The sequence below is a fragment of the Sapajus apella genome, unplaced genomic scaffold (assembly GCF_009761245.1).
Source record: "Sapajus apella isolate SASKATOON/1434 unplaced genomic scaffold, GSC_monkey_1.0 scaffold18, whole genome shotgun sequence".
Lineage (NCBI taxonomy): Eukaryota > Metazoa > Chordata > Mammalia > Primates > Cebidae > Sapajus > Sapajus apella.
The window spans coordinates 20,789,185-20,933,363 of record NW_022436958.1 but is presented as its reverse complement, the minus strand read 5'-3'; the positions used below and the strand labels follow the sequence as shown (position 1 = coordinate 20,933,363).

Here is a 144,179-nt window from a genome sequence, read left to right as displayed (position 1 = left end):
AATACAGAGCAGGGAAGAATGAGTATATTTGGAGTCAAATATGTTCAGGACTGAGGACAGAAGTCATTGGCAGGGTACATAGCCCATGAGTCCTCAGGTTCCACATCTATAAATTAGGAATAATAAAAGTACTTGCTCTTGATTAAGTCATATTATATATTAAAAGATTCTGAACAGATCACGTAACCAGTAATGGTGATGTAAATAATGTAACGGAGTACCTAGAGCAGACTAATTTTTTTTTTTTTTTTTTTTTTTTTGCGGCAGCCTATTTGTTACTTTGGAGGCTTAACTTTATTAAAATTTGTTACTTGAAAGGTGAAAACAGAAACTTTGAGGCAGAAATTGCATTCGTTCTGGGAAGGATTGCCATAGTGAGCCAGGCAGATGCAAATCATGCATGCATCTATCCATTGCTTTGGACAGACTGAACCAGTGAAGTCATCTGGATGCTGATGTATCACAGCATTTATTGAATTTTATTTAGTAATATAGATTGCATACATTTTAGCAAAGCTATATGCCTAAAGATTTAGAGACATTCCTTTCCTACTAATACCTACTAATGTTTACAAGAACACAAATGCCTTTTTGACCTTAAATATGTTATGAATCTTCCTGAATCATATCCTCCTAATCTATAACACGGGGAATATTTGTCTCCTTTTCTATGTCTGGATCTCTTCTACCTTTTTACTAAAATGTTTGTTTATTCTATGGAGATATATGGGTCTTCATTCAATTGTTTGGGGTTTGTAGGTGAGTCTGAGCACCATTTCAAAGATGTGTTGCTTACTATCTCTCTATATCAATCAGAAGGTTAAAACAATCAAGTAAGCTAGATATAGCTTGGGGTAATACAATGTGATGTAATGCAACTAAATGTTTGGTACATCTCATGTGATTGTTTAAGACTAAGATTTTGGGAAATGTGCTGTCACATATGGTGATTTTCTTTTCGTCTGGCCATAGAGTGAAAAACACACTGTAAGTTCAGATAGTGTGTGATTTCCTCTAAAGGAAACGAAATGGACATTCCCATTGTCAATCATCTTAGAGCAAGAAAGGAAGCAAGTCTGAAACTAGTATGTAGACAACCTGCTTCTCTGAGGCTTACAGAATTATGGTCAGGACCCTAATGTGGATAGATGTCTGGATATTCCCACTTGTGGGGACGGAGTGGACTCCCTGTGACTTGGAACATGCCAGATCCTAGGCCTGGAGTGGGAGGTTTAGTGAAGATTGGTAGTTCTCTGAGAGTACTTATTTGTTTCTCAACATATTAAACTTCAAGTACTTTCAAGCTCTTAATAAATATAGCCCAGAGAATTAAGAACTGAGCCTCATTCCATGTTTTGAAGGCAAGACAGGGCAAACAGCATTTGCTTGAAGACTTCATTTACAAAATAGCAAAGTGAGTTCAGTGGGAAGGCTTGAGTTGGGTCTGAAGGTACTAATCAATTATATCATGCTCTGTGCCAATCTGTCCCAATTAAGAAACAGTCACAGCAGTAAAACAGGCATGAAAAGATCTATTTCATTGTTGCTATATAATGGAGAATGTGGCTTGGATCAAAGGTCAAATAAGCTTCTCACTACCTTCTCTTGAATTGAACTTATGTACCTAGTCAGACGCAGAACAGTTGGATGCCAGTAAGTTTCCTCTAGTGACAGGAACAGAGACAGAAGAAAGAGAGGTGTAAAGGAAGGACAGCTGGAAAGAAGAACATTTTCAGTCTGCAGGAAAGGAAGTTCCCAAAATAAGAGAGGAGAAAGGAAAGAAGAGATTGGGCTACACATGCTTAGTTCCATCTCCTCAATGTCAACAATAAAGGCATTCCTCCAAAGTGAGTCATGAGGCAGAAGATAAGGTCATCCTCCCAAACTGCTTTCTCTTAGGAGAGGTATGGAAGTCTGTTCCTGATGGGAGCCAAAGGGTGGTGGTAATCAGCTGTCCCACTAAATTCTAATTATAGTGGGCCTTCTTTCTCCTTACTATTTTGTTGGTATTTCTGAGAACTGTGTCCTAAGGACTTTTAGAACTTCATACAAGCATTCTTGGGGTAGGAGAGCCTGTTGTGTTTTCTCCTAATGCTTTGTTTATTGGAAGAACTCAGGAAAGTGTGGCACAAATGTAGAAAGAGGGTATGTTTCAGAGAGAGTAAATAGAAAAGGAATTTTGACTTAAAGATACTATGAAGGAAGAAAACTTTGTTCAGGGACATGAAGACAAAAATAATTTGGATATAAAATTAACATACTCTAGAATGCCTCTATCTGCAATAATGAGATGGCAATGTGCATTGCTGGTCAGAAAATTTGGGAATCACTGACTTCCATATGGAAGCTTTTTGCAGGCACCCAATTATTCCAAGCTTTGTTTTCCTCTAGATGGAAGCTTGTCGTCTTTGAGCAAGCAGAAGGATCATAGGATATTTCTCCACAGCCTGATTATACATACATGGAGGAAGTGATATTTGCAGACTGCTCATGGTTATTACATTTCCAGTTGCTGTTGGTTGGTGGGAAGTGTTGTTAAAGAGCTCCAGGAGGTATGACTTTCTTGAACTGGATAAAAAAGCAATAGTCAAAAGTTAGTGGTAAAAAAGAAACCACAGAAGGTGAATAGAAAGACAGAATTTAAACAGCAGCTTAGGAGTCTGAATGATAGACCATGTACCTGGAAGCCCATTTACTTTTTGTGGTTTCTACAGAAGGAAAAAAGGCATAGTATCCATGTTTTTTTCTAGCCATATATACACAAGCATACCTTGGAGATATTGTGTGTTTGGTTCCAGACACCACAATAAAGCAAATATCACAATAAAGTGAGTTGATGGGAGTATAAATTAGTTCAACCATTATGGAAGAGAGTGTGGTGATTCCTCAAGGACCTAAATAGAAATTCCATTTGACCCAGCAATCCCATTACTGGGTATATATCCAAAGGATTATAAAGCATTCTATTATAAAGACACATGCACACTTATGTTCATTGTGGCACTGTTTACAATAGCAAAGACCTGGAACCCACCCAAATGCCCATCGATGATAGACTGGACAAGAAAAATGTGGCACATATACACCATGGAATACTATGCAGCCATAAAAAATGATGAGTTCGTGTCCTTGGTAGGGACACGGATGAATCTGGAAACTATCATTCTCAGCAAACTGACACAAGAACAGAAAATCAAATGCTGCATGTTCTCACTCATAGGCTGATGTTGGACAATGAGAACATGTGGACACAGGGAGGGAAGCATCACAAACTGGGGTCTTTTGGGGGTGCTAGGGAAGGGACATGGGAGGGTGGGGAGGTTGGGGAGGGATAACATGGGGAGAAATGCCAGATACAGGTGACGGGCGGATGGAGGCAGCAAACCACATTTCCATATATGTACTTATGCAACAATCCTGCATGATCTGCACATGTACCCCAGAACTGAAAGTATAATTAAAAAAAAAAGTGAGTTGCATTTTTTGTTTCCCAGAAAATATACAAGTTATGTTTACACTATATTGTAGTCTATTAAGTGTGCAAGAACATTATATCTAAAATATGTACTACCTTAATTCAAAAATAGGTTATTGTTAAAATGCTAATGATCACATGAGCCTTCAGCCTGAGTTGCAATGTTTTTGCTCGTGGAGGGTCTTGCCTCAATGTTGATGGCCACTGAGTGATCAGGGTGATGGCTGCTGAAGGTTGGTGTGGCAGTGGCAGTTTCTTAAAATAAGACAACAGTGAAATTTGCTACATCAATTGATTCTTCCTCTTGTGATGCTGTCTGACAGCATTTAACCCACAGTAGAATTTCTTTCAAGATTGGAGTTAAGTCTCTCAAACCCTGCCACTACTCTATCAATGAAATTTATGGAATATTCTAAATCTTCTGTTGTCATTTCAACGAGTTTTACAGCCTTCTCACCAATAGTAAATTCCATCTCAAGAAACCACTTTCTTTGCTTATCTAAAAGAAGCAATTCCTCATCTGTTGAGTTATCATAAGATTGCAGCAATTCAGTCTCAACTTCAGGCTCCACATCTAATTCTATTCTTTTCCTATTTCCACCACATCTGCTATGACTTGCTTCATTGAAATCTTAGATTCATCTGATATGGTTTGACTGTGTCCCTACCCAAATCTCATCTTGAATTGTAGCTCCCATAATTTCCACATGTTGTGGGAGGGACTCAATGGGAGATCACTGAATCATGGGGGCAGTTTCCACCGTACTGTTCTCACGGTAGTGAATAAGTCCCACAGATCTGATGGTTTTATAAGGGGTTTCCCCTTTTGCTTGGTTCTCATTCTCTCTTCCCTGCTGCCATGTAAGATGTACTTTTTGCTTTCTGTCATTCCGATTGTGAGGCCTCACTAGCCATGTGGAACTGTGAGTCAATTAAACCTCTTTTGCTTTATAAACTACCCAGTCTTGGGCATGTCTTTATCAGCATGTGAAAACGAACTAATACACCATCTGCGTCATCTGTGAGAGTTGAAATAATTTATTCATAACTCCTATTCATGTTGATATTTTGACCTTCTCCCATGAATCACAAATGTTCTTAATGGCATCTAGAATAGTGAATACTTTCCAGAAGGTTTTCAATTTTCTTTGCCTAGATACATCAGAGGAATCACTATCTATGGAAGCTATGCCTTACAAAATATATTTTTTAAATAATAAGACTTAACACTTTGGGAGGCCAAGGCAGGAGGATCACTTGACCCCAGGAGTTAGATACCAGCCTGGGAAACATAGTGGTACCATGTCTCTAGAAAAAAAAAATTTTTTAATTAACTGGGTGTGGTGGCACATGCCTGTAGTTCCAGCTACTCAGAAGGCTGAGGTTAGAGGATCACTTGAGACTGGGAGGTCAAGGCTGTAGAGGGCTCATAATAATAATACTTCAGAGTCAAAACTACTTGATCCATAGGCTGCACAATGAATGTTGTATTAGCAGACATGGAAAGAACATAAATTTCCTTGGACGTTTCCATTAGAGCTCTTGGGTGACCAGGTACATTGTCAAGCAGCAGTAATACTTTGAAAGGAATATTTTCTTCTGAGCAGCAAATCTCAACAATGAGCTTAAAATATTCAGTAAACCATGCTATAAACAAATGTGCTGTCATCCAGGCATTGTTTCATTTACAAACTACAGTCAGAGTAGATTTAGCAAAATTCTTAAGGCTCCTAGAATTTTCGGAATGATGAGTACTGGCTTCAACTTAAAGTCACCAACTGCCTTACCTCCAAATAAGAGAGTTGGCCAGTCCTTTGAAGCACTGAAGCCAGGCATTAACATCTCCTCTTTAGCCATAAAGTCCTAGATGGCATCTTCTTCCAAGAAAGGGCTGTTTTGCTTCCTTATAATTCATGTTTTGACTGGGGTAGAATTTTTAATTTTCTTCAAGATGTTTTCTTTTACATTTACTACTTGGCTGTTTGGCACAAGATACCCAGCAATTGTCCCATCTTGGCTTTTAACATGCCTTCCTCACTAAGTGTAATTATTTCTTCCTTTCGTTTAAAGTGGAGACATGTGACTATTCCTTTCACTTGAACACTTAGAGGCCAATGTAGGGTTAATTGGCTGAATTTTGATATCATTGTGTCTTGGGGAATTGTGGATGCCCAGGTAGGGGAGAAATGGCCGGTCAGTGGAGCAGTTAGAATACACACAACATTTATCAATTAAGTTCACCATCTTTTACAGGTACAGTTTGTGGCACCCCAAAACAATTACAATAGTAACAACAAAGATCAATGATTGGCCAAGCGTGGTGGTGCATGCCCTGTGGTCCCAGTTACTCTGGAAGCTGAAAGAGGAGGATCACTTGAACTCAGAACGTTGAGGCTGCAGTGAGCCGTGCTTACGCCACTGTACTTTAGGCTGGGTGAGAGAGTGAGACCCTGCCTCAAATCCAAACAAAACCAAACAAAAACACACACAAAAAAACAAAAACAAAGTAAAGAAACAGTCAAAAAAGATCGCTGATCCCCATAACAGATATAATAATAAACTTTGGAATACTGCAAGAAGCACCAAAGTATAACACAGAGGAAAGATATGAAGTGAGCACAGTTGTTGTTAAAGAGGTGCTAAAGGACTTGCACCATGCAGAGTTGTCCCAAACCTTCAATTTCCAAGAAACATAATATCTGCAAAGAGCAATAAAGTGAAGAACAATAAAACAAAGTACGCCTGCATGAAGCAACAGCAGTAGCATTTGAACGTTGGCATTGTTTTATCATCAAAAGTTGCCAAAGATGATATCTAACAGCTGTTAAGAGTTGAGTATCTGATTGGACAGATGAGGAAGAATAGTTGCTTCCTAAAGCAAGTGATAAGCTAATATTAAAGGCAAGTTAATTGGAATATTTCTTTTACTATTCTAAAGCTTTCTTAAGATTAGCTTTTTGAATAACACTTCTGGAGCTGGCTGGTATAACAGAAAGAAAATGGATTTGGTCATTGTATAGACTTGAATTTAAAGCACACTCTGCCCTTCACTAGTTCCGTGACCTTGAGCAACGTCTTTAACTTTCTTAGCTTAGGTTTCCTACTCCATATGATACAGTTGATAAGATCTACCTCATTGGGCTGCTGGGAGGATGATAGTAGAATTCACATAAAAGGGGAAAATCAGGGCTTGGCTTTTCCCAGATTCATTCTTGAGGACAAATCAGGTGGAAGACTGGTTGAATGTTTGAACTATCAGCTGGAAGTCAGCCAGCCTGATGCTCAGAAGGTTCAAAATCTAGGCTCCAATGGACAACCTAGCAAGCCAAACAAATGTTAGAGTATTGGATTCTAGCCAATTGTGTGTGTATATGTATGTGTTTATCAGTCATCTGTGCTACTTTTAAGTAAGGGCCTTAACACCAAGAGTCAGAGATAAAGGAAGAGGACAGAAATAGTTGAGAGGATTACATAGATTTAGAGAAGACTTTTATCAAATGGAATTGGTGTGAGCTCTACAAACACATCTTCAAGGGCAGAGGGTTTTAAATCTACTGTTAATTTGTCTACTTCTGCAGCCTTTGGATTCCTCTGTGGATATTTTAATGGTAAATAATGTTTCTCATGAATATTGAAATATCTCACTCAAGAATTCTGGAAACATTTTGCATACTGTTTTGGGCTTAGGGCTTTGAACAACTTTCTTTGTGATCAGAAGGTAAAGATATTATTTTCCTCTTCCTATTCGTTATATATAATGTAAGTTCTTCGGACATTAAAGTATCAAGACCCCACAGGCAGAGAATATGGATGTGGATAAGATTCCTGAAGAGAAAAGTCAAAAGGCCTCATCTCATGACTGTTGGTAAAGACCCTCTTTATAGGATGTGTGTTGTCATGGTATTGGAGAGCAGGGACTGAATTGGGAAGAAATTGAAGACATTATAGTGTGGTAAAGGGACTCAGCATGTACAAACTACAGAGAAAAGTGCATTTCCTTTATCTGGTCTTGGACATCACCCAGCCAGCTTACAAGATGCTGGAAGATATTATGGAAATGACAAACAGCTAAAGATCCTGTGATTTCAGATTGGTCTCCACATTATCTGAGCTGTAACTTCAGAGTTGAGGGGGAAATTGGGTGGAAGTTGTTCTGGTAGTGTTAACAGCTGGAGGTACTTTGAGAAGAGCGGGGGAGGCACACATATATCAACCACAAAAGTTTTTGACACACCTAAATGTCAATTCAGCACAGTTGAATATTTACTTAGAAACATTTGTGCACTCATCCTTCTAATAGATGCTGTAGGCCATATAAAGGAGGTATATATTATCCCTAACTTAGAGGAAATAAAAGTCAGATTCAAATGCAAGTTTTTCTTTTTACTATTTGCTAGTGAATCTTTTAAAACTTCTGTGTGAGAAGCTTTGAGAATCAGGCTTAGGAACCTGTAAATCATGAAATTTTCAGACTTATTTTGTAATAGTAATTAATAAAAGTATAACTTTATTGATAATAGACTAATAGATTAAAAATATGTATATTACACTATAGAATGTTTCCTCAATCTTTCATATACTAACTTCATAATTTTTGTCAAACCTCAAACCACCTGTAATAGATTTACTTGTTACCTAAAACAAATTATTTCTTTTTATTTAAATTAACTTATTTGAAAAAGAAATGCAAGGCAGGAGAATTGGTTGAACTTGGGAGGCAGAGGTTGCAGTGAGCTGAGATCATGCCACTGCACTCCAGCTCAGGCAGCAGTGCCAGACTTCATCTCCAAAGGAAAAAAAAAAAAAAAAAAAAGAAAAGAAAAAACTTGAAAAGAAATATTCCTTGCCATAATAAAATATATCTGTGAAAACAAGTGCAATTAAAACAAAACAATGTAATTAAATTCAAGAAAAATACTTTTGCCTGCTGAAGGAAGGCCTGTCGCCTACTCTCCCTTTGCTTAAAAGGGATAAGAACAAGTGCTAGCAGGTGTGAAAACACACTGACACCAAATAGGGATTTTCTTTTATATAATTACAAGGATTAAAACAAAATTGAAAGAATTTTGGTACCATGTGATTTAATATTATTGAATGCATGTCCAATAGTCATCTAAAACCATCATGCTCCACACTTTGGTATTCACTGCCTTAAGGCTTCCAAGGTCAAGGGTATGTACTTAATTTTGTTTGGCCTTACAAGAATAACAACATATTCATTTATTAACCCAATTTTACAGATGAGAAGACAAAGGCACAAGGAGGTTAAAAGGCACCCCATGTTTAATCAGTGGTATATGCAGACATAAACCCAGATTTTTGAGGGACAAAAGTTGTTTCCCATTATACAATTATATTATTATGTTATGTACTATAATGTATTACACATTTTACAGCTAATATTTCATGCAATTTTATTATTGATGAACTCAAATGAATAATAATAACAATTATTGAATATTTTTTATCAAGCTATAGGAAGCTGAGTTTTCCATATTTAATACACTGATAAGCATTTTATTAATTAGAGAAATAGCCTCTGCTAACGGTATGCTTTCAGAGGGACCTCTGCTAATGGTGTGCATTAAGAGGGATGTAGGTTATTCAGTAAATTTTATTCATCTGTTTTTGTATATAATAATAGACATTTGGAGTGAAAAGAGATGTGACCCCGGGTGGCAGTATCGAGAGTGTACTCCTGTGCAATGGATTTAGAACAATGGAAATGGGGTCTCCTAATGTTGAAAAATACAAGGCAACGATAGAGGGAGAAGCAAAGAACTGAAGAAAAGATTTAGAAAGACTAAAGTATAAAATGGATTGCAACTTTTGACAAAGCCAAGGATAACCAGAAGACCCTAGTTACATTTTTGGGTAAGAATAAGATCATCAAATGAATAAACTCAGTGGTGCGGTTTAGAGTGTAAAGTTGATGGTTGACATAGAAGAGGACTCTTTAGTCTCTAGTTTGCTTTGTCTTTTCTCGTAAAGAGACGGATCTCAACCCTGAGCTGTGTAGAATAACATTGATTGGGAGGAACAGAAGATGAAAATGGGATAAAATACTACAAGAGATAATCCTACTGCTAAAAATGAGTTCACGTTTCCTCCTGTGAGCAAATTTAACCCCAGAATATAATATCCTAGGGTGCAAATGAGGACAGTGACACATGATGGAGGAAGGAAAAATGGAAAAGAGGAAAATGTAAATGTAGATTCACATTTTAAAAAGGAGGGGTAAAAAGATCTATCCTGCTATTCAGGACTAGAGAACTTTAAGTTAACCCTGAGCAAGGTCCTAGAATAAACTATTAAAGATGTAATTCGTAAAAATCTAGAGGGAGAGACAGCAAGAGTTCACTAAGAAGGTCATTTCACAATGGAGTAACATCATTTTGTCCCTTAGCAGGAAATAATGCCTGTTGAATGAGTGTATCTGACATTCCACAGGCATTTTGGGAACACTTTCGTAAAATTTCTGAGGAAATGATGAAGAATGGGTTTAATGCTATAATAAATAGCCAATTGGAAGATGGTTCCCATGTATTCAAACAAGAGCTGCTTAACAAAATGATAGCATTCAAAGAGGAGGTTCTTAATGTTGCTTCCCAGGATTTTTCCATGTGTAATATTTGCTACAGACTCGATCTGCTGGTGATGAAGCTTCGTTTTTGTTTGTCTGAAAAAGTCTTTATTTCCTTTTTTCTTTTGGTGAGATGGAGTCTTGCTCTGTCACCAGGCTGGAGTTCAACGGCATGATCTTGGCTCACTGCACCCTCTGTCTCTTGGGTTCAAGTGATTCTCCTGCCTTATCCTCCTGAGTAGCTAGGACTACAGGTGTATGCCACCATGCCCGGTTGATTTTGTATTTTTAGTAGAGATGGGGCTTCGTCATGTTGGCCAAGCTGACCTGAACTCCTGACCTCAGGTGATCCACACCTCAGCCCCCCAAAGTTCTGGGATTACAGGCGTGAGCCACTATACCTGACTCCCCTTCGATTTTGAAGGACAATTTGACTAGGTAGAGAATTCAAGATTTTTTTGTTTTGTTTTTGCTTTCAAGACTTTAAATATTTTATGCTACTCTCCTTTTGTTTATATACTTTCTGATGAGAAGTCTAACTGTTATTTTTATTCATCTAAGGCAAAATTTTCTGCCCCTCTAGCTTCTTTCATAATACTCTCTTCCTGTTTGGTTTTTTGCAGTTCGTTTTGTTTTTGGCACTTATCTGGCTTGATGTTCTCTGATATCCCTGAATTCGTGAAGTGGTGTCTGTCATTAATTCTGGAAAGTTTTCAATAATTTCAACTATTTCTTCTTCTCTGTTCTCTTTATTTTTCTCCTTCTCACATTCCACTTACATGTATGCTTTACCTTTTAAAATTGTCTACAGTATTTAGATGATATGTGATTTAAATTTTTTTTTTTCTTTTTGCACTTCAGTTTGCCATTGATGATCTTAAATCTCACTGATTTTTGTTTCCTCAGTTGTTTTGAGTCTACCGGTGAGCTCACATTTCTATTAGTGTTTTTTATTTTGATCATCTCTTTTGATTCTTAGAGTTTTCATCTCTCTGTTTACATTTCTCATCTCTTCTTGCATATTGTCCACTTTTTCTATTAAAGCCCTAACATATTAATTATAGTTATGATATTGTAAATTCCCTGTCTGATGACTTCATCACCTGTGTCATAGCTGAGCTTGATTCTCATGATTGCTTTATCTCCTTAGACTATTTTTGTTTGTTTGTTTTTTCTTGTCATGCTTTATAATTTTTTGTTCAAACCAGACAGGTAAATAGACAATTAGGCAAGTAGGTCTTTATTGTGAGGATTTATATTAATCTGGCGAAGTGCTGGACTATGTTTACTATTTGTTATCGGTGTGGTTGTCAGAAGCTTGAAATTCTTCCTTAATTTTGTCATTCATCTTGACTTTAGGCTTCCCTAGGCGCTTCTCAGAATCTCTGCTTTGCAGATTTTTCAAATGTAATCTGCTGTCATACGGGAGCCCTATTGCTGAGGTGGGAAGGTTCTGGGACAGGGAAGCATTCCATAATCTTATTAAAATTCCATGTTTTGAGGGCCCCATGTTTCTGTACACAGCTTCACAAGTGTTTCTTCAGTGATATAGCTTTTTAATTTTTCCCTTAGGAAAGGTTAGAAGGCTAGAGAAGACAGGAGAGATAGGAATGTCCTTCCTTCTTTCTGGAATAAGGCTCTGGGAAAGTCACCTTGCAAAGTAGGCCTTTGTTATGGAGAATTCTCCAAGGGTATTTTATCCTCTCTTCCTGTCAAATCCAGGGAAGGATCTTTTTCACATCCTTACTATGAGACTTTGGCCGGGTTCTTGGAGGTAAAGATTGTGGCCCCCCGGAGCTTCTTTTCTCATATGAGTCCACATGTGGCCTCCGGCAATTTGTCCACATTACCATGTAAATGCTTCTAACAATTTATGACTCCAGCAGCTTCTGTTCCAGGTAAGCAGATCTAAGCAGCTTCTTTTCTTGCTAATCAGATCTCAGCTGTGTTTCTAGACACACCTGTCTCTCCAAATTTTGGGGTAGTGTTTTGCCCTGAAACTTCAGTTATTTGATGAGTTCAAGAAAAGTCATTGTTTTTGTTTATCTAGCTTTTTGTTGTTATTGGAGGAATACTTCTCATCTTATGGCATATTAGACATGAAACTGGAAGTCCTCAATTCTTCTATGTTTAACATTTATGAATTGTCTAGGTGATGTAAAGAATTTGGTCAGCCAGTTGAAGATGAATTAAACTAATAAGAACAGTGACTATATAAGGTGGCAGATTTGTGATACTATTAAACTGGACAATGACATGAATTTAACCAAATGTATCATCCGAAGGATAACTTTAAGTTCCTGCCTTGGTTTCAAAATACATTTTTCATGGATAGGAAAGAGGAGCTGATCCTTAACAATGACATCCATGGAAACGATCTGGGGCTCTGAGTCACCATTTTGATTATCATGAGTCGACAGTGGGGATCAGCTTCCAATATAATTAAAGCATCGGTTTGTCAAAGTGCTTGTGTCAGAGGCGTGTGAACCAGAGCAATTGCATCTTAAATAGGAGCTGGGTAAAAAGAGACTGAAATATACTGGTCTGCATTCCCAGACGGTTAGACAGTTAAGGCATTCTAAGTCACAGGATGAGATAGGGGGCCAGCACAAAATACAGGTCATAAAGACCTTGCCGATAAAACAGGTTGCAGTAAAGGAGCTGGCCAAAATCCATCAAAACTAAAATGAGGATGGGAATGGCCTCTGGTTGTCCTCACGACTACATTCCCACCAGAGCCATTACAGTTTACAAATGCCATGGCAATGTCAGGAAGTTACCCTATATGGTCTAAGAAAGGGAGCCATGAATAATCCACCCCTTGTTTAGCAAATCATCAAGAAATAACCATAAAAATAAGCAACCTGCAGCCCTCGGGGCTGCTCTTTCTCTGGAGTAGCCATTCTTTAATTCCCTTACTTTCTAAATAAACTTACTTTCACTTTGCAGTGCAGACACTGCCCTGAATTCTTTCTTGCGCAAGATCCAAGAACCCTCTCTTGGGGTCTGGATTGGGTCCCCTGTCCTGTAACACTTATAAGTATTAAACAGGAAGAAGACCCCATCTGAAATACACTGTGTTAAACCTCCTTCTTTAATGAAGACCTTCTTGGAAACTTCCCTTGCTCAATTTCATCCATGACTGTTCAAGTAAATAAAGAAACTGTATCATTTTCCAGATTTATTTGACCATAGATCTGTTTTGGAATTCTTGCTCTGGAATTTAATAATTGTGAAAAAACTAGGCAAGCAATATACATAACCCCTGAGGATCTTAGTTTGCTCATTTTTAGAACAGAAATAATGGTTCCTATTTCACAATCTTGCTGTGAAAATTAAATAAGGATAATGTTGAAAACATGCCTTAGTGTTGGACACATAAGCAGTGCTGAGTACATGTCAATTTTTTTTTTAAGTTTTTTTTTTTTTTTAAATTTCTGGACAAAACCTTAAAAGAGGTATTTAGGAATGAGTCCTATTTATTTAGCAACTTGTATGATTAGGGCATTTATCAATCACAAAGGACTTTGGTCCAGGAACAACCCTTGGTTATTGGTCATAACGATGTCAGGAGGGTCCCAAGTGATGGGCACTTGACGAGAGAATTAGTGCTCTGGCTTTTTATCAACTTTAGAGAAAGTATTTCCATATTTTAATTCATATTATATCTATCCTAGTATGTATCTATCCACTATCAGCCTTGTATGTAGGCAAATAAGAGTATGTTCAGAGAAGAATGTTTAGCAGGGTAAAGATACTCACTATAAAGGCATGTGAGGATCTGCTAAAGGAATCTGAGATGTTTATTCCAGAAAGGTGAAGACTTGGGGAAAGGGGGTGGGCATGAAAGCTGTCTTCAAATATCTGTCTTCAAATATCTGATTGTCAGGTGGAAGACAGGCTAGACTCATTCTGTGTGTCTCCAAAGGGTTCAATCAAGAACAATCAAAGTGAGAAAGCTTTAGGTCATGAAAGTTCAGCTCTACACAAGTAAAAGTTTTCAGAACTCAGAGTAATTCAAAGAATAGCTGCCCCTATCAAGTGCTGAATTCACCATTACTTTAAGATGTTCAGAAAGACAAAAGTCAAATGCCTGGAATGGATGTTGTAGAGAAGATACAATTACCATAATTATTTTTATAGATTCAACTCAAAGATCCCTTAATCCCTGAGCATCTTTGGTTCTACGACCAGAAGGTGGAAGTTCTTAGTGGTAATTCTCCCATTTCTGTAAACTAACTCTATAAATTATGTTGAGTTTATTTCCATCTTTAGCCACAAAAAAAGAGAGCTAAGAACTTCATAAATTAACTAGCAAGACAAGCTACTGGTAAGTTAGAACATGAGTTGAGAATCTCTTCATTTCTGAGGGCTACTAATGTGAAGAGAGAAAAATAAATGCAGTTCACTATCACCGAAGATACACAACTCAAACTGAGGTCAGTTTATTTATTTATTTTTAAATTTTGAGATGGAGTTTCACTTTTGTTGCCCAGGCTGGAGTCAGTGGCATGATCTGGGGTCACTACAACTTCCACCTCTTGGGTTCAAGAGATTCTCCTTCCTTAGCTTCCCAAGTAGCTGGGATTATAGGTGCCTGCCACCATGCCCAGCTAATTTTTTTTTTTTTTTTTTTGGTAGGGATGGAGTTTCACCATGTTGGTCAAGCTGGTCTCAAACTCCTGACCTCAGGTGATCCACCCTCCTCAGCCTCCCATAGTGTGGGATTACAGTCGTGAGCCACCGCCCCCGGCCCAGGCAGTTTATTTTTTAGGGAGAGTTTTAAAATCTCAGATTTTCCTTAATTCTACATATAAACATATTTTAGTTACATATTAATACCAGTTACTTTAGTAAAGAAGGAACCAAAGGAGCATAAGAAAGATTCAGAGACACACAGAGAAAGAAGGATGAGAGAAAGCTAGAAAAAAGGAGGGAAGCAGCCAGAGAAAATGTTCTCTTATTTGCCTGGCTCCCTTGACTTCCTCATGCCTTCACTGCTGCCTCATGAAATTTTCCGCCTTTGTGAAGTCTGTGGTTTTTCATCTATAAAAGGAGGCAGTTAGGTGCGATACTTTATTTATTCAACAAACATTTATGAAGTGCAAACTTGGTAGCAGGCACTGTCCTAGCTCTCTGCGTGTGATGCAGACACAGGTCTTTGCTCACCCTCAGGTTCTCTAAGCCTATGTCATGTCTAAGACAAGACGTCTGTGATCCTGGGCTGCCAGGTGTTGCCTTTGAACAGCTCACAATTACATTCAGCCTGAAATGATTAGCTTCCATCACCTCAAATGAATGTCTGGTTGTGAAAGGGCTGTGAAACCTGGAACACGCCATCTGCATGCATATTATTATTATCCAAAAGTCTGTGCAGAAAGAGCATGGGGCTTAGACATGGGAAAGGAAACAAATCACTTTTGAATTGCCACAAATTTCTTCTTAAGAATGACTATGAGTTCTGATTCCTGCCATTCTTATTCCTTTTCCTCTTTTCCCACAGGATTTTGGATGGAAAAAGTGGCAAGTTACTCCTTAAAATTGGTTACAAAGGTCTGCCCTAGGCATGAATTTTATTCTTAGCTCTAAAATCTCATGAGAACCTAGCCTGGGAGATGCTACCCATTAAGTGGTATTTCTTATTGCAGATGGTAAAAATGAGCTGTAACCTTTAGGCTTTCTGGTGCATGTTATTATTTCCCTCAAAACTGGCCTTTTATAGAGGTGGTGATCTTATAAAAAAGGAAGCAGAGACCATCCTAATTAAGATAAACTAAAACAACAACAACAACAACAACAACAACACACACACACGCATAATAGTAGAACGCATTAGAAAGACAGTGACTGCCATATTAGTAACCTTTTCGCCCGGGGCTACCACTAAATTAAAAAAAACTGCAGAAAAGTTGGCCCCTCATACAGAAGAGATCTATGTGATTTGGCGAGACAGTGAGTTCTGCTATATTTTTAATGAAGTATAGATTTGTGTTTAAGAGCACAGGCTCTGAAGCTGGAATTCTTTGATTGAAATCCTGGCTTTGTCCCTTTTATATAGGTTACTTAGGCAAGGTGCTGAAACTTTCTGTGCCTCAATTTTCTCATTTATAAAATGATGAGAATAAGAGTACCTGCCTCAAAAGGTTGTTGTAAAGATTAAAGGGCTATTGTATGAAAAGCTCTTTGACAAATGCTTGACGTATAATAAGTGGTAGGTGTGTGTGAGTTATTACTATTTTTAGTTACTTCCAGAAGTTCTTTTTTTTTTTTTTTTTTTTTTTTTTTGAGACGGAGTTTCGTTCTCGTTACGCAGGCTGGAGAGCAATGGCACGATCTCGGCTCACCGCAACCTCCGCCTCCTGGGTTCAGGCAATTCTCCTGCCTCAGCCTCCTGAGTAGCTGGGATTACAGGCATGTGCCACCATGCCCAGCTGATTTTTTGTATTTTTAGTAGAGACGGGGTTTCACCATGTTGACCAGGATGGTCTCGATCTCTTGACCTCGTGATCCACCCGCCTCAGCCTCCCAAAGTGCTGGGATTACAGTCGTGAGCCACCGCGCCCGGCACTCCCAGAAGTTCTTAAGTAATATGAATGAAAAAAGTTTTGTTTTCCAAGAGAGTTGCTGTCTTTCATTTATCTTTGTTTGGGTTTGAAAATCATAAAGTGTAGCATTGCTTATTAGGATTTGTACTAGAATCACCTAGGTACTTGTTTATAATGCACATTCTGGTCTACAACAAAATCAGAATATCTGGGAGAGTAGTCTAGAAATGTATATTTTAAATGAGGTGCCCAGAGGATTCTGAGGCAAATTAGAGTTTGAAGACAATGGAATAAAGCAAACGTGATTAGCTTAATCACAGTAACAGGTCAATTTCTAGAGGGTAGACTACATACCAGCCACTGGGCTCTTGGGATATAATCTTATTAAATCCTCACAAGATGCCTCTGAGGGCAGGTTCTATTATGAGCTCAGTTTTTCAGATCAGAAATCGTGGCTTTCACAATTTTTGGGTTAAATGATTTGCTCAAGATCTACTAGTGAAGGGCAAATTGGGAATGGAAATTGGTCTATCTGTCCAGAATTGTTATTCCTAAGCATTCTGCACATTTTACATCCTGTCTGAACCCAAGCTCCTCCTTCATTGAGGCTTTCTGTTTTGGGGAATGTGACACATAATATTCACCTCCCAATTAGTCAAAGATGACACAGATCCACCTCCACATGAATAATATCTTAGCCGATATATATTTTCTTGTGCAGGGGCTGTCCAGTAAACAGCCAGGAGGGTGGGTGGAGTGAAGGCTGGGAGAACCATCTTCTGCTGAGTCATAGTTTATTTCATTTTCTAACATCAACTCTGCCAGTAGGGGGCGTCTGCTAAATCCACATCACAATTCTACATTGTAGGAAGCTCGATGCTTAGACTCTGAATCCCTACTATTTCCTTTAAACAGATTAAAACAAATTTATACAGGAAGAATGGAAAATAGGCAAGGAATATGTTCAGATAAATGTACTGTCATACTCTAATGCTGGAAACCTCTAATTATTGCCAATTCAAAGCATATTTATATAACATAAACTATGAGCCAGGTGCTATGCTTGTCTATGTTGAAATGCAAAAATGAATCACACAAAGTTTGCAAAGACTTGACAATATATTAATAAGTAGCATTGTTACTATTATCCAGCTCTCACTAGGTGTCAGGCACTGTACCAGATGATCTACATATATTTTGTCATGCAATTTAATCCTTTTAAAAACTCCACGAGGTAGGCATTTTTCAGATGCCCTGAGGTACTGAAATTTTTAAAAATTAGCTAAGTTCAGATAGCTTTTCAGTGGCAGAACTGAGATTTAAATTGAGGTCTTTCTATTGCAATATAAACTTTTCTGGTAGTAAGATAAGACAATTGCATAAATAATAATGCAAGGCAGAATAATGAGGTATCATTAAAACAATGTAAAAATAAATTACTAAGGGAGCTCAAAGAAAATTACAAGTAGAGCCTTTGGGTGAAAGTGTCATGAAGTACATAGTAGACGATGCAATGAGCTGGGCTTTGAAACATGACCGCGGCTTTGGTAGAGGCAGTGAGAAGGATCCTAGGTGAGGAGCTAGGCACTCCAGACATGAGGAAATAATAAGCCAGGACCTAGAAATGAAAACTATGTTTGGAGATACTAAAGAGTTTACTGTGGCAAGGGTAAAATAAAGGGACTGGACAATTTGGGTGATAAACCTGAATGGTAGTTAGATCCTGTTAAAAAGAGTTTGTACTTAATGTGAAACGCAATGGTAGAAGGGAAAAAGCGAAGTTTTCAAGTGTATCTATGTGTCGGGGGGAAGGGGGGGAATTTGGGCAAACAGAGAATCTTTAAAAATTAACTTTTATCTAACACTATAAACCAGATAATGTGCTACCAGATTTATAATAATATCTTAATTATTCTTTTATGACCATGTTTAGAAGCTTGCTGTCAGAATACAGTAATCTGGTGGTAGTGGGAATGATGGATGGAGGTGGGGAGAAGGGGATTAGAGGTTAAAAGTGGGATACTAGTTAGATGACTATTACAGTGGTTCAGATGAGCAATTCCTAGAGCCTAAATTTCAGTTATTGGGCAGACCGCACTGAGTGTGCTGCTCTTCCCACGTTTCTCTGAGTGGCATGACTCCAGAAGAGCATTTCCTGTCTGGCTTCAAGCTCTTGGGGGTGAGTAAGCTAATTATGGAGTATAGGTTTAAAAATTATTATTCTCCTCATCTAAAATGTCAGTAGAATCTGCACTGCTGTCCAATGTTCCTTTCTTGGATTCAACACAAGGGCTTGACAAGAGATCCTAATACTCATGGAGAGAGTGTGAATTTTTTTTACTTACCCTGAGACAAAGTTTACTCAGCTAAATTTTCAAAGATATTCTAGGAAAATTGTATTTGTTCATAGTCACATTACTATCACTTTCTTACAAAAGCAGGCTCATGGCAGACTTGCTTTCTCTTTTTTTTCTTAAGGAAAAATGTGTTTAATTATTTTCTTGCCTTTCTCCTCTGAAAAACAACATGTTGCCTTAACTCCTAGTGACATTCAAAATAGTTTGGGAAGAATGATGCTGACAGTGATATCACTTTCCTACAGTTCTGCTTCCCCAGGAGGACTGAAATGCTTTCAAACTACCAAAGAGAGTGTATGTATATATAATTCAAAATTCTCTTTCTATCATTTTATAAATACCCACACAAATTCCATTTCTATCTATTTAACACTTGTAGAATCTCCATTAATAGAGAAACCATCCTTTCTATTTAAACTGCACCAAGAAATATCCCATTGTAAGTAGAACAGAATTATAATTGCCTAGCTAAAAGCTATAGAGACCCCAGGCCACTGGGGGCACTCCTTTATCCATTTAGGATGATATACTGTTAAAATTACGGCCAAGAAAGTGAGATGATTTTATTTTATGGGAAGTTAGCCTTTCTTACATGCACAATTGCTCTGCAACTGTTTAAAACATAGTCCATTCTCTACCTGGATGGATTCCTGTGAGAGATAGATCTACAAGTCAAGGTCTGCAGAGTCACCTCACTATTTTATACTCTCATGGGGTCAGTTTCTACCAAGTCCATGCATTGGGATGTTTGTAGTGGTCACAGGCCAGTGCTCACACACTAATCTCAATCCTAGATAAGAAGGTGAAGCCATGTTACTTAACTGGGTGTGTATTATTAGAGGGAATAGTTGCCATCCACCACTGTTTTCAATGACCCCTTACCTCACACCATTGGTTTTTTTTTTTTTTAAGATGGAGTCTCACTCTGTTGCCAGGCTAGAGTGCAGTGGTGCAGTCTTGGCTCACTGCAACCTCTGTCTCCCAGACTCAAGCGATTCTCATGCCTCAGCATCCCCAGTAGCTGGAACTACAGGCATGCGCCACCATACCCAGGTAATTTTTGTAGTTTTAGTAGAGACAGGGTTTTACCATGTTGGGCAGGATGGTCTCGATTTCCTGACCTTGTGATCTACCGCCTCAGCCTCCCAAAGTGCTGGGATTATAAGCATGAGCCACCATGCTCTGCCACAAGCCATTCTAAAAGGCAGCTACCCCGCTTCTTACTGAGTAAAAAGAGCTCTTTAGTAATCTAACCCCAGACCATCTCAGAATTATAATTTTAGAATTTGGCTTATAAAAAGATCCATGAATATGAAGATGAGATATGTGTACCCTATTCCTTCCAGAGACTTTTCTTCTCAAATAGCAATAAAAATAATATCTTGTATCCACAGGCCTCTACCATCTGCCAGTCCTGTGCTTGGTACCTTGTGCCTTTTAACTTTCATTGTTTTGCTGCAAGGCATGTGTCATCAGCCATTTGAAAAGAAGAAATGAGTCAGGTGGGTTAAGTGACTTTTCCAAAGCCATATGGCTAGGAGTAATAATAATAGTAGTAACAGTAACACAATAAAAAACACATATTGAAAGAACACCTACTATGCCACATTGTGCTAATTGCTTTCCCTGTATTAAGTCATTTAATTTTTACAGCAGTCCTAAGAAATATATCATATTATTATCTATCTTTAACAGATGAGGGATCTGAGTTTCTTAATGTGGTGGGCACCTGCTACCTCTTTGTTTGTTTATTTTGTTTGTTTGTTTGCCCTACCATCTCTCTCATTTTCTATGCCCGTTTTTCTGCTCAGGGGTGGACACTTGTCCTAGACCTGGACAACTGGAATATTCTATCCTTTCTAGTCACAGCATCTGGCTAAGGGATTAACTCCTATACCAAACTAGCTCAGTGAGGACCATCCCAGGGACTTTGGCTGAAATTAATAAGAAAGAAAGTCTCCTTTCTTTTGCATCACTAGTTATCTTGATAATGTAAGCTTAGAGATGCCAGAGAAATATTTGCCATGACCCAGGGAGAAACTACTTGAGAAAAATTCAGTATAAAAGAAAGTAGAACAATGAGAATGGTGTGTGTGTGTGTGTGTGTGTGTGTGTGTGAGAGAGAGAGAGAGAGAGAGAGAGAGAGAGAGAGAAACTTCCCAGAAGCCAGATTAAGTCTTATTTCTGTTTAATCTGTTTTGGATTAAATCTCTTTCACTTTCAACCAATGAAACATTGTATACCGAAAAAAAAAAAAAAAAAAAAAGGACACCAAGGATGAGATGTGGATTACAGATCCCAGGATGGGGTTGGCTCACTAGAGGACCAATGGGAAGCGGTACAAATTCACCCATCCTTATTTGTGAAAGCTGACCATCATTACTAAAAACTGCCTTCTAGAATCTTGATTCAAACCACTTTCTACCAAAGATTAAATTTTAGAGATTTGTTAGGAAAGTATCAGGATGCTGGAGGGTTTGTGATTTTTCTCATAGCTTTTATAAACTGTTACAAGTAAGTTTAAGTCAAACTTGGACTGTCAGAAAGCTGAGAGAGAAAATAAAATACAATCTTGCTACAAGAGGTGTTTTCAGTGAAGAGGAAGCAATCCAAGATAGTTAAGATTCAAAAACATGTATCCTGTAAAAGGTTGGAAAAGCTAAATTTTCTGGCCTTTGCCAGTCTATGAAAATGAAGGCAGAGAAGCAGGAAACTCAGTAATTAGTTTTCTATTACTACTGTAACAAATTACCACAAATTTGGTAGCTTAAAAGCAGCAGCATGCCATTCAGTTCTGGAGGTGAGAATTCTAAAATCAAGGTGTTGGCAAGATTGCACTCCCCACAGAGGCTTCTCGGAGGAGAACATTTCCCTGCCTTTTTCAGCTTCTAGAGCAAAGCTTGTCCAACTCACAGCCTGCAGACTGCATGTAGCCCAGGACAGCTTTGAATGTGACCCAACACAGATTCATAAACTTTCTTAAAACATTACAAAATTTTTTGTGATTGTTTTCTCTAGCTCATCAGCTAGCGTTAGTGTATTTTTGGTGGGCCCCAAGACAATCCTTCTCTTCTAATGTGGCCCAGGGAAGCCAAAAGATTGGATGTGCTTGTTCCAGAGGCCGCTCACGTTTGTTAGCACATGACCACTTGAATTACTACAATGTCTTGCTTCAGTGCTACATTTTCTACTACTCTCTTTTACCTTCTTGTCTCCCTCTTATTAGAACTCTTGTGATCCCATCCTACAATCCAGGATAATCTCCCTGTCCTTAATTTAATTAATCCCATTTGCAATGTTTCTTTTACCAGGTAAGGTAACAATTCACAGGTTCTGGGGATTAGGATGTGGACATCTTTGAGGGTGGTCATCATTTAGCCTACAACACTCAGTTAGAGGCATTAGGAACCCTCAGGTACACCCAAGTACCTCCTAATGCGCATTTTCCTTGTGATCAAAAAAGACTGGTTACCTGTTACATTGTTTGAATCTTTGTTTTTGTTTTGTTTTGAGATGGAGTCTCACTCTGTCATCCAGGCTGGAGTGCAGTGGCATGATCTCAGCTCATTGCAACCTCTCTCTCCCAGGTTCAAGCAATTCTCCCCCCTCAACCTCCTGAGAAGCTAAGACTACAGGCATGCACCACCACACCCAGCAAATTTTTGCATTTTTAGTAGAGATGGGGTTTTACCATGTTGGCCAGGCTGGTCTTGGACTCCTGACCTCAGGTGATCCATCCACCTTGGCCTCCGAACTGTTGGGATTACAGGTGTGAGCCATGGTACCCAGCCTTGTTTAAATCTTTGGATCCAAACAAGTACAAAGCCAACTCTGAACTTACCAGTCAAATTAGCTATTGCAGTCAGAGTTTATGATTCTTTGAATTAAGTTTCTGTAATCTCTAACCCAAACATGCCTGCTTTGTACACTTGCCCAAGGTCACACAGCAGCAGGCTGAGTCTCTCCTCTTTACCCTGTGAGGGTCACTGATGAGAATGCTCGTCTGTCCTCTATTTGAAGGGGACCCTTAACTGTTGGTTAGCACTCTCCCTCCCAGCCTCCACTTCTGCCCATCTTGGCCGCAGGGTCCTTTGTTCAGGGCCACACTCTCCTCTAATCCTCCCCAAATCATCATACTTTTCTTTAAAATGGTGTTCACTGGAAGGCCAGGCTCTAGACGCTAGAACCACAGAGATATACGTTTCCTGGGGTGTAGGAAATATTTTATCTCTAGATGGAGAACAGATAATTCTCCCCTCCCCTGCCTCCAATGTTAAAAAGCAAGGTTCTAATAAGATGCAGTTAAATTTTGAAATTCTGTTACACTAAATCCTTAATACTTATGAGCTACCCATAGACTTCACTATTCGTTTCCTGACAGAAACCATTATTTACTTCAGGAATCTGTATCATCAGAATGGCAGCCATTATTCCACTCTCAGAATAAAAGTAAAAGCAAAGTGTGAACATGGCACGGGATAATCAATTTAATCTGATTTATGCTTTATACTAGGTGGCAGGCAATTATTGTTTTGTAAAGTAAAATATATGGCTGTTGATTTATTTTATTATGTTATGGTAGTCTATATTTCTGCAACAGTTCACTTTAGCTGGGATATTACCTTCAATTTGGAATTTTAATTCCTGAAATGAACGAATTCAATGATCCTGTCTCCTCGGGTGTGTTTAGGATTGCACATTCCCTGGGGCATTGCTCTATTCCCTACACGAGCTTCTATGGGCTATTGGTAGGATTATGACTGTCCTACGTCAGTCTGACTAGGCTAAACTACATTTCCCTGAATTTCGTTTCCTGAAAAAGAAACATGAGCCAAAGTAAACATTGTTCTGTGAGCTTGGTGGGGCAGAAGTGAAGCAGCTATTTTGTAGCTGGCACACACTGCTGCCCATCTGCTGCCTCACCTGGTGCATGGGCAGCAGCTGGGCCTGCAACGGTTCCACCTCCCTGGATCTTCCTCCAGCTTCCATGATTCCTGGGCCCAACTTCTTTGGAAGGACATTCAGCACGCTATGGTCAGAGGCACTGAGAGCTGACATGGGTTTCAGTGTGCCACTGTGTGTCCAGCTTACACCTGGGAAACCAGCTTGTTCTTGCTCTCCCCCTTTACATTTCTAGCCATCTTCCTTTCCCAATTTCCTGCCCTGCAGACTTCAGGCTCCAGCATCAGATGCAACAGAAGACATGTGGAGACAGCTTCACTGGCACCCGCTGTTGTGTAAAGTCAAATCCCTTTCGATTGATCCATTGATTGATCGATAGATAGATGGATTGCTCCATCTCTTAGTGGTTCTATCTTTCTGTTTCAAAACAATACCCCTGTCCCAACTACGTAAGTCAATGTTTGTGTAAGATTGACTTCAAGCTTCCAGGATCAACACTTTTCCTTTTAAATGTATTTCTTGCTTTTATTCAGTGCTCAGTGGCCATCTCTTAGCCATAACATTAGCTTGTGGGTTGGCTTTTCACATGGGGTTAAGATTAAAGATCAAGATTTTATGTCTTTTCCCCAAACCCTGATTCTGGACCTAAGATAACCTTAACATTAAGCATTTGGCATTGGACCAATGGAATGTGAATATTTACGTAATTTTGATTATTTACATTTTCATATGAAGATCTTTTCATTATCTTTTTTTGGTTTTAGATTTAATAATGGTTACATTTATGCAATATCCTTTGGCATTAAGAATAATAACTAGAGGCTGAGTGCGGTGGCTCCCACCTGTAATCCCAGCACTTTGGGAAGTCAAGGCAGCTGGATCACTTGAGGCCAGATGTTCGAGACCGGCCTGACCAACATGGAGAAACCTTGTGTCTACTAAAAATAAAAAATTTAGTCAGGCGTGGTGGTGCACCCCTGTAATTCCAGCTACTCAGGAGGCTGAGGCAGGAGAATTACTTGAACCCAGGAGGTGGAGGTTGTAGTGAGCTGAGATTGTACCACTATAGCCTGGGAGACAAGAGCAAAACTCCGTCTCACAAAAAAAGGATAACTAGGGCAAAAGCCAAATGATCCAGTAAACTATATAAAACAAAATGATCATATTTCATACAGTGAACATTTTTCAATTGTGTTTGAAGTAAGGATCATAGTGCAAATTCTTACATACTTTCTAAATCAGAGGTTGTTACAAATAATGGGGGACAACTTACCTCTTTGTGAACAAAGTAGCCTATGTTTTATCTGGTAGTTCGGTAGACTCATCTTGTTGCTAAATGTGTCTCATGTTGATGCCTACTTGTAGGAAAAAATAATCCTTGTTACAAATCATTTACCTGAATTCCATGATTCCCTAGGGCAACATAAAAGCATGTTTTTAAATAAAGGTAAACACATGGTTAGCCAAGGCTACAGAACTCTGGATCGTTTTTCTGTCTTTCCAAATCTGAAATAATTTTAAGGCCATAAAAAATGTCAGAGCATGGTGTTAGAAAGAAGGCAATCCAAAAATAAAGTCACGAATTCCCACAAACTCTAGGCTATAGGTACGAAGTACGTGCTGTCATGGGGTGATAGAAACCTAGGAGTAGGAGGGACAGTGAATCCAACCTTTCTCAACTTTGCTGTCTCCCTGGATTAAGGCACTTGGCAGCCCTGAGGGAATTGGGAGTGATTGGAGGCATGTCCTTTGGAGCTAATGCATTTCTATACTTTGTTTATTGGAGGGCATTTGGTTGAATTAGTGCCACTTCCAGCCCTAAGGATCTCACAATCTAGTATGTTCCTATTTGTTCGTAAGCTTGGTCTTAGTTCTGCATTCTCCCATATGATTCCACTCAATATTTTCTCAGCAGTAAGCTTACTAGTTGAATTTCTTGGGAAGACACTCCCGTAGCAGGATCCTCAGCAACTGCAGTGTGTCTCTGGGGCAGGCCTTGAGACTGCCTTAGGCTCTCTGCCGCTCTCTCCTGGCCACCACTGTCTCTACCGCCAAGGTGCTAATGCCGAATCCCGGTGGGATCTCTGACCCAAGGAAACATCTGCACACAGGCCAGGGCTGGTGCTTAGCTTCACGTGTGCTGCAGACTTTCATCAGTAGGCTTGCTGGCTGTGTGATCTTATTAGCTGAGCTCCTTCATCTCTCTGCGCTTCATTTTTTTAGTCTGTAAAATGGAGATAACAACAGTACCTACCTCACGAGACTGTTAGGAAGATTAAATGTATTATCATTTCTGAGTCAATTAGGACAGTAACTTGCACATAATAAGTGTGATATGAGTGTTTGTTAAAACAGTTAAACAATCAAACAAACATAGAATTCGTGTGCTGACTAGAGAAGGGCTGGTGAGGATGAGGGAGGGAGATCTAGGATCTATTAGAGATGTCTCCCAAGGACAAGGGAGAGGGGATTATATAAGAGTGTGGTGGTGTTCCTGATATAGACCCTAATGGGCTCAGCCCCAGATACAATTTTAAAGGCGATACACTAACTACAACTCTCCAACCCCTATTCTTCGTGCCTTTAAAAATGATCTGAAATGTATCCTCTTGGGGATAAAATTTATTCATTTTATATATATAATATACATATATATAATATATATATCTACATATATGTGTGTGTATATATATAAATATATAAAATTATTTTTATTGCATGCTACTATTTCAAGCCAGATGCTAAGTGCTAGGGACACATGTAAGGAAGTTAAAATGGCCCCTGGCCAGATAAAGCTTAGATTGTTGTTGGTGAAACAAACATTACAGAGATAATTGTGCAGTTGCTTATTTAGTTACAACCATGAAGACTACTCTGAGGGGCAAAGACAATGTGTAACAGAGTCCTGCCCTAATTTTGTGGTGTCATTAAAGAGATGATATTTAAGCTTAAAGACGGAGCTGGTTAGGTCAAAGACTTGGGCTTGAGGAGGAGAAGGGCATTTCACACAGGAGCTGTGTGGGCAAAGACTCTGGAGCCATTTTGTACTATGAGAGATCCAAAAAAGAGAAAGAATTAAAAAGGAAGGGCTGGTCAGTAGCATGTATTTAATATTTAACCCGTTTCTCCCAAGGAGAGGTTGCACTGGTCCCCTACATTTTAGCATCATGTAATATCAGTATGGAATAGAGAGGTTTCTAATTCTGATTGGGGGAGGAGAAAACTTCATGGTGATAATTTTATTAGGGTTTGAAAGGATTGGTTGGGCTTCAGTGGACATAAACTAGAGGATAAGAAACTATAGATTAAGTAAATTACTCTGAAATTGTAAAACTTTTGGCATTAGTGAGTTGGTAGAATTTGTTTTCCCCATAGGCCCCTTCTCCAGCTTGCTGAAAGCACGCCATGTAATCTGCAGCCAGAACCATTGACAGTATAGTTGTCCTGTTTATAGGTTTTTGATAAGCTGTTTTTATTTTGTAATAAATAAGAAACGATGCCATTGTCCTTAACAAAATAGCTGAGGTTTTACTTGAACAAAATCTGTTTGGAAATGTTAAGCTGGTTACACAGAACTAATATGCCTCAAGGTGGTCATTCTCTCTGGATTAAAGCTGTGGGACAATTGTGGCTCCTGTTACAGGGAAAATTACAATGGGCCATTATGAAAAGGGACAAAAATCTCTGTTCCCAGAGGGGGACTGACAAGCTGAAAGTCCCTCTCTACATGCCAACACAAAAGCCTGATTGCTTCAGATTGTTTGTTTATGTAAATCAAAAGGGTGCCTTTAACTCTGCAAGGGGGCTGGCAAGCAACAAAGAAGGTGGTGATTGGCTGGACTCTTGCTCATGGCTCCTGACAAATATGACAAATCCTCCTGCTTTTTTGCTCTAAGCTCTGTCTGGATACCTTTAGGAAAAGAATCTTGTTATTACGTACCCAAGTGAATAATTTGTGCTCTTAGAGTAGCTGTTGGAACCAGAGGACTTGAAGGCAAGAGCAGGTATATTATCAGGGATCTACTCACTCAGTTTCCCTAAAGCTCTCTCTCTAGATCGGATTCAACTGCACATCATGACAGATGTTCCAGCTACATTTACCCAGGCTGAGTGTAATGGGGATAAAGCACCTGAAAATGGTCAACAATCAATCACTAAAACCTGTGAAAAATTGACTGATGTGGACAGCCCCCTGCCACACTACAGGGTAGAACCCAGTCTCGAAGTTGCACCCACTGAAGGAAATCAGGAGGAAAGAGGAAAATTACAAGGGAACATACTGCTCAACTCATCCATGGAGGAGAAAATTCTGAAAGGTAAAGTTTTTCCCTTCTCCTTAATTTTCTTGTTTTGACTTATAAACTTACCCTGGATTTTTTTGTTCGATAAACTGTTACAGGAATGAGCTGGAGACCCCAAAAATGTAGCCCTTTATTCTACTGCGCATAGCATAAGGACTAAACCTCTGTCTCTGGTGAAATCCAGGCTTGTCTGACAGCTCCATGACTCCAGATAACTTTCTGTCTCCCAAAGCCTGAGTTTTTTCACTAGAAGAAGGCAGAATAATGATAATAATAATACCTACACATACCAAGTAAGCACTGGCTAAATGTTGACTACCGTTATTTATCAGGATTATGGGTAGCCCCACTATTATTTGAACAAAGAGAATTCAACATTTTAAAATTTCCTTCTAAATATACCTGAAGTTGTCTGAATTTATGGTGCGATATTTTATATATATATCTTATATATATATTAAAGGAGAGATAATCAATGAAGTGATTATTAAGCAAATAAATTGAATCAATAATGAATGAATCTGAAGAGTCAAACGGTAATTTTCAGTGATCAGATTTAAAATTAAAGAAATCCACCTGGAGCTTAAATTGATAACTTCTTAACTGTTGAACAATATATATTTCAAATGTTAAAATATTGGTTTTGTGGGTTTTTTCCAGAAAATCCAGAAAAGAAACTCTTTATTGTTCATAAGGCTATCACAGATCTTTCTCTCCAAGAAGCAAGTGCCGATGAAATGACATTCAGAGAAGGTAACAAGAACTACAGTTTTGTACACAGAAATTGTTTGGCTGAATGTGGATGATAGTTTTCCCATGAAATGTTGCATGAGTGTAGCATTGACAAAGCAATCCAGGCAATGACTTCAAATTTTCAAAGCTGCTGTAGGCAGATAAGAGAGTCTTAACTTATCTCTGGGTTCCACCTTATAAAACATTCCAGACTGTTCAAGGTTGAGGCTGCATGGATTGGCATAGCTAATTGGCATACCAGCGTGATATCTGTCTCTGAATGTTAGTCCACTAAGTCAACCTTCTTTTTGATTTGGTGTGTCCAAATCTGTGTGTGCACCTTGTGAAATGTAAATGTTTCAAAAATAGTTCTTTTCTAAAAGTCTACGATTAACATATAGTTTTTTTTTGGAGATGGAGTTTCACTCTTGTTTCCCAGGCTGGGGTGCAATGGCGCTAACTCAGCTCACTGCAACCTCAGCCTCCCGGGTTCAAGCAATTCTCCTGCCTCAGCCTACTGAGTAACTGGGATTATAGGTGCCCACCACCATACTCAACTAACTTTTCTGTAATTTTATTGGGGATGGTGTTTCACCATATTGGCCAGGTTGGTCTCAAACTCCTGACCTCAGTTGATCCACCCTCCTCGGCCTCCCAAAGAGCTGTGATTACAGGCATGAGCCACCGTGCCCGGCCAACACACAGTTTAAAGTAATCTCATAAAGTGATTTACTTTATAGGCTTCTAAAGTAAGTACAAAATGGTTAACTGTTTCATGTCAAAGAAAGACAGGGTGATAAAGTTAATTTTAATTGTGTTCTTTAAGAAAGTGAAAGAATAAAAGGAATATTGAAGTGACTATATTAAATTTTAAATAAACTTAATAGACTAAGACACAAAATTCTTTAGATTTTTCTTCCAAGAAGACATCTATATTTAAACAGTTTCCAAATAGCGTGTAGGATAAAATCTATTAATTAATCATTTCTTTCCTCTCTTGCAGACATACACATCTTATCTCAAAATTGAAGTCAGCTTGCTAAACCTAACCAATTTAGCTTTGCTAGGACTTTAACAGGCAAAATATTGGAGACTCTTGGCTGAAATACTAGAACGTTGCATAAAATAGTAGATTTCAAGGACAGGAATGTGATTGGCTATTTCCTACATCTGCTCCCTTTGCTTGAACACCTCTCATACCGTGTCTGCTTACGAATGTATCAACACTTAAGGTAATATGTAGCAAGCAGTAGCCAGTGTCAAGCTGTTACATTACCAGAGATAAGTTGTAAGACTTAAGACTCCACGTTATGAACTAAATAACCTCTTTGCCCTAATTTTTCTGCTTCCAATATAACAAGCTCTCAGCAGCAAGATCTCAACCTTCTATTATGTAGAGACCCTTTTAAATGTTTGATCAGGAGTCCACTGTGGATAACAGTATTCAAGGATCTTTTATTTTCATCAGATGGAGAGTGAAAGCAGTCTGTAGTTTTTAGCTAGATGGTCTCACTAGTTAAGTTTTCCCTCAATGAATTCTTTGCTGTTTGATGGAGTATGCTTTTCCTCTATAACAGAAACACAGATTTTGGTGTCTTTTATTTTCACAGTGGCAAACAGCTATAAAATCTTCAAAAAGAATGTTACTGGATTAAAACATATAAAGATGCTAAAAATATTGAGGAAAAACTATAATTTAAATTCAAAGAGTAATTTTATATGTGACAATCTCATGCCTGAGTCATGAATATAAACAAAATACCACGTTGGTTCTTGTGGAAAACAAAATAAAACAAAGCAAAGCATAAGATTATAGCAAACATTCTAATGTGTATTTGTGGATAATGGTAGCAACATTGAGGGGACATAGTGACCTGATAGCAGCTGTGTATAAAAAAATTAGGGCGTCCACCCATCTTTACTTCTAGCTCTGTAAATTTGCAATCTATTCCCTAGAGTGAGAAAAGAACAACAAATAAAAAGAGAACGAAACACCTTGGATGAAAATGGACTTGTGAGCATCTCTCAGAGAGGGTAGAGTATTGTGGAGGAAAAAGACAAAAAGGAACATTGCCTCTCTCCTTGTAGACTCTCATGGTGTCAAAAGAAAATGCTGAACTCAGGCCTGAAAAGGGGTGTAACCCAGACAGATTTCTGAGTCGTGTATACCACAGACGGAAACTTCCCACAGAAGTCTTGCAGGGATGAAGGCTCAGAGAACAACCTCAGCTTCCTTACAATTAATCCTTATCATGTTCAATAAATATCGTTGAGGATATGCTGGTATGATCTAGCTGTATGAAAAGTGACCAGACACGCACAGTTATCATTTCAGTTTTCGAAATGATGATTTTTTTCTTCCTGAAATATTTTTTCTAATTTTCTTTGAGGGGTGTGTGTGTGTGTGTGTGTGCATGTGCGAGAGAGAGATGTCCAAATGTTTCATTTTACATGTGAACATATCCAGCTGCGTCACACTAGATGAGAATGTTTTAAAGTATCTCAGGGAATATCAGTCTCACTAAATATGGTAGTCCACAACAGAGTTCCATAGACAAATGAAGTTACGTTGCTGACTTTCTTACAGATTCATAATACTCATTTGCATTTCAAAGGCGTGTAAGAATTCTGAAGATGCGGGGCCGGGCGCGGTGGCTCAAGCCTGTAATCCCAGCACTTTGGGAGGCCGAGGCGGGTGGATCACGAGGTCAAGAGATCGAGACCATCCTGGTCATCATGGTGAAACCCCGTCTCTACTAAAAATACAAAAAATTAGCTGGGCATGGTGGTGCATGCCTGTAATCCCAGCTACTCAGGAGGCTGAGGCAGGAGAATTGCCTGAACCCAGGAGACGGAGGTTGCGGTGAGCCGAGATCGTGCCATTGCACTCCAGCCTGGGTAACATGAGTGAAACTCCGTCTCAAAAAAAAAAGAAAAAAAAAAAAAAAAGAATTCTGAAGATGCTTATTTAACTGTATTTAATCTAGTATTTTCAAAATTAATTTGGCTGTGTAGTCTGTTTGTGCAAAACATATTGGTAACCCGCAGAATCACAACCCATAAAACAAGTGTTGGGAAATAATTATTAAAAAAAATTATTTGGAGAATAGCGGAGTAATAACTGGGTATTTTGGAACCTCTACATATCTCATCTACCAATTGATTTTGCTACAGGGTATCAGTGGGAGAGGATTCCTCTGAGTGGCAGTAACCAGGAAATAAGAAGACAGAAGGAAAGGATTGCTGAACAACCTCTCAAAAAGGAACAAGATGAGGACAGGAAGAACAAAGCTCATCAAGCAGCTGAAATTGAATGGCTGGGATTTCGAAAACCTAGCCAAGCTGACATGTTACATTCTAAACATGATGAGGAGCAGAAGGCTTGGGATGAAGAAATTAATAATGATGATGATAATGATAATTATGATGATGATGAAGATGAAGTTCGAGTGATAGAATATAAGAAAAAACATGAAGAAATTTCTCAATTTAAAGAGGAAGGTGATGCAAGTGAGGACTCCCCACTGAGCAGTGCCAGTTCCCAAGCTGTGACCCCTGATGAGCAGCCAAACTTAGGAAAGAAGAGTGATATCTCCAGAAATGCTTATTCCAGATACAATACAATATCCTATCGGAAAATCAGAAAGGGAAATACCAAGCAAAGAATTGATGAATTCGAGTCTATGATGCATTTATAAACTAACTGGAACTGAGAAAATCTCACGCACACTAAAGGAAAAGCTAATTCTATTGTCCCAGTGTGCATATTTCTATGCCTTATTTGAGTTATCACCTGAAAAGAGGTGGAAGTTGACTTTCTTTTTCACTGTAGAATAATGTGGAAATAACCCTAGATAAAATTCAGTCTGATAGCCTCAAATCAAAAAGCTTTAGATTCATTCTTGGGCATTTGTCTTTTAAAACGTCACTAATATAGCACTATGTGATAAGCACTAAGCAGTCAGTCCCCTGGGGGAATATGGCATAATTTGGCTATAAATGTAGCAATGCTTGGAAAGGTAGTCATCAAATGAGACTATTTGAGGGGACTATTTGAAATGATTCTTATATTTCTTTCCGTATCTTTTTTCTTATACATCGGAGTGATGGAAAGTCTGATATTAAAAGCTCTCGTACATTTAAACATGGTTTTACGGACTCTGGCAAATAAACCTTCCAAAATTCTTTGCCTTTTCTATTATCATCAAACAAGATTTCAAGTGACTTTCCTTGACATCTACAGAGAGAAAATTCTATCAGCCTCCTTCCTAGGTGTTACCATTCACTGAATCTTCTCACAGAGGGGGATGAGCAATTGTCAGTCAGGAGAATTCTGTTTGCTAAATGTTGCCTTTATGCTTTCAAACTGAATTAAACCCATTGTGAGGTTAACATGGGAGGGGCTAGAAGATTGGTGGGCAGCAGACTAAAGAGTTATGTTGGATAGTTTTATTTCAGTAGCTGAAAATAAAATCCTGTCTAGCACAGTTAAAGTCATTAAAAATAAAAATGACAGCTTTAGCACAATTTTAAGAAAATGCCCCTCTCTATTACCACATTTTCTCTTATTAACAGTATCTCAGAATAATTTTCTTTCCTTAGAAACCTGAGACAACGCTAGTCATAACTGTACTAGTTACTATGAAAATGGAAATAATTATCTTAGAATATTTTCAAAGTAGAGCGTGAGCATGTATTTTTAGTGAGAGAGCTCTGATAGTTGTTGGGAATATATAATTTACTGGACCTCAGCCCAAATCAAGATGCTTAAAATTGTACTTGTGGAGCTTCACTCAAACCAATGTGTCAAATAACGTATTGAATATTTATGAAAAGAGAGACTATATTTATATTCTTAGATAGTTGCTTCCACAATTTTTCACTGCATGCTTCCATATATATTACCCTGAACTTTCTATCACCACAGATAAAGATTTTTATTTTGCTCTGCAAATAAAAAGACAATTCCTTATTGTCTGAATGTAATACAGTCTTCATTGTACTATTCAACCCTTTGTTTATTTCTTTTTCATTTTGTGAAAAACTCTGGGTTAGTCCTCTTAGATGACTGCTTTTTTATGTGTAACATAAATCCCACATGTTCTAATGACAAGTTCTTTAATTCTTCTGGTTACATAATATATTTCCACAGTATCACATACTATTATTTAGTTGTTTACAAAACTCAAATTTGAATTCAGGATTGCAGTGCTCCTTTTATTCTTTCCAACAGATACCATATAAAAGTTATTTTACCCGCATTCTATACAACCTATAGATTTCATTTGTTACAATGTCAGTTTCCAGAATGCAGTGAGGGAAATCAGGTTTTTATTGATAAAGTTAGGGAGAAGATGAGGCAATAGGACAATTTCCAGTTTAATTTAGATCCTCTAATTTTTCTGCCCGGACAACCTGTTTTCTTTTCTGGGTTACTGGCAACGCCTACAATTTTCCACTTAACTTCAAAACACAGTATTGTGTTATCTAGCACAAAACAGGACCATGTTTCTAACCTACCATCAAGGCCCTGTATTTTGAGTTATTCCAACAGAAATGATGGATTCCTGTAGGACTAGAGATGGGAGAGCTATGGCTATGTGGCATGGCAAAGCAAGTAGCTCTAATGGGACTCCGGTACATGCTAACACGGTCCTCTTAGCTTTGTGCTCTTACCAGACAATGAATGACCTATGAAAGATTTCAGTCAACAGAAACTATTTTAGAGTATGTTTAGTTAGTAAATGCTTCATGTTGATGGATGATGCAGTGTTTCTGCAAAATAGCCCTGACACTATTCTTTGGCATCGGTGTCCATGGGCCTATACGTCTTACGTGAACGCCACGGAGTTAAGTGATCTCAGGTAACATAATGATGACGGTTGGCTATTTGAGTCTTTGTAACCTAGGAAAGACAAGGGTCTGATTCAGATTGCATGGGGGATATTTAACACTTTTGAAACACAGTTGGAACACGATTAAGAACACAACCTGGTAGCTACACATGAGGGTTTACTGGAGCTTTTGTGATTCAAAGTTCAGGGGTCGTAAGGACTCTGGTACCAGGGAAGAGGGAGAATTAATTTATTGTGCAAATGCTGGTATTTCTTATATGACTTTTTGTTTTCCTTTGTTGCTATATGAACAGAAACTAATAATAGCTCTATTTCTCTTCCAATATAAAATCTATCTTTTATATAATGCTACGTTTGAAGTCACAGAATTTTCCAGTATCTCTTTCTCTCCCTTTACTTACCTATCTACAATTTAAATAAAGAACTGCTGTGTCTGACTTACTCTCAATAAAAGTTTGTGTCTTTATTTCTGATTTCTAGACTTTATTTTGTTTAGCTGCCTTTTAAAGTTTAGGAAGAATTCTTGTATATCAGCAGCTACTAAGACAATTAATAAATGCCTCTTCAGAAATCAAGGGAATACTTTATTTTAATTATTTTGTGTTATTTATTTCAAAAAGGTCTTAAAATGATTGTATATAAAATCGTAAAAAGGATTTCTGGTAGGTAGATATGTAATATACATGAAAAATTTCTATTATTTTTTAAGGAACTGAGATACTGTTTAAGCTACATCTTAACACGAACAACTTGAAAAAAATCTCTGTAATCATCAAAGTAATACATTTAAACTATGCTGACATCTTTATAGTAATTGTTTCTGCATATTTACATGGAATAGTACTTTTGGCACATTTTCAAATGGACAATCGACATTTAAGTTTTTCAGTGTGATGGGGAAACTTTTAAATAAGTAGCAATAGAAAATTATGGAGAAGGATGAAGCATCAGAGTATAAAAAAGAAGAAATATGTTTGACAATATGAGAAAGGCAACCACTTCTCTTAAAACTTGAACTTTCATCACTCTAAAAAAATAAGAGGATTGTAAAATGCAATGTCAAAAATTATATTTGCCAATACTGAAATATCGGACAGAAACATAACACAATGAATGGGTTACTGATAACTCCTACAATATTCTCCTTAGCTTCAAAACACAGTATTGTTTAAAGACAATGAAAATGTGTATATAGTTCACGGAGATCATAAAATAACCGAGCCAGGCCATCAACACAAACACAATGACATGGGTAGTAATAAGCAGCTGAACTCACTCAAAACATGGCAAACTACAAAATCAAATGATGATTTCTAGTAGCTAACTGCCAGCACAGGAGAATTTTGGAAATGAATTTAGAAAGTAATTTGGATTTTTATCTAGAAATATAAAGTTACATACTTGATTCCTTCTTTATAATAACTTCAGTTGATCAGATGCAGAAAAAAAGTACTTAAAAATGTTTAATTCCAACATCCTTTATACTCCAAGCTTCTATTTTTATTCTCCCTTTAGCAAATGTTTTCAGGCGATCCTTTAAAAAATTCACTTACTTAATCTTTGGCTTATCTTATTGTAGCTAATACTTATAAAACTAGCAAATTTGGGGTACTTGTTCGAGGGAGAAGACGTATGTGTAATCTTAAACTGACTGGTATGGTAACAAGCACCCTGATAATTGAGAATTTGATTACTCCTTCAAGCTGGAAAATGGTATCCACAGTGAAAGTTCATTTGAGATACTTTTGTGCAGCAGGCCAGATGCAGACAAAGCTATACACCTGAAAGACTTTAAAATATCCCAAAACATTTAATTTTCTTTATGTTGTGAGTAGAAACTCTTGATATTTCTTTCTTCCAGTTCAAAGTATCAAAAAATATATAGACACATATATATACATATACAAACATACAGAATATTCACAAAAACTGATGTTTTAGAATGGTCAGTTAAAAATCTATTCATGCTATCAAAAATTTCAATCTAGCATCTAATATAAAGGCTTTATTATATAGATACTTATGACCAATATCCTTAAACTAGTAAATATCTGTCAATCAATAAAAAAAATAGAAAGCTTTTGTTTCCAAAGAAATTATTTATTACTTATTTGATGGCAATTCATTATTAGAAACTCAGCATATTAGAAGTTACCATATTTGCTAGAAAATGAGAATTTCCCCTTGTGTTTTGTTTGTGTTTTTACAAAGCAAAGATCCACATAAACTTGCAGAAGGGCCTTAATTGAAATGATTGTTCCATTAGGTTGAAAACAGAGGCATTAAATCTGCTTATTGTGATGTTATTTGTTTTTTCTTTTAGACACAGACACCGCCAACACCTGAAATAACAGTCCATTAAGCCTCATCAGGGATATACAATACTTTATATGGCTTATTCAAAACTGTCCATAGAATGGCCATTTGTCAAAAAATAAATATTTGTACAATAGGTCTGGTTAATGTTTCTTTTCTAATTGTAAGGCATTTTGTCTTGTAGCAACTATTGAGTAACCCATGCAAAAGTTGTTGCAAAAGCACATTAGTGACAATCTACACAATGAGTAGAAATAAAATATCATGGCTTGTGTTTTAAAGGACTCCAACTTTTTAACTTTTTATCTCTGTTAATGATCTGCCAGCTTTGTTTAAAGGTTGGAGGAATCAAGAGTTGGTAATATTAACACAGGAGTCATTAAAAATTTATTTTAGGCAGTTAGAAAGGGTAAAATAGTTCTTAGTGTTTTTATTCTTTAATAAAAAGCAGCCCCCAAAGCATCTTTTCTAACAGAAAGCAGCCTGAAAACTCAAGTTGCAACCATAGATACGCAAGCTAGAGGCTTGCATATGTAAAACTAACAGCTGTACCTGGAAGCCAGGCACATTGAACATGAGAATACCCGTTCCCTTTTCCTTGTCAGCACATGTGAGGGTGTCATGGCATCATTGCGCCAGCCAGGTAAAGCCACTTGTGCAGATGTTATGGTGACAGCCAGGTAGTAGCTTCATTTGCATAATAAAAGATTATGGAGCTCATTGGCCGATCTTGGCTGACCGCAACCTCCACCTGCCTGGTTCAAGCGATTCTCCTGTGTCAGCCTCCCAAGTAGCTGGGATTATAGGCACCCACCACCACGTTAGCTAGTTTTTGTATTTTTAGCAGAGACAGGGTTTCACCATGTTGGCCAGGCTGGTCTTGAACTTCTGACCTCGTAATCTGCCTGCCTTGGCCTCCTAAAGTGCTGAGATTATAGGCGTGAGCCACCATGACTGGCTGGTAAAATTTCTTTCTTGTATTCTGAATATAGGAATTCAGTCAGAGATGTCAAAACGAAGAAAGATGGTATTGTCATGTTTCAATCTCCTTCTATTGCATGAATGTCCCCTAAAAATAATTATAAACCATTAATGAAATTAAGATTGGTTGGGAATATTGAGCTCCTACACACTGAAAATGGTATCTTTGCCCCTCTGCAGTCCCAAACTAATACTAGAAGCAAGGTGTTTTAATATTGAAGAGAATGTTTCCAAATAAGTGTGGTGAAGCTAATAATACATTGTGATCATGGCACATGGTGGTTTGCTGTGAATGACAGCTGAGGGGATGTCAGCAAGCAGTATTGAGCAAATTGATGCTGGTGATAAAACACGGTTGTACCAACAACAGCTGTGTCAGCTTATAAGAGAGTAGGGCAGAAGCGCTGGGTAACTGTTGAAAAAGAGAAAGAGATTATGCAAGCTGAAAGTCTCAGAAGCACTTAGATGGCTTGGTAAGTTGGTTAGTCCTGTTAAATATTAATAGGACCACCCTTGTATTCAAGGTAAGAAGATGCATAGACTTTTTTTCTTTTTTTTTTTTTTAAGAAAAGGCAAAGACCTAAGCTAATCCAGGAAAAAATCTGTAACTCCTATCATACAGCCCCCTATTGAATAATTCAGTGCTGATTAGGACCTGTCTCATCCAGAGGTTTATCATTAGAAGTACCAAAAGACCTAATAGCATTTATACCTTTATTACAGTCTCCTGAAAAAATTTAGAAGGCAATGCTTAAGAAAATGGTAGTAGATTTCATAATAAATCAATATACTCAAGGTTAGGCCTATATAGATCCCCAACTAGTGATCAGCTTCTTGCTTCTTAGAGTAACTAAACAAATATATGATAAAAGCAATTTATAAAATTCTATTCAGGAACAAATTTGTGATGTTCGAAAACAATCCTTTGTTGTGTTGACAATGTAGATTTAAATATAGCTTTATATAGTAAGTGTGTCAAGGTAAAGTCGGAAAGAATGTGAACTGAGAAGACTGCAGACAGTTCTGTTAGGGAAAGCAATCTAACTTCCTTTAGCTGATGTACCCAAAGGTAAGTGTGTTTAAAACATAATTCTTTTTTTTTTTTTCAGAACAGAGTTGACTTCTTTGTGGAAACTATTTTTGGAAAAAGAAAGAGCCTATATATTAGGGGGGAAAAAACCCTCTCAACATGTTTTAATTACGTGAAGAGTTACTTGAGGCACCTAGTATATTCAGTTTGTCAGTAACTCAATTAGTCTTTTGGCAACTGACTTGTGTCCCCTCCACCCCCCTTTCCCCATATGGCTCTGTTTTGAAAAGAATTACAGTCATGCATCATTTAATGACACAAATACATTCTGAGAAATGTGTCATTAGGCAACTTCATCATTGTGTGAACATCAGAGTGCAGTTACACAAACTAGATGGTGTATGTAGCCTACCACACACCCAGGCTATGTGGAACCCCTGTTGCTCCTAGGCTACAGACTTGTACATGTTAGCTACTGTAGCACCATGGTATTTGTGTATCTAAACATATCTAAACATAGAAAAGGTACAGTAAAAATACCATATTATTAATATAATCTTTTGGGTCCAATGTCAAATATGTGGTTCATTGTTGACTAAAACATCATTATGTGGCACATAACTGTATCTCATGTTCTGGTCATTTTCTTATTCATCTGCAATTTTCAATTATTTGAATAAAACATCTTAAATATGTTACAAATATGCAGAAATAGTTCTTCTTCCCATTCTTTTTTTTTTTTTTTTTTTTTTTTTGAGACGGAGTTTCACTCTTGTTACCCAGGCTGGAGTGCAATGGCGCGATCTCGGCTCACCACAGCCTCCGCCTCCTGGGTTCAGGCAATTCTCCTGCCTCAGCCTCCTGAGTAGCTGGGATTACAGGCACGCGCCACCATGCCCAGCTGATTTTTTGTATTTTTAGTAGAGACGGGGTTTCACCATGTTGACCAGGATGGTCTCGATCTCTTGACCTCGTGATCCACCCGCCTCGGCCTCCCAAAGTGCTGGGATTACAGGCTTGAGCCACCGCGCCCGGCTTCTTCCCATTCTTAGTTGTAGCTTTGTTTTTATGTAACTCGTTCAGAGTTAAAATTAAATGCTAAACCCAAAGTCAGAATGAAAGATACCTAGTTTCACCATCATCTCAACTGAACAAAGGTTTATATATTTTTTTAACATATTAACAAGAATATAGTATAATTGTCCTCCAGGGACCTCATCTCAGCAAAGAAGTTTGTGTGTCTCTTTCTAAGGAATTCTGTGGAGCAGATTTGTTTAGGTCAGTGGCCCTAGGCAGTAGAATGAGCCCTGTCTCTGGAAACCAGAATTTTAATCTTGATTGGATTTTTAGGTTTTTAGGTAATTTGTCCTCTCAGCATCAGTTTTCTTATCAAAAAGGATGTCCTTATTTGTAAGACTTCTTCTGGTATGCCAAAGTATTGGTATACTTAAGATTAGAGGTTTTACTTGGATCAAATCAGTATTTAACTTTTCCCAAATTTGTCAGTGTTTTCACTGGGTCCACATTGAGGTATTTTCTCTTTTTTCCTTCATAGAGATACAAGATCCTCTTCCTTCTTTGGCTAAGTTCTGGGCAATTTTCTTAACTTTCTTCCTAAGACTTGTTTACCTCATTCCTTTCCTTTTTCATGACGTTTGCTTCACTTTATTCTCCCTTTGAAATATTTCAGAGCCCATTTTTATCATATTTTATCCCTGTGAATGCTACTATACTTAAAGTAGTATTTTATTATTTTACATACAAGAAATTTTCGGCAGCTCTATTTCTGCTTTACTCATTTCACCACTCTTACTTGGCCCTGCACTAGAGCGCATTCAATGCTTAAATGCATTTTTGATTACCACAGTGTGTTATAATCCAGCCCCTTTTTTATTGCCTTAAAAAAAATCCACATGAATCTAGGAAGTTATTGGTATCGCGAATCTTGAAAGTTGTAGTTTTAAAAGCACAAAATGAGCGGCAGCAATGTTTATACCTAGAATTAAATAAGTATTTGAAGGCCTCTTCTTCCTCACTTAGAATTTTTTCCACTGACTCGGACTGGGAAAAACCATTATGTAATTTAGATCAAAATGCTACCATCAGGTAAGATTACCAGCAGTAAACTAATACTATTTCAAACTGGTAGGAAAGGATGCATGCAGTCTGGAGGGATTTCACAAATGTGATAGCTGTGGGCATCTGAGGTCTTCTAGCCATAAAAACTCAAGAAGTTTTTGTTTGATGAAAATATTCCCAAATAAAAAACTAAACTAAGTTCTCATTGATCATCCCTACTTGTGGACCAGAAGAGCTGATTATTATCAAACACAGTCATTGGAAATAACCTCATGCTTTCTCAAATCCTTCTGTCTTCATTTCTGGTTACCTGTTAGCTTTCACAGGGAAATTTGCAGGGTGAGTTCCAGCACAGGGTGGAAAGCAGGCAATTCAAAAGGTCACTCACTTCTGAAGAAGGGCTTCAGTCCAATGTTGAACTGTTTTCCTGAGTTGTCCTTTGGTATTCCAAATATTGTGATTTACAAAAAAATCTTCCATTTAAATGCTATTAAAATTGAAAATTTAAACTACTGCTGAGAAATATAGTTACCAAGTTCAGTGTTATTTTCACAGTATTTGATGGGTTTACTATATAAAAACATCAGTTCCACTTCAGGCTTCATAATATTTTTCAAATTTCCACTTTTGATATGGCTTCACTGGGTCACAGGCAGCTGCTTTCAGGATCTTTAGAGAAAAATTTCCTTCCAAGCATAATAATTGCTGATCGTTTTCAAAAACAATGTGATTCACCTGGAAAGAAAGAGGAGCTGGAATGAGTCATAGGCTGAATTTGATAACTGTGATATAAAGAAATGAAAATCAATAAAAAAATTAATAGGCAGTTATATTTTTTATTTTTAAATAATTATTCTGAACTAAATTATTAACATAAACACAGACTGAAAAGTATTCAATTTGTCTCTGTTTCAGACTAAGTAATCATCCTCCTCTAAGCTACAAGACTTTTAAGTTCTCAGGAGGCAAAAGACACATTTTTTGACGGTATGGCTGAGAACTATGCTCTTTAAAGAGAAAACATGACAGATGGCATTTATTGGACTTGATAGATGATAACTACTTCATTGACGGTAAAGAAAAAATACATACTGTAACATAAAGTTAATTAATTTTTAAAGTGGGTATCTTTGTGAAGTTGGATTACAAAATTCTGGCAGTGATATATTTTATTTATGAGTTCCTTACCATAATCTCTGACAATTCATGATAACTGATGTCCAGAATCCAGATTAGGAAAAAGTCAATGGCATGAAAGAAAGTTCTATTATTGCTTAATATTTAGTGAATATCCTAGAAATGGTAATTTTCATGGAACTTACTAATGGCTTATATATTTTTTCATCTATAAATCTTCTCAATTACCTATGACTATGAAAAAGATGACCTTAATTACACATGTTGTTTTGAAACTTTAAAAAGTTTTCAAACAGGAGTGACTTTCATAATAAATTATTTTAAACATTGCTTCTACAAAAATATTGTCACTCTTGCTGGATTTTGGAAATACGATGTTTTAAGTACTGCCAAGGACTTGTAAAGGAGTCTCATTTTATACTTCTCTTGTTGTTTAAGACTTACAAGTATTGGGGGACCTAGGAGGTATAGCATTGAAAACTACTGAAAAACTGAAAAAAGAAGAAAGCTGATCACCAAGCTACTCATCTCCAGGACATTTGGTAGCATCAAAAGGGAAACCCAAGGCAGAAGGCAGCTGTGCAAAATGTCACAAAGTCATAGGTACAAACAAGGTAGAGAACAGGCTTTCTAATTTTGGTATCTTAAGTAAGTTACCTTCTTTACCAAATCAGCTTATTGCTTAAGAGAAACTGCTAAGCTTGAAATCTTTCCCAAGATTCAATTCTGGAGATGAAGAATGTGTTTTAGTTCTCATTCTCATTCATGTTCTCTGTCTCTCACTCTCTCCTCACCCCACCCCCCGCTTTCTCCTTCTCTCCCTCTTGACTTTGGCACAGGGAGAAGGTAAAATGTAAGTTATTCACTACACTACATGTTTATGGGTTTCCTAACACTATGCAAAATAAAATTAGCAGCATATATGCTAATAATTTCTAACCTTTCTGAATAACTCAATAATAACCATTATCACTAAAGAGAAAAGAATAGTCCATAAGCAACTGAAATATAACAGAGAAGATCTAATGGGAGAAAGGCTAGATAATGCATTACTCAGGCTCCAGTTTTGACTCTGAGCAGGAAGAAAAAAGTTGAGAAGAGAATAGTCATTGGCTATGTTGTTAAAAGGAACGAGGCACCTCAAGGAAGAAAAGGTGCTTACTTTGGGGATTGCCCTGGGCAAACTGAGAGTCTCCAAATACCCAAATATCCACTGTAGACAGTAGATTTGGTGGCCACCTGCTAGAGAGATGGTAGAAAATCTAAGAAGGCAGTTCTGAGACTATTCTCGCCAACTCCAAGCTCCTACGCCAAAGCTTATGACTCTGAATTCGGTTAAAAGTAATTGGGAAAGATGGAGAGGACTTTGAGAATGAATGTAGTAGACCAGCAATGTTCTGGTAAATAGAACAACTGGACCTTGTGAAAAATATCCAATCCAGTAACATCTTCCGATTTCTATGTTAGAAATACTCCCGATATGGCCAGTTTCAAGCTACCAATGTGGTATCGTTGAATGCAAAGCTGGCAAGGGTGCACACAGTGGCCCTGGTGAGCTGGTGAGAGCTGTCTCCAGCACAGCCTTAGGAGCCTCGGTCTCTGGGCCCTGTAGGGGATGAGGAAAAGTCTTCTCGTATGGAAAGGGGACAGAATGAGAAATCAGATTCATTCTAAAGTGCAGGACTTCTAGGAGGCATGTGGCTTCTTTTGTAGCCCACAGCCTCTCCGTATAAGCATTTCTGATAACCAGTGGGGACCAATTCTAGCCTTTAAGCCTACTTTTGGTGGTGTTGATTGACTGAAGCAAACGATAGCAATGTAACTACAAGAACTTGGTGACTTCTATTTAAAATAACTAATTTGAAATAAATTTTGAAAAAAAAAAAAAAAAGGACTTGTCAAGTCCTTACTTACAAGAGATACCCATGTATCTCTCTGAGTGAAGTTTTATGTAATTAATCCCGTTGTCACAAACACACTTAAAACTTCCAACTGAGGAAGCTGACAATGAGAATTTTGTGTCCTATTTGATCAAAAGTCAAATTTCTGGTAAAGAAGAGGTACGAATCTTTTGCTTACCAGCTCTGGATGAAAGACTGGTGTTGATTTATGCAGCCATTTTAGCCCTTTGTTTCTGTTATCACAAGGGTGCAGCCCTATGGCTCCTTTATCAGGGATGGGGGCTATACACCATTCTCCAGATTTAATAAGTCTTAACCAGGTGTAATTAAATTGTTGAAGCTGTGGAGGAATGAATGAAGAGATCACTTCAGGCAGCAAACACAGTCAGGGGCTTTGTAAAAACATTTTTGTTAGCAATAGTTAAGACTATTAGAACTATGATCTGACATTTTATGTTCAAGTCCTGGTACTATCATTTGTAATTCTGATAATACAGGCATATTATTTACTGTGTCTAATCTTATTTTTCTAATTTTTAAGTTGGATAGCAATTGTATCTATCTCAGAGGGTTGGGGTAATGACTATCAAGTGTTTAGCACACAGTAAGCCTTCAATAAGTGTTAGTTACAATAATAAAAATTATTTAGTGCAGTTAGTTCTGTCTGCCTATGGATGTCATTTCAGTGTTCTGAATCCCAGACAAATCTGGTGCTTCAAGAATTGGAACATTCAGGCTACCACATGATTAAGATTCTAAGCCACAGGTGGCTACAGGGAGATACAAGTCACAGTCCTAAATTTCTTGGATGAAGATTTTTATGCCTCCTTGTATAGAACTATCATAAAGGCTTTGCCCAATTGTAGGAAAGGTTAAAGTCTTTCTTTGCTAGCAGCATGAGGAATCATAGGTTGTTGCCAAGTTGGCATCCCCCAGTTCATAGAAACTGCTCTTGGAGAAGTTGCCAGTGTCTAAAATAAATACCAATTCAGGTAATGAGACCATGTTTTTAAACCCTAAAAATTTTTCTTCAGTTGTTTACAACCTAGTATGATCTGCCTGGTCAATTTACTCTAATGCTCTGGGTCTGTGGGAAATTTGTTGTTTTGTATTAATAAAAACATATTTGAAAAAATAGGCTTCTGGTAAAATCTATCTAAAGACTTTAACTGATGAATCATTTGTCTTGTAACTGAAGTTTAACTCTGATTATCAGTTTAGATCAAAGTCACTATGTTGGACCTTGCCACTCGAAGGGTAGTCCTTGGGCCACCATCTGCATCACCTGAGAGCTAGTTAGAAGTGCTGAGTCTTCGCCGCATCATGGACCTACTGATTCAGAATCTGCAGTGTCACAAAGTCCCCAGGTGATTTGTGTGAACATTAACATGTAGGAAGCACGGAAGCATGGCATAATATAAGGAAGTTATGTGCCACTAAGAGCAGCTAGATATTGCCTTGAAAAAATACATCTCAACTGCTTTAAGGTTAATAACTAAGGAGACTTTTTAGGTGAGGTAAGCGATAGAGCTTGCTGATTCAATCTAAGGGTCTTATTCCCTTTGAGCCTTTTTGGATGAATGTTGTAGTCACTGTCTTGGTATTAAGCCTCATTAATTCTGTCAAAAATGAGCTAACTTCCTCCACTTTTTTTTTTTTTTTTTACATTTTATTACCTAAGCAAACCACGAGAGGCAGAAGCTAAAAATGAGCAATAAGACCAAAAGGGAGCTGGGGCTTTGTGGAGGGTGAATGCTGCATCATTTATGTATTTGCCTCCCAGCATCCAACTGAGAAAGACTCAATGGTCATCAAGAATAGAACTTGGGTTTTCAGATAAAATACTGGTTACTCTAGCACAAAAAGTCCCTGCAATTAGGATTCAAAAAAAAAAAAAAAACCTAACATTATTTAATACTTTCATATAATGTGAACGAATTGTGATTTTGTTTTTATAATTTATGACTTTATTTCCTCTTTATTAGTAAGTGAAATTTATTTCTTTCAATGGGTTTTAACACTTTTCCACTTTCTTTTGACTCCTCTCTTTCCTAATTAAGGAAGAGTAGCCTTGGCTTCTGGTTTACAATTCATAGCTAAATACAGCAACAGAGATACTTTTTCTTCTAGTAGCAGCTTTGCGTTAAAAGGTAGAGATGGGATGCACTAACAAATATAAACAGTATCTCAAAGTCAAAGGAAAGGATGTAAGACTTGACAAGCCTAGTTATTACTGCAAAATAATTTCCCTACCAAAGAACAATCTGCAATTTTGGGGAACTGAATTCTACTCATGAATCCATCTTCCTCTGAGTCCTATTTGCCACTCAAACCAGTCACTGTTTCCACAAACACAGAACTGTTAGGGAACGTATGTTCGAGAGGGAAGTGTAATCACTCAGAGCTCACCTCCAGCACTGTGGAAGGAGTCTCTATTCCCTGCTTCTGGGTCCTACTCCCTCTACTAACCATTTTGCTCTGAGTTGTGGAGTATTCCTAGAGGAGTTTCTGCCGTGGATCATGGATTTGGTTGTTTCCATTACTCCCTTAAAATGCAGGAGAATGAGGGGAAAACGGAACGGAATCAGAGAATAAGACTGCTTCCTTGGAATGATTATTTAGAAATATGTTCTCTCTTTAGTTCGTTATCTATGTCATGCATTTTTTACATTTTTATCTTTGCTATTACTACAGAAAACATTTACAGAGCACTAAACATTAGGTATTGTCCTACGTGCTTCATATGAGTTATCTACCTCCAGCCTCACACCAGTTCTAGAAGCAGCCATGATGATCACTATCATTTACCCGAAGGTTAAAGAATCTGCAGAAGTTAACACGCTTTTGCAAGTGATAGTGCCACTATCCCATTCTGGATCCAGTGAGTTGGCTTCAAGGCCCACACCTTTATTCCCTTAGTCTTTGTACTAATGGACTCTCTTATTACAAGAAATTTAGAAAATTATTTTTCTATTGGGCAAAGATGAATTTCTCAACTGAGCGATGAATGTGTCATCCCCTGCACCTATCAGCTACCATGAGAGAGAAAACCACAGTTTAGCCTACCTCGTTGCTCCCATCGCAGTCTTCCAGAATGACTGTAGTATTTTCAATGGAAATGCATTTACCCAAGGCCACATTAATAAGCTAGGAAGCATAATATAAAACATGAATTTAAAAAACACATTTTAAAGTAGAGCAAGACATTCAGACACATTTAGAAAATACAGAATAGAAAACCATAATAAGGTTAAAAGATAGTTAACAGCTTAGCATTACTTAGCACTATCCAGTTTTATTGGTTGCTGTCTCTAACAGAGACATAATGTAATCTTGTAATAGTACAGCTTCAATCTATCAACTTAGGCCTGTGATCAGCCAGAGAGCCAACAGGTAGAAGCTTTTAATTAACCCTTGCCTAGCATGCTAAATAAAAAATGAGCAAAGGTGGCATGAAAAGAGTTATTTTCTTGTCTTAAGTTTATCTAATGCGTATACTAAAAGTCAATGCACACACAAGAGTTATGAGCTATGTTCCCTGACTGACCCCTTCAAGCTTTTTGGCTGCTTAAGCACTGAATCATAGATAAATTGAGTCCTTCAAAGAACAGCAGATTCTAGCTGATTCCCTGTCAGAATCTTCTAAATGACTCAAGTGAGCTACAATTCATTATAGGAAAGTCACGAAAGCTAATATAGAGCCAAGCATAAAGGCACTTTCTGGCAGGCCCCCAGGTTTTTAATGCATTTACAAGGTCAAATATGGAGGTAGCTTTCTATAAGTCACCATTTAATGCAGAAGAATGTTGATCTCCTTTCCCCCTTTGACATCCTGGGCAGGGCTAATGAGATGATGGGTTAACAGTGGAATTTAGAATTTTCAGACTTCTAGAAGAGTTGTGCAGAGCAGAATCTATATGATATGTCCAGCGAACACCTCTGGAGCTGGGAGGAGCTGAAGTCTTTGTTGCCAGGGGCACTTTTTGTGCCCTTCCTGTTCTACGATGCCTAACAAAGAGCTCTAACTCAGGGTGCTGCACTGATGCAGGCTGGGTGCTCACAGTGTTGCCAGACTTCATAAACGGGGGCTCAGTAGTTTGGTCCTCACTTTTACATGCTTAGTTTAATGGGCAAGAAAGTAAGGGACATCTTCAGGGATCAGAATATGCAGAAAAAATTAAAGGCTGGAGGGAAACTTGCAATGGTTGGCAAGAAAGACTTGTTCCCTCATATGGATGGATGAAAAACAGAGGCATGGATAAGCCAAAAACCTGGAATTCTGGTCTTTCACATAGCAGTGGAAAAACAGTTAGACCTTCAATCGAATGCTGTACTAGGATAAATAATTTGCCCATTATCACAGGGTGACAACAGGGAAGCTGGGTTCTTCTTGAGAATCTTCATTTGAGTTTGAGATGAACATTTACACCCCCTGCCTTGGATGGGAACCATCACAGACCTCCAAGACATAGAAACAAACATTAAAAACAGTACCAGGTTGATAACTACTTCTAAGGTGCCTGGTATAGAAAGATACAAAGCAAAAATGGAAGGATGAAATCTCTATCAAAAATCCTCAGAGAAAGTTATATTCGCAATTGAAAATGACAAATACGAGAGGAGACAGCTCACTGTTAGCAAATGTGGGCACAGAAGGGTTCAATAGCCCCTAGACCCACCCCCCAAACTTCAGAGAGGAAGGTGAATAGAAAGACATGAAGGTAGAAGAATCTAAGGGCTTAAAAGAAAAAAAGCATGCTGCAATTGCTCTGTCAACTTTAGCAGAGATAAATATTATATAAGCTCCTGAATTTGTGGATCATGCAGACATATTCTATCTCCAAACAAATTTGGAAAATTCTGGTTTCCACAGAGCTGAACAGGTGGTCCCACTCCAGAACTTCTCAAAATCTTCAAGCTGTTAGTGTTCCACTTGCTGCTCAGAATGTTGTAGGAATATTTCTCAAATGTACTTGACCATGGAACCCTGAGGCAGCGTAGGTAACATAGGTCAGCGCAGTGTTCGGGAACCCCTGTTTAATGGATATCTTTGTGTTTATTTTGTATAATCCCTCCAAGAACTGAAAGGCATTGGAAGGAAAGATAAAACTTTTCTGTCCCTCACATGCCCCTCTCTTGCTTGACCTGAAGATATATATATATATATATATTTTTTTTTTAGCTTCTTCTTAGAATTTACTGAGGAGACTATTTAATTGTGGGTTTTACCATTAAAGGTACTTTAACACCAGATGAATACTTTTCTTCACATAGACATCTCTGAAGTGCTTTAGAATTGTTATTATTTCATTATTAATCATTTTTAGAATTTTTCATTTTTATTTAAAAATAATTGATCCATGTTTTTACTGTAAACCACTTTAATCTTTAAAAAAAATCAGGAAGTGTATGAATTTTTTTAAAGATTGAAGTGGTTTACAAAGTTGTCCATGTTGTATTATTTCATTTTCCAATTTAGGAAGTAGACATTCCCCACAGTTTATGATAGAATTGTTAAACATTAGGCTATTTGCAAGCAGCTTAATCCAGTGCAAAAATACATTATTGGTGAGATTCTTTTATTAGCTTCAAATATTGTTGGTTCAATAAGAAAATATTTGTCCTTATTACAAAAAACAGAAAACTTTCACTGGATTTAAATTTCTACTTGTGGAGGTTGAAAAAAGGGAAATGAAACTATAGACTGCTCACAACCAGTTTAATTCAGTGTAAAAAAACATTATTGGTGAGATTACTAGCTTCAAATATTGTTAGTTCAATAATAAAATATTTGTTCTTATTACTAAACATACAAAACTCACTGAAGTCCTATGTGTGGAGGTTGAAAGAAGGGAAACCAAACAAGTAACCAAAAGATGTTGTGGCGTTTATTTTCTGGGAACTTTCCAATATTGTCTATTTAAAATAGTATCCTGCTTAATTTGTTCTAAATTACCTGGAGAAAGGCCCTAATTTTTAAAAAAGGTAATAACACTCCCTGCTGGTTGCTTCAGAAGGAAGCAAACTACACCTTCACTGAAATTTGTTTAAGGACGGTAGCAAAGAAAAATAGAAGAAATTTGTTAAAATCATTTTTTAAAAATACATGGAGGCATCAGCAGAAGGCTGTTTCATTAGGAGAGATCTTCAGAAATTTTGTAGAAACTCACACAAGTTAGTCACAGTGGAGCCAAAAGCTAGTTTTCTAGTGCCCTCTGGTGGTTAAAGTTTAGTAATACTCTTATTGAAATTCAATGTTGAACTAGGAAAAATTACTATTATGGAAATTCCTCTTTTTTTTTCTGCTTAGGGGTTGAAATTAAAAATTGTAAATTCATTTTACAGTTATATTTAACATGTTTTTATTTGACTAGTATATATAAATCCAAAGTGTCTGATAAGTTACCAGGTTGAGCCACCTAAAGTAGCTGCTCTTCCATTTGGACCTGTAAGAATGGCAATTTTTTAATACAGTACGTTACCTAAAAGCAGGTCACATATACTTACTTATCAGTTGAATTTTGTAAAAACAGAGCCAAGTTTTGAGACTAGTTTCCTGTTTTTCACACCTTTCCTGGATTTCCCTAATACTTTCAAGGTGAATAGTGTGGTAAGTCCTCGCTAACAGGAGATTTTCCAGGCGGAAAGCGTGGTATAATCCACTCTCTAGAAGAACTGAAAAAAATTGGCCTAAAAGAGCAGGATAACTAATGGTCACATTTTATAAGAATTTCTCGAATGAAAAAAAAAAAGGAAACAAATAAAAGAACACTGTGGATAAAGTCAAATTAAATTAGAAATAAAAGAGTAGAAATAAGCATGATTGGCAAAGAATCCTAGCTGAAGGCTTGACTAATCATATTTCAACCCACTATGACAGATGTTCTAGTATCTTACCATCCTCTTCAAATGCACCTTCACTCATAGCATGGGTTTGAAATGGCTTTCCCCCCGTTTCTCCTCTTCCTTGATGTTTTCTTACCCTTGTACTCTGGCCACCTTATCTGGCTTAGCTTCTTCCTTTTGGATGCCTTCCCACATGCCCTGCAATGTTTTCTGCTATTCTCTGATAATTTCTGTTATTTTAAATACCTCTTTGAAATCTTCACAAACCCTAATTGAACCTTATCATTTTCTTGCTTAACTCTGCTCAATAACTGCCTACTACATTTAGAAGAAAGAAGGAAGGAAAGGACGAAAATCCTTACTTTGCTTACAAGGACCTGTGTGATCTGGCTCCTTCCTTCCTTTTCACCTTCATCTGGTGCCATTCTTCCCTCCTTCACACCCTGACAACAACATTCGTCTTCTCTGTAGTGCTTGGATGGAGAACACTCACCTGTCCTAGGGCTTTATGTGACCTTCACCCTCTGCCTAGCACTCTTCTTTCAAGCTTGGCTGATTGACATTTGTGTTTTAGGCCTGAGTTACAGAGTCTCCTCCTCAGAGAGGATTTCTCGACCACTCTAACTGAGGATTTATCAATTGCAGCCTGTTCCCTAAATAAAAGCTATTATATTTTGTATTTATACCTTATTTGCTTATTTGTTTATAATCTTTCTTCCCTATCCAAATTAAGCTCCACAAGGAAAGGATCAAGTCTACTTTATTCATCACCCTGTAATCCAAGTCTGAAATGCTGCCAGATCTATGGATACTCAATAGGTATCTGTTGAGTTAATCAATGAGCCTGACCACTTGGTAGCCTTCCTCAAATTTACCTCTATTTAATTCTCAGCCATGCTTTGTCCCATCTATGCTCATACTTGGTGTTTATTTATAATGTAATCACTCATTCTTTCCACACATTTTTGAAAGAGATTTTGTGTTTTGTTTTTATGGAGTAAGATTTTAAATTGCCACTTGAACTTACCACACCACTAGCTCTCACAATGGGAGCCTTTAAGTCAGGAAAGACATTCTCCAAGTACCATTTGAAACTTTTGCACCTCAGTTTCTTTCGCAGCTCCCTTTGCTGGGTGAGGTTGCCAACATCTAACCCCTGGTCGATGAGGTGGTCTCCATGGCCGTAGAATAGCTCCTTATACTCATCTAGCCAGACCTCAGCAACCCGCACCAAGTTCCGCTCCACCGTCTTCATCCGGTCTTTGGGGAAGGAATATGGATTGTCATTTCTGAATATATGGCCCACTCGGGAGCAGGGAATGATCTCAATTTCACCACCACACATCCATACCTGGAACAATTTGATGATAAACATCAATTATCAAATGATTATCCACAAATCATGAGCACTTAACAATGACAAGAAACCACCTGGCTGGCAAACTTGTTTCCCCTTTTCTGAAGTAATACTCAACTTCAAAACCACATTTGTAATAGAAAGATCAAACTCAACAGTTTTATTTAATTTTGTGTATTGCTATGGATCATTTTAGGATTAGTAAAATGCAATTTCTTTCCTTTCCTAACCTGCAATGTAAGTTTTTTTTTTAAATTTCTAAATAAATTTTCACAGAATCCCATTTTGTAAAATATGAGTTCTTGTTTTGCTTGAAGCAGGGAAAGAAGTGTGGATGTCCATTTGTTCATATTCCTCTACTCTCATTTTGGGAAGAACCAAAAAGCTTGTGATACACAACTCAAAATCATTCTTTTTGATCTGCAGCTCCAAAATTAAACTCTTTTACATACAGACCACCCACCCAATAGGAAAGCAATTGCTTTTTGGACACGCTTCACTACTGCTGTTGCCAAGGCTTTCTCAGAAGTTAATCAATGATTGTATAACAGATTGTATAAAGTGTCCAAAGGAGCTGTCCTATGAGGCACACCTGACCTGTTGGTGGCCTGCTTTAGAGTACTTTTATGTCCCTCTGTCATTTGTGTTCTCCAAGATGATCCATTACACACTGAGTCTGTTCCTTCCAACATACTAGACAGATCTTCCAGGAGAGTTATTTTGTATCACGTATGACATCCACAGCATTTACCGAGTGGCAGAAAGTCATTTCCCCCATATTTACAAGCAGAAACGGTGTTGTGAAATATTAAGGAATGCCAATAAATTTCATGACAGCAATTGATTCTTTCAAATTCAATCTGAGATATGAAAGAATTAATTCGGAGACCCTAAAATTTCTGTGAAATTTCCTCTCAGTGGCAGTCACATACCTGATTATAGGAGTAAAATGAAACCATTTAAAATTGATAAACTCATTATTGTAAAGAAAATCTGGGAAACACCTGGTAATACCTTGAATGAGAGCTCCATATTTTCCCCACCCCAAACATCAAGGCCAGGGTCGTATGTTCCAAGTTCAAAAAAGTAACTTTTGTCAATAGAAAATAATCCACCAGCCATGACAGGGCACCTACAAAAAGAAAAGTTTTTTAAACTTGCATCTCGTGAAAGCTGGACTTTTAGATTTGGCCCTCTATACATTTGCATTGGACGTAGGAAGCTTTTCAGAATAGCTACCTGGTGCAGGGAAGCCCTGGGATGGAGTCACAAATAAGGCTAAGTGATGCGATCCCTGGGTCATGGTGGCAGAGCTTGATTAGGTTCAGCAAAGATGCATCCTGGAGCTAGTATTCTTATTTGTCCTTTATACTGTGACACAAGCTCCCAGGAATGTTTGTTTGTTAGCGACAGAGCCTTGCTCTGTCCCCGAGGCTAGAGCTCAGTGGCTTGATCTCAGCTCACTGCAACCTCCGTCTCCTGAGTTCAAGCGATCCTGCTGCCTCAGCTGGTATTACAGGTGACTGCCACCATGCCCAGCTACTTTTTTTTTTTTTTTTTTTTTTTTTTTGTATTTTTAGTAGAGACGGGGTTTCACCGTATTAGACAGGATGGTCTCGATCGCCTGACCTTGTGATCCGCCCGCCTCGGCCTCCCAAAGTGCTGGGATTACAGGCGTGAGCCACCTCGCCCGGCCAGAAATGCTATTTTTAATAACACTTAGGGCTACGGGAGTACCAGGCACTACTGTATTGTGTATATACTAGCCCAGACTTCACAAGAAAACTTGTGTGTACGATTATTAAGAATCTGCAACACCGGGTGTGAGGGCGAGCTGGCTGCCACGTCTGCCACCCCACTGATCGCCAGGGTTGATTCGTCTGATCAGGCTGTGTCCCTTCCTCCGTCACCGCTCCGTGCGCACCCTCCGGAGAGCTGCGCACTGTGGAAGAGGACGACCACTCGCCACAGAGGAGGGCCGGTCTGCGCTCACGGGTTCCCGAGTAGCCGCGCTCCCCTGCTGGAACCTCCAAGCCAGCTCTCAGAGTCGGCAACACGGAGAAGGGAAGGCACGTTCCCAAGGACAGGCGCCACCTTGGGTTTGCTTTGGGCCGTCTGCGGGGCCGCTGGGCCGTCTCACCCCACGGAACTGCCTCTCAGCCCTTACCGGGAGGAAGGCCGCGAGTGTGAGTTGTCCAGGTTCTTGGTATTTCGAACGAAGAATTGAACAAAATACGCTAACAAAGGAGGGACACCCATGAACGAAGCAGCACAAGCAGGGATTTATGAAAGCCAGAAAGCGCTCCCCAGGGTGGGAGTGGGCCCCAGCAAATGGATCGAGGGCAGCCCGGAGACTAAGTTTTCTGGGTTTTAAGTACTCCTTTCGAGGTCCCTATTGGATGTCCCTTATCTGGATGAAGGATTTGCTTGACTAATCAAAGGGAGAGGGAATTGGCTTCCTGTGCAGTTGAAGGGAAGGTCCCTGCTTGGCCAGCCCTAGGCACTCTCCCTTTCCATCCGAGATGGGGTGGAAGGGGAGGCTGTAGGGAGGGTAGCCTTTGATTCTTTGTTACTCCAGCTGGTGTTAATTGGCCTTAGGTTCCCTGCCCCCAGACCTTGGTATTTTTCTTTGATTCAGCTTTAGGAAGCCAGCAGGAATTGGCCTGAAGGTTCTTGCCTCCAGACCCCTTTTTCCTGCCTCACAACCACACACAATCACCGACAGCGAGTTATATGGCAAGCACCTTTCAAAGCACTTTATATGATTAAGTTCTTAAAACACTCTAAGTAGCAGCTACTTCTATGAGTCTTCATGTAAAACTGAGGAAACAGAGGCTTAAGATGGTAAGTAACCTTTTCAAGCTCATACCATTTCTCAGTAGTAGAGTTGAGATTCCAACCTAGAGTCTGTCTCCAGAGCCGTCTCTAATATCATTGATCATGAAGGACAGAAACTACATTTTAGTCAGCAGTTAGCCGAGACCGGAATCACTTCCTTTGCCGGTCACCACTCAGCCAGCTGAAGTAGCCTCTGTGGAGAGCCTGCTTTGTGCTTAGGGTCTAATCTCAAGGGTAACTCCCGTCCCACACCTCTCTCCACTCCGCCACCATTTATGTTCATGTTCAGTCTGAACTCCAGTTATCCTTCTAGACTATCCAGAACGCATTCTTTTCCTAACATTATGTTGAATATAGTCTGAACTCAACCACTATATTGGCCCTCAACAAGAGTCTGGAAAAGGCAGAGGTTCTTTAGGTGTAGGTTCAGAATAAGAGTGTGAAATCCAGGTAGTTCTGGGTTTGAGTCTCAAATTCTTTAATTAGATGTGTGTTCCTGGGAAAATTACTTAACTCTTTTAAGTCTCAATTTGCTCATCTCTTTAAGGTAAATACTTCCTACCTGTCTCCTAGAGTTGTGAAGAGAGGTAAGTGCCTGCCACAGAGTGCTTAATAAATGGTAGAACCTTCACTTCTTTGCTTGGTGGAATAATTCTGAAGGCATCACACCTGGCAAGGAAGGCGGCGTGATTGATTGTTGGGTAAGTTCGGGGAAAGCATGCTGCAAAGCACAGTCTGGGCCTGGCTTGCTTGTGTCTGCTCAAGCGGGGGTCACTCCAACAGGGAATGCCTTACGCCCCCTGCTGCTCTTCCTGCGGCTGGCTGAATGCCTGTTCAGTTGGCTAGATTCCGAAGAAGTAATGGGAAGCCTCCACTTCAGCTTCAGGTCTAAGTTGTGTTCTTTAATGCAGTTTCTTGGGAATAAAAACCCAGACTTGAATTCATATCCAGCTTATGAGTCGATTTTTAAATTTATTCATAGACTTTGGCACTTTTCTCATGGAGGGGGTAGGATTAGGCTATAAAAGAAAATCCTAACCATTGCTATCGTTAGAATGATATTTCTATTACAACTATTTACTTTTAATTTGCACTTATGCTTACTTTAATATGGCATGTGTTTATATAGTATGTATGCAGCACATTTTGCTAGTTTGTGTTTCTTAGGTTGCAAATCCTAGGAGACAGGATAGCATTAGTAAATTTTTCTGTGTTCAAGTCTGAGTAGGGTACAAATGACCAGTGAAGAATGAGTTTTGGGAACAAATTTCTCTAGAATACTGTGTTTGCTTTGGTAATCTGTTGGCTAGAACTGTGATTCCCGATTTCTATAGCATAATAAGGTGCAGCTGTTTTGTAGAATTGCTTTTTTTTATGCCTTTACAAAAAGATACATGACTACTTTCTAATCTTAAATTTCACATACTTACCTTATTACATCAGTTTCTTTAATTCTGTTTTTTGCAATGACATCTGGAGGAATTGTTCTCCAACCAAAGTTCATGGGCCACACAAAGATGCCTCTTTGAAAGTTGTCCACTGTCATATAACTAATCCAGGAAAAAAAACCAAAGTGTTACCTGGGATTTTATATATAGATGTATTTATATATACACACACACACATCTTTATATACTTTATCAATTTGGCTTCACGATGATGAAAATGAATGAAACAAGTGCTTATGATGATTTTAGATCACTACTTTTTATTAATAGCTCAAGAAAGTTTACAAGTACTATTTGTATTAGTGACTAATTGGCTTGATTGTTTGTGCTTAACTTATACTTTTCTTTTAATAATATCCTGGTCAGTTTTGAAGAAAAAAATACGGGAGCAACTTAGATGCACATACATGTTTCCCACAGAAATAAGAGCTAAACTTGAGGTAAATAAATGTTTTGGGGTTCAGCTAATATAAAGGGGAAAAAGTAGATAATGAGTATTAGGATTTATTGGTATTTAGAGTTAAGAATTTGTAGTGACCAAATAGATTATTGCATCAGCAAACTCTAATCCCAAGATATTGATCATGCTTTTTCATTTCATTTATTTCATATTTTTCATTTTTTCATGTATATGTCTTGGATTTTGAAAATCCAAGACATATACAGTTTACTAAATAAATGGAAAATATCAGGCATATACTCAGCACTTTCTGCTTCATGTGATTAAAGATGTGCTTAGAAGTATCTTGTAGAATGTGTCAATATTACCTCATATCTTTATCATTGATGACTTCGATTACTGGACAGGCCACTTTATTTCTACTTAAATAAACTCTTTCTAGAAGAGGTTCCAGCCAACCAACATTACATTCCACGTGAGAATCTAAAAATGTCAACACGTCACCTAGAGAGTCAAAAACACACACAAAAAAACCCTTGAAAACACAATATATTGAATGTGTGTACTTCATGTTCAAAGGTATTGATGATTGCTCCAGAAATGTGACTGTAAATGCAGTGATCTTTTTTTTTTTCTTGAATTTGTGGTCGCTGTAATTTCATTTCATAATGAAATGAGAGTAACTTTGCTCCTAGGAGTCCTGTGGTGCAAACATAATTCATGTTTGGAAAATACTGATAAACTGCTTAGAATGGGAATACTTGGTATTAAAGATAGTTGCTGAGGTCCCCTCTAAGAGAGTGTGCCCATTAACGCTGGGGGTACAGCATTTTGGACTTTTTTTTTTGTTTTATTTTTTGGGAAAAAAGAGAGAAAAAAAGAAAAAGAAAGAGAGAAAGAAAAAAAAAAGAATGAAAGACAGAAAGAGGAAGAGAAAGAGGGAGAGAGAACGGGAGTCTTGCTTTATTGCCCAGGCTAGAATGCAGTCTAAAAATGGTATTGAAAACCTCTTTTATGCCAATAATTGTGGTTAACAATGGAGACAGGAAGGAATATGGGAGGAAAATAACAAACAAGCAGCCAACCAATATTTCATTTAAACCTGTGATATGCTGTGCAATTTCTGAGGAGTGATTTACTTCCAATTAGGTAGTCACTTTTAGAGTAGGTGTGATGTGGTACTGAGAAGAATGTATGTTTTGTGGATTTGGGGTGGAGAGTTCTGTAAATGTTTATTAAGTTTAGTTGTTCTGGGTCTGAGTTCAAGTCCTAGATATCCTTGTTAACTTTCTGTCTCATTAATCTGTCTAATATTGACAATGTGATGTTAAAGTCTCCCACTATTGTTGTGTGGGAGTCTAAGTCTCTTTATAAGTCATTAAGAACTTGCCTTGTGTATCTGGGTGCTCCTGTATTGGGTGCATATATATTTAGGATCGTTAGCTCTTCTTGTTGCATTGATCCTTTTACCATTATGTAATGTCCTTCTTTGCCTCTTTTGATCTTTGTTGCTTAAAGTCTATTTTATCAGAGGCGAGAATTGCAACTCCTGCTTTTTATTTATTTATTTTTTGCTCTCCATTTGGTTGGTAAATCTTCCTCCATCCCTTTGTTTTGAGTCTTTGTGTATCCTTGCATGTGAGATGGGTCTGGATGCAGCATACAGATGGGTTTTGGCTTTTTATCCAATTTGCCTGTCTGTGTCTTTTGATTGGGGCATTTAGTCGATTTAAATTTAGGATTAATAATATTATATGTGAGTTTAATACAGCCATTTGATGCTAGCTGGCTGTTTTGCCCATTAGTTGATGTAGATTCTTCATTATGTTGATGCTGTTTACCTTTTGGTATATTTTTGGAATGGCTGATACTGGTTGTTCCTTTCTATGTGTAGTGCTTCTTTCAGAAGCTCTTGTAAAGCAGGCCTGGTGGTGATGAAATCTCTGAGTACTTGTTCACTAAAAACTTTGTTTTTAAGAAGTAGAGAGACTGAGATGACAAGTTTGGCCTTAGGAATGATTAAGAGGAAAAATTACTTCACACAATAGGGATGAAAGAAATTAAAGTGGACAAAACGGCAAGGCTAGGAGGTACCGTGAAAGGAATTACAGGAGACGGGAGTGGGGAATGGGAGGTTGCCGATGAATCAGTACGGAATTTGAGTTTGCAAGGTAAAAAGAGTTGTGGAGACTGCACACCAGTGTGAATGTATGTAATACTATGGACCTATACATTTAAAAATGGTTAAAATGGTACATTTTTATATTCTATGTTTTTACACAATTTAATAAAAAGACTTAGAGGAGGGAAAAAAAGGAAAAGAAACTTGGAAGCCAGAAGTAGTATTAAGAACGCTTTTATTTTTCCTGTTAGTTGTGTGAAGTAACACTCTCTCCCTCTCCACTGAAACCGCAGTAGCATCTACATTGCTCCAGAGGATCTCATAGAAGTGAAGTGTGTGTGTGTGTGTGTGTGTGTGTATGATGATGTATGTGTGTGAGAAAGTAACAACCCAGGGAATAAGCTCCTGGTCCAGATCCCATGTGTGATCTTTCAGGCCCAGTCACAGGTAATACAAAGGCTCTACCTAGCGGGCCTCATGGAGGAACCCTGCCTTCTCACTCTGGTGTCCAGTCAGTGTGTTGAAGTCTCTGAAGGGAGTTGCGGTCCAGGACTCATACCCTCTCCTTGGCTGCAGTACTTGCTCTTCTGCCTGTCTGCATTTCTAACCCAGGTGTCTCTGTTTAGGCCAAAACCTCTGCCAGGACCACCTTATTGGAGGTGGAATGGGTCTTGAAGACACTTTGTTCCACTCTGACTCAGTATTCAGTGTTTTCCTACTCCTAGCCTTTCCCTTTCTTACTTTGGATCCCAGGGCCCTGCAACAGAAGGAGCCTTTTGTGCTGGGATCCTCGGGCAGCTAGTGAGATGCTCCTCTTCTCTGCTCTGCTCTGATCCACCACTCAGCAACATTCCAGGGGGAAAAATAGAAAATCGAAGGAACCGGTGCCTTCTCCTCTTCAGCCTCCTGCTGATACTGTTGCAGTAAGGGATTAAGGCTTGACTATTGCTTTCATTTTGGTTTATCATTTTAATTGACTACTTTGATACCTGGATACTCAGCTCAGCTCTTGACACACCTGTAAGAGCACCATCATCTATTAAGTGCTCGTTCTATGCCAGCCTCTGTTCTAAACATTCTTCATGGATGTTTTATGTAGTTCTAACAACAACCCTGCCGTCTAGAACTAGTTTTTATTCCCACGTAAGAGACAAGGAAACTAAAGAACCTACATTACTTCTCTATGATTGCACAGTTAATAAACGAAAATGTGATTTTAGAAAATAGGTAGCTCATTCCATGGATTACATTCCTTAAAAAATACCAGAAAGAGGCACAGCTTTGAGAACGGGAAGGCTTAGAGAATGAAATGGGGATAGTTATCTGGATGATAGATCATTATCACTGAAATCTGCAAACTGAGTCTCAATTAATGGCATTTAGCATCACATTAATTGCTTAGTTGACAATGGCAATTTTGCATGAGGTTAAGGTATTGGTGTGGAGTGTTCTTGAGGAGTCTAGTGAAACCATCTGTGCAAGGCAAAAGCGACCCACTCCCATGTAGTCTTCTGTTGTTGGAGACAGTAGTTTCATCTCCTGACCAGGCAGGAGGGGTCCTATTCTCAGGGCATTAATGCTTATTTGACAATGATAGGGTATTGTTCCCTGCATGGTCTGAATGTATTGTTGATTCAAAATTCATATTTTGAAACCTAACCCTAAGGTGATGATATTAGGAGGTGGAGGCTTTGTGATAAAATCATGAGGGTGGAGCCTTCTTAAATAGGATTAGTGCCCATATGAAAGAGGCTGGAGGGCATTTGTGAGCCCCCTTTGCCCTTCCATTATGTAAGGTCACAGCAACAAGGTGCTGCCTTTGAGCAGTGAGCTGTCACTAGACACCAAATCTGCTAGTGCCTTAATCTTGGAATTCCCAGGCTCCAAAACTGTAAGCAACAAATATATGCTGTTTATAAATGATCTAGTCTAAGGTATTTTGTTACAGCAGCCCAAAAGGACTAAGCCATCTCCTTAGGGTGTCCTTTGGGGATGGCACCTTTGGGACAACCCTCTCCCTTGTCATGGGAAGACTTACAGGGTGATCTAGGTGTATGAAGCATGGACTGCTGAAGTCCACTTGGCTTGTGGTATAGAATGCATTAAAAAAAGATTCCTACTTGTGATCCATTCAGACCTAGAGTTTAAAAAGCAGTCTTTACTACACCATCTGTCCCTATCCCCATAGCAGCCTTATGAAGTCAAAGGGGCCTGGATTATCTTTCTCAGTCCCCAGTGGCAGCAGGATGGGTCCCCAAACCTGCATTCACTTCCCACCTGGCCCAGATCACTATGAAAATTCTCATTCATTTGCTGCCAGGACCTAAGGGAAGCAGCATCTGCTCAAAACATAGTCTGGAATTTTACATTGTTTTATTTTGGGGAAGAGGAGAATCCTCCTATGCATGCTTGCTTTTGCTCTACTTTCAGACATTTTGTTTTAAAGTAAAATCTTAGGCCTATGTGGGGTGAGAAATCAGGGAGCTCTCTGTGTAGCCGACTCTTGGTGGGATTTCTGATTGTGGTGGTTATTGTCTGTGGACATTGTACACACTGTTCCTGAGCCTGTGAGGCTGAGAGGCATAGTGAAATGAACATAGCCTTGAAGTTCATATATCTGCCTTCTATCCAAGCTCTGCTTTTCCTAGCCAGGTTAGATAAGTTATTTAACCTTTTAGAGCTTTGCCCTACGAAGATATTTTGAAGATCTACCTGATACCTAAGTTCTTTAAAAATGGCCAGTACCATTTACTGTCAGAATAATCAAACCAATCATTTAAAATTTTGTAATTGGCACATAGTAATTGTATATATTTATGGGGTACAGAATGATATTTGATACGTAAAATGTGTAGTGATCAAATTAGGATAATTAGCATATCAACCACCTCAAACATTTATCATTTATCTGTGTTGGGAACATTCAAACTCCTCTCTGATAGTTACTTGAAAATATATAATAAATTATTGTTAACTGTAATGACCCTAAAGTGCTGTAGAGCACTAGATTTAGAAAGGGTAGGGGAGAGGGGGTATAGGGAGAGGTTGGTTAGAGAATATGAAATAGGATTTTCTGTTTTCTAAGCATAGGCCCCAATAATACTGGATGACTTTCATTTGTAACTTAAACATTTTGGGGTTGGGGCTAACCTAAAGCTGTTCAATGTGCCAAACAATTCTGGGTCCTTGTTGAACATGGACCCCCACTTATATCCAGTGTACCAGCCTGGAGTATTGCTGCAGTACCAGTTAATGCTGGATCGTTATGTCTAGGATTCCTTGAGGGATGTGGGCTTGGGTTGCTATTTAATTCTACATAATGCCTCCTAAGTAATGCTAAGAAAATAATGTTTGCCTACAGCAGATACAAGTTATAAAAGTTTGCAGAAATATGTCCACTGTTGCTTTTAGGAGGCCTTGGAGTTTGCTAGAAGTTAGATGTCACTTGTCCAGTTACTTAAAGTTAGCCAAGAGATTATTTAGAATGCTCACAGAAATGTCAGGAATTTTGCTACATGCCATGTCATGAGGGAAATGAAAATCCAGTCTTTACTTTGACTCTCACTAGTGAAACTGTCTGATGGTAATTCCTCTGGGCAGGGCAGTAAATCACTTGGTCTGTTCCATACTAGGAAGGGCTGCAGATAATCTACTTGCTCCCCGATGTCTCACTTACTCGATCTTTTTAATTCTGTTGGCTTGATATTGTGAGCAATTCTTAGAGATCCATTGCCCCTGGCCTACCTGTCAAATTTTGAAATCCTGATTGGGCCTCTCAACCTCTTCATTCACAGCAAGCAACTGATTGGACCTAATCTTTTTGCCTGAATTAGATTCGGTTGAAGAACTAACATGCCCCGGAAACTGAATGCATAGTAAACATTGCTAACAGTAAGGTAGGTAACTTCTTGGCCCCTTGTTATTTTGTAGATGCTTGTGGACTTTCAGAGAACCTCTTGCAGACTTTCAGAGAGCCTCATAATACCCTGGGACCAAAACAGGCCATCTGACTTCTATTTCTGCATGTCTTTGGATCTCTGTATCTCATCTTTGCCTGTTACTTCCCTTTTCTATGGGTCCTAAAGGGTGAATCTTTAGGGAACAGTATCTGTCAAGGCCTGTCAGATTCTGGACTCAGATTCTTATCTTTAAACTCTTTGTTTGGCTGAGGCATCCTAAAGAAAATGTTTGTCTACTGTCTTTGCTGACCTCTAATTTACAGGGACTCTTCAGAAGGCCCTTAGTCTCTGACCTATCTCTACTTTTGAGAGCTGTGGAACACCCAGGTAGTTTGAGAGGACCCACCACACCTGCCATTTCTTCTCAATGCCAGTCCCTGAATTACATTCTCTGCTAAAGCTGATCCTGCATTCTCTTGAATTTCCCACAGGGGGCAGGTGTACTTTTCGGCATTCGATATGTCCTTAGGCAAAGCTGTCCTAACACCATCCCGTCGAGACACACCTTTCTCTTCTTACCAAATTCTCAGGCACCCAGACTCCACTAATGCTGCTCAAAGTGTAGGCCACAGACCCTGCTGTCTACAGAGAGATAACAAGAGAAATTGAGAACATATATTTTGAAACTTTATAGCAATTTGCAAAATTTATTAATTTATTATTTGTTTACTGTCTTTATATACATGTAGGTACATATGCACATATATTTTATATATAATAAAAATGGGTTTGTGTTTTATATATTTACTTTCCTTTTTAGGTAATTAATATTTATTATAATTTACAAAGGGGTAGGCCAATAAAAAAGAAAAAAAAGTCATTTTCAGATAGTTTGGAAAGGATCTCTCTACTAGGTAGTGGCAAGCAATTAAAATACACCTAGCCTGGGCTTTCCAAACTGCAAGTTGTAGACCCCCTTAGTGAATCAATCACTAAATCAATTTATTGGGATTGGCCAGGATCTAAAAAATAAATAACATAGAAAAGAAGATATTAGAATCTATTGCACATGTTATTTGATATACTGTGATTACACATGTACTGAGTTGTGATGAAAAATTTATTTCTACATAAGCCATTGTCAAAATGGTTTGAAAGTTATTGCACCAAAACTGAGCTAATATTCTCAAGGGTGTTAATGAATCTAAATTTACATTCAGATTTGCTAAATTCAAAGAAATTACTTTATGGATGTAACTGCAGGTACTTGAGCAAACAGTTGCAACTGCATTAATCAAGCGCGTAACACCCCTTCAAAGACACTCTATCTATGTCGTCTAATAGTTTGGACTATGCTGGAGGCCACTACTAGAATACTTCGTGCTCCATGCAGGCAGAGAGAATTTTTTTTAAATAAGTAACCCATATTTGGTCCTGTATTCTACTTTCTGCATATGGATGTCTGATCTTCATCTCAAATTTATACAGACAAAACTTAACTGCAATTCCAAACGTGCTCCTCCGGTTTTGAGCCTACCACCCACCAAGTTATTTTTCAGATTCCAGTCCTAGGGTTTGTTTCTGATTGTTCTCATTCTTATTCTCTTCACATCTTATCTGATGGCAAGTCTGTAGATCCCATGTCCACAATCTATGACGAATCTGATCATTTCTCCCATTTACCCTGACACCTCCCTGGTACTTGGACAACTATAGTCGCATCCTAACTGGCCTCCTCACTTCCTTTTCGATCTTCCTAATATCCATTCTCTACATAATGGCCAGAATAAGCTTTCAAAATATTCATCAGACAACTTTGCTCCCACTTAATATTCTTCATTGGTTTCACCTGATACTGAGAATAATGCCTATAGTCTTTAAGTGATGCACAAAACTGTAGAAAGTCTTGTTTTTTTTTCCTTGTTCCCCAAATGAATCTTATATGACTTTCCCCCATGGTCAGCACCCATGAGTCAAAATGAACTTACTTCTTTACAGTGAATATACCAAGCTCATTTCTGCATTAGGACATTTGTACTTCTTTTTCCACTTACTTGGGAATATTCTTCATCCAGACCTTAGCTCAAAAATTACCTACTCAGACTATTTCTTGAGTATCCTATTTTTATATCGTTTATAGATAATTACTCTCCAAAGGAAATTAAGCATGGAATGCCATTAAATTTTTCTGAATGTAGTCTCTCATCAAGAATCTTAGTTGTCACTGCAATGCCAATTTTGGTGTGACGTATTTGTTGCTCACTAAAAATTTCCTCTTTGAAGAGAAGACATTTGTTAGCAAGACAATGGAACCAGAAGAGCTTCCAATATGGGGTCCAGTTACAAGAAAATTAAACACAGGTAATCAGATAGTTTCCCATCAGAACATGCTTGAATTTAAGCTGGTGGAGACCTGCAAAACTAGGGCTTACAGGGCTGCAGTAGTGGCTAAGTGTCTAGAGGCCTCAAGGTGTAGTAGGTAAGAGGACAGACTCTGGAGTCAGGGCTTTCAGGTGCCAATTTTGGATTTACCACTGACTAGATGGGGGAGCTTGTGTAAGGCACAGCCTGACTGTGCCTCTATATTCTCATATGTAGAATGAGGATGTGATTGTACCCATCTCATAGAGTTATCGTGTGGATTCAATCAGTTAATATACAAAGTATTCAGAATGGCACCTGGTATTAGTCAGCTAATATTACAGGGCACAGATCCTACCATAGAAAAGTATAAACATGAACCCAAATGTTTGATGTTGTTTTTAGAATACTCATAGAATAGATTCACTTCTCATTCACACACCAACATCTGCACACTAAAAAGAGGAGAGGAAAATAAAGGCCTTTGGGGAAGGCAGAAAGAGCTATAGGCAGAACAGACATGGGTCAGAGAAAAGAGGGGTGACGATTATAGAATTAAAAGATCATGAAGTCTTCAAATACTGATGGTTCAGGCCAAAAAGGGCACAGTCTTAAAGAAGCTCCTAGTGGTCAAATTTGGGACAATTTGAGCACCGAAAAGAATAATGGTGATATAATACACATTTAATTTTAAACCAAAAGTCCACAATGGTGAGGGGATGAGAGGGGAGGCGAGAGGGAAACTGAGGGGGAAGGGAGGGAGAGTTAGAAAACATGAGAGGGAGAGGCAGAGATTTTTTCCTTACACATGAATGCCAGCTAAATAAAAAAGAAGGGATTATAGAAAAGCAATTTTGCAGCCCTCAGTGTAATAACTGATTTTTGCAAGGATCATCAATGGATACTAGAAACCATTGGTTAAAACATTGCAAGATAAACGGAATATTCTCATGCCTCTATGTATCATTCCACAGATTACTTCTTACTCCCAAAATAAAGATCTAGCTCTCAACATCTTAACTAAGTTCTCAAAGTTAGTATCAACAATAATGGTGATATTATGTTATATTCATTTTTATCACCTATGTAGTAAAATTCTATGTAATATTTCACTCCAAAAACATTTATCCTGTAGGTAACAAGAAGAAATCAAAAATTTCAGAATGTGGTCAATTGTACCAAATAAATGGCATGAACTTAAAAGTTACACACACACACACACACACACACACACACACACACACACAACACAACAGTATTTAAACAAAGTGTGAGGAGTTGAATATTCTAGGCTAAGAAGATCAAACTATCAAATGCAGGGTATAAAACTTAATTAGTTCCCAAATTAAAAAAAAAAAGTATGAAAGTATGAAAGCCGTGCTTATTTAAGAGAATGCTCCTGTTCTTCAGAGATGCCTGCTGAAGTACTTAGGGGTGCAGTGCGATGATGTCTGTAATTTCCATTTTAAAGGTTCAGGAAAAATGTATATACAGTAGGTGTCTATGTATGTGTATGATAAAGCACGTATTACAAAAACTGTTTAAAATTGATAGAACTACGTGATGCATATATAGGTATCACTGTGCTGGTCTTTCATATTTGCTGTAGGCTTGAAAAACACTTTAAATCAAAACAAAAATGTGACCAAAGAAAAAAATAAGTAGCATCTTACCTGTTGCATTCTGTGCTCCTGCCAGCCTGGCCCTTATTAAACCATGTCTCTCTTTGAGGCGAAGAATCCGAACTTTTGGAAACTGAGACATGTATTTATCCAAATTATCTTTTAGGTAGTCTACATCAGAGTAAAGGTAAACCAGTAAATACTTGAATTAACTAGGTCTGAATAGTATCAGAAGTGCCTCCCCGAAGTCAAATGTTGAAAACTATGACATTACTGTCATCACTAAAATTTATTCCTTGGGTCATAATTTTATTTTCTGATGTCATTTTCTTGGAAGGATTCTGTCTCGGTTCAATATTCTAAGCTGTCTGATTTTTCAAACCCCAAATCTTGTTTTCAGTGTTGCAGGGTGATACAGTGGAGGGCTCACCTTTTCTGAGTATTTGTCAAGGCAGGGGCAGATTTGCCTTAAAACAAATATAGCTCAGGCTTTTGCACAACTCTGCCTCCACTCTCAGCACCACCTCTTGCAAAAGCTCCTCCCACGACCCAAGAAAGAGGCTAAACAATGTGTGCAAATAAGATGCTTTCATTTCTCTTTCTTTTCTTTTCTTTTCTTTTTTTTTTCAGAATCTCTGTTGCCCAGGCTGGAGTACAGTGGCGTGATCTCAGCTCACCGTAACCTCCATCTCCCCAGTTCAAGCAATTCTTCTGCCTCAGCCTCCTGAGTAGCTGGGATGACAGGCATGTGCCACCACGCCTGGCTAATTTTGTATTTTTAGTAGAGGTGGAGTTTCTCCATGTTGGTCAGGCTGGTCTTGAACTCCTGACCTCAGGTGATCCGCATGCCTTGTCCTCGCAAAGCACTGGGATTACAGGCATGAGCCACTGTACCAGGCTGACCCTTTCATTTTCTGCTCTGACATCACCTTCCATCCTACCTTTTCTCTCTTATAAGCTGGACATGGAGGGATCCAGCTAAAGAAACACTTTTCTGTGGGTTTTATGAGCTATGTTTATGTGACCTTCAGTCACTTCTGTGTGTAATTAAGGTAATAACAGCTATCTTAGGTAGAAATGGCTTCCAGAAAATTTTGTAATAAAGTTTTTCTTAGACAGGACCCTGAAAACTGAATAAGCTTCAGGTCCCACAGAATCTGGGCCTGCCCCTCCTAAAGGGACTCTTACCTACTTACTAAGTGGGTACGATTCCTGTTTAGCTTTCAAGTTCACTCACTTTTCAGCCAGTTTTTTTCTGTCATCCCACAGCTTCTTGAGCCCAGTGTGATTATGGTAGAAACTCTGAAGCTAAAGAAACTTCCCATGTTTCAAGGCTAAGCTGTTCTATTAGCATTGCCAAGTCTTTACTATTTTCTAAACTTTTCTGAAAAATGGGTTCAGTTTTGGGAATTTGTAATGTGGCTGTCAGACCACCTACATATACAAATTATTTGACAACCCAAAGAGTGAGATTCTTCACTGTAATAAACAAAAACAAACATAAAAGATGGTGGATTCTGCTATTGAACTTCCTTGGAATCACCTCGTCTCTCTTGTCCTATTGGCAGTTTGTCTTCTTAACACTTAACTGACATATCTTATACCTTGCTCTCAAGGAAGATGCCATAAGACCTCCATTTCTTTGCCTTCCATAGAGTCTAACTCTAACTCTAGTTATTACTGGTAGGCAAGGCTTCCCTTTAATTGTGATTCTATTAAAGGGGATTTGTGCAATTGTAGAGAACATCTAAACTCCGATACTTCAAAGCGCTCATCTCCAAGGAGCTGTAGTTAGAAAATCATTCCAACATGGTAGGAGAGTTACAACGAGACAACTAACTGCACAGAGCTCCAGATGACTTTTGATAATCATAAGTGCTTAGACTTATGTCTATAAGCACCACATAAAATAGTGCATTTGTACAATGTTTATGCTTCATCAAATTATCCTATACTTTTGCCATCCAAATTGCTACCAAACTTTGCTTCTGCCAAACTTTGACATTTCAAGAGACAGCCTGAGTGGTTTTCTTACCTTTGGTGCTGAAGTCATCTACCAGCAGAATCTCCTTGATGAGGTGTGGAGGAGAGCGATTGAGGACGCTGTGAACAGATCTCAAGAGAGTGGACCACACTTCATCTACAAAGCACATGATGACACTGGTGGTTGGGAGGTTATTGTGAACTAGCTGCTCTGTACACCTGGGCCAGAACATAAGCAGAGCACAAGAGATCTGCTAAGGAGATCCACAAGATGGTTTTAAAAAGTCATAGAGTGTGATAGTGTGCATATACACACACTCAATCTGTCACCGATTTCTCTGGTCTATCATCTATTTATATATACCAAGGATGATTTTATTATTTATCATGTGCCTTTTCTTAGGGAAGGGTACATAACAAAATAAAAAAGCAAAAGAATAACTCGTAACAGTGGTTGTTGTAAAAGGACTACTGATGCAAGACATGAGAATGTCCCATGGAGGCATCACACTTCAGTGGAAAGGACATGGGCTTTGTAGGTGGTTAGGCTCTATTTTGAATCTCATGGCCAATATTTCTCAGGGTCTAACCATTAATGCCTGCTTTAACTTCTCTGTGCCTCAGCTTCCTCATCTACAGAATGAGGTAATAAATGGTTTTTATTTAATAGAATTTTGTAGCCTAGTAATACTGTATGTACCAAGCCTTGCAGGTTTCCTGGCACAGGAATTTATGAAATCGTAGTTATTCTTATTATTACTAGATTATATTATTACTAGAATACTAGAAGAGAGCATTCTGACTTATTTAATGTTTCCAAGTAGTTTATGATTGCTCTTACAACTGGCCATCTGCCAAAGTTCCACAGGATCTATTCTTTCTCCCATTCTGCTTGTGAATGTATTTATGGCATAATATATATGTGCCAAATAATTAAACTCTTTTCAGTCTCCCTGTCTGGGGTTCCCTTGCTAAGACTGCTACAGAATAGCCACAGTTGAATAAACATTTAGCTGGCATAGGAATGCAATCCAAGATACAGTGGGAGTTGGTATTCAGGTGGGTTGCAACTGGCCTGGGTTTTTCCCATGCCCTGTGGAATACACTGCCTCACTGCTGGCATTCTTTCACCTCCTGCCTGTGACACTCTTCATAGGGAGTGCCCAGTGGTACCTCACAAAGCATATTTGCCAACTCTCTAACACAGCCACTGTTAGTAATGTGATCATTGATGATGATCATAAATATTATAAGCATTCTATATTATTTCAATGTAGACCTCAAATTACCAGCATCTCTTTCCCTTTCTATTGGTGACTAATCAAAATCATAGTAAGACTCATCCATAATTCTACTGTTAATAAATGGCAGAGCTGGGACTCGAACACTGATCTAGTCTGGCTCCAAAAGTAACCATTAAGGAAGCCTTAGATTCACAAGAATAGAAGCAGCTGGCAGTAGATGTGGCACTTTGTAAGAGTTGGCACTTCTGCCAAATAACATGGGGTACACTTTACTTATTCCATAAATAAAAAATAGGTAAGAGCAAAAACCATAGTAAAGCAAATCGCATTTGCATGGCAATCTAGTGTTGCCAAAGTGCTATTCTGTACATGATTGAATTCAGTCTTCATACCAACTGCTTGAGATACGTATTATTATACACTTCTTCAAATAGAGCAAACTAATCTTGGGAAGTTAAATGACTTACCCACATCATCCACCTAGACAGGATATATAAGTAAATGTGAACAAACAATGTTTTCACTTCACTGCTGGTTTTTCTGTAGGAGAATGGGTTTTGGAATTAGATATATATGTGCTCAAATATAAGTTTTTCTAATTATTTAGTTGGAACAGTTTTACTACTTTGATCGTCAATTTGCCAACTACAAAACAGAAATTAAACATCTACCTGTAAGATTACATTTAAATATTGTATAAAACTCATCTAATATATATCTGACACATAGCAAGTACTGAAGAAATGGTAGGCAAATCCAGTTATGCTCCCTAATTTCAATGGCTTCCTAAATGGTTATCATAATAATTGACAAAGCCTTAGAAAAACATAAATATCCAATCCTCAGCCCCAGAAAATCAATTTACAAGGTTTGCAGAGGGCCTGAGAATCCATTTCTTAAAAAACAAACAAATAAAACAAAACACAAAGAAACCAACCAACGAACGAAAGAATGACTCATAAATCATTGATTGGTGAATTTAAGAACTTGAGCTCTAAGTTAATTTATTCTTATTATTTGAGGCTAATATTAAAAAAATAAATTGAGGGCTGATAGGAGCATGTCCTAAATGTTCAAGTGACATAGAATTAAAATAGCATATTTTGATTAGGTATCTTGATGTAGTGGTTAGGTATCTAATGCTAACGTAAACAGCAGACTGTATAAACTTACATTAGTCTACACAAAGGACCCATGCATTGGCATTTCTGAATAATATGATAAGATGTTCCTGTCTTCACTTAAGAGCTTTATCAGTTTCCTTTGGCTGCCATAACAAATTCCTGAAAATTCTGCTTAACAGTTTCTTCCTCAATTTATCTCTTTTCTCTCACATTTTTACTCTAAACAGAAAGAAGATACCAGGCCGCACCCTCAACATTTTGCTTGGTACTCTCCTCAGCTAAACATTCGAGTTCATCATTGGCAAGGCCTGCTAATTTCCACCTGACTCTAGGATACAATTAAGCCAAGCTTGCTGCCACTATGTAACATGGGTCATCTTTCCTCCATTTCTCAGTCATGCGCTTTGTATTTCCTTCTGAACCTACACCGGAAGTACTTACAATGCTCATGTTTTTGCCAACATCTGCTCAAAACAGCGTATGTATTTTCAAAGAGGATTGATACAAGCTTTCTCCACTGTGCCCTCACTTCCTTCTGATCCCTCACCGACAGCATCCTTGATATCCCTATTTCTACCAATAGCGTCTTCAGGACATTCTAAGCTTTTTCTATGATGCTTCTCAGAATTTGTCCAGCCTCTACCCAGTAGCTAATTCCTTGGTGTATTAGGCCATTTTTATGTTGCTAAAAAGAAATCCACCTGGCTGTGTGCCTGTAATCCCAGCACTTTGGGAGGACAAAGTGGGTGGATCACCTGAGGTCAGGAGTTCAAGACCTGCCTGATCAACATGATGAAACTCTATCTCTACTAAAAATACAAAAATTAGCTGGGTGTGGTGGCAGGCACGTATAATCCCAGGTACTTGGGAGGCTGAAGCAGGTAGAATCACTTGAACTTGGAGGTGGAGGTTGTAGTGAGCAGAGATTGCCCCACTGCATTCCAGCCTGGATAACAGAGTGAGACTCCATCTCAAAAACGAAATAAAGAAAGAGAGAGAGAGAGAGAAAGAAAGAAAGAAAGAAAGAAAGAAAGAAAGAAATTCTTGAGACTGGCTAATTTATAAAGAAAAGAGATTTAATTGGCTCCCGGTTCTTCAGGCTGCACAGGAAGCATGGCACTGGTATCTGCTCAGCTCCTGAGAGGCCTCAGGGAGCTTTTACCCATGGCAGAAGACACAGTGAGATCAGGCATGTCACGTGACAGAGCACGCAAGAGAGACAATAAGGTGAGGTCCCAGACCTCTTTAAACAACAAATTTTAGGTGAATCAAATACTTGGTTTTAGAACAGAATTCAAAAACCAAGATGTCAGCAGGGCCTCCCTCCCTCCAGAGGCTCCAGTGGAGATTCTGTTCCTTGCCTCTTCCAGCTTCTGCTGGCAATCCTTGCTTGTTGAGCCACTCGAATCTCTCTCTCTGCCTTCATGTCACTTACGCAAACTTACTGAGGGAGACCTCACTCATCACCAAGGGGATGACACTAATTTGTTCATTAAGGAACTGCCTCCGTGTTCCAATATCTCCCACCAAGTCTCACCTCCAACATTGGAGGTCACATTTTAACATGAGATTTGAAGGGGACAAACATCCATACCATATCACTTGGCTATTCCTTTGATGATACTTTCGTATTTTTAGGTATTTGTTATAGCAGCACCTCACTTCCTGATACCAAAATCTATATTAATTTCTTCTGACTGCCATGACAAATCACCACAAACTTGGTAACATATTCTGTCACATTTCTGGGGGCCAGAATTCTAAAACCAAGATGTCAACAGGGCCTCCCTCCCTCCAGAGGCTCCAGCAGAGATTCTGTTCCTTGCCCCTTACAGCTTCTGCTGGCAATCCTTGCTTGTTGCAACCCTTGAATCTCTCTCTCTCTCTCTATGTTAACATCACTTTCTCCTCTGTGTCTCTCTGGGTGAAAACTCTGCCTGGCTTTGTTTTATACAGATACATGAGATTTAGGGCATTTGGGGCCTATCTGGGTAATTCAGGGTAAATGTCTCCTCTCAAGATCCTTCATCACATCTTTTCCTCAGAAGGTAATATTCACTCTTTTGTCAGGTTAGGTAATAGTCACAGGTTCTGAGAATTAGGAAGTAAATATAGTTTTGGAGGACCATGTCTTTTTGCCTGCCACAAGATCTTAATGAGTTAAAGGAAGAAATATGCTGTTTTTGTGAAAAAAATTTAAAATGGCTTCCCTACCCCTCAACAAAAGGTAGTCTTATTTTGAATTTATGGAATTTTAGTCATATTGTTTTTTCCCCTATATTTGAAGCTTCTTTGAAGTTTTAGGAATTTGCACGTTGAAGTCCATGAAAGTGTTAATTGGTGATACCAAATTATGAACTATAATATTGAAGGTCAATTTTAGAAAAGAAAGATTATTAGAAAAAAGAAGAAAGAATATACATTGAGGGATTTCCAAGAAGCGCATAAAAATCAGTTTATTTGGTTGCATAATTACCAACAATTCCAACAATTAAAGGACAGTTTTGGAACTGGACAAACTTTAAACTCTGAAATGTTTTTCATAAGGCAAAACAGGAAACATCTCCAAAATAAGACTTTAATTCTCGGAATCTCTTGTGGCAAACATTAAAGACCAGAGTGATGAGACCGAAGTTTCCCAGTGAGGGAATGGGAGGGACGAGAGTACAATGAACTACGAAGTAAAAGGTAATGAGACACCATTTCATACCGGTCGGCATGGCAATTATTAAAAAGTCAAAAATCAACAGATGCTGGCAAGGCTGTGGAGACAAGAGAATGCTTATACATTTCCATACTGTTGGTAGGAATGTAGTTCCTACCAATTAGTTTAGCCACTGTAGAAGGCAGTTTGGAGATATCTCAAAGAACTTAACACAGAACTACCATTTGAGCAAGCACTCTAATTACTCGGTATATATCCAAATGAAAATAAATCACTCTATCAAAATGATTCAGGACTACTCAAAATAGCAAAGACATGTAATCAACCTATGTGTCCCTGAATGGTGAATTGGATAAAGAAATTGTGATACATATATACCATGGAATCCTATGAAGCCAAAAAAAAATGAATAAAATCATGTCAATAAAATATGTATATATATAAAAAAAGAAAGAGGAGTATAAAACTTTCCAAAATGTCTTAATTAAAGCTCAATAGACAAACTCAGAGGGCAGATATGGAGGAATTAGAAGAGCATAATTCAGTCAACCTCAAGGAGAATGAATACTTTGGCTTCAAAGAAGCCAACTCAAAAAAATCTACCTGATTTCCGAGAACAAGGTGCCCATCCACTGTCTGTGCTGGGCAAATCTGTGTGATTTAGAAGGACAGAGTTTGGGTCGGGGTGGAGGGTTAATTGATGACGCCTTTATCAAGTCTGAACAAAATGAAACAAACAAAGAAAATCAGTCAATCAGGGCAAAACAGAAGCTTTTCAAGTGGAGTCTGCAATCTGTTTTGGAGACTGACTTTGTCATTAGGATGTTACACAATGTGGTGACATAACCAATTTTTTCCTCTCCAGCTGTTTGTTATTGTTTATACGCCACCTTTGTGTTAGATATAAAATTACCTGACAAGGTAAGATGAAATTATGTTATCTTCCTAATAAACGTATAATAGCCAAACAAAAACAAAAACAAACAAACAAACAAAACATGTCCTTAGCAGCAACATGAATGCAGCTGGAGGACATTATCCTTAGCAAATTAACACAGGACCACATGTTCTCACTCATAAGTGGGAACTAAGCACTGGGTAATCCTGGACATAAAGATGGCAACAGTAGACACTGGGGACTACTAGAGAAAGTAAGGAAGTGGGGGAAGTGTTGAAAAATTAACTATCGGGTGCTATGCTCAGTACCTGGGTGACAGGATCATTTGTATCCTAAACCTCAGCAGCATGCAATATATGCATGTAACAAACCTGCACATGTACCTCCAAATCTAAAATGTTGAAATTATTTTAAAAAAGAAGTGAAAAGTAAATAAGAAAAAAGAAAAGGATAGTATCCTGCAGACAATTTTGGGAGAAAACCTAGAAAAGAAAGAAATATAAGAGTAGATAGGTGGGATACAAGGAAAATTTGTTATCTGTGTTCTCTCTTCCTCTCCTGAGTAGAAATGGAGACAATCATATTTATGAGCATCAGAGAAGGTACAGATGGAGTGGAGAGTTGAAAAAAAAAATCAGTGATTGATAGGATTATCGATGAAGCAAGGTCTCCTTATGCTAAGCTACCTTACGGTGGCAGTTGACACAATTGACAAGTCTAGCTTCCTTCAGCCACTCTCCATTTTTAAAATTTTTGTCCCGTGAGACACTACACTCTCCTAGTTTTCACCCATCACTCACTGGCTATTCACCTTCAGTTTTTGTCTCTTCTTTCCTCTCCTCTTAAGAAACACAAAATTCTCAAAGCTGGGTCTAGGGCTTTGTTTTCTTCTGTGTATGGTATGATTGTACGAGCCCTTCCATGCCCACAGTTTTAAGTGTGATAATATCTTCCTGGTTTCTATCCAGGTCAGATTTCTCATCTGAATTCTGGACTTACATTATATCCAAACAACTTCTGAACATCTCTGCATGTCTCACAGGCATCTTATTCCTAATGTGTCTGAAACAGGAACCTTGACTTCACCCCACTCAACCCAGCCAGCTCCTGTGCGTTTCCAATAATAATGGCATCACCACCCACTTTGCTGCAGAAATACGGATGCTCTTCTAGACTTCGCCCTCTTCCTGACCATAAATACAACCAATCCATCAACTTCTATCCTGTGTATTGCCAACAGACATCTCAACTCTAACATCTTTATACCTCCACAGTTGCTTCCCCTAGCTCTTGAGCATCCACCCTCTTGCTCCAGGATTATTGCTGGAGTCTCCTAATGGGAGACTCCATGTTTGCCACATCACCACCACTCTTCCTGTTTAAAATGCTTCAGTCAATTTCTATGGGACAAAGTGAAAAGGAAAAAAATCCAAATTCTTTAGTTTATAGGACCCCTGCTCACCTTTCCAACTACCTGCCATTCCATACTCAACCTTGGCCTTCTTTCAGTTCCTTGAAGAATGCTCCAGCTTTTGTTATTGCTTAATGTCTAGTATTTTTGCTACCATTCCCGTGTCTTCATGGCTGGCTGCTTCTGTTCATTGAGGTCCTAGTTTAAATATTCCCTTCGCAGAGATGGATTCTCTGACTACCCTTTCAAAATTTAGCCATTCTTTTATTATTCCCCTATTGTGGTCACCTGTGTTTCTGTCATAGAATTTTATCAATTTTATTTCCTTATCTTCGGCATCTAAAATTTTCTGAGGCCAGGACAAATCTGCCTTGCTTATTACAGTGCCACAAACTTCCAGCATAGTTATGTATAATAAATAATTGCTAAGTATGTATTGACTGCATGGGTGGAGGGATGGAGATGAGACAGAGCCTAAATTTAAAGCTTAAATAAAGAGATATTTCCCTTTGAGGTAGAAAGTACAAAGAGGTCGTAACATATACAGTTACATTTATGCACATGGGATGAGATGTTGAAAATATTCGTAGCTCATAGTGGAGGAAAGGTTATCTGTTGATGTATTAGGCTAGAGGACTTCAGGAGAATGGAGAATATTTTGGACAGATACTACGGGCAATGGGAGAGAGTGCTAGCCAGTTATCTTGGATTTCAGGGGGGCAGTGGGTGCTTTCCTGAAACTGGAGATGCCAAAATTTTATGAAACTTCAATATCTGATTTGCTCCAGCAGTGCCTGCCAGCCTGAGTGTAAGAGGAGATAAAGCAAATTGCTGGATTAACATGAGTTTAAGAAACATCAGAGCAGATGAGGTAGAAACAGAATGGGTAGTGGTGAGGGGACTGGTGTAAGGTGGTTGAATGTTCCAGCATGGGCTCTGGGTCGCAGAAAGAAGGAATAAAGTTAAGAGGAGTTTAATAGCCTGAGTCAAAGGAGGGGGGGTGTAGAGAAAAAAATGATAGCTACTGCCTATGACTTCCTCATCTGTAATTTTATAATATAAATTAATGAGAAATGCACATTTCACACTTAATTTTTTTAGCAGTATTTGGTGCTGAAAAAAATCAAATCAGTTCTAAAAAGAAAGGATCAATTGCACAAATTCTGCAAAAAACAATAAACCTGAAAGTTGCTTTATGGTTAAAATTTGATTGGCTTTAGAAATATCCAGAGACAAAGGGAATCGTCTCAGAAAGAGTTAACTAAGTTAGGCTCACACAAATGACTCTTCTATATTTTAAATTAGTAGAGTTTTTGTTTTTTTTTAGAAGGAAGTTCTAAAAAGTGCTAGACAGTCTGAAATTGGAGGTAAGAAAAATTCACAGAAATTTGAGAGATTTGGGGAAGGGACCTTTAATCACCAAATAGCTAATTCTCCATTTCCCCAATTGTGTCATGGTGCCTTAGTACCCTATGTGGGTAGATCCACAAGGATTCCGCTAGATGCTAATACCCCAGAAAATAAGTAGTACCTTTCTAGTTATTGACAAATATATAGCTTAGATGAATTAAAAAAGTTACAATGAAGAGGCTGGGCAAGGTGGCTCACACCTATAATCCCAGCACTTTGGGAGGAAGAGGCAGGCTGATCACAAGGTCGGGGCTTCAAGACCAGCCTGGCCAATATGGTGAAACCCTGTCTCTACTAAAAATACAAAAATTAGCTTGGCATGGTGGCAGGCACCTGTAGTCCCAGCTACTTGGGAGGCTGAGGCAGGAAAATTGCTTGAACCCATGAAGTGGAGGTTGCAGTGAACCGAGATCATGCTACTGCACTCCAGCCTGGGTGACAGAGAGAGAATTACAATGAAGAATATTCTGTGGAGATTATATGGTACAGATCATATTAGTGCCTGGTAACAGCAATATTACAGGATGGGAAACAGGGATCCAGGAAGAGATGCCAGAGATTACCTACACAAAGTTTCAGGGCATGCCTTGGTTTGGGGTGACTGACATGTCAGGGCACTCTCATATTTACAGAGGCCTGTTCTCCTGCATTACTAAACAGATTAAACATGTTTCTGGGTATCTAGAAAAACTAGTGTGCTTGCTTTGTTCAAAGGAACAGTGGGTCACCCCAGAAAAGCTTTCAGCGTTTCAAACTCTCATACCAGTCTTCATACTGGAAGAAAAGTTACTTGCTAATGTAATAGGGTAGAAGCTTAAGGAGAATGGAGAATATTCTGGACAGAACATATATCATCTAGTTTTCATAGGTTGTAAAAACTATTTCAAGTTATCCTGCACCAACCTAATTCAAGCAAATTTCCTTTATTCCAATTTTTCCTTGATTTCTGCCTATATCGTGGGAGGAGGAGTTGCTGCAAAGTCTTATTTGAATGCCAGATATTTCTAGGTTTGTAAACTTTTCTTGAGGCTAAGAAATCGCATTTACATTCTATATGCCTATTTATTACACAAATTAGGTATTTAGAGTCTACTGGTCCCAGGCTATACTTAAAAATTAATCCAATCTGTTTTGTGGAGGGAATCAAGGCTTAGATTACTGTAGTCAATCCAAGTTCCACAAACAAATGGGGCCTCTACTGTGCAGAGTTTCACTATCCTGCACTTAGCTGATATACTACTGTGGAAGGCAGAAAGACCTTGGACTTGAGAAAGATGACTAGCACTAAGTTTTTAGTTCATTCTAGTATTTGTTGGCCTTCTGACCATGGGCGAGTCACTTAGGACCCCAGAACCTTCGTTTCCTCACTCTTACAATGAATATTACAATGCCTTCCTCACAGAATGGTGGTGAAGATTTGATGAGATAATGGATGTAAAAATACTTTGTAAGCTTCATGCTGAAAAAGTCACATGAGAACCTATAATTACCCACAATGCAAATACACCCATTTTGATGGAGCACACTGCCCTTTTCTGAGGCAGTCCTTTAATCTGAATCTATCAAGTGCTCAATCATTTATCAAGAAGCCCAGAAAGTGATGCATCCCGCCCTCCTGACTTCTATGTGCTGAATGCTGAACCACTAACTTGATTTGAAAGTAGGCTATCAAATAGAGAAGGTTTTAAATCAGAAGATTGAGGGAATGATAACATTCTCTCATTTCTATGAATTTTTCATTTTATTCCAAGACAGTCAAGATGTACTATGTGGGTCAGGTCTCAGGCTTCACAGGTTTGAACAGAAGGTCAAGGAGAATATTTTCATAACTTCTATTTGCAATTCAACTACTGCCTTGTTGCGAGCCTTCAGGGGCCGTCATTCCCGAAGCACTGGTATCTCAGGAACATCAGGAGGAGAATTGAGCACACAGCTGAAGAACTCTGCCTGGAATTTTATTCTTTTCTCCTAGACCTTAAAATTGTTGGGGTCGCTTTCCCTCTCACTGATAAGAAGGTACGGCGATATAAAAATTGTACTTTCATGTCTTGTTCTTTCTAGAGCAGACTATCCGTGACATTCAGTCAGAATCACCTGGCTACCGATTCAGAAAATTTAAGTCACACTCGTCAATTCTACTCCAAAGTCCTTAGCCAGCTGCCACTGTGGTTGCCTTGGTAAATGTAGATTCATCAAAGTGACAGGACCCAGACTTAGAAATATAAGCCACCGGTATCAACATTCACCACTTCGATAATAGTCTATTTTGAGCAGGAAGCTGTCACAGTGAAATTGGGATGGCAGGGAGAAGAGGAGGAGGTGGTGGGATATGGCAGAAATAATGCTAGGTGGGGATGCTCTGTCTCTCCTGCTGTGTATGACCTTGGGCAAGTTATTTTTCACCTGGAACCTTATCTGTAACATAAAGGACTGGGTTAGATTGCTTTCAAATCTTCACCTAGTATTAACATTCTGTGGTTTTCTATGCAACTTTAACTGCATTTGCCTGTAAGTGCTTTCCTTTGGGTCATAAGACCCCTGAGAAAAGGCAAATTAATGGTTATTTCTATGGTTTTAAATCCTTTGATGGTTTCTCACTGGCCCTTAGAAGAACCTGAACAAGGTCCTGAGTGATCTGGACTCTACTTACATCTATGACCTCATTTACATCCTCATTGCTCTCCTGTAACCCATGTTGGAGTTCCTTCAGTTTCTCAATGAATCATTCTTTTTACTGCTTTCCCCATTTCCCTGACTCTGTACTCTTTCAGGTTACAGCTCAAACATTTCTGTTCCCTCTCAGACCAAGTTTAGCCTTTTATCTCTCTTTCCCCAGTAGTCCCCTGTGTTTCTGCATCACATTTTGCTGTACATGCCTTGAAGTCAACGACCATGCTCTTATGCCATAGTGCATAGTAGCAGCCCAGGGAGATTTGTTCACTGTAGGGCTATGGTTATGTCCCAGTTGTAAAGAATCACCTTTGCTTAATGCTGTAAAGGAAATGGTTTCCTGTAATTTTTTTCTCTGACTAGGTACATGTCATGCAAACTTAATTCTCCTCATGCACCTCTTACCCATGTATAAGGAAGAGAGGTGTTTTAATTTCTGCCAAAGTCATATGACTACAAGGAAACAAAGGAAGGAGGAGCTGTCCCGTGTGGAAAGAACAGTAGAATTAAAAATTGGGATTAGCTTGCTTGACAGTGGATAAATCATTTGTTCTTTTACAGCCTCACTTTTTTTCAACTGTAAAATATATGAGAGCTAATATCTCATCGTGTTATTGTGAGGATTGCTTGGAATACAAACACACACACACATACACACATAAGTGTACATGCATACATGTATGCATACCCAAACATCACTGACTAGAACAAAACTAAGCACTTTTTTTAAATGTGTGAAGCTGAGCAAGGGAGGGATTCCCCTTTATGCAGAGGGCCTTGGCAAGCCAAGGAGAGGTGCAGGTGATGATGATCCCTACATGGGGAGAGTGGCGGGGGTAGAGAGACAGCCAGTCTGGTGCAGTGGAATTATTAGTGAGAAAGAATCAGAAAACTAAAGGTCGGGTCCCAACATTGGCACTTGTGAGCTGTGATCCCTTGGGCAAGTTACTTTACCATGTGCTCTGTTTTTCCCCTGCATCTGTTAATAAAGAGATGTAACACTTTACTAATCTAGCATGGCCACAAGGATCGGATGAGATAATGTTCATGAAGGATGAAAGGTCTCAACTGCCTAGCATGGTGCACTGCTCCTGATTGATAGGCAGTGAGAAAGTATCACATGCAATGAAATGAACTGCCGCTGTCTGAAATATCCACTATTATCTGAAACCCAGTTTCCTCTGTAAGTCTCAGTTTTTCTTTTCTTTTCTTTCTTTTATTTATTTTTTTTTTGAGAAAGGTTCTCACCCTGTCACCTAGGCTGGAGTGCAGTGGTACAATCTTTGCTCACTGCAGCCTCTGCCTTCTGGGTGCAAGCAATTCTACTGCCTCAGCCTCCCAAGTAGCTGGGACTATAAGTGCATGCCACCATGCCCAACTAATTTTGTATTTTTAGTAGAGATGGGGTTCCACCATGTTGGCCAGGATGGTCTCAATTACCTGACCTCATGATCCGCACACCTAGGCCTCCCAAAGTGCTGGGATTACAGGCTTGAGCCACCACACCCAGCCAAATCTCAGTTTTTCTATAGGTAAAGCTGGGATGATGGTAGTATCTACCTTCGGGAATTGTTTTAAGGATTAAAACAATTGAGAAGGCAAGTAGTGAAGGCCTCTGTAAGCACTGTTTCTTCCTATTGCTGCTTCTCACACGTGTCCACATTATCAACATTTTAGAAGCAAGGCCAACTGAGAAGCTACTTGGGTTTGGAATAATATAGCTGTTTTTCCAGGAGACTTTAAAAAGCTCCTTTCATTTAGAAAGCAAACAGTAAAATACAGCTTCTGAATATTGCTATTTTCCCTGAATTTTCTGAACCTTGAGCAAAAGAAGTTGTTTCTCTCTTCAGAGGCTCTGTCCTGATTGGATCAGCTAGAAAAGCCCAACAGGAAGTTATTTTCGGGGCAAAGAGTACCAGGGCAATATTACAGCAACAGTTTGATACATTATGCTGATGGTTAAATTGGGCCTTGGGTTCGGTGTGTGAAAAAGTATACTTCTTTCAAATGCCTGCATTTACTAACTGCTCTCTCCCAGGGGTGTTTCTAGGTCTTTCACAGTATTTAGGAGGAAAAGTCAAGAATTTGCTTTAACATTTCTCAGTTTTGTATTAATTAGGGACTGTTTAGCTGTTTTCTTCTCTTTGAACTAGTAGCAAAATTGTGCTTTACATTCTTCTCCTCTGATATTTGTTGTCTTTGTTATTCTTTTTGTTATGAAAACAGTGGGATAAATACAAGTATTCAAAGGCCCAGTCATCGTCCTTTAGCCATATTTAACCTTTAGTATGTTGCAGTCTAGTCTGAACTCTTTTAACAAATTTTCCTTTTCATCTCAGAGTTCTCCTACATGACTTTTGAGTGAAATAGCACGCTGGGCCCTAACATACACACACATATAGGCTCACAAGTTCACGCACGTGCACACACAAATGAACACATACACACTATTCAAAAGGCACCACTGCATTGCTTTCACTCATAGAGGTAAAAGCAGGAAGTAAATCCTTTCGAATTTTTCTTGTGAGGGGTTCTTTTTTCTGCCTCCAATTAGTTTCCCGAGGAGATCTCACAGCTCCTCCAATCAATTTTAATTAATATTCTCCAATTACTATTAGTCACAAAGCCATGTCCATTTCATCAATTAAGATTTGTGTCTCATGTAAAAATTAAAAATTTGTATTTAACTTTAAAGTCTCTTTTTTTCTGTCGGCCTGATAAACTTTTAGAAGCTCAAAGTTTGAAGGATTCCTGGTCAATTTATTTTCTGTCTTCTTTCTCCTCCCTCTCCTCCTCTTCCTCTTCCAATAACTCATTAGTTATAGCTTTTGACCCTACTAGGATCAAAATTAAGGTCCCAGAAAGTTTTCCTTTCCCCCCAGTAATTTAGATTGGTTTGTGGCAAATGCATGGTGCTATCTTTTGCTTTTCAAATGTGCCAGAAAAAACTTTCTTTAGCTGTGTAGGAAGGAATCAAATTATTGGTTGACAGTCCTGGCTCTGGCCTAAGAGAATAAAGACCCATTTTAATTGCTTTATTGAGGGGCTTGCCAGAGTTTTGTAGGGAAAGCAAAGCATAAAATTAAGCAATTGAGTAGCATTACAAGGACACAGCAGTGGTAGACAACCACTCCAGAATTCTTATTGTACTTTAAAAACTGAATGCTGGCAGCAAAAATTCCTTTGAGTCATTTTTCTCTAAATTCAGATTCAGGAAGTACACTCTTAAAATAAGTTCATTTTTGGAGTTCCATCTTAACTATAGCTTCAGGCCAAAAGACAGACTTCTCCAAGTAGAATTGCCCTGCATTTCACATAGGACCACATTTTAGCAAAACCTCTGTGTGTGTGTGTGTGTGTGTGTGTGTGTGTGTGTGTGTGTATGTTGATTGTTGCTGACAGAAACAAGGTTCAGTAATTAGGAGCAAGAACTACCAGGATTAGCTTTTAATTTTAAAAAGATTAAATATGGAACTTTAAAATAACTGTCATAAAAGCATTTTATTTCAAGCAGATTTCGTAGGCAAAATTTCTAGGCAACAATTAAGTTGTATTTTACATACTGACATAAAACATTCTTGTAAATAAAATAGGCTTTCCTCTCTTGAAAGCCAAAACATTAAAATTAAGAACCAAAACAACAAAAATATGAAATAAGTAATAAGCACAAATTAGTGAATACATCATAGCGTTGAATATGATGTATTTACTTTAAATCAGATTTTAATGTATTCCAAATATTCAAAATGAAAAATGAAGAAGTCATTATTGATTTATAAATAGACTTGTTGCAGGTTTCATTTGAATTGCTATCTTTTGATTATTCTTAATGTACTATCAATTTTCAAAAATCATTCAGAGAAACATGCCTTTTGAATTCATACTGTGTAAACCAGTTGCTTTTGAATGCATAGCACTGTGATCAGTGCTAAAGGAGTACAAAATAAAGCTAAAGATAGAGTTTCCTTCAGAAGCTTATAATTTCACTAAGAAGACAAAACAGACATTCAAGGATCCAGTTAACGAAGAGCACACGATAAAGAGTGTTTCCGCAGCTAGAAGGCCTGTGTACACTAAGGGTCATTGGGATTTAGAGGTCACACCTACCTCATGGTCCAGCTGGAGGGAAGCCACAGTTGGATTTTGAGCAATGTTGGATTAGAATGTGTGCAAGAGAATGGGGAGGATGGAGAGAGACTACGGGAAGGGACCAGTGAATGAAAATGTCAATGATGGTTACAACCATAATGAGTAGAGAAGAGCAGAGACTAGCTTTTCTTATGCTGAAGGCCCAGCTTGGAGAAAATGTCACATGCAGGGTGCTATTGCTATTCCACAAAGGAGAGAAACCTGGGCAGACAGAAAAGGACCATGTGAGTAACCCTAAGAACAGAAAGGGGTGTGAAATTATATCTTAACATTTTAGAAATGGTCCTTTAGGACTCAGGAGAAGGAGGAAAGAGCAGATTTGGAAAAGAGAATCTGATTTTAGGACTAGAGTAAGAGAAGTTGTCCTAGAAATCCCTGCCTGTCTCCTCTACCTTTTTCTTGTTGTTTTCTGAGACAAGTTCTTATTCTGTCACCCAGGCTAGTGTGTACTGGCACAATTTTAGCTCACTGCAACCTCAACTTCTCAGGCTCAAGTTATCCTCCCACCTCAGCTTCCTGAGTGGCTGAGACTACAGGCATGCACCACCACTCTTGGGTAATTTTTAAATTTTTGGTAGTGATGAGGTCTTATTATATTGCCCATGCTGATCTCAAACTCCTGGGCTCAAGGGGTCCTCCAGCAGATGGCCTCCCGAAGTACTGAGATTACAGATGTGAGACACCATAGCTGTCCTCTACTTCTTAATGGTAGCCTCACCGTAGCACATCAGCTCATTCATCTGTAAGACGATGTTAACCACTACCTAGTTCTTCTCTTCGCTGGGGGAAGTTGAATTTAAATGAATATACCAAATCAGTGGGTTTTTTGTTCAATCTGTATTCAATGAGCAGTTGTGATATGCCAGTTATGTGTGACTTTGTCTATAACAGTGGATTTTGGGAAAATGAATAGGTCAGTAAGGAAGATATTCTCCAACACTCTTAAAATTTAAAGGTTGCAGAAGGATGCTACTCCAGCTAATTTTAAGCTAGCCCTCCTGTGTTTGTATAGTTGTTTCTCTGTCTCTCTCTCTCACACATACACACTCATTTTCCTTTTTTTTAAATTATACTTTAAGTTCTGAGGTGCAGACTGTGTAGGATTGCTACACAGGTATACACGTGCCATGGTGGTTTGCTGCATCCATCATTTTCTTATTCTATTTTATAACAATTTGCCCCTTATGCTGACTTTTAAAACTTGTTATCTTAAAAAATCTTATTGCGTGTGCTCCTGTAAGCAGCTACCTCAAACACTTTTTGAGCAAGGCTGAAAATAAATAAAGTCAAAGTAAAAAACAAAAAACAAAAACAAAAAAAACACTCCAACTCTTGCCAACCTGATGAATCAAACGTTTTTTGGTCGTATTTTCTTTAACCTTTATCTCTATGAATACATAATTTACACATTTTTATAGTCAGGGAGTTTGGGTAAAAGAACAAAAAATGATTTATCCTCTTTCAAAGAAAAGGGCTACAAAAGGATCAAAAAATACTTTGGAAGGCCCCAGGTCCAGGATCTTTGGTAGTGGACCCCTGAGTGGAGCGCAGCATCTGCCAGGCAGCTTGAGAACACACCTGTATTTAACCAAGGTGGGTTATGTGATAAGTGGGAGGAGGCCTGGCCACATGCTCTCTGACTCATCCTCTCAAGCACACGTGTCAGTTTTTCCTGCAGTTGGGACAACCTCCTTCAGAAGACAGAGCCTGACTATAACTTTCCTGGGCTGCAAGGCTCAACTTCTTCAGACAAAAGTATAGAAACTAAGAAGCCCTGGGAGCCGGTGAGCCTTCAGTGAGCCACACTGGTGATAAAATCATGATTACTTGCTTTGGACACCCCCACCCCGCCACGCACATGCTTTTCTCTGGTTTGGAACTGGAGTTTGCTTCTGTGCAGTGTCTGATTTCTCCCCAGACTCCCTAGCAGCCTGCCGGGTCAATAAGGGCATGTTAAAATGAAGCTGCTTTGACAGTTACTTTGTTTCCTTGCATTTTGTGTTCAAGGCTGGCATGCATAATCCCATGATACACAGGACTTTAGATTAGAGCTGGCCAACATAATTTTTAGGATCCTTTTTGAGGGGAGATTGGCAAGAGATGGAAGAGAGCACAGAATAGTTTTCAGCATGATTTTTAATCATTTCTCTACAAGGACTAGCTCTGTGACCACAGGCATTCTAGCTTCCCAGGGCCTCAGTTTCCTCATCTTTGAGTATGTCTGAGTTCTTCTGAAGGCTGTGATTATCACCAGGGTGATGAATGTGAATGGCACAGTGCTCGATCTAAGTAGTTCATGGCTGATAGCCATTTACTGATAGCTACAAGGTAGGGAACAACCTGGTTGTAGCCAACATCATAATGAAGAGACTCTTCTTACTAATATGGATAAAGTTTCCCTTGCACCTGCCTTCCTCCTAGTAACACTGACTAAAATGTAATGCTGACTGCCTAGATCACAAAGAAGAATTTTCTGCAGAAGCCAAACAGGGCCATTGTTTGCATGCCACATGTGCTAAGTCTCAATGTTGATATTCCCCCATCCAACTTCCTGGCAAATATTGTTCGACTCAGGGAACTGAGTTAAGAGATAGTCAACATACGGCTATAGAGTACCTTCACTTATCAGTGGGCCAAGAAAAAAATGCCAGGAACCCAATTATATTTGAATCAGATTAAATATCTACACTTTGATCCACCTCTGATGATAGAGTTATAGGAATTTAATTCTTGGAAGGACTGGTTCCTGAAGGCCCACTGGGCAGCTTTAGAACTGCATTACCTTGTGAAAGTGTTGTAACTTCTGAGCGCCCTCACCAGTGTGTTAATTTGAACCATAATTCCTGCCTCCTCCTTTCCAGGACTCACATGCAGTTCATCTGTATGTATGCAGGCTCTTTGTAAATAGTAAAACTCTTCAAACATAAATGTAAGTGATTATTATTATGCTTTTTATAACTCCTGTAGGTATTTGCTGGTCATGGACTGATTGACTTTTTCCAATATTATTATTCCTATGTAACTGATCTCTTGAAATGTCTACCATTTCCACCTATAAAGGACTTTAAATTTTAGGGGGTAAAGTCACTTCTCTTGCTATTCTGGTTATCATTACTCATGATTAGGCAGAATTCTGGCTAAGATACGATTCCAGGGAGATCTAAGAAGAGTCCTTCTGTGTGCTTCCTTCCCAAATATATTCCTGACAGACTTGCTAATAATGAAAAGTTCCAAAATTGAGAATTCACTTCATTGTCACTATTCTAATGGAATTACACTTTAAGCTCTACCATTCATATATACATTATTATGAACTAATCATTTTAATAGGTTTTCAGCAGAGGGAAGGAAATTGAACATGAGCTAATGGTGGGGACCAAAGTCTCAGAGAACGAGAACTCTGATTTGAGAATTTTTCTCTGTGTAGCTGGTGAAATGTTTGAATGATATCCAATGATTAATGTTTCCTTAATTCTCAAGGTGACCAAAAATCATGCAAAATTATCTAGCAATAAATCCTCTCTACATAAGATCCAAAGGACTTGGGGTTGAGGAAAGAGAAGAGAAATAGGTCTTACCCAGCAGGTCTTGTGTCTTCAATGGCTCTATCCACTGGGATCAAATCGCTAAGGTAGACATTGAAGTTTCCTTCTTTCCATCTTCTTTCTGCCTCCTTCTCCTTTCCATGGGGGACAACTACAGGGCGCCCAAACTGCCCTGGAGCTTTTGGGTCCCTTGGAGAAAGTGTCACATCAATTCTTAACACCTGGTGCATCCCATGGTCTTCAGGTAAAAGGGCTTTTATATAACTCTGGTTGTATTCTCTAGGGGGGGCCTTGGCAGTTATGTTGATTTTTTCTGGCTCTAGCCCCCCAGCTAAAGCATGGTTAGTTTGGGACAGTGGTAGTCTATGTGGAGCAAGTGAAGAGAAAGACATCTCACTTCTATTCCTGGAAATGTGTTTACCTTGGCTTTTACCCAGTACGTTAGGAAATATAATTTTGGTTTTAGAATTGGAGACCTCTTTGGGGTCTGTCTTTTGCTCTTCCTCTTTGGTTATAATCACAATGTGGCTTTCAGAGAAATTGAGTTTCTTTCCATGAGCCCCTCCAGCTCTGTCATTCTTTGACAAGCTTCCCAAAGGTGTCTCATTAATAGATTGCTTCCTTAAGCGATTTGAATTGACAATGAACTTAGAAAAAGGAAGACTCTTATTGACTTTGTGTTTACTTGCATTTAATTCTTTGCTCTGAGTCTCAGTTTTGTTTAAGGCTATGGCTTCCCCAGACTTCGGCACTGGTGTGCTGGCAGGGTGTGTCCTCTCTTTTGCTACTGCCTGTGATCGCTGCTTTGGTCTGTCAGTACTAAGACGGATGGTCACATTCAAGTCCCTTTCAGCTGCTAGTTTTGATATGCCACTGCTAGGGCTATGACTCTTCAGGGCCTCCTGTTTTAAACTGAGGGGTCCCATGTGTACTGATGTTGTAACTAATGGAGTTCCTTTTGCTGCTATGAGTGAGGTTTTTGGAGCCCCCTGAGCTGCTGTTTGCTTTGGTGTCCCCTGGTGAGAGGAGGTTTCAGGTTTGATTCCTCTCCTTTCTGTCTTCTGCTTGTTAGGAGTCATGGGGAGGGTCTGCAGATGTGCAGGATGCCACAATGGCACAACCTTGCCCCTTCCCAGGGCATTCTGCATTTTTCTTTCCCTCTGGGTTTGGTCCAGGTCAACCTCAGCCTTGAGCACACTCTCCTCAGTTTTTCTAAAGTTTTCCTTGCCCCATGCCCCTTTTCCATGTCCCCTTAGGGCAGGTTTCATCTCTTTTATGCTGCTGTAAAAAATTTTCACTTGGTCTGGCTGAACTCTGAATCCTAACCGCTCCCTCCTCACGATGTCTTCCTTGATGACCCGAGTGTTGATCTCGCTGAATGAGAGGCGGAGAGCTGCCATGTCAAAGAGCAGCCAGATGACAGAAGCTATGAAGATAAATGCCAAGACTCGCCCACTTCCTCGGAAAAACTTTCGGATCCTGTTCATGGTACAAAGGTTTCGCTTGGAGCCTGCCCTCCCTTAGCCTGCTTACCTTGAGTGGAGAGGGAGCTGAAGTAGTAGTAGCAGCAGCAGCAGAAGCAGCAGCAGAGTTGCCAGAAAGTGACCCCCTCCCCTGAACACAGCAGGAAGCAGCCGTCCAAGGGGAAAGCTCAGCTCCTACTGCTTGTCAGTCTCTGCCTGCGTGGCATTTCACAGCAGAGCATCTGTGCCTGCTTGGCTGGCCCTGGCTAAGTTCTGGTAAACACTGGCCTTAGGTCACTCCAGGAGCAGTTGATTCCAGCCACGAAGCAGTTCAACATATCACTTGTCTGGTCCCCAGGAGCCCATGTCCACCTTCCTACAAGCCCAAGAAAAGGTGGGGGCCAGATTGAGGCTGCTGTTTCTCTCCTCCCCGTTCTCCGTCTGCACGCTGTAACTCAACACCACTTCTCATAAGGAAAACATTTCAAGCCATTACCCAGAAAACTTTATTCAGCTCTCACCTTCCGTGTTATGTGAGAGTGTGTGTGTTTTAAGGGTAATTAAAAAGGAAAAAAAGCTATCTAACTTGGAGGGCATGTGTTCCTGGTTTGTAACCCCACCTACCCTACTCCTGCTCATTAACCCTGTTGTACCCAGGTGCCAATGCTCTGCCTGAGGAATTTATCACTGAAGTTAACGTTTCAGCTTTAAGGCATAACAGTTTAAAGAAGGGGCTCGGTATATCCTCCTCACTTCCAGAGATGTATATGTTTAGTTACTTAGAGCCTTCCTTCAGGAGGTTTCAGTGTATTTCTTTGTAAGCCAACTACTTTTTTTTTTTTTGTGAATCCATCTGTTTTTATTATTATATTCAATAAACATAAACTTAATTTGTCATATTGCTACAAAAAGCTTCTAAGCACTTTGTTATGGTCTGAATGTTTATGTCCACCCAAAATTCATATGTTGAAACCTAATCATGAATGTGATAGTATTAGGAGATAGGGCTTTTGAAGGTGATTTGATTATAAGGATAGAGCCCTCATGAATGAGATCCACACTATTAGAGACCCCACTGCCTTGCCACTCCACAAAGTGATGGTATAATGAGAAGGTGCCATCTATGAACCAGGAAATGGGCTTTCACCAGATTACGAATCTGCTGGTGCCTTGATTTCTGATTTCCCAGTCTCCGGAACTGTGAGAAACAAATTTCTTTTGCTTATCAGTCACTTAGCCTATGGTATTTTTCTACAATAGCATGAACAGAGTAAGACACACTCTCGGTTTCAGTACTTATCTCGTCACGAACCAGCAAGAAACAGTTTGAGGACCACACCAGGACTTGGACCAGATTTTGAGTGACACTGGTTGACTGGTAGGGTAGTGGCTTCCCCACAGGCTTTTCATTAGAACCACTTGAAACAAGATCCCCAAAACTCTGATCAATTGATGAGAAAGGAGGTGGAGATGACAGTGTATTAAAAATATAAATATTTTTAACAAAGCTTCCCAGGTCTTTCAAATGTGCAGTTAAAGTTGAGAAACACTGGTCTAGAAAAAAAGGTCTCAATGTTGTTATTATTATTTGGTTTTTGTAACACTGCCCATGGGACATTTAATTTTAGGTGTCTACTTGACTGGGCTAAGGAACACCCAGAGCACTGGTAAAGCATTATTTGTTGGTATGTCTGTGAGGGTGCTTACAGAAGAGACTGGCATTTGACTTAGTGCAGTGAGTGGGGAAGAGATGTCCTCACCCAATGTGGGTAGACATCGCTATTTGGTTGAGGGCCCAGATAGAAGAAAAAGGCAGAGGGAAGGTGGATTCTCTCTCTCTTAGTGAGCTGGGACATCTTTTTTCTGCCTTTGGACAAGAAATTTAGGTTCTCTGGCATTGGACTCTAGGGCTTGTACCAGTCTGCCCCCCAAACCCCCACATTTCCCCCTAGGTTCTCAGGCCTTTGGCCTTAGATTGAGACTGATCCTATTGGCTTCCCTGGTTCTCAGGCCTTTGGACTCAGAATGTGCCATGTTACTGGCTTTCCTGGTTCTCCAGCTTGCAGGTGGCCTAGCCTGAGGTTTCTCAGCCTCTATAACCACATGAGTCAATTCCTCTAATAAACTGCCTCTCATTTATCTATCTCTATGAATCCTATTGGTTCTGTTTCTCTGAAAAATCCTGGCTAATACAGTCTACAACTTGTGTGGCGTTCCCTTCCTGACAAATAAAGTGCAGTCTAATAAAAACTATGCATTCCCAGAACACCTAAATCAGAATATACACTTTGACACTGCCAGTTATAAAGACTGTCTATAGAGTTTAAGAAGCACTGCTCAGGACAACTCTTCTCCTCTCTGAGGAACTCTGAGTGATTTGTAGACAACACTGCTATTCATTTCTCTAGTGTGGGGAGGGTCTAGCTTCCATGCTTTGAGGTAAACTTAGGTTCCTAATGGCTTGGGAGGGGATGGAGATATTCCAATTCTTGATACTTACCCATTGCCTTTTACAGCATTTGGCCTTTGCATCACGGGAGGGAATGTAGATAAATGCAGCTATGGTAACATGTTTGCTGAGTCCCTGATTCTCCTCTCTGTTCAATGCCTGCTCACTTCAACTTGGAATATCCACATGGATGGCAGCATCTATGGTTCACTTATTTCCTGTGTGCATCCCTCTCTCAACTTATCCATCATTCTAATATCTATTGGGTATGTTCCACAAATCAGGCCATGTGTTGGGTGTTGAGGGACGCTAAGTAAAAGGACATAGTTCTTGTGCTTGAGAACCTCACAGTTTATTGATTGACACAGACAAGTAGGCATATGTTATATATTCCAATATGTAATAAGTAATATGGGAGAAATAATATCCTGGATTCTGTGGGGACAGAGCTTAGTTTTAGGAGGCATAGATGATTTTTGGATAAGCTATTCTTAGACTTGAAAAATGAATAAGAAAATAATTACCTTTGCCCATATTGTAGTCTGAGAAAATCAGTATTAGTTAGATGGTGAAAGGCAGATAAATTAGCAAAAGCATGGAAATGAAGAGACAGCATAGTACCTCAGGAGAGTCCCAAGTTTTTGAGAACTAGCATGACTGGAAACACAGGCTGTAGTGTTTTTCTGCATACATGTATATTTGTGTGTGTGTGTGTGTGTATATATGTGTGTGTATATATGTGTGTATGTATATATATGTGTGTGTATATATGTGTGTATATATATATATGTGTGTGTGTATATATGTGTGTGTATATATATGTGTGTGTGTATGTGTACATATATATATATATATATATATATATATATATGTCTCAAGCAGTTTGCAAGTTCTTTCCATTGACTGTATCACTCAATCCTCACAAGAATCTAATGGGAAGGAGAAAATTACAATTTGTAGTCAGCAAATGAAACCCTAGAGAGGTAAAGCAACAGTAGAGATTGGAGGAGTTGGGTCTCGAATATATGACTGTATGATACCGTAGTCCCTGTGCTTAAATATCACACAGTACTGCTTCTCTAGCTGTATGACCTTGCAGGCTAGATAATTTTCTGTGGCTACTGAGCAATTAAAAAAGCCCTGTGCTTTGCAGGTTAATGTGAGAATATTTAAAAATGGCTTAAGTTATTGTTATATTGAAGTTACTCTGTAAATATTGGCCACTACCATTCATATTGTTGCTAATACTTTGCTGTAATAGGAGTGTCAGGTGCATGTCAGTGGCAGTATACCAGCTCTTCCCAAAAAACAAGTAGAAAGTTAGTGACTAACGTGATGCTGGCAATGGGGAAGAAATATATCTGATTATTTTGTTTTATTCTTGCTATTCTTATTTCCTTTAATTGTAGATTTAACCAATGACAGTTGTTCACTGAGAACTCACTACATGCCCAAAACATGAAGTAGGTGACGTTGTCTTTGCCCCAACAACCTTAAAAGTCCCCTCAGTAGAACACCATGAGCAAAAAACAGCACACATATTTAGCATCCACCTTCCAAAATAAAGTGAGAATTTTTTTAGTATCATGGAAAAATGGTTTGCATTACAATATTGTTTTAAACATGAAAATAGAATGCTTTAAAATTATTTTACTTGCATGATTCAATCTTGTCCAGCCACCATCCCACCCCAAATGGCAGTTGGAATTACTCAAATGTCTTTTAGGAAAGTCAACACTTGTTATATTCTATGCTTAACAGTTTAAAACACTGCTTGAAATATGTTCTTGTTTCCATATAAGTTTTGTCAGAGAGTACTGATTTCTTTTTATCCCTCCTGGGGATTTCTTTTTTATCCCTCTTGTGAATCAAAACACAAATTACTTGCAACAGGCGAGCAACATGTCAAGAAAATTAAAAGGCAATCTTGGCTTATATATCATGGGTAAAGCAACATGTTAATCTGGCTTAGTCTTCAATCTATCTGACATACAATTCAGAATGAGATATGAAGAATAGGTAACAGAGTAGGGAAACATTGGTTAAATATCCTAGAAATGGAGGAGTAGATTGAGTTGTCAGACCTGATCTGAAATACTGACTTGGCCATTAATAGCATATGATCATGTATGTGTCATGCATCACAAAGCTCGTGTAAGGTTCTCTTCCCAGCCTCTTTCTGGTCTTTTCCCTTGTGAGTTTATGATAATCTGTGATGATGGTAGAAGTTTGTTATAAGCCATACCACTGACTCAACACTATGGGTCTTCAGGGACTCAGTAACAATTTCTGTGGCCCCTATAGCTGTACATCGCTCTCCTTTTTCTTCTCTTTTCTGACACACATGCTGTTTCACATCTCAGATCAATGAATTGTATAGGTTAAAAGGAATAGAAAAAAAAAAGGATACTAGGAAATTCTACCTTTTCATTAACACGCATATTGTCCCTTATATATTGGTAAATGATGGTGCTTCTAAAATTTTAATTGGATTAATTTTTATGTTACCAGCAGGAAACTAAATATGTAAGTGGGTTGTTTATTTGAGGTACCCTATAGTTAGGGAACCTGGCTTGTCATCCCAAGTGGTAGAATGTGAGTAGCTTTGGCTGGTCAAATTTCTCAAGAATCTGCATATACTTAGTTGGAGATGATATCTGTTTGAAAATCCAGAGTTGTGAATTAGCCTTGGGAGACATTTGGAGACATTTGGTTTATTCCAATTATCAGTCTGACTCCAGCTTGCACTAAAAATCTAAAAACAGACTTTAGTTTCTTCTTCTGTAAAATGGGTACAATAGTAGGAGGACTTGCCCTCTATTCTGCTTTGTTGTTGTGAGGATACTTATATTAAGAGCAACCATTCATTGGGAATTTACTGAGGGCCTGCCAGTAGTCACTTGACATTATCTCATTTAATCCTCAATGTTTGATTTTCACAGACTAGATCATAAACTGTCCAGCAAAATAGATCTTCATAAAGTTAAAGTGAAAAGTATATCCATGTTATATTCTCATGGCAGATGTCTTTGAATCATCGTTAATCAAGTAGGAGCTCAGTAAACACTGTTTTATATCTAGCCTTAAATCTCCCTAATGAGAATACAAAATCTTAGAAATACCAGTTCCAGCTCTCTGGCTTTGCATCTAAAGTTGCTTTCTCTGGGTATTTGAAAGTTTCTTGACTATGTGAGCATATCCTGAGTAACTAATATCTGTTTTAATTTATGATATTTACTCAACTACTCACTCCTAAGTAAAAAGAAAGATGCAAAATGGAAATTAATTTAAACATATATTTCGTAGAGAATAATGATTATCCATAGATGCATCACCGAATTTCTTTTTTTCCCAGTTTTGCTGACTATAATTGACTAATAAAATTGTATATATTAAATGTTTAAGGTATACAACATGATTTTTGATAACCTTATACATTATGGTATGATTGCATCAATGAAGCTGATCTCCATCATCTCACACAATTATCTTTTTTGTGTGTGGTGAGAACATTTAAGATCTACTCTCTTAGCAAGTTTCAAGTATACAATATATTATTATAAACTATAGTCATTGTGCTGTACATTGGCTCTCCAGAACTTATTCATCCTGTATAACTGAAACTTTGTATTTTTTGACCAATATCTGCCAACTTTCTTTATCCCCCAGCCCCCAGTAACCACCATTCAACTCTCTGCTTCCATGAGCTCACCTTTTTTAGCTTCCACATATGAGTGAGATCATGCAGTATTTGTTTTTCTATGCCTGTCTTATTTTACTTAGTAAAATAATACTTAGTAATGTCCTCCAGGTTCATCCATAGTGTTGCAAATGATGGGATTTTCTTCTTTTTAAGACTAAATAACATTCCTGTGTGTGTGTGTGTGTGTGCGTGTGTGTGTGTGTGTGTGTGTGTGTGTGTGTGATGTCTATAGGTATGTATATTGTATTTTCTTTATCCGTTCATCTGTTGATGGACACTTACGTGAATTCCATATCTAGGGTATTGTGCATCGTGCTGCAAGGAACATAAGAATGCAGCTATCTCTTCAAGGTACTGATTTAATTTCCTCTAGATATATACCCAGAAGTGTTATTGCTGGGTCATACGGTAATTCTAATTTTTAGTTTTTTTGAAGAAACTCCACACTGTTTTTCATAATGGCTGTAGTAATTTACATGCCTACTATCAGTGTACAAGTGTTCCCCTTACTTCACATCCTTACCAACACTTATCTTTTATCTTTTTCACCATAGCCATTCTAAAACATATGAGGTGTTATCGTATTATAGTTTTGATTTGCACTTCCTCGGTGATTAATGATGTTAAGAATTTAAAAAATATACCTGTTAGACATTTATATGTCTTCTTTTGAAAGAGTTCTACTCATTTTTTTGCCCATTTTTAAATCCAGTTGTTTTCTTGATATTGAGTTGTGTTCCTTGCCAATCAGTAGGAGCCCAATAAACATGGTTATATATTTGAGATATTAACTCCTTATCAGGTGTATGGTTTGAAAATATAGTCTCTATCGATCCAAGATGGTCGTTTAGAAACAGCTCAGGATTGCAGCTCCCAGTGAAAGCGCAGATGGTGAGTGGACGCTGCATTTTTATTGCCCACAGACTAGGAAATTCCTAGGTGGAGGAGCCCCACCGGTCACCAGCGCAGCTGTTTCGGCCAGCGCAGCTGTGTCGGCCGGCATGGCCCCGCGCAGCTGCTTTGTCAGCACCCTGGTGCAGCGGTTCTCTGTACAAAATACACTGGTCTGGGTGCCCTTTTGGCTGGCAATTGGAGGCACAGGAAGTCGCCCATTCATCCGTTTAAAAAGGGGACTGAATAGGGAACCAGGACAGTAGATTCCAGGGCAAAAAAAGTGCCACGAATCTCAGTGTCGCTGTTTAAGCCAGCGCAGTGACTTGCCGCAGGGGGAAACACACAGATGCCAGAGCCTCTTCAACAGGCGACTGGAACACCAACTTTAAAAAAAAAAAAAAGGGCTCTGAGGCAGGGAGCCAGGCGATCAGGCTCGGCTGGTCCCACCCCCACAAAAGAATAGCAATCACAAACTCTCTGGATTGAGAGTTTCACAGCAAGTGCAGCTGAACCCGGGAAGGTCCAGCTCTGTGGTGGAGGGGCATCTGCCATTACCGAGGCAGCCCGCCACTACGGAGGTAGTCAGCCAATGCTGAGGCAGCCTGCCGTTGCCGAGGCAGCCTGCCGTTGCCAAGGCAACCCGCTATTGCTGAGGCAGCCCGCTGTTGCTGAGACAACCTGCCATTACAGAGAGAGTCTGCCAATACAGAAGCGGGCCACCATTGCCGAGGCAGTTCTAACTACACCCATATAAACAGGACTGCAGGGAAGTACACTCGGCAGTTGGGCGGAGCCCACAGCAGCTCAGCAAAGCCTCTACAGGCAGACAGTGACTAGGCTGCCGCCTTGCTGGGCAGGGCAGCTCTGAAGGAAAAAAAAAAAAAAAAAGAAGGCAGCAGCACAGTGGAAACTCATAAATAAAGCCCTAAATCCCTGGGACAGAGCACCTGGGAACAAAAAGCGGTTTATGAGTTATGCTGCAGCAGACTTAAACGTACCTGCCCAGCAACTCTGAATGAACAATGGAGCTCACAGCTCAGCATTTGAGCTCCCATAAAGAACAGGCTGTCTCCTCTAGCAGCTTCCTGACCCCTGTATATCCAAAGAGCCACCTCATAAAGAAGAGATCAGACTGACACTTGGTGGGTATCCTTCTGGGACAGAGATAGCAGAAGAAGAAAACTGGTAGCAACTCTTACTGTTCTGCAGCTGCTTCAGGTGATCCCCAGGCAAGCAGGGCCTGGAGTGGACCTCAGCAGACCTACAGTGGAGGGGCCAGACTGTTAGAAGGAAAACTAAGAAACAGAAATAACCTCATCATCAACAAACAGAACATCCACTCAGAGACCCAATCTGAAAGCCAGCAGCTACAAAGATGACAGGTGGATAAATCCATAAAGATGGGAAGAAACCAGTGCAAAAAGGATGAAAACACCCGAAACCAGGACACCTCTCCTCCTACAAGGGATCACAGCTCCTCACCAGTAAGGAAACAAGGTTGGATGGAGAACGAGTGTGATGAAATGACAGAATCAGACTTCAGAAGGTGGGTAGTAGGAAACTTCTGTGAACTAAAAGAACATGTTCTAACCCAATGCAAAGAAACTAAGAACCTTCAAAAATGGTTTGACAAAATGCTAACAAGAATGGACAAAATAGAAAGGAATATAAGTGAATGATGGAGCTGAAAAACACAACACAAGAACTTCATGGAGCATGCACAAGTTTCAACAACCGAATTGACCAAGCAGAATAAAGGATATCAGAGGTTGAAGATCAACTCAATGAAATAAAATGGGAAGGCAAGAATAGAGAAAAAAGGGTAAAAAGGAATGAGCAAAGCCTCCAAGAAATGTGGGACTATGTGAAAAGATCTAATCTACGTTTGATAGGTGTACCTGAATGCGACGAAGAGAATGAATCCAAGCTGGAAAATACTCTTCAGGATGTTATCTAGGAAAACTTCCCCAACCTAGCAAGGCAGGCCAATATTCAAGTCCAGGAAATACAGAGAACACCACAGAGATATTCCTCAAGAAGAGCAACCCCAAGTCACATAATTGTCAGATTCACCGGGGTTGAAATGAAAGAGAAAATACTAAGGGCAGCCAGAGAGAAATGTCAGGTTACCCACAAAGGGAAGCCCATCAGACTCACAGCAGATCTCTCAGCAGAAACCATACAAGCCAGAAGAGAGTGAGGGCCAATATTCAACATCCTTAAAGAAAAGACTTTCAATCCAGAATCTCCTATCCAGCCAAACTAAGCTTCATAAGTGAAGGAAAAATAAAATCCTTTGTGAACCTCTAAGTACTCAGAGATTTTGTCACCACCAGGCCTGCTTTACAAGAGCTCCTGAAAGAGGCTCTACACATATAAAGGAACAACCAGTACCAGCCACTCCAAAAACATGCCAAATGGTAAAGAGAATCAACACAATGAAGAATCTGCATCAACTAATGGGCAAAAAAGCCAGCTAGCACCAAAATGGCAGTATCAAATTTACACATAACATATTAACCCTAAATGTAAATGGACTAAATGCCCCAATCAAAAGACACAGACTGGCAAATTGGATAAAAAGCCAAAATCCATTGGTGTGCTGTATCCAGGAAACCCATCTCACATGCAAGGATATACAAAGGCTCAAAATAAAGGGATGGAGGAAGGAAGATTTACCAAGCAAATGGAGAGCAAAAAAAAGCAGGAGTTGCAATTCTCATCTCTGATAAATTAGACTTTAAAGCAACAAAGATCAAAAGAGACAAAGAAGGACATTACATAATGGTAAAAGGATCAATGCAACAAGAAGAGCTAATGATCCTAAATATATACGCACCCAATACAGGAGCACCCAGATACATAAGGAAAGTTCTTAATGACTTACAAAGAGACTTGGACTCCCACACAATTATAGTGGGAGACTTTAACACCCCATTGTCAATATTAGATCAACCAGACAAAAAATTAACAAGGATATCCAGGACTTGAACTCAGACCTGGACCAAGCAAACCTAATAGACATTTACAGAACTCTCCACCCCAAATCCACAGAATAGACATTCTTCTCAGCACCACATCACATCTACTCTAAAATTGACCACATAATTGGGAGTAAATCACTCCTCAGCAAATGCAAAAGAACAGAAATCATAACAAACAGTCTCTCAGACCACAGTGCAATCAAGTTAGAACTCAGAATTCAAAAACTAACTCAGAACCGCACAACTTCATGGAAACTGAACAACTTGCTCTTGAATATTGACTGGATAAACAATGAAATGAAGGCAGAAATAAAGATGTTCTTCGAAACCAATGAGAATGAAGACACAACATACCAGAATCTCTGGGACACATTTAAAGCAGTCTCTAGAGGAAAATATATAGCAATAAGTGCCCACATAAGAAGCAAGGAGAGATCAAAAATTGACACCCTATCATCAAAATTGAAAGAGCTAGAGGAGCAAGATCAAAAAAACTCAAAACCTAACAGAAGACAAGAAATAGTTAAGATCAGAGCAGAACTGAAGGAGATAGAGACACAAAAAACCCTTCAAAAAATCACTAAATCCAGAAGCTGGTTTTTTGAAAAGATCAACAACATAGACAGACCACTAGTGAGATTAATAAAAAAGAAAAGAAAGAATAACCAAATTGATGCAATAAAAAACGATAAAGGGGGCTGGGTGCGGTGGCTCAAGCCTGTAATCCCAGCACTTTGGGAGGCCGTGGCGGGTGGATCACGAGGTCAAGAGATCGAGACCATCCTGGTCAACACGGTGAAACCTCGTCTCTACTAAAAATACAAAACATTAGCTGGGCATGGTGGTGCGTGCCTGTAATCCCAGCTACTCAGGAGGCTGAGGCAAGAGAATTGCCTGAACCCAGGAGGCGGAGGTTGTGGTGAGCCGAGATCGCGCCATTGCACTCCAGCCTGGGTAACAAGAGCGAAACTCCATCCCAAAAAAAACAAACAAAAAAAACAAAAACAAACAAACAAACAAAAATAAACGATAAAGGGGATATCACCACAGATTCCACAGAAATTCAAACCATCATCAGAGATTATTACAAACAACTCTATGCACATAAACTAGTAAACCTGGAAGAAATGGGTAAATTCCTGGACACGTACCTCCTCCCAAGCCTAAACCAGGAAGAAGCCGAAACCCTGAACAGACCCATAACAAGGTCTGAAGTTGAGGCAGCAATTAAGAGCTCACCACCCAAAAAAAGCCCAGGTCCAAACTGGCTCAGAGCCGAATTATACCAGACATACAAAGAGGAGCTGATACCATTCCTTCTGAAACTATTCCAAACAATACAAAAAGAGGGAATTATTCCCAAATCATTTTATGAGACCAACATCATCCTGATTCCAAAACCCGGCAGAGACTCAACAAGAAAAGAAAACTTCAGGCCAATATCCACGATGAACATAGACACAAAAATCTTCAGTAAAATACTGGCAAGCCAATTGCAACAGCACATCAAAAAGCTTACCCACCATGATCAAGTAGGATTCATCCCGGGGATGCAAGGCTGGTTCAACATACGCAAGTCTATAAATGTAATTCACCACATAAACAGAACCAAAGACAAAAACCACATGATTATCTCAATTGATGCAGAGAAGGCCTTTGACAAAATTCAACAGCCCTTTATGCTAAAAACCCTCAATAAGCTAGGTATTGATGGAACGTATCTCAAAATAATAAAAGCTATTTACGACAAACCAACAGCCAATATCATACTGAATGGGCAAAAACTGGAAGCATTCCCCTTGAAATCTGGTACTAGACAAGGATGCCCTCTCTCACCACTTCTATTCAATATAGTACTAGAAGTTCTAGCCAGAGCAATCAGGCAAGAAAAAGAAATAAAGGGTATTCAAATAGGAAAGGAGGAAGTCAAATTGTCTCTATTTGCAGACGACATGATTGCATATCTAAAAGACCCCATCGTCTCAGCCCAAAATCTCATGAAACTGATAAGCAACTTCAGCAAAGTCTCAGGATACAAAATCAATGTGCAAAAATCACATGCATTCCTATACACCAATAACAGACTTAAAGGGAGCCAAATCAAGAACAAACTTCCATTCACAATTGCCACAAAGAGAATAAAATACCTAGGAATACAACTAACAAGGAACGTAAAGGACCTCTTCAAGGAGAACTACAAGCCACTGCTCAACGAAATAAGAGAGGACACAAACAGTTGGAGAAACATTCGATGTTCATGGTTAGGAAGAATCAATATCGTGAAAATGGCCATACTTCCCAAAGTAATTTACAGAATCAATGCTATCCCCACCAAGCTACCAATGACCTTCTTCGCAGAACTGGAAAAAAACACCTAAAACTTCATATGGAACCAAAAGAGAGCTCGCATAGCCAAGTCAATTCTAAGCAAAAAGAACAAAGTGGGAGGCATCACACTACCAGACTTCAAACTATACTACAAGGCTACAGTAATCAAAACAGCATGGTACTGGTACCAAAACAGAGATATAGACGAATGGAACAGAACAGAGGTCTCGGAGGCAACACAACATATCTACAACCATCTGATCTTTGACAAACCAGACAAAAACAAGCAATGGGGAAAGGATTCCCTGCTTAATAAATGGTGTTGGGAAAACTGGCTAGCCATGTGCAGAAAGCAGAAACTGGACCCCTTCCTGACACCTTACATGAAAATTAACTCCAGATGGATTAAAGACTTCAACATAAGACCTAACACTATAAAAACCCTAGAAGAAAATCTAGGCAAAACCATTCAGGACATAGGCGTAGGCAAGGACTTCATGACCAAAACACCAAAAGCATTGACAACAAAAGCCCAAATAGACAAATGGGACCTAATCAAACTCCACAGCTTCTGCACAGCAAAAGAAACCGTCATTAGAGTGAATCGGCAACCAACAGAATGGGAAAAAATTTTTGCAGTTTAGCCATCTGACAAAGGGCTGATATCCAGAATTTACAAATAACTAAAACAGATTTACAAGAAAAAAACAAACAAGCCCATTCAAAAGTGGGCAAAGGATATGAACTTTACAAAAGAAGACACACATGAGGCCAACAAACATGAAAAAATGCTCATCATCACTGGTTATCAGAGAAATGCAAATCAAAACAACATTGAGATACCATCTCACACCAGTTAGAATGGCGAACATTAAAAAATCTAGAGACAACAGATGCTGGAGAGGATGTGGAGAAATAGGAACACTTTTACACTGTTGGTGGGAGTGTAAATTAGTTCAACCATTGTGGAAGACAGTGTGGCGATTCCTCAAGGACCTAGAAATGGAAATTCCATTTGACCCAGCAATTCCATTACTGGGTATATATCCAAAGGATTACAAATCGTTCTACTATAAGGACACGTGCACACGAATGTTCATTGCAGCACTGTTTACAATAGCAAATACCTGGAACCAAACCAAATGCCCATCCATGATAGACTGGACAGGGAAAATGTGGCACATATACACCATGGAATATTATGCAGCCATCAAAAACAATGAGTTTGTGTCCTTTGTAGGGACATGGATGAACCTGGAAACCATCATTCTAAGCAAACTGACAGAAGAGCAGAAGATCAAACACCACATGTTCTTACTCATAGGCGGGTGTTGAACAATGAGAACACATGGACACAGGGAGGGGAGCACTACACACTGGGGTCATTTGGGGGAAAATAGGGGAGGGACGGTTGGGGTGGGGAGTTGGGGAGAGATAGCAAGGGGAGAGATGCCAGATGTAGGTGATGGGGAGGAAGGCAGCAAATCACACTGCCACATGTGTACCTATGCAACAATCTTGCATGTTCTTCACATGTACCCCAAAACCTAAAATGTAATAAAATAAATAAATGGAAAAAAAAAGAAAATATAGTCTCTCATTCATAGGTTGTCTTTTTACTCTATTGTTTTCTTGTCTGTGTAGAAACTTCTTAGTTTCTTTCAGTCTCATTTGTCTGTTTTTGTTTTTGTTATCTGTGCTTTCCGAGTTCCAAATAACCACCACTCAGATCAATGTCAAGAAGCTTTTTCTCTATGTTTTCTTCTAGTTGTTTTATATGTTTAGGTCTTCTATTTAGGTTTTTAATCAATGTTAAGTTCATTTTATATCACAAGGAAATTAAGCAAACAAGCCTATTTACAATATCATAAAAATACTTAGAAATAAGTATTTTTTAACCAAGGAGATGAAAGTATTTTTAACCAAGAAGGTAAGATACCTGTGCACTGAAAACTATAAAATATTGATGAAACAAATTGAAGACATAAACAAATGGAAAGGTTTACTGTGTTCACAGATTCAAAGAATTAATATTGTTAAAATGTTCATACAAACAAAAGTGATCTATAAATTCAATAAAATGTCTATCAAAATTCTAGTGGCATTTTTTACAGACATAGAAAAATATCCTAAAATTTGTATGAAACCATAAAAGATATTGAATTGTCAAAGAAATCTTGAGAAAGAAACATAAAGCTAGAGGCATCATACTACCTGACTTCAAAAATATACTACCAAGCTATAGCAATCAAAATAGTATAATACTGTTTTGAGACAAGCCTGGGTGACATTATGAGACCGCATCTCTAAAAAAAATAAAAAATTTAGCAGGGCATGGTGGTATACTCCTGTGGTCCTAGCTACTCAGGAGGCAGGAGAGGGAGGAGCACTTGAGGTCAAGAGATCAAGATTGCAGTGGACTAAATTTGTACTGCTGTACTCCAGCTTGAGTGACAGAGCAAGACACTGTGTCAAAAAAAAAAAAAAAAGTATGAGACCGTCATAAAATCAGACAAATAGACCAACAGCACAGAAGAGACAGCCCAGAAATAAATTTACAAGTTTCCAATTAATTGTTCTTTGACAAAACATCCAAGACTGCATAAAGTGGAAAACTAGTTTTTTCAATAAATGATGTTGGGAAAACTGGATATCCACAAGGAGAATTAATTTCAGCTTATTCGGACTTCAGACAACACAGGATGAAGAGACTATTCATTTGGAAAATTTAAATGGGAAAACCAAGTTAATATTAATTACTATTTTTTATGATATTAATGTGATATTATGTTTCTTTCAAAATTCTCTCTCTTTTTTAGAGAAGAAGAGACAAGTTGTAACAACTGAATAATAACATCCTGTGAAACAAATTCATAAAAGAAAATAAAAGTTTTAAAATCATATTCTAAAAGGCTGGCATTATTGCAATATCAACAGGGAGAGTAAAAATACAAATGGAAATATTATTCTGAATGGTTACAACTTCTGGCAGTCATTTAAACCTTGGTGTATGTCTCTTTTTAAATAAGATTTGGAAGCTGACTAAGAAATGACCTTATTTCCTAAGACCAAGAGAATCAGGTTACCCTTTAGACATTTGTTCTTTAAAATGGTTGCCTATGTTAGTGATAAAGCATAATTGGTTAAGCCTGAATAAAAAACAAACAAACAAGAATCCTATCATTGAAAGATAATTTATTGTGTTTAGATCTCAGTTTTCATTGATTTTCTAGTAGTGAGGCTAAGCCAACATTTTTGCTATACTACTTTACAGGTCCCTAGTCAATTTTTACTTAAAAATATTTTAGTTTAATTAGGAAAATTTTAATAACTTTAAAAGAAAATCATTGAGTGTCTTCCTTGGACAAAGAACTGTGCCAGTCATTAGAATGAAGAAAGTAAGCAGGTTCCTGAAGGACAAATTGTCAATGAGCCCAACACTGGCAACTCATAATCTTAGTTAATTGAGTTATTAGTATTGGTTAATTATGGATTTGGGAATAAAAAGAGAAAATAGCTCTGGGTGGCTCTGTAAGAACTTCAATAACTTAAGCAGGAAACGTAGGGGGAACAATGACAGTTTAAGAGAAAAGAAAATTTCAAATTTAAACATGTTGGATTTGAAATATATGCAGATTTTTTACCTAGTTACATATTTAAAAAATACTTATGGAGTACCGACCACATACTAGACTAGGCCCTGTGCTAAGCTTTGGAAAAATAAAGAAACTGAAGTCATAATTTAGTGTAGTTGTTTTCATTTGTGATTGTGTGCATCAAACATTTCATGTGAAGGGTTGTTAAAATATAAATTCTGACTTTCTCCCCTCAGAGATTTTGAGGTTGGGTGTAGGGCCTAGCAATCTGGATTTTAATTGAAATATATAATAATTCTGATAGATTTGGACCATGAACCATACATTGAGGCTCACGGGTTCAGTGGCAGAAGTATACTATTTTCTGTGCTTATTTGCCATCTGTCTACATTCTTTGGTGAATGATGTCTTCAAATTTTTGATGAATTTGTTAAAGGATTGGTTTTCTTATCATTTAGGGGCACAAGGAAACCTTTAAGGATGATAGGTAGGTCTATTATCTTCATCCCGGTGTTGCTTTCATAGGTATAAACACAATATCAAAATGTATTCAGTTGTACAACCTAGAAACGTGCAGTTCATTGTGTATATATTATACTTAAATAAAACTGTTAAAAAAAAAAAAACGAAGGAAAGAATAAGGACAATTCCTGGATCAAAAAAAGAGTTCAGTGTTTTAGTTTCTTATCATTCCAGGCAGGAAAAAAGCGAGTGATACCATTATTATAGCTTGTAGAGCCTCAAGAAATGAGGTTCCTGCATCTTGGGTCCTAGGAAGGAGCTGCAGTTCTGGTCCCAACAAGGTCAGTGCAGAGTCTCTGGTTTGTGCAATGCTGCCTTAGGCTGTTAGAGAGAGCAGGAGGTTGTGTGCTCCCTGTATGGGCCCAGCCAGATGCCTTCTCACTCTGTTCCCTGGGCACAAAGTACCCACCAATTCATTGAAAACATTTAAATGGACGCCAGTCTCAAACTTAGAGTTTGTCCCATTGTTTCTACCTTCAAATTGTTGTGTTATGATTGAGTTGTATAACATTTAAAATGAAGGCCTGTAGGTTTCAATTACAGCACTGTTTGAAGAAAATCTTTATAAATATGATATTTGTGGGACAGAGTTGCTCCAGACTCCAGGTCCAGGGTCAAGATCGTGCCAGGGACTCTTTCTAAGAATGATGGTGAGGGCTTTGGAAGTATAAAGAGAGTAAGAGTGGAGAGAGAGGGGAAAACTCAGTGCTTAGGAGCCTTTGGTGAGTTAGAATTTCTCCGTGAGTGAGACAGCAAGTACAAAACAAATGAAAGGTTTCTACTTGGGTGAGTGGGTGAATGCTATTTTTTTCCCATGGGTCCCCATCTTTAGCACACAACAAAGTCACTCCCAGACTGCTGGCCCCGCCCCTAAAGTTTCCAGTTAGTTTTGGATGGAGAATAAAAATTTATCTTTCCAAGTTCTCTTGAGGCTGATTGTACTAGCTGTGGGACCACACTTTGAGAAACCTTGGCTTTTGCTGAGAAAGGTGAGCCTAGATAAGTAATAAGTCTGTAGTGGGATGTTGGTAGCTTAGATTGTGGCACCACGTTTGAGGTGCCAATGGGATATTTGGTTAGAAACATCTTTTGTTAAAAAAAGTTGTCTTGGATTTTAGGAAAGAGGCCAGGCCTTGAGGTCTTTATGGAGCTAAAGTACTCTATTTGATATTGTGTATATAAGATTACTCAGGTATCTATATGCCCAAGAGACACAAGACAAAAAAAGGGCTAAGAAAAACCCTAGGAAACTCACATGAAGAGGGCAGAGAGAAAAAGCAGTTAGAGAAAGGAGGAAGACTGGAAGAGAATAATACCATAAAATTCCAGGCGGTAGGCCGGGCGCGGTGGCTCACGCTTGTAATCCCAGCACTTTGGGAGGCCGAGGCGGGTGGATCACGAGGTCAAGAGATCGAGACCATCCTGGTCAACATGGTGAAACCCAGTCTCTACTAAAACTACAAAACATTAGCTGGGCATGGTGGCACGTGCCTGTAATCCCAGCTACTCAGGAGGCTGAGGCAGGAGAATTGCCTGAACCCAGGAGGCGGAGGTTGCGGTGAGCCGAGATCGCGCCATTGCACTCCAGCCTGGGAAAAATAAGTAACTGCCGTCTCCAAAAAAAAAAAAAAAAAAATTCCAGGCGGAAGAGAGTGGAAGATGGTTAACATAATCAGATATTTCTAGGAAGTAAAGCAAAATATATTCTAAAACTAGTCCTTAGCAGGGCATGGTGGCTTGTGCCTTTAATCCCACCACTTTGGGAGGCTGAGGTGGGCAGATCACAAGGTCAGGAGTATGAGACCAGTCTGACTAACATGGTGAAACCCCATCTTTACTAAAAATACAAAAATAACCTGGGTGTGGTGGCATATGCCTGTAATCGCAGCTACTCAGAAGGCTGAGGCAGAAGAATCATTTGAACCCCAGAGGCGGAGGTTGCAGTGAGCCGAGATAGTGCCACTGCACTCTAGCCTGGGTGACAGATCCAGATTCCTTCTGAACAAACAAACAAACAAACAAAAACCTAGTTCTTTAGATTTACCAGTTAAGAGTTTATTGATGACCTTAAATAAAATTTTTTATTGAGGTAAAATTCAAATAAAATTAAGTATTTTTAAGCAAACAATTCAATATCATTTAATATAGTGACAATGTTGTGCAATGAACACGTCTACCTAGGTCCACAAATTTTCATCACCCCAAAAAGAAACCCTGTACTTGTTAAGCAGTTACCTCCCCTGCTGTCTTCCTCTCAGTTCTGGAAACCAATCTACTTTCTATCTTTATGGTTTTATCATTCTGAATATATAATATAAATAGAATCATACAATACATGGCCTTTTGTGTTTGGCTGCTTTTGCACAGCATAAAGTTTTCAAGATTTATCTCCTTTATGGTATATATTAGTATCTCATTCCTTTTTTAAGTTAAGTAATATTCCAGAGTATGTGTATACCACAATTTGTTTATCCCCTCACCTGTTGACGAACATTTGGGTTGTTTGCACTTTTTGGCTATTGCAAGTAGTGCTTCTATGAATATGCACACATTGCACACACAGTATGTGTATTGGTTTGAGTACGTGTTTTCAGTTCTTCTGGGTGTATACTTAAGAGTAGAATTGGTAGGTCATAGGGTAATTTTATGTTTAACTTTTTGAGAGGCTGTTTTTTTTCCAAGTGGCTGAACCATTTTACATTCTCATCAGAAATGTCTTAACGATTTCAGTTTCCTCACATACTCACCAGCAACTGTTATTTTTTAATAGAAATGTATTGACTGTTAATTTCTATTACTAACAGAAAACAATAGTTGTTGGTGAGCATGTGAGGAATAGCCAGTGGATGTGAAGTGATACCTTATTGTAGTTCTGAATTGCATTTCCCCAATGACTAATGACGTTGAACATCTTTTCATGTGCTTGCTGTCCATTTGCGTATCTTATCTTCTTTGGTGAAGTGTCTATTCAAATTCTTTTTTGAAGAGACAGGCTCTTTCCGTTTTGTCCAGGCTGGTCTTGGACTCCTGAGCTCAAGCAATCCACCTGCCTCGGCCTACCAAAGTGCTAGGATTACAGGGGTTAGCCACTGTGCCTGTCCTTGTTACTCATTTTTAAAATGACTGTCTTTTTGCCTTTGAATTGTAAGAGTTCTCTCTATATTCTGGATTTGCAAATATTTCCTCCTATTCTGTAGGTTGTTCTTTCATTTTACTTTCCTGACAATATTCTTTGATGCACAAAAGTTTTTAATTTTGATAAAGTTTAATTAATTTATTTTTCTTTTGTCATTTGTGTTCGTGCCATATCTAGGAATTCACTGGTAAAACTACATTCATGAAGATTTTACTACTGTTTTTCTAAGTCTTACAGTTTTTGCTTTTACATTTAGATTGCTGATCAGTTTGGGGTTAATTTTTCTATATGGTATCAAGCAAATAATTTAATAAGAGTAATAAGGGTAAAAAAAGAGTAAGAAAGTGAAAAGGCTTTTCTTTTAATAATTTGGATTATTTATTATTAATTAATTTTGTGTTTACTTATTTATTGTCTGATGCCTGTTTTATGAAGGTAAGGACTCCATTTATTTTATTCACTGCTACACCCTTAGGAGCTAGCATTCTAAAACATTATTTTCCATGTTTTGGGTACTGAGAATACAACAGTAACTCAACCAGACATTGTTCCACCCTCCTGCAGTTAATGAAATGGGAGCGTTTCCTGATTCCCCTCGAAAAATATGCAACAGGAGTGTAGCCTGCTTGGTTGCCCTACAGTTCAAACCCCTAGGTGCAGCATGCAAAAGGGCAGGTGCAGAGGCTGGCAAGCACTTTTGGGCTCTGGCCCCACGGCAGCGTCTAGGGGTGGGTATCCGTGCGTCCGAAGTCCAAGTGGGCGTGTGTTACCAAGCTCTTTCAGATTTGCCATCTACAGATGGCTTGTGTGTTAGTCAACTCAGTGGACCCTCTGCCTTATCACAAGGGCGCGGCAGGGGGCAGTGTGACAGCCTTCTGTACCCGGAGTCCTTGCCCAGCGTACCGGAAGAATCGGATCACACGTGACCTGCAAGGATGCATGCAAGGTTTTATTGAGCGGTGGAGGTGGCTCTCAGGGAGATTGATGGGGAGCTGGAAGGTGGGGATGGAGTGGGAAGGCAGTCTTTCCCTGGAGTCGGGCCACCCACGGCCCCTGGCTGAACTCCCCTCAGCGTCCAGATATCCCTCCTCTTTTTTCTTTCTCTGCTGCGGTTGTTCCCCCGTTGCTGGTCTGCTGGTTCTGACATTCAGCTGCTGTGTCTGTGCCTGCTATGGTCTCGGTTTTATGTGGGGGAAGGATGGGGCGTGTGGCAGGCCAAAAGGCAACATTTTGGGTGTGAAAACAGAATACTTGTCCTCATTTAGGGCCGTTGGTCTCCAGGTTTGAGGGTAGGGCCTTTGTTGGGGAACCACCCTCTTCTACCCCGTAATTCCCTTTCCTGTCCACGTTAATACTGTAGTTGGGGATACAGAACAAATAACCAGGTTTTAAAAGTGGAATTTTAGGTAGAAAGCCATGCTGGAAAGAAAAATAAAAGGCAATAGGGTGAGAAAATAGGGATGTAAATTAGGAAAGATTCTTTAAAGAGGTAACTACTCAGCAGAAACCTCCATCAAATGAGAGAATGAGCAATGGGGAAATTTGGGGGAAGAGATTCCAGATAGAGAAAACAGAAGGAGTGAAAACCTTGAATTAGAAATGACCCTGGTAGTTTGGGAAGTGGTAGGAATGTTAGCATGGTTGGAGTGGACCAAGTGACAATAAGACAGAAGGAGATGCATTTGGAGAGGTAGACAGGGACCCAATTTCATAGTGAAGTGGGTTGAAAGAGTAAGCTAACATTCATAGTAGTACATGCCTTAATTAGCTCATGTAGCTCTTTTAAAAATCAACTTGTGAAACAGATGCTAATATCACCATTTTAGGTAAGGAAACTGAGGCACAGCGAGATTAAGTACCCTGCCAAGGAACACACAGTCAAGTTGAGGCAGATCCAGTTTGTAAACCTAGGTAATCTGGATCCACGATTGTTTTCTAACCTCTTTTTCATTATTGGACTCCACTCTCCATGAGAAGTTAATTAAATTAAAATTATCTCTAAGGAAAAAATGAATTAATTACTAAGAAATACTATTTCATTGACCATTGGAGGCCCATAAACCACTATAATGTTTAAGGATTTTTTTTTGCCCCTTTTCAACCTAAAATTGAAATGAATTGAATGAATGACAGACCAGCTCTCCAAAACAAATAATTTATTTGTTAGCATGGGACTGCAATCTGGGATCCGAGTGCTCTGAGGGGTCATAGGTTCGTCCAAAGAGCTTGGCGAAAGGGGAAACATTTAAAGACACAGAGAGGAAGTCCCTGCAAGCTGTTTTGGAAACAGAGGCCATTGGTCACAGGGGGAGTCGGTGTGAGCTGCTCAGTGGAGACAGCTGTTGTTAAGCAAGTGTCCCTATGCAAGTGGCTTATCATGAATATTGCAGTTTTGAGGAATGCCTGGGATAGTTCCTATTATGGGCATACAAAGGCCTCCTTCATGGCCTCCCAGATCTATTTTATTAGAGTTTGACATTAGTGACTCCATTTTGATGCTGATAACTTTCACATCCCCAAGAACCAATTTTTGTCTGCTTAGGGGTAACATCAACTCATTGAGAAAAGTACATGCATATATTTTAATGTCTTCCATAAATACAAAATTGTGTAGTACAATTTTTATAAATAAATCATCAATAAATGTTTTTTCTCATAAGTAATAGTCTGTCATAAAGATTTTTATTTTAAAATTGTCTTATAAACAGGGAATTTTTAAAAAGTCAATAGCTTGATGAGACTGTCTTTTATTTGAGTATGAATAAAACCTGAATGTTTTTCAAGATGAAGGAATAGAGGTAGTAAGATTGAAGATAAAGGGTGGATATGACCTGATCAAAGTGTGTCCCCAGAGGAGACAGGAAATGGGTTTACAAACTCAGGCTGATTATTTAATTAATTGTAGAAAAAGTATTAGAGACACCTTTGTTTTGAAATTGTACCAGTTCTAGGACAGATAAAAATGAATGGAAGAAGGCAAAGTTCAGAGTTTGGGTCTGGTGACTTCTGATTTTCTCAGAGGAGTACAAGATAGACCAATGCCAAGCAGTGCAGAGTTGAGGGTGAGTACTGTCAAAAGGCAACATTGTAACAAATCTAGTTTACAGCATCTCCTCCACAAATTTCGAAAAGGTGCTCTGATGGTAGAACAGTTGGTTTTTATAAGACAGTCTGAGCAGGACCAAACCTATAGCATAATACAAAAAGCAGAGGGGTTAGCACCAGGTTACTTCAGATACTTTCCTTGCAGGGTTAAAAGAGGTGCTTCCTGACTCTGCCAGTTAAAACTGGCCTGTTTGGGTACTTGGCAATGATCTCTTTCTTCTGATTTCTTGAAAGGTGAAATAAATAACTTTTTTAGTTTGGTATCACCTCCGATAAATTTTATTTAACAGTCAGTCGGGGGTGGATACACTTGGTAAAGCTTGGAATCAGCTGTTATGAAGAGAAAGAAATACGCTACCTCAGAACAAGACAGAAGACTGTCAGAGAGCTTCCAGAGCCCTGCTATCATTTTAACCAATGCCTCTAAGCAAGGGGAAAACACAATGACTGACAGGAGAACAAAGTACACTCCCACAGCATTCTTGAGACAGAGTGACAAAAGGTGACAGGGAAGCAGATATGGTGTAATGATTTCTGACAAATGTGGAAACATGGGGATATCATGAAAGGCTTTAAGAAAGTGGAATTGCCATATCTAAAAGCATTAGGAGGAATTCTATAGGCTAGAATAAAAAGAAGTCACTAGAGACTTTTGTTGTTTGTTTTATTTGTAGAAAGAGACATTCTTTAATGTCTGCAGGCATGTTAGGACTTTGCCCTTTGAAAATCTATTAGTAATGATATAAAATTCCTTTCCTTTTCTCTTTTGGCAGAAACTGAATTAAATCTTCAGCTTCTTTCTGAATCACTCATTTAGAAGTTTCAGTGATTCATATGCAAGGCTTGAGTTAAAAGAACAAAAACCTGGGTGAGTTTCTGTAGGGTTCCGGCTGAGCAAAGTTGTCATGCAGAATGACATGGGTGCTTGGTGCCCAACCCTTGGCCCTGACAACGTCCACCTGAGGAGCGACCCCTATTCCAACTTACTACTGCTTTGTGCCCTCCCAGGTGCTGCCCTGGGAATGCCCTCAGAATGGGCCATGTCATCTGATCCTGACTCTTCTTCCTCTTTTCACCCATCTTCCTGAAATGATCCTATTCTCTTTATGGCCTCCATTATAGCAAAGAAAAGAGAAGGAAAAAGAGAGGAGTAGAAAAAGAAGTGTTGTGGGAGGAGCAGACAGCAGGCAGCAGGTGCTATGGAGGGCATTTCCGTGCTCTTTTCATGTGCTGTGAAGAAGTGAGATGAAATAAAAATCTTTTTGAAAAAGCTGGAAGCTCTTTCAGATCTCCCCTGCCCTGCTCCCCACCAACTCAATTCCTGCTGTCAGGAGAAAGTGCAAAATAACTTTCTGTGGGTAGAAATGTTGACAATGACTTTGGATCCAATAACGTTATCATAACCTGGAAATAACAATTCCATTTGAGGCTTGCAAAGGCACTGAACTGTGAAACTCAGATTACAGTTAGAGAAATGAAAGAGACTTGAACTCAGGGCCCTTTGGACATTTCCTTCAATATCAAAGAAAAGTTTCTATTTCTCTCTTCTGAAAATAGGGTAGGAAATGGATAGGTGATAAACAGAGAAAAAGGCAAAAGCAACACCTAATTAGAAATGAAACTAAGAGAGGAAAAGAAAAATGGGTTCAGATTAATGTCAGGTTTGGTTATTCCAGGCTCTCAACTTTGTTGACGTTATCACATTCTTTCAGAGGCATTCAGGTCTTATGACGCTGACTGCTTGAGTGTTTTTCTTACTCTTGGAAGCTGAGGATTAATACTCAGGGCTGGGCACACAGGAGACAAGGGTGTGTTAAGCATCCACTCCTGGCTAAGCTAAAAAATGTACATAGAGCTTGAAAGCACCCAAGTCATTTCCACAGGGATGAAATAAGCCTGGAAATAGGTGAGCTCTGGCCGTATTGGGGCTGGCCTGCAAACACACAAGAAAGGAGCACTTGAAAGCAAAGGAGAGAAGAGCAATGTGCATATTTTACGTGGTGAACACACATGTGTCTGCATATTTATATGCAAATGTACAAACTCCATGTGTGCTTCATGTTTGTGTGTGCATGCTCGTATTTATACACATGTGTATATGCAGAGTTCACAGAGCATACCCACACAGATACACATCAGAGGTGCTGACTTTGAGCTCCGTAAGAAAAAAATGACTACTCAGGAAGAAATGAAACAGGCTTTTTGAGGATATTGGCCCTATACTACCAGGTATACTACTTTTTGGAGGGCAGATCATATGTTTTGCATATGTTTATTTTGGGTAGGAGGAGACTCAGGAGCAATATAATAACTGCTTCAGAATTTTAGAGAAATATCATGAGGAAGAAGGGTTTAACTCATTCCATATGGTTCTGGAAGAGAGAACTGAGGCTGAAGTGTGGCAGATTTCCGTTCTAAATGAGAATGACTTTCTAACAATTAGTACCAAACAAAAGACACGTGGATTTCTTCTAAAAGTAGTTAATGACATGCCTGCTCTTGTAAATGACATGTGGCAGAGGATGAATAGCCATCTGTCATAGAAACTGTAGGGGGTATTCTTCTATTTGGTGGGGGTTTGGACTACAGTATTAGCTGGACCAACTCCATTCTGAAATTCAATGGTTCTCTGAAATACGTAAAAAAGTTTTGAGGCAAGGCAAGTCAGATAATGGTTTTGGTTTACTGACTGCTTTTACTTCATTCAGTGACTTTGGGGCAGATGATTCCTATCTCAGTAGTTCCTATAGATATCTATATTTTCTGCCTTCTGTTTGATTTCTAGTCTTCCCTCTTTTCTCTTTAATTTTTGTGCTTCTATTCTCTTTTCCTTTTCTTTTCTTCTTCCTATCCATGCCTTCTAGATGTAAGAGATGGAGTAAAGGCAATGTTTGTCAAGAAAGCAATGAGGAAGAAAAGAAGAATAGAGAAAGGAAAACGTTGAACTCAGTTAACTTTTTATTTTCACTTCAAATCTTGACTGTGTATGAATATGTGAATACACATGTGTATACTAGATTGCGTATGAGAGAGAGAGAGAGAGAAAGAGAACGTGTGAGTAGACCCTCAGTTAACTGTGGTTTCACCTGGGGAATAACAGTTATAGCATTTTTAAGTTCAATAATTCCTTTCCCAAGCAGATGTTTGGAAATGCTGGAGGTTAGGTACCACTTCTTGTCACAAATCCTAGGGGCTGCAAATGGTAATTAACAACAGAATGGGGGGAATGCTTAATGTCCTGCAACATGCATGTCAGTCCCATCCAATCATGTGTTATACTACGCTAAATAACATGGCTGCATTGAGGGACAGTAGTCAAAGGATGTGGACACAGACTGGGTTTGAATCCTGGTTCCGCCATTTTTAGCTTTGGGATCTTGGACAAGTACTTTAAGCTTCTTGAGTGTTTGTTTTCTCATCTGTAATATGAAGGGTAATAAGAGCACCAACCTCATGTTTTTGTTAGAATTAAATGAATTAATACAAGTCAAGTGCTTAGAAAAGCACAGACACATAAAACACATTCAACAGTGTCATCTATAATTTTAATTTTTCTGAAATGGCTGGAAATGGACTACTTGGATTCGTCTTATATGGTGAGTATGTGAAAGTTTCTATATGCCTTAACTGATTTTTAGAGAACTCGATCATAATGAACCAGTACCTATGAAAGCGTGGCTTATGGACCCCTTGATATTGTGAAGCTTTTGTGATATGACCATGAACACATCTGTGTGCTAGGCTTTGACAAGATAAAATTAATTTGTCTTGTTCTTTTTCTCTTCCTCACACATATGCAAACATATAGTCATATACCACATAACTATATTTTGGTGAGGGATAGACCTCATATATGATGATGGTCCTCTAAAACTATAATGAAGCTGAAAAATTTCTGTTGCCAAGTGATAATATCATAGCCATCTAACTTCATAGCTCATGTGTTTGTGGGGATGCTGGTGTAAACAAACCTATGCCAGTTATATAAAATTGTAGCATATCTACATCTATATACACAAGTATATGCCAGTCATATAAAATTGTAGCACATGTAATTATGTATAGTACATAATACTTGATAATGATAATAAATGATTATGTTTCTGGTTTATGTGTTTACTGTAGTAAATTTATATTTACTTTAATTTATTATAGTATTTACTATATATATACTTTCTAACATCATTTTAGAGTGTACTCCTTCTACTCATTAAAAAAAGTTAACTATAAAACAGTCCCAGGTGAGTCCTTCAGGAGGAATTCCAGAAGAAGGCGTTGTTATCATAGGATATAAAAGCTTCAGGTGTGTTCTTACCCCCGAAGAACTTCCTCTGGGTCAAGACATTGTTGTGGGGTTGGTGATATGGATGATCCTGACACTGTGTAAGCCTAGGCTAATGTGCATGTTGTGTCTTAGTTTTTAACACAAAAGTTTCAAAAGTAAGACAAAAAATTTTAAAAATAGAAACAAGCCTGTAGGATAAATATATAAAGAAAGAAAATATTTTTGTATAGCTGTACAATGTGTTTATGTTTTAAGCTAAGTGAAATTAAGGTCAAAAAGTTAAGAATATTTAAAAGTTAGTAAAGCTAAAAAGTTACAGTAAGCTGAAGTTAATTTATTATTGAAGAGATTTTTAAATAAATTTGGTGTAGCCTAAATGTACAGTGTTTATAAGACTATAGTAGTGTACAGTAACAGCCTAGGTCTTCATATTCACTCATAATTCACTCACTGACTCACCCAGAGCAACTTCCAGTCATGCAAGCTCCATTCCTGGCAAGTGCCCCATGCAGACGTACCATTTTAAAAATATTTTATGCAATATTTTATGGTATCATTTCTATTTTAGATATGTTTAGATATACAAATACTTATCATTGTGTTACAACTGCCTACAATATTAAGTATATTCACATACTGTACAGGTTTGTAGCCTAGGAGCAATAGTCTATGCCATATAGCCTGGGTGCGTCATAGGCTATAATCTAAGTTCAGGTAAATACACTGTATGATATTCACACAATGGCAAAATTGCCTAAAGATGCACTTCTCAGAACGTATCCTTGTTGTTAAATGACACATGATTATATACACAACAATTCCCCTAATCCACGTACACACACACAGACAGATGCATTTGTAATAATAAAATGTAAGTCCTAGGATTTTTGTCACATGTATTTGCTTAATAAGTGGGCACAATAAATGCATTTACAATATGTGGGAGGCTATGTAATTTTGAAAAAGTGTTTTCTCTAGTTCCTTATATTTGATAAGGTTGTGATTCATGCAACAGACAATTCTTAATCCTACATTGATACTGAATATTATTTTATCTTTTTTAAAGATTGATTTAATAGGCATTTCAAGATTTTGCCACAATCCGACTACATAATCACAGACTGTAATGATCATTCTGTCATAAGTCAGTTCTAAAAGGCACATTTGATTAAATGGAATCTGTTAAAATATTGTAATGCCATAGAAATTGCTTTTAGAAAAAAATCACCAGCATTAGCTTGTTTACTTTTCATTTTTAATTTATTTTATGAAAACAGACCCAAGATTCTTCATAATAGTATGTGCTTTGGTATGATGAACAATATTTACAATTGATTTTGTCCCATCTGTTTAAATAATTTCTCTTTCCCACATGACCAACTCATTTGGAGGGAAACACAAGTACATATGCAACATGTGGACAGAACCATATCATTCCTCCATGATATGATTATTAAATTTTTCTGTGAATACATACTGAGAAGTGTTAAACTTTTTCCTGCCATTCACAGATACATTTGTTGATGAATATCTGTCACATGTAACTTGCATGTGCTGGAGGCCATATATTACATGGAAATGCAGGAGACATCTTGCAGTTTATTAAAATATGCATTTTTCACGATTTGTTCTAAGGATTAAAGTACTTTATATGAGTCAAGTGCTTAGGAAAGCTCAGATGCATAAGGCATATTCAGCAAGTGTCAGCTATGACTTTGATTTTCCTGAAATGGCTGGGAATGAGATATTGGGATATGTGTTACATGTTGAATATCTCAGAACTTCTAATATGTCTTCATAAGTTTTTAGGGAACTAGAGTTAGTACTCAAAAGTTCTCTGGATAAGATGGAGATATCTTATAATTTATTAACCTTTTTCCCGTTTGCCCCAAGAGTACTTGCTGGCAGAGCTTATGGCCGCAGCATTTACCCAAAGACAATTTTGCCACGAAAGATCTAACTTTTCTTAGTGTTTTTGCATCATTCTAACATATCGACTTTGGACACGAAAGACATCATTCTATATATAGCATTCTGCTTTTGGTAGTGATATTTCTATTTACAAAATATAGTGATTCTTGATTGCTGAAAATGTCAAATCCTAGAAAACGTAGCATTCCTATGTGTGATGCTAACATTGTTCTCGAACAGTCGTTGGCTGAAGATTCATTTGATGAATCTGAGTTTTCTGAAATAGATGATTCTGATGATTCAGACGATTCTGATGTTAGTTCTGTTTAGAAATAACTCCAAGAACAGTTTTTATATTTTACTTTCACATTGAAAATCAGTCAGATCCGCTTCAGCCTCAAAGGGCATGTTTATGTAAAATTAAGTAAGCGCTGGCAGCAGGCGGCACATTTTTGTTTCTAAACAGGAAGAGGGTTGAAATATGAGTGCTGAACATACCACCTTGCTGCAGGATGTTGATAGTCAGGGAGGCTATGCACATTTTGGGGCATAGAATACACTGGTACTCTGTACTTTCTATCAATTCTGGCGTGAAACTAAAAATTCTCTAAAAAGTAAAATTTATTAAGCACTCAGAAAAATGCTATTGGGATTATAAAATAATAATCATAATAATATCTGAGTAAGTCAGGGTCCACAAAAACAAAACTTTAAATGACAGCTTTTCCCTCATTTATACCCCTACCCATAACACCAATAGGTGGGTTACCAGAATTTAGGAGAAATTTCATTTACTGATTTGTGTTTGTTGGCCTTTGAGGCAGCTCAACCTAGAAAGAAAAGCTGACAGTCCTTCGGTGGTGTGACTGGGCTACTCAGGATACTACTGACTTGCCTAAAGTGCTCCTGTTGCATTAGTTTATACAGTAATAATCTGGATATTATTTGCATTATTTTCTTTTGCATTAATTCTTTTGTTTGTGTTTTGTGCATTAAAGATTTAATCACATAAAAAATATGAGTACCGGGGCCAGGGGCGGTGGCTCACGCCTATAATCCCAGCACTTTGGGAGGCCGAGGCGGGTGGATCATGAGGTCAAGAGATCGAGACCATCCTGGTCAACATGACATGGTGAAACCCCTCTCTACTAAAAATACAAAAAATTAGCTGGGCATGGTGGTGCATGCCTGTAATCCCAGCTACTCAGGAGGCTGAGGCAGGAGAATTGCCTGAACCCTGAACCCAGGAGGCGGAGGTTGTGGTGAGTGAGATGGCGCCATTGCACTCCAGCCTGGGTACCTGGGTAACAAGAGTGAAACTCTGTCTCAAAAAGAAAAAAAAATATGAGTACCCACCACCATTTATTCCTTGTTAGCAAAGACACAAAGGCATTGAATAGAGAATCACATTTGTAAAAAGGTCTGTACAGGAAAGCAGTCTGGTGTAGTAAAAAGTAGAGTTTGAGACCTCCAAATTTCAAACTCAAATGTCAACCCCGTTGTTTTCTTGTGGTGTGACTAAGGCACCCTAGAATCTTCACTGAGCTTTAGTTTCCCCGCATGCAAGTTGTGGACTTTAATGCCGATTTTGTTAGAGTTGTGAAAACAGGAGATGAAGAGGGCAAAGTCATTTCACTTGGTGTCTGGTATATAGTAGATGCTCATAAACTATTGTAGCAACTAACAGCCATGGCTGTTATTATCTTTATGTTAAAATTATTTTTTAATTTTTAATTTTTGTAGGTACACAGTAGATGTATATATTTGTGAAGTATGTTAGATGTTTTGGTATAGGCATGCACTATGAAATCATCATATTACGGAGAATGGAGTATCCATGCCCTCAGGCATTTATTCTTTGTGTTACAAACAATACAATTATACTCTTTTAGTCATTTTAAAATATATCATTAAGTTATTATTGACTACAGTCACACTGTTGTGCTATTGAATACTAGGTCTTATTCATTTTCTTGAATTATTTTTTATACCCATTATGTGGTTGAAATTTTTGCTAAATGAATACTGTTAAAGTACTGTCATTTGTTTTTAATTACAATATTATGAAATAGTGCTTGCAACAATAATAGCAACAAAAAGACCGAGGACTCAGTCCATCGATTTGCTATGTAGTTAGCAGACAGAAACCTCTAGTCTTCAACAACATAGGCTGCAGACTTTAGGGAGAAGACACAAGAATGCCCTGTGTGACTGAAATATACACAAAACTGCTTACCATGCATGGAATTAGTGTTTCCATGCATGCTAAGTTTGAAAGTTTCCTCAAAGTAACCAATATGGGTTTGTGATTTGGATATAGGTAACAAATGAGCTTTAGGTGTGTGTATATATACGTATGTATGAATGTACCTTAATTTATAATTAGGAGCAAGGCTAAAGTGCAATACAAATAAATTACAAACCAGAACATTATGAACTTATTTAACAACTATTAATGCCACAAATATTGTGGTATATACAAGTAGAGGTGTAGAGATTTTTAAGACATAGTCCTTAAAATCAAGTTTTTTAGGCCAATAACCCAGCACTTGCAACACAGATAAATGATAAACGCTATAGAGAGTTTTATGCCACAACCAGTAGTGTACACAGAAGGACATCTGCTTTACTTGAAAAGGTCAGGGGAAATGGAAATGACTTTAGGAATGAATAATAAAGATTAAATAACAGCTATTCAGGAAGACAAAAAGATTGGGTAATTCTAGTCAGAAGGAACCGTGTGTGCAAAGGTACAGACTTCATTGAATGTGGATATATGATAGGTCAGGGAAACACAAGAAATAAGTACAAAGGGATGAACAGGGACCAGATCATCATATTGTTTGTATAGCATATTACGAAGCAAAAGAAGAGGACCAATAATCAGCAGTAGTAGGCAGAAATTTATCAGTTGCCCCTACAAGTTAGTGAAGTAAACATTTCAAGGAATCCATATCATTTGGGTTGTTTGTTTTTGAAACTGAATCTTGCTCTGTTGCCAGGCTGGAGTGCAGTGGCCTGATCTCGGCTCACTGCAACCTCCACCTCCTGGGTTTAAGTGATTCTCCTTCCTTAGCCTCCCAAGTAGCTGGGACTAAAGGTGCATGCCACCACACCCCACTAATTTTTGTATTTTTAGAAGAGACAAGGTTTCACCATGTTGGCCAGGATGGTCTCGGTCTCTTGACCTAGTGATCCACCCGCTTCGGCCTCCCGAAGTGCTGGGACTATAGGAGTGAGCCACCGTACCCGGCCTATCATTTGGATTTTTATTATAGGTTCTCTTTTACAAGTTCTTCTTTCCCTGTCCTAATTCTGCTCCCTAAGGGAGCCCACACATTGTGACCACACTGATTGTGTATTTTTGTGCTCCACGTGGGCCACAAACTGCTTAGAAGTGGAGTTTTTGGTAGAACAAAGGAACTTGTATTTGTGTAATGCAGTGGAAGACATATTGGTGAGCTGACAGTAGTTACAGCTTGTTCTGCAAAATGATTCTGGAGCCCGCTCGCCAAATAACAACTCTACTTTGATATCTAACTTTATTATCCCATTTCTTGCATTTATTTCAGGAATTAAGAACCCTTACAGTGTCTTTCTGTGCCTGAAGACTCTCCCCCTGTGATTTCTGACCTGAGATGACCGTTCTTGCATGATTCAGTTCCCCATGCTGCGTTTCCCCAATCTTTCTCAACCTTTCATGACAATCTCCAGCTGAAATTATCCTGAATACCTTAATGATGAGTTAGATTTTCTGACCAGTTAATTTACTGTCAGATGCTAATGGCTTCCCATGGCTCAATTGATTGACCTTCTCCAAGAAAAGGATTATCGTACTTAATATTTTCTTCATTATATTTCCATTGCCTCACTTCTCTTTCCATACCCAATTTATGTTCTTTTTGCAGTATTATATGTGTATTTGTAAATCCTTTTCAATATTTTCCTTTTTGAAACAAAACTACTGAAATAAAGAATAGGCAAAAAGCAATACCTCTACTATTAAAGGGTCCTTTAAAGTTGAAACTGAAGGTGGGCCTTCATGGTGAAATGGTATCAAAGTAGGCTGGCTTAAGTGACATTTTGAGCAGAGGAGTCTGGGTCTCTCCTTAAATTACATAGCCCAAGGATGTACAAAGGTACAGACTTCATTGAATGTGAATATATGATAGGTCAGGAAAACACAAGAAATAAGTCCAAAGGGGTGAACAGGGAGCAGATCATCATATTGTTTGTATAGGATATTACGAAGCAAAAGAAGAGGACCAATAATCAGCAGTAGTAGGCAGAAATTGATTTTACTGCACCAAAGAAGTTCTTTGCTAAAATTCAATTATTCTCACCGTTTTTAATTTTAGAGTTTGCTAAAAGTGTTAATGGTTTGCTTTAAAGAGTCATCAGAGCCACTGTAACACTGGACAAATCAGCAATGTAACAATGCAGTGTAACAATGTTCCAATATGACTATAATATCAACTGCAATTATTGAACTCTTGATTTTGTCACTCTTCTTACTCTTTTTCCTTTCAGATGTAACATTTACTGTCTTGACCATGATTTTGAAATGAGATGGTTCCTTTGACCCTTCACAGGATTTATGAAGAGGGTGGCTCATTTACTCAGCCTACTGCTCTTAGCCCGTCACAAGAAAGGGAGTACACAGGTGTGTGAGTGTAGGGTCAGGATGAGTGCTTCTGGGCACTGGCAGGAGGAGAATTTTGTGCCACCCCAGGGCAATGTCTGGGGGAATCCTTGACCCCTGGAGCCACAAAGGGCATGTGTTACAGTTTGCTCTTTTAGATTTACCACCCGCGGATGGCTTAAGTGTTTAATGGCTCAGAGTGACAGCCTCTGTATCCCGAGCTATTGATTGGCATCTAAGAAGAATCAGGCCACACGAATGAAATGAATGAAATGAAGACGATAAATGTGGAGGATTTGTTGCTGATGGAAATGGCTCTCAGTGGGAACAGGAACTGGAAAAGGGAAAAAGTGGGAAAGTGGTCTTCCCCTGGAGTTTGGCCATCCCTAGCTGAACTCTTCTCTGAAGTTCCCCATCAAGCTGTCCCTTTGAAGTCAAGCTACTCCTCTCTGACATCCAGCTGCTTCTTCTCTTCTCTCCTTCTCTGCTCCTCCACTCCAGTGGAGCATGGGGATTTTTGGATGCAGGATTGAGGGGCAAGGCAGGTCAGGCTTTTGGAAAAGACATCATTCAGGTGGGAAAACAGGAATGCATGTTCTCACTTTGGGTTGCAGGTTCAGGCTTGAGGTTGGGGCTTCACCACAGACCTGCCCTTCTCTTCCTAGTATTTCCCTGCTTCTGTCCATATTAATTTCATATATCCTCACCAGGAATAGCTGTTAGGTGAAAGGCATTGCACAATTCCAGCAGGCACATTATTCTTTGAGCAGTATTATCACACTTAATGTTTTCATCATTATATTTCCAATGGTATTCTTATAGCTTTGGAGTTGTGCGATACTGCAGCTTTGCACATGTATAAGCATACAATACTTGTCTGACTTGGCTCTGTTGTTAATCTGTTCTTCCTTAACCTGTGCTTTTCACCATCTCCTTATAGTGATATTCATCTCAATGTTCATGTTGACAAACCACAGTAACATTGTCCAGATCAAATAAAATGAGACTTTCTTCTTGATTTAAAGTCTGTCTTAGCATTGAGTCTTAGAGAATGGGACTGGCTGGGTGGAGAGTGCTGTAACTATTTGTGCTTTGATAATTTTGTCCTGATTACATACTCTCATTTGTAGCAAAAATAAATTTCTACCTGTAGATGAAAAGCTATTTATATTAGTTTTAAAATCTTTTGGGGAGCATGATCCTCCTTGCATTCAGAGAATTTGTATTCTGGGATATCAGCATTACCATTGATGATCATAAACACTTTCAGATACATAGTCTCTTGTTCCCTTTGTGTTACATAAAATTCTGGGTCACCATTTTGGTTTTCCCTCAATCATTAGCTATAGGAGCTTTCTGACAACACAGAATAATTTGTCTTGTTCTGTATTGTCGCCACTTTAAGAATACCTCAACACTTGAATCAGAAACTTCTCGTTTTTGAATGTTGAAAATATAGCACTTTATGCTATTTTAAAGAAGTTAGAGTGGTACTTACTTAACTAGTCAACTTGTCCACACAAAATCACTATCTTCTCAAGGGAGGAAGTGCTGTTCAAATAGTCAGAAACATATGTATTTGTACAGAAACTCAGTCTAGTCTACAGTGCTTGGAGTAAGCATGTTTAGCCAGGTTAATAGAAATAATTTTCAGGGTTCAGGTCAAGAGCACAAAGATTAAAAGCATAGAAAGTTGTCTTGGGAACTGCTTGTGAGAAGCTATGGATGATCAGCTATCCAAATGAGCTGTGACAAAGAGTGGACTTCACTATTTTTAAAAACTTCCTCCGTCTCTTCCAAAAATAATTGTTTTTTTTTTAAATGAAAAAAGATTTAAAGATCTTTTAATAAAAAGATCTTTTTCTTTTTAAAAGATCTTGTTTCATTTTAATATAAAAATAGCTACCTTATTTGATGTCAGGATGTTCAAGGTTGTAATGAAGCCAGTTTTAAGCCTCTAGTCCTTGTGAATTCTATCACTAAAGAAGAGAATAATTTTACAGTAGAAGATTATTTCATGATTGCTAAATATCTGAAGGATTTTTCTTCCCTTTTCTCTTTTTCCATTTATCCATTCATAGTATCTATGTACCTGGTACCATGACAAATGCAGGGAATATCAAAATGGAATAAGTTAGTGTCCTGGCTATCCAGAAGTTCTTTAATAGTGGGGAAAGCAGACATATAAATACAGTTAAATAAATATCAAGAAAAGTGAGCATGAAAGGTGTCAGGGGAACTGCTGAGGAAGGAGAGGTAAATTGTGTCTCAGTGTTTGCCTTTCTGCTTATTCTGTGACCAAGAACTTCTTTATCATCCTTGATTGTGAATTGGCTACAGGGCTTAACTTTACTCTTTTTAAGAGTTCTTCCCTGGTTTTATAAATTCTGGCTTCCAATACATCATTCTCTATCATCTGTCTACTATCTGAGTTTAGAAATTAGCACACGAAATGCAGTGGTCTAGCTATTACTTGCTTAACTGAGACACTCAAAACAAATATTGAGTAGACTGAACTTATTAATCCAATTAACAAAAACATAGAATACTAGTAAAGAGTTAAAGCTTATGAAAAAAATGTATAATTCTAAGAAGTAGTCATGTTTCCACTCTTCATATCTATACATAAAGCATGAATTCTAAAGTCAATGGTTTGGGTTTGAATCTTGGCTATGACATTTTGGAATTGAGTGATTTTAGGGAAGCTATCATTGGGTTTTTGTGAGAACAAAATAAAATACAGTGCATAAAGGATAGAGTACATTACTGTTCATATAGTAAATGTTCAATAATCATTGGCTACTATTATTTCCTGATTTGCATCATCCTAATCTTGCTACTGCTGTTAAAAGACAGTATTTTTTCTTAGGTATGGTCTGAAGCATTTACTTAAGTGGTATGATTTCAAGAAACAATGGAAAGAAATATCAAAAATATTTCACAAGACTACAATAGAAGTTCTAATGACTGTAATTCAATAAGTTATTAGTTCTGAAGCTTTCCCCACATTTGATATTCTAATCTATTAATGTCCTTATATGCAGAGGAAAAAGAAAATTGGCTTGACCCAAGGTATCCTCCTCTAACCTCCTTTGACATAATTGACAACTGAGGGGAATTGGAGAAGATAATCTAAAAGGGCACTAAAAACAACTTCACCTATTTTACATTTTTGTGAAAAGTTGGATGTATTTGCCTCTACTATTTCACATTGTAGTCATTAGATCTAATGCGAAAAACCAAGGGCATCAACTAAAAAATACAACTTAGATGGTTTTCCAATTTCTTGATGTGGCTGTCTTCTCAAGGTTGAGGAAGATGATTCAGCCTGTGGGAATGTATTGCTTAAGAATGCATTCATTTTTCTTTCACATACTATGGGCACAAGGTGATGATGGTTGAGATATATTCAGTCCATTCTTTTGCTGAGGAAAAAAATTTGGATAGCATATAAAAAAGAAGTATTTACTTGAATTCTTTTGAATTTTAACAAGCTAGAAAGAAAGCTGAACAAAATGGGTGAAAATGGAGGTGAGGCTGAGTTCGGTGAGGCAGTGTTTAAAGATTATTTTCTCCTGGAATTGCTAAATTTAGTAAGAGGTCACATAAGGCTGAGCAGCTGAGCAGAGCTTTAGACATCCATGCTCAGAGAAGTGGAAGATTAAAATATACAGAAGGAGGGAAGAGACACAAGGAATACAGTGAGAAGTGTTAAAATATGTTTAATCAAAGTCTAAGGGGAGAGAAGAAAAAAGTGGGACAGAAGCAACTGATAAAAGACAGCAAGCCAAAGATTTAAGAAGCCCTACAAACCCCAAGCAATAATAAGAAAAATAAAAGAACACTTAAGAAATTAAAAAAAATAAAAGAAATCCAGAAAACTAAAGACAAAAAAAATTTAAATGGAGCTGAAGAAGAAACACTGGTTATCTTTAAAGAAGCAATATTTGGACTGACAGCTAAATTCTCCAAAGAAAAACAAAAACAAAAACCAACAAAAATAAAAAATAAAAAGCAAACGAGAAAGCAATGGAACTATTTCTTTACAATATTAAAATAAAAACAATTGCTGACAAAAAATTTCATAGATGATGAAAATATTTTTCAGGAGAGCATCTTCAGAAAACAAAAATTGGCCAAAAATTATGACCACCAGACTCACATTCACAGTTAAAACAAAAAATTCAAGGGTATTCTTCAAGGAAAATAGAAGAAAAATAAATCTAGATAGAAGCTTTGAGATTCAGAAAAGATCAAAGAACAATAAAAATAGTAAAATTCTAAAATGCACATAAATCCAAATGGAAATTGACTGTATAATACAATAGTAATAATAATGATGTCTTACAAAGGTTAAAATGCAAAGAAGTAACTTATAAAATAAAAATGGCATATAATATGGGGGGTTAGGCACTTGAATTAAAACATTGCAAATTTTTTACTTTGTAAGATGGCAAATTTATCAAGTTAGACTTAAATTTATCAGGAATGTACACTACAATTTCTAGAGTAAGCACAAAAAATAAACATACCTAAAAATTTCATATTGATAGACAGGAAAGCAAAAATAAAGAAAAATCATCAATCCTTTAGGAGAAATTAGAACACTTGTACACTGTTGATGGGAATGTATAGTGGTGAAGCTGTTATGGAAAACAGTATGGCTGTTCCTCAAAAAACTACAGTTGCCATAAGACTCAGCAATTCTTTTTTTAAAAAATTTATTTTTTATACTTTAAGTTCTGGGGTACACGTGCAGGTTTGTTACATAGTTATTCACGTGCCGTGGTGGTGGTTTGCTGCATCCATTGCCCCGTCATCTATATTAGGTGTTTCTCCTAATGCCACCCCTCCCCAATCCCCGACATCCTGCTATTCCTCTCCTAGTCCCCCACTCCCATATCCCGATTCTGTCTCTGGTTATATACTCCAGAAGGATTAAAAGCAGGATCTCTAAGTGATATTTGTACAGCAATAATCATAGCAACTATTCACATTAACTAAAACATGGAAGCAACCTAAAAGTCCACTGACAGACGAAAGGATAAGAAAAATGCAGTATATATGTACAATGAAATATTATCCAGTCTTGAAAAGAAAAAAAATTCTAACATATGCTATAATGTGAATGAACCTCAAGGACATTATACTAAGTGAAATAAACCAATCACAAAACAAAGACAAATTATGTATGATTCCACTTTTGTTAGGTACCTAGAATAGTCAAAATCATAGCTACAGAAAGTAGAATGGTAGTTGTAAGGGCATAGGAGGAAGACAGCAGAAAAGTTATTGTTTAATGGGAATAGAGTTTTAGTTTTGCAAGATAAAAAGAGTTCTGGAGATGGATAGTGGTGATGGTTGCACAACTCTATGAATGTACTTAAAATTACTAAACTGTACATTTAAAGTGGTTAAGATGGTAAATGTTATGATAAATGTATTTACCATGATAAAAAAATTTAAAGAAATGAATTCATCAATACACTTGACAGTAAAGTGTGAGGAAAAGAATAATAGAATGGGTAAAACAAACAGAAAATTAGTAAAAGAATATACTTGAACTGTGAATATCAGTACTTGCATTAACTGTAAAGAGATTAATGTATCAATTAAAATATTTTCAGATGATATTCTGTTTACAAAAGACACACTATTTTAGACTATAATTCGAATATTTCAAAGGAAACATACAGCATATTACTGAACAACAATAAAGTTGAACAAGAAATCAGCCACAGAAAAATAACCAGAAAATTCCCATATATTATAGGAAATTAAGTAGCATACTTCCAAGTAACTCATGAGTTAAGGGAAAAAAATCACAATGAAAAATAGAAAATGTATACATAAATTACAATAAAAGTACTACACATCAAAAGTTGTGAGATGTAACTAAAGCTGTGTATAGAAATTAAATTTACAGTTTGAAATAGATATATTGAAAAAGTAAAAAGATATATTGAAAAAGTAAAAAGCCAATAATCAGTGAAGTAAACATCTAACTAATTAGTCCTAATAAAAATAGAAAGCAGTAAACAATAAAATAAATCTGAAAATAATGTAATAGAAAACACTCATAACAATAGAGATTGGCTGGGTATGGTGGCTCACACCTGTAATCCCAGCACTTTCGGAGGCCAAGTTGGGTGGATCACCTGAGTTCAGGAGTTTGAAACCAGCCTGGCTAACAGGGCAAAACCCTATCTCTACTGAAAATACAAAAATTAGCCTGGAGTGGTGGAAAGCGCCTATAGTTCCAGCTACTTGGGAGCCGGAGGCAGGATCTTCGCTTGAACCTGGGAGACAGTGAGGTTGCAGTGAGCCGAGATTGTGCCACTGCACGCCAGCCTGGGAGACAGAGCGAGACTCCGTCTCAAAAGAAAAAGAAAAGAAAAGAAATTGACAAGGAACTTCAAGATAACTAGAGACATCTAGTACTTGACTCCTCCACAGAGAATAACCAAAATAGTACATAAAATAGAGCATCTAATAGAGAACACGGGAATTTAACACAGAAGTGACATGACATACCTGAGGCATGGAAGGAGAAGGAAGCAGGCAGCCAGCCTGGCCAAGATTGGCTGGGAACTGGGAGAGGTTCACCAGTATAAGAAAAGTGTAAGTGACAGATCCCTACCAGTCCACATTCCCACTGTGGACTCCTGCAATCCTAGCCCCTTTGGAGAGCACCTGAATCTTAATCAGCTCTGAAACTAGCATAGGGAGCTACCTGGAGACTTTGTGATCGCATTGCTCCAGAGAGGGAGCTCACACTGGGTCCCAGCCTCACCATCCCCTGAGTTCTAAGTAGCTGTAGCACAGTGCCATTTTCAGAGCCCAACCCTCACCAGACTGCATCCTGCCCTGGGGCCCAATAGTCTCTACATATCCACATCCCTAGAGCCACATTGACATACCTTCACATCCACCTGAAAGGCTGTAGTGATTCAATATAGGTTAGATGAGCAGAGTCCTCACATAGCAATAATAACCTTAAATGTAAACAAGCTAAATTTTCCACTTAAAATATATAGATTAGCTGAATGGATTTAAAAAAATGACCAACTGTATCTAATGATACACCACAAGGAACTAGAAAAGCAAGAATAAACCAAAATCAAAATTAGTAGAACTACATGAATAGAGACGAAAAAATAACGTAGTGTTCAATGAAACTCAATAATCTGCTACCTAGGCTAAGCAAACAAAAAAAGACCCAAATAAAATCAGAAATAAGAAAGAAGACATTATCACTGATAACATACAAAAGATCATCAAAGACTATTATCAACAACTGTATGCTAATAAATTGGAAGACTTGGAGGAAATAGATAAATTCCTAGACTCATACAACTTCTAAATCAAGTTTAACTGAAAGCTGCCTCCTTGAATATTTTAAGTTTGGCCTAAAGGTTTCTCTGTACATCATGAACTAACCTAAATGGAGTTGTAAACAGACAGTAGCATACTCCTGTGACAATCACTGAGTTTTGGCTAATCAAAGGTGGCCAATTCTTCAAACTGTGTTCAAATAAGGCAAATGCTGAGCTGTAACCAATCTAGCTCTTTCTGTACTTCACTTCCATTTTTCTGTACATCGATTTCCTTTTTCTGTTCATAAATCTTCTTCTACCACGTGGCTATGTTGAAGTCTCTGAGCTTACTCTGGCTTGGAAGGCTGCCCAATTCATGAATCACTCTTTGCTCAATTAAACTGTTAAATTTATTTCAGCTAACATTTTTCATTTAACACAACTTACCAGGATTGAATCAGGAAGAAAAAGAAAACCTTAATATACCAAAAACAAGTAACAAGATTGATTTTAAAAAGTTTCCCAACAAATAAAAGCCTAGGACTGGATGGATTCATGGCTGAATGCTACAAACTTATAAAGAAGAATTAACACAAATTTTCCTCAAACTGCTTCAAACACTTGAAGAGGAAGGAGTTTTTCCCAAGTCATTCTCTGAGGCCAGCATTACCCTGATATCAAAATGAGACAAGGACCCAACATCCTTCATGATTAAAATTTTCAAAAAACTAGGCATCAAAGAAGCATAACTCAATATAATAAAGGCCATATATGACAAATCCACAGTTAATACCATACTGAATGGGGAAGATCCGAAAGCCTTTCCTCAAAGAATTGGAACAAGACAGTGATGCACACTTTCACCTTTCCTATTCAACATAGTACTAGAAGTCCTAGCCAGAGCAATCAGACCAAAGAAAAAAAGAAAACACATCCAAATTGGAAAAGAGGAAGTCAAGTTGTCTCTCTTTATAGATTACATGAACTTGTATTTTGAAAAACCTTAAGGCTCTACCACAAAAACACTTAGATTTAATAAACTCAGAAAAATTTAAAGATACAAAATTAACATACAAAAATCAGTAGCATTTCTATACATCAGTAATGAAATGCTGAAAAAGAAATCGAGAAGACAATCCCATTTATAACAGCTAGAAAAAGAAATATCTAGGAATACCTTTAACCAAGGAGATGAAAGACCTCTACAAGGAAAACTAGAAAACACTGATGAAAGAAATTAAAGAGGACGCTGCCTGTGGATGCCGCCGAAGAAGCATCATTAAAATCTCTCTTCTCCCTGCTGTCATGTCTAAGTCAGTCTCCTAAAGAGCTTGAACCACTGAGGAAGCTCTTCTTTGGAGGGTTGAGCTTTGAAACAACCAATGAGCGTTGGAGGAGCCATTTTGAGCAGTGGGGAATGCTCACAGACTGTGTGGTCATGAGAGACCCAAACACCAAGTGCTCTAGGGGCTTTGGGTTTGTCACCTGTATCACTGTGGAGGAGGTGGATGCAGCCGTGTAAAGCCACACAAGATGGATGGAAGAGCTGTGAAACCAAAGAGAGCTGTCTCAAGAGAAGATTCTCAAAGACAGGTGCCCACTTAACTCTGAAAAAGATATTTGTTGGTGGCAGTAAAGAAGACATTGAAGAAAAACACCTGAGAGATTATTTTGAACAGTATGGAAAAAGTTGAAGTGATTGAAATCATGACTGACTGAGGCAGTGGCAAGAAAAGGGGCTTTGCCTTGGTAAAATTTGATAATTACTCCATGGATAAGATTGTCATTCAGAAATACCATAATATGAATGGCCACAACTGTGAAGTTAGGAAAGCCCTGTCAAAGTCAGAGATGGCTAGTGCCTCACCCAGCCAAAGAGGTCATAGTGGTTCTGGAAATGTTGGTGGTGGGCGTGGAGGTGGTTTCAGTGGGAATGACAGCTTTGGTTGTGGTGGCTTTGGTGGCAGCCATGGTGGTGGTGGATATGATGGCAGTGGGAATGGCTATAATGGATTTGGTAATGATGGAAGCAATTTTGGAGGTTGTGGAAGCCACAATGATTTTGGTAATTACAACAATGAGTCTTCAAATTTTGTATCCATGAAGGGAAGAAACTTTGGAGGCAGAAGCTCTGGCACCTGTGGTGGTAGAGGCCAATGTTTTGCCAAACCATGAAACCAAGGTGGCTACGGCAGTTCCAGTAGCAGCAGTAGCTATGGAATACCTTTAACCAAGGAGATGAAAGACCTCTGTGGCAGAAGATTTTAATTAGGAAACAAAGCTTAGCAGGAGAGGAGAGCCAGGGAAGTGACAGAAAAGCTACAGTTTACAACAGATTTGTGGACTCAGCCAAGCACAGTGGTGGCAGGGCCTAGCTGCTACAAAGAAGACATATTTTAGACAAATACTCATGTGTATGGGCAAAAAAAAAATCCGAGGGCTGTATTTATGACTAATTGTATAACAGGTTATTTTAGTTTCTGTTCTGTAGAAAGTGGAAAGCATTCCAACAAAGGAATTAAAAAATGCCCAACATCACTAATGATCAGGAACACAAATGAAAATCACAATGAAATATTATCTTATCCTGGTTAGAATGGCTATTTTTTGTTTTGCCCTCAGGCTGTTGATTGCTAAATGTAATAGTCTGATCCTGATGCTGAATAAATGTCTTTTTTTAATTAAAAAAAAAAAAAAAGAAATTAAAGATGACACGAATAAATGGAAAAGCCTCCCATACTTATGAATCAAAGGAATTAATACTATTAAAATGACCAAACTAAGCAATCTAAAGATTCAATGTAATCTCATTTAAAATACCAATGTCATTTTTCACAGAAATAGTAAAAACAAACTTAAAGTTTGGATGGAACCAAAAAAAGAGCCTGAATAACAAATGCAGTCCCAAGCAAAAAGAGCAAAGCTGAAGGCATCACTCTACTTGACTTCAAAATATATTACAAGGTTATGATGATTCAAACAGCATTGTTTGTGTATAAAATGGACCCATACGCCAATGGAACAGAATAGAGAATTCAGAAAGCAATCCACAAATTTACAGCGAACTTATTTTTTTAAAGCTAATTTTTTTTTCAAGGGTATCCTTTCTTCACTGTATATTCTTAGCAAGTATGGTTCTGGGAAAACAATAAATGGTTCTGGGAAAACAATAAATGGTTCTGGGAAAACAACATTCATGTTAGGAAGAATGAAACTAGACCCGTATCTCTTAACATATATACAAATCATGTCAAAATGATCAAATATCTAAAAGTAAGATGCTAAACTGTAAAACTACTAGAATGAAAACATAGGCAAAACACTGTAGGTCATTTGTCTAGACAAAGATTTTATGACTAAGACTTCAAAAGCACAGCAATGAAAACAAAAAAAAATAAACAAATAGAACTATATTAGACTAAATGTTTATGCACAGCAAAGGAAACTATCAAGAGAGTAAAATCAACTTGGTGATTGGGAGAAAATATATAAAAATGATTAATCTGACAAGAGATTAATATCCAGAATATATAAGAAAGTCAAACAATTCAACTGCCAAAACAACAACAGCAGCGACAACAAATAATCCCACTAAAAAGTGGGCAAAAGACATGAATAGTCATTTCTCAAAATAAAACATAGAAATGGCCAACAGGAATGAAAAAATGCCCAACATCACTAATGATCAGGGACACAAATGAAAATCACAATGAAATATTATCTTATCCTAGTTAGAATGGCTATTATTAAAAAGGCAATAAATAAATAAATAAATAGATAGCTAAGATGCTGGTGATGATATGGAGAAAAGGGAATCCTTATACAGTGTTGTTGGGAATGTAAATTAGTACAGCCGTTATGGAAAACTGTATGGAGATTTCTAAAAAAACTTAAAAGTAGAATCAGCACAATATCGAGCAATAACATTATTGGGTATTTATCCAAAGGACAGGAAATCAATATATTGAAGAGATACCTGTACCCCATATTTATTGCAGCACTATTCATAATAGCCAAGATATGGAATCAAGCTAAGTGTCTATCAGCAGATGAATAAAGAGAATGTGGTAAATAAACACAGTGGAATACTACTTGGCCTTAAAAAGAATAAAATCCTGTCATTTGCAGCAACATGGATGAAACTGGAGGTCATTAAGTGAACTGAAATAAGCAAGGCACAGGAAGACAAATATGTGTTCTCACTCAAATGTGAGAGGTAAAAAAATTGATCTCATGGAAGTAGAGAATAGAAAAATAGTTGCAAGAGGCTGGGAAGGGTGTTTGTTGTGGGTAGAGTGGGGTCGGGGGAATGAATAAAAATTGTTTAATGTGTACAAACATACCTACAAACATACAATGAAATAGAAGAAATAATGTTTGATAGCACAGTAGATTTATTATAGTTAACAACAATGTAACATAGATTTCAAAATAGCTGGAAGAGAGAACTTGACATATTCCTAACACACAGCAATGATAAATATTTGAGGTGATTGGTAGCCCAAATACCCTGACTTGATTATTACCTATTCTATGCATGTAACAAAATGTACAAATATTATGTATCAATAAAAAGCTAAATCTAACCATGCTTCTCTTAAAAATGTAGAAATTGACAAAGCCAGAAGTCTAATAGGCAAATAAAACAGATTAACTTGAAAAGGCTAATAAAATGGGTAAATGTTTGGTAAAAATGATCAAGAAAAAAAAGGATAGCACAGATAACCAATACAGTAAACGGAAAAAAATGACATTATTATAGGCCCTTCAGAGACAAAAAATATCAAAGGAAAATATTATGAATGACTATACAGTAATAAATTTGAAAATTTAGATGAGGTTGAGAAATGTTTAAAAAAATCAAAGCTTACCAAAACTGATGCAAGAAGAATGAAAATAAGCAATGAGTATTAATATAAAATTTTATTATGAACAAATAAGAATATAAACTGTCAATATCTTATGCTGTTAAAATATCGAATTCTGAACTCAAAAAGTGAACAAATTAACCCAAATAAACCAAACTAAATTGACCAAATAATATCTCATCTTTCCACAAAGAATGCTTCCAATATACTTATAATCTTCATTGAATTCTATCAAACATTTTGAGAACAATGATATCAATTTAGAGCAATTCTACCAGAAAATAAAGAGAAAACATTCTCAACTTATTTTATGAGGAAAGTGTAACTTTGAAATGTAAAATTCTTAAGAATATTTTAAATAAGAAAATTGACAAGCCAATCTTACTCATGGGCATAGATATAAAATCCCTAAACAAAGTATTAGCAAACCCAGTATGGCAAAACACAAAAAGATGATACATCATGATTAAGTTAGGTTTATTCTAGGAATGCAAAATTGGTTTATTATTTTAAAAATTGGTGGATTTCACAAATTAACAAAGAAAAATTATATAGTTATCTCAATAGATACAGAAAAAGCTTAGACTAGAATTCAATTCCAATTCACGATCAAACATCTTAGCAAACTGTGAATAGAAAGGAACTCTTAATTTAATAAGGGGTATCTACAAAAACATCCAGAAATATCATAGATTTGAAGAATGGAACAATATGACTGTGAGTTTACTACATATTTTTCAATGTTGTCTTGAAGAGCCTAACTGATACAGTCAACAAAGGAACTATAAGAATTGGGAAGGAAAAAATACAATTGTCATTGCATTTCGGAAGATACAACTGTGTAACTAGGAAATCCTCAGGTATCCATAAATAAATTATTACAATTTAAAAGTTAATTTAGCAAGATCCTTTGCTGAAATGCTCGGAAAACAGGCAAGATTGCTGAATCAGAGGCCAATTAAAAACATAAAAACATATAAGTAGCGTATATTCTGCACTGTAGAGTAGTAGCTTCAAAGATAAGTGCTAGCTAACTCATCTAACTAAATCCAAAATTTTGGACAAACTCAGAGGTGACTCTTAATTTTGAATCTGTGGGAGAAATTCACCCCAAATTTCTTTAAAATTCTCTGAAAGTTTTAATCTTTTTTTTTTCCAGTGGATTTCTATTGGTATAGTGACAGTTATTTGAAGAAATGAGTCTATCTATTTTTTTAATAGAATATCAGTATCTATGTAACTTTTTCCAGGATAGTAATGAGCAGCAAAGCCTCATGCTGGAGAAGCCATCATCAATAGTTAAATGGGATTTTGTTCTATTATATTTCCTCAATGCTTTCTTCCCAAGTGTCAGCATCTCCTTGTGAGCAGCCTCTCTTTCCAAGTCCTCCCTGTGGTGAACCCAAATGTTGTTTATCAGACAGGCGTAATTCAACTCACTAAAATACATCCCTGCCAATAGGATTCGTGCTATGAACCCCAGCCCCCTCTGCTTAGTAACATATGCACTTTGTTCTCAATCTGCGTCATCAAGATCTGTAGGCAGGTGTAGGTGGTACTTAACAGATGCAAACGTTTTATTTTTCTGGCTGTTTTCTTTGTCATTTGGACACGATAGTAGGAAAACAATCATCCCTCTGTTACAAAGGGTTCAGACTGAGAGTCGGCTGTCATGGCCGCCCCCAACCTAGTCTTCCCCAGTGTGACCTGCCAGATCATGGGAGAGAAATGAAACCATAAGAACCTCCCATTCTGCAGCTTATTTTAGTTCAATCATGCTCTGATGTGTCTCTATAGCTGGGTCATGCTTACTTATCATACATACCTAACTAACTTAAAAGAAGATGCCTACGTGGGATCTAGACTTAAAAACACAGCACTTGCTTTGACTCCTGTATTAAAAATGTGGTTGATATCATTTTCCTCCAACAGTGAAATGTTTTAAAACTGAATGAATTCTAGGATTCAGAAAAATGGAAGTATGTTTTAATCACCTAGCAACCCTCCATGTTTAGTAGACATGAAAAACATGAGAAGATAATGGGAATATGGTTACATACCACATTTCATTTTTAATCTCTCTTTTTAGCCAGGAAGAACAGCAGGAAACTCCCTACATTTGAGTTTTTAAAAGATCCTGAATTCAGTTAAATCCTGAGATAAACAAAAACAAAACCCCAAAATATGTAACTTATTCCCTCTTGATTTTTCTAAGTTGTTGGATCTAAGGTTAATTTCAACATTACTTGTTGGTTTTTCAGTTGGATATCCAGGATTTTTGTTTGTTTTTTTTTTGTTTGTTTTGAGACAGAGTTTTATTCTTGTCTCCCAGGCTGGAGTGCAATGGTGCAATCTCGGCTCACTGCAACCTCTGCCTCCTGGGCTCAAGTGATTCTCCTGCCTCAGCCTCCCAGGTAGTTTTGATTATAGGTGTCCACAACTATGCCTGGCTAATTTTTTTATTTTTATTGGAGACAGATTTCGCCACATTGCCAGGTTGGTCTCGAACTCCTGACCTCAGGTGATCCACCTACCTTACCATCCCAGGATACTGGGATAGCAGATGTGAGCCATGTTCCTGGCCCCAGGAATTGTTTTTAAAACGTCAATGATACTAGTTCTAATATGCTTAAAAGATTTTGAAAACAAGAAGATATGACTTGCTATATGTAAACAAGATTGTTTCAGAAATCAAAACTGACATTTGAGAAGTATTAAACTTGGCATAGCTGTGTGTAGAAAAGGAGCAGTGGATTGTGAAAGGATTGAAAGCTATATGGTTTATTAAATCACTTGTTTATTCAAAATCTTTCCACCTCTTCTAAACAATGTACATTTTTATTTCTATCTTCCTGTTTTTGTATTTAAAACTGAAATATCACTTTAGCTTCAGAAGTATTATTTTAAATTTTTGTTGAAAAATAGGTTTTGGTTGTCTTTCATTTATACAGTGGATTTATTTTTAGAAAGGAGAGGAAAAATTCACCTTTAGCAATCAATTATAGTATTTTGATAGGTAATGGTGTAAATCCCAAGCTTTGTACTGTCAGTGGATAAGTGAGGATGGTCCTTCTGGTAGGTTCTTGTCTTTTTGTCGTAATAGTCTAATGATGTGTAAAGATTGCCAGCACTACCATAGGAGGCCCCCTTAACGTCTTTCCAAAGGGCGAAGTCATTACTTGAAACATCCCTATGTGATAACATTAAATCAAGCTCCTTTATCATTGTTAAAAATTACTTAAGGCTTTCTTACATTTCCCTCTTTCTACTGCTCAGGCATAGAATATTGATGGTACAAAATGTGTTAGAATACTCATACCTAAGGTTTTTGTTGCTGTTTTGAGAATAAACCTGTTTTTGCAGCATAGTCTATCATGGAATTTTTTTTCCAAGACAAATTTTAGAATCATTCATGATGCCCTGTGAATTCATGCTGAATGTTTAGAATTTTTAAAGCCCTTTGGCAAACAGTCATCTGCTTCTTGCCCACAACATATGACGATTTCTCCAGGAGATTACACTCATACATGACAAACTCTGTTTAGAGTCTGCTCACGTTCAATGACAGAGCAACAAGCTCTGAGCTCCACCTGACCCCTTTTACTTTCTGACTTTGGGGAAACACCCCACTTAGACACTTATGTTGGAGCTTCTCAAGGCAGAAGGCAACCATCTTGGACAAAATCGCTTCAATTCGCTTTGAGCCCACCTATTGTAAGCAGGTGATAATTCGGCTTAAGGGGACTTTACGCTTTCTAACCATATCAACTGCTGTAAGGACAGGCTGGCCTCACAGCTGAATGGTCTCCTTACCCTGCCCATCTCTGACACTCCACTCATATTGCGTCTTCAAAATTTTCCAAGCAGAAAGCAGATTTCAATCTCTTGTTCATATGCTCCCAATTTCCCTAGGACACGTTACAAACTGTCAAAACACCTAATCACCTCACTCATTTCTGGTTCTCCAAGATTGTCAGAGCTTAGCAAATGTTCATGTGGAAAACTAAATGTTTGTCTGACTGGCAGGCATGCCAATCTTTCTTTGCTTGTGAGTGGATAGGAGTTCCTTTATCTTCTTTACAGGTTGGGGAAAAGAAATGAATTGACACAGCACTGTCTATCTTGATGATCTATTTCAATCTCCCTTTCTTATTTGTTATCAATTCCCCTATAAGCAGGTAATGGTTCAGTGTGATTGATGAAATCACTAGATTGTGTCTATCATCTTTAGTTAAGTCTACCATAGGCATAGCTAGTATTTTTTTTTCCAGAAAGTGAATGTACTTATTGCCTACTGTTTTTATTATTGGAACTTCAGCAAGATTTCCAAGACAATAGGAAAAGACTCCTTCAACATCCTGTTGCTTTATCTTACGGAGTACTTAGAAGATTATTAAAAATTGTGACTGGCAATTTTCACGATTTTGAAAAAGTTAAACAATCTCATTAAGTAATCACTAACTTTCTATTCACATCTTTGTGCATTTAATCCTGAGGTGGTTAAATACATGTGAAAAAGAAAAAAGTCATGAAATAATGTTTTCCATTGTCCTATTTCACATGCCTTTTACTTTACCAGAAAATATAGGATAACTTGCTTCCTATTGATGTAAACTATAAGCATTGAACTTGCTTTAATGCACAATGACCTTGAGATCGGGAGTCTAAATACTCTCTCAATACAGGGTAAAGGGTGTCTGGAGCTGTAGCAAGAGATTTCTACCAGATGTAACCCATGGAGTCAAAAAAGGGAACAATAGCCAAACCAGATTCACTGGCAAAACTGAAGCTCAAATACCATAAGAAGAAATAAAGTCAGGAGTCACAAATCTGGAAGACTGGGCCTTAGTAGAAATGAAATAAGATAATAGATTGGGAATAAGTAAGAGAAGGTTCATAATAAAAGCTATAAACTTTGGTGGATACTTAAGTCTTGCTTTAAGGCTGTATGGTATATGTATGCACTTGAGTTGGCCTGTTTTAAAGAGACGGAGCTAGCCATGATGGAAATAGTACATTTTTTTAAAATTTAAAAGTCATTTTTTGGTGGAAACTGAAAATGCCTATGAGAATGAAACTTCAAGACTGCTTGTATTTCTCTAGGACCATTAGGCTATATCTTAAACTCCTGGCAAGTTCTTATTTCTTATTTATGGTAACACAAGTCAATCTATTTTAAACATACGATGCTCTCTGGGAAAACAACAATAACATATACAATATGGCAAACTTCAGTGGGTCCAGAAGGCAGATTTTAGTCCATGGTGTGAAGCCAAATTATGAACCAGGGAATAAATGAAAAAGTCTTCTAAATGATAAATGACAGTCCAGAGCTTACTCCAGAGAAGAGGTTGGCACACTTTCAAAACCTTACCCAGACAATTGAATATAGAGTAAGGGAGCAGATGAAAAGCAGTGACATATTGACAATGGTGAGAAATAGCCAATTTAGAGGAAGGACAAAGGACTCTTTTTGCAAATGAGAAGCATATAAGGGACAATTTATGGGAGGGAGGGGCTCTGTATGTCTTGTGAGTTATTAGGGAATTATTTCATTATAAACAGCTCATTAATTAATAATCAAGAAAACTCCTAAAGTTGCCATTACAGGCTAAATAAAGATTAAATAATTTTCTTAAAAATGTGGTTTTCAAAAGTGACATTGTTGGCTAGGCATAGTGGCTCATGTCTGCAATTCCAGCAATTTGGGTGGTCAAGACAGGTGGATCGCTTGATCCCAAGAGTCTGAGACCAGCCTGGACAATATGGCAAAACCCCTTCTCTACAAAAAAAATACAAAAAAATTAGCTGGGTGTGGTGACACATATCTCTAGTCCCACTCAAGAGATTGAGGTGGAAGAATTACCTGAGCCTGCAGAATTGAGGCTGTAGTGAGACCTGATCACACCACAGCACTCTAGCCTAGGTGAAGGGAGTAAGACCTTGTTTTAAAAAAAAATTATTAAAAAAGAAAAGAAACTACACTAAACAATTTATTTTCCTGATAGTGTTGGAGATATTAGATTTTGCTCTTTGTATTAAAGATAATACATTTGAGTCTTTGAAGGCTTGGTTGAAAAATGACTAGTGTGCTACCAATGAGCAAAGTTGTCAATGACTTTTCTCATTGGAAATTTTCTGTTCCACCTTTACAAAGGAAGGTGGCTGCTGAGTGGTCATATTTAGAGCTGTAGTCAAAAAGAGGGTAGAGCCTGGGGTGTTTAGTCACAGGAAGCCTGAAGTGTTAGATATCTCTGGTCTACAAAATTTAGGGCCAAATTTCCCATTACCAGTCAATGAATGGTACTTGTTGAATTTGTGATGTGTGTCTTCATCTTTATCCGCTGCCAAGGTTATCAAGGTCAAGGTTGAGAGACTATTTTAGGTAAGGGGAATGGAGCCAGAATTGAGATTACCTCAGGAGTTAGTTCTCCCTAGAGGAGTAGCTAATTTGGGGACCCTCTGTGGTAACTGTTGGTGCTTCCTGTCACAAGAGGTTGTTGTCTCAGAATTCTGAAAAGAAAGAGTAATAGAAACCATTAGTTATATCTTCTTCTTTTTGCCATGGCTGCAAGGGAATTCATAACCCTTCTGCCCTTCCACCATGGAATAATGCAGCAAGAAGGCCCTCACCAGATGGACCCCTTGATCTTGGATTTCCCAGGTTCCAGAACCGTGAGCCAAATAGACTACCGTTTATAATTACTCAGTCTGTGGCATTCTCTTTAGCAACAATAAATCAGACTAAGATAGCTGGGTGGAATTATTCTTCTGTGATTTGAAGAAGGCAGTGTTTCTCCTTCTTTTATTGGTTCTTTGGTTTATGGAATTTTCAACCTGATTATTTTAATTAAGATGTGGAGTATCCAGCAAACTGACACAAGAACAGAAAATCAAACACTGCATGTTCTCACTCATAGGTGGGTGTTGAACAATGAGAACACATGGACACGGTGGGGGGAGCATCACACCCTGGGGTCTGTAGGGGGGAAATAGGGGAGGGACAGTGGGGTGTGGGGAGTTGGGGAGAGATAGCATGGGGAGAAATGCCAGATATAGGTGATGGGGAGGAAGGCAGCGCATCACACTACCATGTGTGTTCCTATGCAACAATCTTGCATGTTCTTCACATGTACCCCAAAACCTAAAATGCAATTAAAAAAATTGAAAAGAAAAAAAAACTGTCAAAAAAAGATATGAAGTATCCATTGTAAAATATAAGTTATTTATACAATAAAATTGAGGCATGTTTAAAGGAGGACAAACTATTCTATCATTTTTGCTGAATGTTTTTAGCAGGGCTCCCAATTCCTTTTTCTTCATTCTTCCAAGAATCTCATTCTTGACATTGGAATTATTTTGATTATTATTCTTTGGGTTATCTCAATTCTCTTTTTATAGCAATAGTAAAGTAGTAATAGCTTCAATAGAAATTACTGTGATGTTTAAAATATGCAAAACACAAAGGAACCAAGACTTCTTGGCATCTCATTGTACCCCTTCAACCCTTGCTCCTAACTAAACCATACCAATAGGTACTTGTTTATCTCTAAAAATGATAATATCAAATAATCTAAGAAGTAATTTTTCTCATGAGATGTATGTATAGGTATTCTTAATATTTAGCTTTAAATTTAAGAAGCAGAGATGGACAATTATAATTTGCAATTTGGGTATGGAGCAGGAAAGAATTGATGGACATTTGTTGAGTTGGGTGCAGGCAATACTAGCTATGTCTCTAGTCAAGAAGTTGCATAACTTAATAGTCATACTTTGATGTTTGCCAAAATTCTTTAAACCATGTATACTGAAAAATTAAATGAGGTAAAACACACATTCATGGAAATGAACTAGAGATAGCCAGAGTGGTGATTCCTCCTCTCTTTTCAACCTCACCGGTGTTGAGCTTTTGTATTTGAACCAAATTAGTGCTCTTTCTCTTTCCTGTTTTAGGATGAGCTGCTTCTCAAAAGGCTATTATGTCTTTCTTGTAAAGAGACTTTTGGTAATTGTACCAAAAAAAGATTTTATTAGTCCTTGCTTTATTAGTTGTGTCCAGTCTTGATGAACCTGAGTCAAATAGTGAACATAGTTTAGTGTAGGATGATGTATTAGGCTGTTCTTGCATTGCTATAAAGAAGTATCTAAGACTGGATAATTTATAAACAGAAGACATTTGACTGGCTCACAATCCTACTGGCTGTATAAGAAGCATGGCCCTGGGCATCTTCTTGGCTTCTGATGAGGTCTCAGGAAGCTTACAATCATGGCAGAAGGCAAAGGGGACCAGGCACGTCACATGTTGAAAGCAGGAGCAAGTGATAGAGAGTGGTGAGGGAGGCGCCACACACTTCTAAAGGATCAGATCTTGTGAGAACTCACTATCATGAAAATAGCACTAGGCTGCGAAGGATCCGCCCCCATGATCCAAACACCTCCCACCAGGCCCCACTTCCAGCTTTTGGGACTACAATTTCACATGAGATTTGGGTGAGGACAAATATTTAAACTATATTAGATGAGGACTAAGCTATAAATGTATCTCCTCTCTGATTCATTAAAACTCTGAATTGCCTTTTTGCTAAATTGCTTTCAAAACTTGATATACGTTTTTACTATTAATATTTCAGATGTATTTTCTTGTATATATCATCTGCTATAAATTGGTAAAAAGCATTTTGAAGATCCTTTTTTTTAACAGAGTCTTGCTCTGTCACCAGGCTGGAGTGGAGGTATGCAATAGGCTCACAGCAACCTCCACCTCCCAGCTCAAGTGATCCTTCCATCTCAG

The 144,179-nt window shown here is 38.3% G+C and overlaps 2 protein-coding genes and 1 pseudogene across 2 annotated transcripts; 2 read left to right on the top strand and 1 right to left on the bottom strand.

The window, feature by feature from the left end:
* The first annotated feature begins 27,570 nt into the window (after positions 1 to 27,570).
* ERMN (ermin) lies at positions 27,571 to 33,080 on the top strand. Its single transcript, XM_032286444.1, has 3 exons — positions 27,571 to 28,178; positions 28,824 to 28,916; positions 32,070 to 33,080. Exons 1-3 carry the CDS (start codon positions 27,938 to 27,940, stop codon positions 32,591 to 32,593), a joined length of 858 nt encoding a protein of 285 aa, XP_032142335.1. The 5' UTR covers positions 27,571 to 27,937; the 3' UTR covers positions 32,594 to 33,080.
* Positions 33,081 to 41,004: 7,924 nt separating this feature from the next.
* On the bottom strand, positions 41,005 to 90,218 carry GALNT5 (polypeptide N-acetylgalactosaminyltransferase 5). The gene is made up of 10 exons (XM_032286443.1): positions 88,220 to 90,218; positions 69,123 to 69,289; positions 67,139 to 67,258; positions 57,452 to 57,587; positions 56,666 to 56,785; positions 53,412 to 53,529; positions 52,068 to 52,391; positions 47,261 to 47,341; positions 44,373 to 44,534; positions 41,005 to 41,891 (listed from the first exon to the last, which is right to left on the bottom strand). Exons 1-10 carry the CDS (start codon positions 89,671 to 89,673, stop codon positions 41,751 to 41,753), a joined length of 2,823 nt encoding a protein of 940 aa, XP_032142334.1. The 5' UTR covers positions 89,674 to 90,218; the 3' UTR covers positions 41,005 to 41,750.
* Positions 90,219 to 112,227: 22,009 nt separating this feature from the next.
* On the top strand, positions 112,228 to 132,788 carry LOC116557150 (annotated as a pseudogene).
* Positions 132,789 to 144,179: the final 11,391 nt, after the last annotated feature.

Coding starts and splice junctions, on each gene's coding strand:
- ERMN (XM_032286444.1), top strand. CDS start 27,938: ATGACAGATGTTCCAGCTACATTTACCCAGGCTGAGTGTAATGGGGAT. Junction 28,179..28,823: donor GGAGGAGAAAATTCTGAAAG/GTAAAGTTTTTC, acceptor GGTTTTTTCCAG/AAAATCCAGAAAAGAAACTC. Junction 28,917..32,069: donor TGAAATGACATTCAGAGAAG/GTAACAAGAACT, acceptor ATTTTGCTACAG/GGTATCAGTGGGAGAGGATT.
- GALNT5 (XM_032286443.1), bottom strand. CDS start 89,673: ATGAACAGGATCCGAAAGTTTTTCCGAGGAAGTGGGCGAGTCTTGGCA. Junction 52,392..53,411: donor ATATGGAGCTCTCATTCAAG/GTATTACCAGGT, acceptor AAATTGTTCCAG/GTATGGATGTGTGGTGGTGA. Junction 47,342..52,067: donor TTGTGAGAGCTAGTGGTGTG/GTAAGTTCAAGT, acceptor TATGCTTCCTAG/CTTATTAATGTGGCCTTGGG.